Source organism: Lates calcarifer, linkage group LG10 (genome assembly GCF_001640805.2).
Source record: "Lates calcarifer isolate ASB-BC8 linkage group LG10, TLL_Latcal_v3, whole genome shotgun sequence".
In the NCBI taxonomy this organism is placed as follows: Eukaryota; Metazoa; Chordata; class Actinopteri; family Centropomidae; genus Lates; species Lates calcarifer.
In genome coordinates, this window is record NC_066842.1 from 15,155,170 (window position 1) to 15,295,494 (window position 140,325).

At 41.6% G+C, this 140,325-nt stretch overlaps 12 protein-coding genes and 1 long non-coding RNA gene across 21 annotated transcripts; 9 read left to right on the forward strand and 4 right to left on the reverse strand.

Moving 5' to 3' along the window:
• The first annotated feature begins 16,454 nt into the window (after nt 1-16,454).
• arsa (arylsulfatase A) lies at nt 16,455-20,298 on the forward strand. Its single transcript, XM_018663902.2, has 8 exons — nt 16,455-16,745; nt 17,670-17,910; nt 18,013-18,231; nt 18,361-18,530; nt 18,808-18,932; nt 19,225-19,352; nt 19,431-19,533; nt 19,630-20,298. Exons 1-8 carry the CDS (start codon nt 16,525-16,527, stop codon nt 19,923-19,925), a joined length of 1,503 nt encoding a protein of 500 aa, XP_018519418.1. The 5' UTR covers nt 16,455-16,524; the 3' UTR covers nt 19,926-20,298.
• A 102-nt stretch (nt 20,299-20,400) lies between these two features.
• On the reverse strand, nt 20,401-49,129 carry mapk8ip2 (mitogen-activated protein kinase 8 interacting protein 2). 2 transcript variants are annotated; one of them, XM_051073433.1, is made up of 14 exons: nt 48,608-49,129; nt 36,475-36,580; nt 30,451-30,690; nt 30,252-30,330; nt 29,820-29,921; nt 27,029-29,270; nt 26,631-26,842; nt 25,547-25,622; nt 24,715-24,887; nt 24,507-24,616; nt 24,284-24,406; nt 23,906-23,976; nt 23,720-23,818; nt 20,401-23,000 (listed from the first exon to the last, which is right to left on the reverse strand). In XM_051073433.1, the coding sequence occupies exons 1-14, from the start codon at nt 48,670-48,672 to the stop codon at nt 22,928-22,930; spliced, it is 3,771 nt and encodes a 1,256-aa protein (XP_050929390.1). In that variant the 5' UTR covers nt 48,673-49,129; the 3' UTR covers nt 20,401-22,927. The 2 variants fall into 2 exon arrangements, with proteins under 2 accessions (XP_050929390.1, XP_018519340.1); XM_018663824.2 differs by having other exon boundaries at nt 29,718-29,921.
• On the forward strand, nt 39,092-41,812 carry LOC108875170 (gastricsin). Its single transcript, XM_018663911.2, has 9 exons — nt 39,092-39,191; nt 39,300-39,441; nt 39,580-39,697; nt 40,076-40,194; nt 40,450-40,649; nt 40,784-40,900; nt 41,005-41,152; nt 41,289-41,387; nt 41,489-41,812. Exons 1-9 carry the CDS (start codon nt 39,121-39,123, stop codon nt 41,642-41,644), a joined length of 1,170 nt encoding a protein of 389 aa, XP_018519427.1. The 5' UTR covers nt 39,092-39,120; the 3' UTR covers nt 41,645-41,812.
• A 1,544-nt stretch (nt 49,130-50,673) lies between the features above and the next one.
• Nucleotides 50,674-52,967, reverse strand: LOC108875166 (zona pellucida sperm-binding protein 3). Its single transcript, XM_018663906.2, has 8 exons — nt 52,453-52,967; nt 52,228-52,346; nt 51,942-52,045; nt 51,679-51,856; nt 51,442-51,559; nt 51,234-51,316; nt 50,973-51,142; nt 50,674-50,791 (listed from the first exon to the last, which is right to left on the reverse strand). The coding sequence occupies exons 1-8, from the start codon at nt 52,912-52,914 to the stop codon at nt 50,727-50,729; spliced, it is 1,299 nt and encodes a 432-aa protein (XP_018519422.1). The 5' UTR covers nt 52,915-52,967; the 3' UTR covers nt 50,674-50,726.
• A 1,436-nt stretch (nt 52,968-54,403) lies between these two features.
• LOC108875167 (zona pellucida sperm-binding protein 4) lies at nt 54,404-57,773 on the forward strand. The gene is made up of 8 exons (XM_018663907.2): nt 54,404-55,426; nt 55,521-55,705; nt 55,799-55,896; nt 56,063-56,220; nt 56,302-56,494; nt 56,592-56,781; nt 56,886-56,961; nt 57,065-57,773. The coding sequence occupies exons 1-8, from the start codon at nt 55,162-55,164 to the stop codon at nt 57,166-57,168; spliced, it is 1,269 nt and encodes a 422-aa protein (XP_018519423.1). The 5' UTR covers nt 54,404-55,161; the 3' UTR covers nt 57,169-57,773.
• A 91-nt stretch (nt 57,774-57,864) lies between these two features.
• chkb (choline kinase beta) lies at nt 57,865-66,300 on the forward strand. Its single transcript, XM_018663903.2, has 11 exons — nt 57,865-58,475; nt 59,500-59,608; nt 59,724-59,837; nt 59,936-60,069; nt 60,156-60,260; nt 62,048-62,106; nt 62,991-63,078; nt 63,190-63,298; nt 64,199-64,299; nt 64,387-64,468; nt 64,788-66,300. Exons 1-11 carry the CDS (start codon nt 57,967-57,969, stop codon nt 64,842-64,844), a joined length of 1,467 nt encoding a protein of 488 aa, XP_018519419.1. The 5' UTR covers nt 57,865-57,966; the 3' UTR covers nt 64,845-66,300.
• A 146-nt stretch (nt 66,301-66,446) lies between these two features.
• Nucleotides 66,447-69,905, forward strand: LOC108875223 (kelch-like protein 42). Of its 3 annotated transcripts, XM_051073434.1 has the most exons (9): nt 66,447-66,736; nt 67,111-67,250; nt 67,350-67,538; nt 67,641-67,825; nt 67,961-68,312; nt 68,446-68,591; nt 68,680-68,834; nt 69,031-69,188; nt 69,267-69,905. In XM_051073434.1, the coding sequence occupies exons 2-9, from the start codon at nt 67,215-67,217 to the stop codon at nt 69,447-69,449; spliced, it is 1,404 nt and encodes a 467-aa protein (XP_050929391.1). In that variant the 5' UTR covers nt 66,447-66,736; nt 67,111-67,214; the 3' UTR covers nt 69,450-69,905. The 3 variants fall into 3 exon arrangements, with proteins under 3 accessions (XP_050929391.1, XP_018519492.1, XP_050929392.1); XM_018663976.2 differs by having other exon boundaries at nt 66,447-67,250; XM_051073435.1 differs by having other exon boundaries at nt 66,447-67,250; nt 67,646-67,825.
• A 182-nt stretch (nt 69,906-70,087) lies between these two features.
• On the forward strand, nt 70,088-78,734 carry cpt1b (carnitine palmitoyltransferase 1B (muscle)). 2 transcript variants are annotated; one of them, XM_018664134.2, is made up of 20 exons: nt 70,088-70,248; nt 71,600-71,758; nt 71,901-72,040; nt 72,226-72,397; nt 72,597-72,698; nt 73,101-73,238; nt 73,335-73,412; nt 73,528-73,635; nt 74,131-74,215; nt 74,477-74,672; nt 74,747-74,932; nt 75,033-75,138; nt 75,224-75,340; nt 75,425-75,589; nt 75,681-75,815; nt 76,267-76,419; nt 76,529-76,642; nt 76,747-76,839; nt 76,972-77,145; nt 77,995-78,734. In XM_018664134.2, the coding sequence occupies exons 2-19, from the start codon at nt 71,618-71,620 to the stop codon at nt 77,098-77,100; spliced, it is 2,358 nt and encodes a 785-aa protein (XP_018519650.1). In that variant the 5' UTR covers nt 70,088-70,248; nt 71,600-71,617; the 3' UTR covers nt 77,101-77,145; nt 77,995-78,734. The 2 variants fall into 2 exon arrangements, with proteins under 2 accessions (XP_018519650.1, XP_018519649.1); XM_018664133.2 differs by lacking the exon at nt 77,995-78,734 and having other exon boundaries at nt 76,972-77,554.
• Nucleotides 77,707-84,639, reverse strand: sephs1 (selenophosphate synthetase 1). Its single transcript, XM_018664142.2, has 10 exons — nt 84,541-84,639; nt 82,594-82,716; nt 82,369-82,465; nt 81,725-81,828; nt 81,430-81,537; nt 81,140-81,294; nt 80,922-81,012; nt 80,718-80,817; nt 79,911-80,123; nt 77,707-79,063 (listed from the first exon to the last, which is right to left on the reverse strand). The coding sequence occupies exons 2-10, from the start codon at nt 82,687-82,689 to the stop codon at nt 78,849-78,851; spliced, it is 1,179 nt and encodes a 392-aa protein (XP_018519658.1). The 5' UTR covers nt 82,690-82,716; nt 84,541-84,639; the 3' UTR covers nt 77,707-78,848.
• On the forward strand, nt 82,723-89,694 carry LOC108875320 (uncharacterized). 3 transcript variants are annotated; one of them, XR_007813982.1, is made up of 5 exons: nt 82,723-83,972; nt 84,080-84,181; nt 84,544-84,638; nt 88,571-89,474; nt 89,561-89,694. It is a non-coding gene; the product is annotated as an uncharacterized LOC108875320 (long non-coding RNA). The 3 variants fall into 3 exon arrangements; XR_007813981.1 differs by lacking the exon at nt 84,080-84,181; XR_001959850.2 differs by lacking the exon at nt 82,723-83,972 and having other exon boundaries at nt 83,979-84,181.
• bend7 (BEN domain containing 7) lies at nt 84,651-89,599 on the reverse strand. 2 transcript variants are annotated; one of them, XM_018664136.2, is made up of 8 exons: nt 89,266-89,599; nt 88,851-88,967; nt 88,407-88,759; nt 87,271-87,378; nt 87,011-87,128; nt 86,785-86,898; nt 86,478-86,519; nt 84,651-86,007 (listed from the first exon to the last, which is right to left on the reverse strand). In XM_018664136.2, the coding sequence occupies exons 1-8, from the start codon at nt 89,597-89,599 to the stop codon at nt 85,949-85,951; spliced, it is 1,245 nt and encodes a 414-aa protein (XP_018519652.1). In that variant the 3' UTR covers nt 84,651-85,948. The 2 variants fall into 2 exon arrangements, with proteins under 2 accessions (XP_018519652.1, XP_018519651.1); XM_018664135.2 differs by having other exon boundaries at nt 84,651-86,519.
• A 2,530-nt stretch (nt 89,695-92,224) lies between the features above and the next one.
• prpf18 (PRP18 pre-mRNA processing factor 18 homolog (yeast)) lies at nt 92,225-98,336 on the forward strand. 2 transcript variants are annotated; one of them, XM_018664143.2, is made up of 11 exons: nt 92,225-92,407; nt 93,184-93,261; nt 93,431-93,457; nt 94,946-95,047; nt 95,136-95,249; nt 95,660-95,806; nt 96,006-96,074; nt 96,243-96,383; nt 96,495-96,566; nt 96,655-96,810; nt 97,293-98,336. In XM_018664143.2, exons 1-11 carry the CDS (start codon nt 92,342-92,344, stop codon nt 97,371-97,373), a joined length of 1,053 nt encoding a protein of 350 aa, XP_018519659.1. In that variant the 5' UTR covers nt 92,225-92,341; the 3' UTR covers nt 97,374-98,336. The 2 variants fall into 2 exon arrangements, with proteins under 2 accessions (XP_018519659.1, XP_018519660.1); XM_018664144.2 differs by lacking the exon at nt 93,431-93,457 and having other exon boundaries at nt 92,226-92,407.
• A 7,662-nt stretch (nt 98,337-105,998) lies between these two features.
• On the forward strand, nt 105,999-110,337 carry si:dkey-234i14.6 (uncharacterized). Its single transcript, XM_051073436.1, is given in 6 exon segments — nt 105,999-107,010; nt 107,012-107,240; nt 107,242-107,616; nt 107,619-107,849; nt 107,851-108,154; nt 110,167-110,337. Coding segments are annotated over 6 exon segments (1,746 nt in total). The 5' UTR covers nt 105,999-106,438; the 3' UTR covers nt 110,202-110,337.
• Nucleotides 110,338-140,325: the final 29,988 nt, after the last annotated feature.

Below are 140,325 nucleotides of genomic sequence, written 5' to 3' on the forward strand. Positions count from 1 at the left end.
AACTTTTACTTATAATGGATTTTATATTATGTCGTTACTCCTACTAAGTAAATACTTAAATACTTCTTCCACTCTTGGTCATGATAATGGTGTCACTGTATAGATAATGTACTACAAGAGATCATATCATGATGTGCTGCTGTTTAATAATTTGTCCCATCTTTAATCTGCATGTTAAATTATTTAAATGAATAAATCAAAACACACTGAACTCTAAACCCCTGTGAGCCTCTGTGTGGTGTCACATTCAAGAGAAGATTATATCACGCCTGTAGACCGAGGAAAATTAATGCAATCAGATACCATCTGTTGAATGAAGAGGCTAAATGTCAAGTCAAGTCTGTGCAAATAAAACTCCTCAAAGTATGTTTCGAGGTCAAAGTCTTTCAGGTCTTGTCTGTCCTGACCCAGTTCTTGTGAAAAGAGTCAAACTCAAAGACAATGTCGAACACAAGTTTAAAAGAGACAATATGCTTCAATTAAAGAACACTTACAGTTTGTTTTCAGATGTAATGCCAAATACCTGCATACCTCTGGCTGTTCTGTTTCCCACAATACTCGATGTTGTTTTTTCTACAGCAACAGTTGATATATCCTGCCGGAGAGAATGTCAGTGTCACTGTCTAATTTCAGTGCTCACGTAGCTCAAACCAATGTAAAACGAACATTAGAGGTCCTGCTAACACGCTCATGGTGTTTAACCTCCCACAGTGATCGACCATAAGTCCACTGACCTCAGTCTTGATGGTTTTTGCAGCTCCACAGCCTTGTTTGTGAAATCATAACAGCAGTGAATGACGCATATAAGAGAGAGAGACAGAGAGAGAAGGAGAGAATGAGGGGGCCTGAAAGTGACAGATGAGTGTGACTCTTGCCCCAAAGTGCTCGTCTCATCCTTGATGGGGGGTGTGGTGGGGTGTGTGTGTGTGTGTGTGGGGGGGGGGGATTCACCCCGAGTTCCATGTCTGGAGAGAGAAACACCATATCAGTCGGAGGGAGAAATTCTCCTTTGTGAAGTCTAATTGCTTACTGCTGAGCTGAAAAAATAAATGGAAAAATCTGCAACGATATTAGATAAAGCCTGTGTGTGTTGTTTTTTTTTTTATTATGCTGAAATCTTCTCCAGAGAGGAGGGGGTTTGTCATCTAACAGTTGTTTCACATGTATTAGCTTTGTGTTGTTTTGTTTTGTTTTTTTTTTTGATTATGTAATTGCTTTGCAACAAAGAATAATAAGGTTGTGTAAAACTTCACAAAGTCACAAGGATGCAGACTGAGGTAAAACACAATTCAGAGGGATGTTTATACATCTCTGGATAACAGCTTTAAAATTGGCATCAGCTTCAAGAGTAATTTCTGTTACACGCTATAACCTGTGTGTGTGTGTGTGTGTGTGTGTGTGTGTGTGTGCGTTTGTGTGTGTGAGCCTGCACATGTGCATCTGTGTATCCATCACTGGGGCATGATAATTTTCTTAATCATGGTGGGATTCTCAGAGGAAGAGACTTTAATATAGGCAATTACTCTGCCTTCCACCATTAACGATGACAGATATTAGTTTGGGAGGTAGCAAAAGCTGGAAAGACATTCTCCTTTGTTGAGATACAGAACTGCAAAGTAGAGAACACAGTGTAGTATGCCCTCCCTTACTCATTTCACTTTAAAGGAAAGAGTGTAGAGAGTGGAGAAAGAGTGGAGAATATTAGATGAGAAAATTGATACCACTCTTATGTTTGTGCACTAAATGTGAAGTTAACCAGCAGAGAATCAAGGAAATACCTGCTGTCTGGCACAAAAAACCCACATAAATTATAATTTGCAGTTTTTACATTTTGGTTTTTGTACCAGTAAAACAAATATTATGAAAACAAATATTATGAGTTAATCAATTAGATTTAGAAATGTCGCTGGGTGGTTTTGTTAACGTTTGAGAGAGCCAGGCTAGCTGTTTCCCCCTGTTTTCAGTCTTTATGCTAAACTAAGCTAACCACCTCCAGGACTTAGCTTCATATTTAGCATACACACACAAGGGTGATGTTCATCTTCCTGTTTAGCTCTAAACAAGAAAGCAAAACTCCCAAAATGTGGAGCTGATTCTATAAAAGTACATCAGGGTAAAGCTGTTGACAGAAAACAGATTATGAGGTTGCCAGGTGGAACACTCACATCGGGGACGACCCTGGACAACTTTTTCAAGCGCTTATCGTAGACCGTTAATTGCATTACACTTTTAATTGCCAGACATTTTCTCTGTGTGGTTGCCGCCAAACATTCTGAATAACATCTTGTTACTCTGCTGTGAGATTTAACAAGCTGTCTGCAGGCTTGCTAGTGACCAGAGAGATGGAGAGTCATTAGTGTTTCTCTCTCTATATATCCTCAGTGCTTGAGGGAGAATGTCATTAGCAAATCTCCCTGTGTCTGACAGGGAGTCAAAAGAGCATCTGCCTCTGTTCTGTTGGTATCACATCCTCTATCACTCATCCCTCGAGGCCCTTGGTACTGTTGTGCCATTGGCTGACCCGATTGCCATTCATTAGGCCAATCACAAACATAGAGGTCTCTGTTTTATTTCAGTGGTGGAGCATGTGGGTCAAAGAGAACCTTTTATTGGCAGGAGGCTGGAACACTTGCAATATTTGCAGGGCACACAGATGTACAGATTTAAAGGCTTTTGATCACCTTCGTGACTACATTGCCAGCAGCCTGGACGCTGACTTTTACTGAGAACAGAGAGATGGATTCAGCTCCAAAATGATTCAGTCACTTGTTCCTGCGAGAGGGCAGGACCACAGACTGGCAGACATCTGAACCCGTATGTGCAATTATAAAGCTGCTCAGATTTCAAATTTGGCCCTAAGTTTGATACATTTCTGAAAGTGATATCAATTCAACTTTCAACAGTTCAAAAGATGAAGTGTACATTTTATATGTTAAGAATTCTCTGCTCTCTTGACTTGAAAGCTTAAAAAGCCTCCATATGACTGTACCCCATAAAAAGAAAGACGCATGATAGGCTCTCTTTTCAAGTGAGGAGTGAGGAACCAAATCAAATTCTTTCTGTGATTGACCAGCTGCTAGTGGCTAATACAGTTTCTACTGGCTGAAAAGAAGTACACTGAAAATAAACAAAGCAATGGATAGTGTTCAGATTCCTTTTTTGGACAAACTGGGCTACCTGTTCCCTCCTGTTTCCAGTCTTTATGATAACCTAATCTAACCGTCTCCCAGCTGAAACTTCATATTTAGCGTATAGACATCAATGTTCTTGTCAGACTCTAAGTAAGTAAGTAAATAAGCATATTTCTCAAAATGTATTCAGTGGTATAGATTAGGGTGAAATGTGTTTGTGTTTGAGTAGAGTTAGTCGAAAGACAGAGGCATTATTGCAGTTTTAAACTTTTGCTTAAGTGTCATTAGCACATTTCTGTTATTTAAAGCTGCTCTATATATACACTATATACAATGCTTTTACATTAACAATGAATGAAATGATTATGTGCAATGAGAAAGGGGTTTTTTGTTGTGGTGAACCCACAGAAAATGATCACCCACCCTAACAGCTGTGTAGAGCATTTTAGCATCTTACAGTGTATTGTTTTGGTTTTATGGCAGCTCTACTGTTTTCTGTCTTGCTGCTTTCATCAGGGTTTCTAAAAGGAGCAGGCAGCTGTTTTCAGTGAAAAAAAGCTCTCTCTACACACCTACTCTACCCAACACCAACGGACAGACAAGACAAAGTTAGCGACTATGTGGAGAACATAGAGTAGGGTTAAGCAGCTAAACGCCAGATCAGTTCCTCTGAAGTACGTGGAAACAAAAGCAGAGCAAAAACACTAAATGAATGCTATTTGCTCCATATCTGCTGCATGTAAATAAGCAACTGTTTGCTTACACATTCATATTCATTCACAGCAACATTATAAAAATTATAATTTGACAGTGTTGTGTTTGTTGGACTGCCAACAAGTGGCCAAATGAAGAAATGTTTAAGACATATGACTAGAAATGACTGTATATAACAGAGTATGTATACAGTCCACTTGTTAACATTTAGATTGCTTGAAGCACCTCTGTTTGTCATGATTTATGATGGAAGACAAGTTATTCTAGTTTTGAAATGTGTATTTCCAGGGACGAGACAGCTGTGTACCTTCTATTATATCAGTTATGGTTGTTCTTCACTGCAAAAGTGATCTGAGCATGTCTGAGCATTACACACAGATCTTCAACTATTTTTCAGCCCTCCACACTCTTAATTTGAGACATTTAAGCAAGACTCTGACAGTAACAGTTGCAACATGTCCATCTAGAATTCAGCATTTCAAATACTGCACCCAGCAAACCACATTGTTTATCATATTCTGCAGCACAATCTTTCCTTCTAAACAAAGCATTTAAGTTGCACATGGCGTGACAGAACAGGCCCACACATACCAGACGTCTTCTCACACTATAGAGTTAGTTAACTACACCAGGCGACACAAATGCACCAAAATGAACCAAATGTAATACTCAATGATAATGAAATTACACCCATGTATTAACATGGCACACAGAATATGCAAATGCTGGAAAGGTAAGACAAGGTTGGCTCACTCACCAGAACCATGGAGTGTAGAGGTAATGTAATGTTCCCCAGTAGCATTTATCAGGGTGTACCGTGCTTGGCAGTACTGAACACCAGAATAAAGCTCAGGGAGGCGCATCCACAGCTAATCCAAGATGAAGAGAAGCACAAACACACAGTCTCATACATGCACAGCAGACAGTGATGCAGAAGGGAAGTCCAATATGTGTGAGAGGGAGTTGGGTAAGGGTGGAACAGATAAGCAGGTGAGGGGAGGTGAGGGTGGGTCAATAATGCATGTGTATTTGTATGCTTTCGTCTGTGTCTCTGATGCTCTGATTGTCACTGACAGCCTGTCGCCGTGTGCCCAAACAGCCCCAGCAACCCACAAATACTCCCAGCTCCCTTACAGTAATGACGGCCTCATACCCTCACCTGTGACAGTGTACCCCCTAACAGGCACAGAGTGACTCCTGTTTGTCAGCTGTATGGTATATTGCAGGTGCACCTGCAGCTCTGTGCCTGTGTGATCGACCTCTGCGCTCCACCCTGCACTCCGGCTAATTGAAACAGATGGAGGAGTTGAGGAGGGCAGTGAGGAGCCCTGAAGGCAGCGGTGATGAAAGGAGAAAAGAGGTGCGGAGCATGTCGAGGCCATCAGGAGAGGACACAGACAGGACCCACTCACTTTTCCAGCACATGTAAACAAACACTTTTACCAACCGAGGCTTCTTTAATGAACAATCCTGAAGTTATGAGACATTCTGTGCAACGCAGATGAACATTTTTTGGAAAGGAAAAGTTATGAAATTCTCATCACATCTATTAACCTACAATGTATTTTTAATATAAGGTGTTGTTTTCATTTGTCCCAGAGTTATTAAAGGTAATATTAAATTTAGCATCAGAGGTTAGCAGCAGCCAAAGGCCCTTATTAAAGATACTAAAGCTTGTGCTAGCAAGGCTCAGAGTTCAAGTCCTCTGAGCAACTTGGGAAATTTATGGAGGGGATGTCATAGAGAAGCACTCCTTCCTCCCTCCGTAAAGCTTTCTTATCTATAGCACTTCCTCCTGATTGCAAATTGAACAAAATAAACCTCAGTTCTCATTCTGCTCCTCACACTGTTTGTTTTTGGCATCCTTTATTTGATAGTGACACTTGGATATTGGAGTTTTTCGTGTGGGAACGTATGTTATCTTCTGGTGTTATTACCTATTGCTATTTTATTATTCTGCTGCTTCCTTTATTGAAGTTACTTGAATATTGCAGACTTGAGGATATGTGTACATGTATCCCGCATTCTTGACATTGCTGTACAGGCATTTTCAGTCCTTAGATATTTGTGCTGGTAACTCTTGAGGTACTAGAGCTTATTCACATATTTTTTCAAGGTTATGAATAATATTGTCTGTCATTGTTGCCTAAGATGTTTATGTGAATGAATTGTAAATGTCAGGTTTAGTTTGTTTGTATGGTCGAATATCATGTACTGTCAGAGCTTTGCAGGCCCACAACAGTTTTGACCCATCTCAAGATCTCTAAGAAGAAAAAAGGAAAATCTTGGTGAAAAAATAGAATAATCCTAAGGGGATTTTTCCACCTCAGATGGTTGAGGGTGCATTAGGAGCTAAACTGTTCATTCAGTGAACATTTAGTGGAAATTCAAAGTACAATATGGGATTATAATAGGTCCAATGCTAATGCCATGTATTTGATTCCAGTAAAAACACACAAATAAATGCAAGAATACTGCAAAAAACAGTCCTAGTCTGTACTTAGTTATCATTACTTTTTTTGAGCAATCTAGAAACATGAAAAGAGACAATTAAACAACTTTAGTACTCATTAATTCATCTTTTGCTCTGTCCTACCTGAAGAGATGGATCACAAACAGCAGGAGGAGAGAGCACTGCTGAGTCCCACCAACAAATTTACTTAAGAAGTACACAAAAACAAAAGTACAGAGTGATTCTGTTGTGAAAAAGCAGGAAACTCCAACCACCATGAGGGAAGAGACTCTGTAAGTCTAGAAAGAACTTGTTTCCCCTTGCAGCTTTCTAGACAGACGCCTGGGAAAACTGTGACTGCTGCTCTCAGGCTGTCCACCCAGCCACTCTGTCTGTTCCTCTGCATGTGTGTGTGTGTGTGTGTGTGTGTGTGTGTGTATGGGGAGGGTATAGTGGGCCTTTCTTTGTTACCCATGGTAAGAGGATCCTGGCTGGTGAAACTATACCTGGCCATTCAAACAGAGATGAACAGACTGAACTGAGTCACGCTGAGGTGATCTTAGCTGGACTAGGACAGACCAGACAGAGGCGCGGGGGGGGGCACCGAATACCTCCTCTGTGAGGAAAAGGAAGGAGGAAAACCTTTCAGCAACTGGCCAGTAATTAGGTATCAATGCGTGTTTGTGTGTGTGCGTGTGCATGTTTCATCGTGAGGCAGACTCAAAGGTCCTTTCGGGGGGTTAAAGGGGATGATACGGCTGAGGGGGTCTGATGGGGATGAAAGAGGGAATAGGAAATGGGGCAGATAGAGTGAAACAGATCACTTTTTACCTGTGTGTAAACTCTCCCTCTCTGCAGAGGTAATCTACACCTGCATTAATAATTGAGGAATGCTCTGCGTGTGTGTGTGTGTCTGTGTGTGTGCCAGAGAGGAATACAGCCATTGTTTATCTCAACCGTGCAGTAAATATCTGCACTCTGTATTTTTTTTTTTTCCGCATTGAAAGTCAGCAAAATTCTGTTACTCTGCTTGGCAATTTACCAGACCTGAATTAAGGGGATAAGGATTTACTTCTGATAATTACCACTCTCAAGCTGTGGCGTGACATCTTTATCGGTACAGTTATACTTTACTCACACACACATACACGCTCACACACACACACACACACACACACACACACACACACACACACACACACACACACACACACACACAATTCACATATGCTTGTTCAACTGTCCTAATATTCCTCTCACTCTCCCACCTGAGAAGGGCAGTGGCTGTCACTAATGTCAATGAGATTTCTGGGTATTTAACAGTCTGTGAGTCAATTCAAATTGATCTCATCTCAAATGGAGTCGAGCCAAAAAAGACAATTTACATATTCATGGTGGAAATGGAACAATGCTGACTAAATCTGATGAGGGTCACCTTCAAGGAAAGCTGCAGCTGATTTCAGCTGATCAGTGTCAAGTGCTGTCCATATAGACAGAGGAAGGGGAAAAGAGAACAGCTAGCAGAATGTTGATATGCAGCCAGCATAAAAATGAAGCTATATTATTTTCTACTTCACTTGTGAAATATATTGGAAAACACTGTACTAATTCAAACACTTATATAACATGTGGGACTCCTTCAATTATTACTAATACATCCAATTTAAGCTTTATTTCTATTATTATTTCTGCCTTGCCTCTTCTTAATCCACTTTAAACCAATGCACCACTTACCTCACCACTCTCAGTGGACCTCTTTGAATATGTGTTTCTTTTGTGTGTGTGTTTTTATACCATCACGACTTTATACCAGTGTGCAATTGTTTCCTTTTGTTGACCATTTTATTTTGTTTGACAGTTTCATTTTCTTGACAGTGAGGATTTGACGTACATACCCATCTGTTTCACCAGGGACCTCGTAAGACTTTGTTGACAGCAAAAGTAGATGCAGCATTCTCATCAAGGAAAACATGGCACCAGCCTCTTCACCCAACAGACAGGAAGATGTATGTTTCTGTATGTGTATTGGCCTACAGTAGTCTCTGAAGATGACAGCCATTGATCATTTATGTTTGAAACTGCATAACAGACAGGGTTTTTGTACATGAATAAAAGACAGTTTATTCCAACTGTACTGAAAGGGCATTTTTAGACTCATTGCACTAAGGGGTTATAAGTTGTTGAGTTGTTGATTTTGCTAGATTATGAGCATTTGAAGGATGAAACATCAAGGTGTAACTGAGCACTTTAACCCCTGTTGTTCCTACTTAGCCTCTTAGTGGTGAAGTGCTGAAGAGATATGACTCAGCTGAGTGTCTAAAACACATACAACTGGATGAAGCTTTACAGCGAGTAATGCAGTTGTCAGGAGGAAAAAAAACTTCATTTTTGGTGCCACTATCATGTGAATTTCTTTTGCTTATCACTTGTGTTTTCTTCAGTAGAGAGGCAGAGGGTGAGTTCAGCTTGTGAATGTGATGGCAGGTAAAGTCAAAACTTAAAACTATGACATTCACAACTGCGGGAGTTGTCCCCCAATGCTCCAGTCAGTTCACAAAATGTGAAATAGCCAGCACTTTAAAGATCTAAGAGACAAATGAGAAGCAGCTTCAGTGCTGAGAGACAGACAGCATAGAAAGACAGGGAATAGCTTTTATCGAGCGTGACACAGAGAAATAGGATCTGGGTTTGTGGGCATTGAAGTGGTAATTGATTCAAGGATCTAGATCTGCTCTGAGGCTCACCCCAGGAACATTGTTGTATGGGAGCTGATATGCAGTGTGATAGCTTAAATACTCATCTGACAGAGAACAGGATTCAGCTCTATGAAGAGTCACTCCTCAAACTGATGTGGCTAATAGGTTGCCATGCTAATTCAGAGTCAAAACTGTAATTAGACACTTTGTATGGCTATACTTGTTAATTCATTTACAGCCCTTCCCTGCTTCCTCACCAAATGAATTCCATGTGATTAAAGCAATCTGGCACTGGAGATGGTAACAAGGATGATGAGTGATACTGTACTCCATGGTAGTTGAAGTCAGCACAGAGACACTGAGTCTCATTATACAGCTGAAAAACGAAATGGTTCCACTTTATTTTAACCTCCTTGGTTGGTAGCATTTATTAGCAGTGTAACCTAATAAAACACTTAAAAATAGAAGCATTTTTATGTGTTTATCTATTCTTAACAACTATAACTCTAGAGAAAAACAGATAATGGAAATATGAAATAGCAGTTATAATCATTCAAATTCATTTGATGAAGAAGGCCATGGGGTGCAGCTGAAAGTACATGGGGAATCTAGACTAGTATGTTAAGGTCAGGCTTCAATTTTTAAACTCAACATGGCCTCTTGAGCTTTTAACACTGTAAGTGTGTGAAATCATATTATTAAATATGTTGTACTGTGTTATCAGTTACGTAAACTTCACAGGACAAAATATACTTGACAAATACAGAAATGAACACTTAAAAAGTCTCTACTAACAAATAGACAATTGTATGCTATAAGCAATTTATAAAGTGTTTATGTACTGCTTAAAGGATAACTGTGTTTTTGAACCTGGGCTTTATTTTCCCGTGTTTTAGGGTGTAAAACTGTTCTTGTCAATGAAATCTGGTAGTGATATATAAAGATGTTTCTGGTTACACAAAAAGGATCATATTGACAATGTTGCCAGACACTTAAAATAACAATCTGAGCTTTCCAGTGGCAAAAACAAGTACTTTAGTGGAGGTATTTCAACATGTACAATTGCTCAGTTGGATTACATTACAGCAGCAGATTCCTCCCATTCCAAGGATTTTTGTCCCTATCAATTGTTTACACCAAAAAACATGGGAATGTAATATTCAAATTCAAAAATGACTGATGTTTGAAATCTCTTTTCATCTGCTTGCATATTATCTACTCCTAACCTTTATCAGATCTGCTCAGTGCCCAAGACGAAGAGGAAGCCATGTCTACCAACAGCTGATCAAGATAAACTCTCAAATGGGTAAATAATCATTAAGTCAGCTCATGCGTTTTGCCTTCATTACTGTTTGTGGCTCCAAAGTCATTTCGAGTGATCTGGTCGCATACTGTAACTGACTGAAGCACTGAAGCTGCTAATGAAGGGCCTAACAATCCTGTTTACATCTTCTGCTGTGAAATATATTCTATTTTCATTTATCAGTGTTTGACATCAGTTTGCTCTGTGTGATGAATGATAAATCTCATACATAAATAGATTTAAATGTGGTTTTCCACAGTGATATGAATGCGTGCTTCGAAAGAAAGGCTTCTCTATTGCTAATTTCTGTAGCATGACAACTACAGGAAAGGAAATTGTCAACTTGAGCACTGTAAGTCAGAATTTATTAAATCCAAACAGCGCTCTGTGTTACTCTTTTTAATCAATCACAAGAAGATGGGGGAGGAGTACAGTGCAGCGTAGTGGGGTGGCTATATCTGTTCCAATTACAAATGATGACAATGCAAAATTCAAATTGGAGAATGAAAGAAATTACCATTTACTTTCGACAGCAGCACTTGCATAAATATGGAAATGCAGACGTGAGAAACTGGTCTTTCTGATAATACACTTGTGGCAGATGATTATAAATTCAGACTGAGTTGTTTACAATCAAAGCGGAAAGTTTAATGTCCCTAGGGACATGCTGAGCTAAGGCACGTCTCAAGGTGAGTGGAACAGAGGCTGGAGGAGCTGAGATTATAAATCTCAACAACCGTACACATATTTGGAGTTCATGTCATGTAACACTAATCAGAGTATTTTTTGGCTTAGCTCTTAGCATACATATCAGTTACCTCATATCCCAGTACCACTCTGCGCAGGCCTGTTTCTCTCTGTGTCATCTATGTGCATCTCTCAGGCCTCAGTCTGTCTGAATGATGAGAGCAGGGGTGATGCTGTAGTCAGCCTGAAAAAGAATAAATCACTTGTGGAAGCAGCTTTGCAGTGTGGCAGCAGATGACAGCCGGAGGATAGTTGGAGGATGGCAGCGGGCAAGAGGGCCGCTCAGACTGCCTTTCTTTATAATATTACCAGGCAGTTGTGGAGGAAATGGTTGCAAGGGCAGGTCGTGCTTATCACCAGTAGTCTATCATAAGAAAGCAGAGACCACGCAGGGACACGCCAACTGGATCACAGGAGGTGTTGCAGGTGCAGTTTATATCTGGCTGTCACTGTGTGTCTGTGTGTGTCTGTGTGTGCTTGTGTGGTAGTGGAGAAAAGACAAAAATGACACTACCATTCATTTTGACTGTAATGTCTCCCCTGTATTTTGTGCATAGGTGTTGTATGGTTGAAGAGAACTTTTGCTCTATGTTTAGTACAATGAGAGCTACAGCGTGCGAGTCGAGAATGTCGACAAAAGTGCATATTACCCCGGCAGGTCCTCAAACATTTATGAGTTCTTCAGCTCATGTTGCTCCACAGAGGCCTGTTAGATTTCATTGCATAATTCTGTGCTCTGTTCCAGCCTCTGTTGTGCCAATGAACCTCTGTTTATTTGCCAGGATGTTTTCTATCACTGCTCCCTCAGCTCAAAAGCCAGAATAACAATGACTTTTCATCATCGAAAGGACTGGTTGATCACCAGTTATACCGGAGGCTGCTGCAAAATGGGCTCACACAAACTGCCTTTAGCGAACACCTCTGGCTGTCTTCATAGTATCTTGAATGTAATCTTGCCACTAAAGCTAAATAAAACCACGCTTTTCAACTTTTCTAATACTGCACTGACAATATGTGTAATAACTGTTATTCATCACGATGAAGCGCGGTTTGTCTATGAAGGCTATAATGAAAACCACAGGATATGAAACACTTTTGGTGTTATTTTCAATTTGCCCTTATTCATCACTATGTCGTCTCTCAGGAGCAACTTCAAAGATGTTGTGGTGTATGGTGCTCAAAATGCATTTGCGTGACGACAAGATAATAGCTGGCCCTCTCATTTAGAGACTTCTGCTGTCGGGGTAGAGCTAAATCAAAGTATTAAGACCTATCCATGGTTCTGAATTATCCGCTGATTTGTTCTCATACCTTCCTTTCTCTCTCTTCTCTCCTTCATTTTCTATCTATCTATCTATCTATCTATCTATCTATCTATCTATCTATCTATCTCTTGTTTTCTGTTTCACACTGCATCTCTGTAGTTCTCCTTCATAGCAGTCCCTCTTAGCCAATTTGCAAGATACCACGAAGGTGAGAGAGCATGAGATGAGAGAAATGGCAGGAAGAGGCAGAGCTGTAGAGGCAGGTGTGAGGAAACTACATGAAGACATGAAAGAGCAGCTTTACCTAGTCCGGAAATGTCAGAAAGCTAATCCCCAATTTAATATGTGCTGCAGATGCATATCAACCCTCAATGGCCCGATTACTGCTCAGTGTATTGTGTAGCATAGCCTGTGAGATCTAGATGTAAAAAGAGATGGTCTGTGGAACTAATGGGGGAAAAAAATCTGACTTGGGAGCTGATAAAAGGCAATACATGCAAGGAAGTGTGGGGAACTGTGATCCAATGGCGCACACTAGTGTTAAAACAGCAGACCTGCATTTTTTGGAGATTATTTACACAGACTAGTGTTCCTCCAACACTGGAGCATTATCCTTCACAGTTTAACTCACAGATTCTGACTGTTAATAGTGTGTGAAATGACAAACAGTGAGAAGGAGACAAGAAGAAAGTGTTTTTCCACAATGGCCCGTCGGTGCTTGTTTACTGTTGGCTCACATCCCAGTTATTACCTGCTGTTCCTCTTGTGAAGCCAAATAAACTAGCAGCAAGAGCAGAAAACTGTGAGCATGATATCTTATTCTTAAGAGGAAGAGAGGAAGGTGAGGAGAACTAGATGAGGAGGTGGGGAGAGACAGACTCTCCCCCGCGGGCACGAGGCTGGTCACCCTCTCTCCTTGTTTCTCTCCTGAGGGATGAGAGTGGATGGTGGGATTCATTTTCTCCATCAGCTCTGTAGGGTTGTTTTGTACCACACCTCCATCTGCCTGAAGCAATCGCATTATGTGCACATGCACGCACTTGTAAGTGCACACACATAAACGCGCGCAGGCAGAAATACACACCCTTCCCATAGAGTGTGAAAGCAGATGTTCCAAGCAAAAAAGCTACCCGTGATTCACACTCTCTCTCTCTCACACACACACACACAAAAATACACACAGGACATTAAATCAGATGAGTTTTTCTGGCAGGACAATCCATCTTATATAAAGATGCTCAAATTTCAATCCCAAACAAATGCAGCAACACCATCCTGAGCAACAGCCGACTCAACATGGCAACTCATGCTTTGCAGACGTACAAACACAGAGGCATACAAATTCACACTCCAACCCCACCAGCACACACACACACACACACACACACACACACACACACACACACATGCAGGCAGGCAGGGGTGAGGACCTTTTTTCAGCCTCAGCTGCTTCAAGCTACTTGTTCTGCTCTGTGTTTGTCACTGACAACAGTTTTCATTTACTCACAGTAAAAGGTCAGAGCAGTCATCTTTTACTGAATCACAGTAGCAGGCGGACCTGTGAAACACACAGTGTGTCATTTATCCACAGCAGGTCTCCTCATTCCTCTCCACAAGACATGCTTGCCCATTAAATGGGCTGTCTGGCAAACACCCTCATGAGTCATTAGTAGTGGCAAAACCTAAACAGTCATTATCATAAATTATTGGCTCCTAATGATGGCTGCTTCTAGGCATTCAGGTACAAGCTACCGCGCTAATTACCGATTCATCGTTTACCCGAACCAAACGCAATGCTTTTGACAGATTTGTGGTCTAAAATTTAATATCACCACCTGTCGTGGAAAAGGAACAGCCCCCTTCCAGGCTTGTAGCACTATGTTGTTCCCTGCAGAGATGTTTCCAGAGCTCAGGGTTTCAGACAATTAGATGAAGGGAGCTCCTGCAGGGAGATAGTTCTTCAAAAGCTCTCTCTTATCTTTGGTTTTCAACATGAATGCAACACTTTCTATTTGCTTCTTTCTTGTGTTCATATGTATGTGTGTCTCAAATGTGCTCCCTTCTGTTTCGGTCACTCGCTCAGTTATTACTTTAAGTGGTGAACCTGCTTCTTTTCTTTCTTGCCAGGGTCACACCATTGGCTGTACACTATGACACACAATGACCTGCACACAAACACAGCTACACAGGCACACACATAAAGTATGTGCAGAACTAATGTTGACTACAGCCAACGATTACAATCACCCATGGATGGCTAGGTGACTGTGATATTCCCATAGCATGACAAGTACAAGTTAGAGAAGCAAAACAGCGGAGAAAGAAAAAACAGCAGATAAAATCGCATCAGTATTTGTGGAACATCTGCCTCTTTATATCCTTTATGTCAGCTCTCTCTTTTTTCTCTCTTTTTTCATGCTCTCTCTATTAAACACACACACACACACACACAGTAGCTGCTAAATGTAGGTCAGTCCTGTAGAGAGATGTGAAAGTGAATAGTAAATCAAAACTATGTATCAGCCGATGCCACAGCAATGCTTCCCTGAGACTAAACAGCAGTGCTGGACAGCAGGGAAGCTAAATGACAGCTATACATACACACACAGAAACACACACACACTGTGGTGAAAAGGTACAGTGGATTTGTTGCATAATTCATCAGTACCAAAGAAAACAGCTATTATCTGAATTCCAATAGCAGGCCACTCCACAGTGAATCTGTTTCAGCTGTCGGCATTACTTTGCATAAAATCACCAGGGAATCATCAGTGTTCCAGTGATTAAAATTATATTTCTGCTAGGATTTCTATGTATCCATGTATTCATTTTAGCTCTCTGTCTCACTATCATAGACATCCACAATGCCAGCTTATTTAAAAGCAGGGAGCACCTTCCTTTTCTTTCCCTGTCCACCTGACTGAAGTGTGGCTCTGAGAATAAATAAATAAATGGGCCAAGCACTGGACTGTATGTTACAAAATCAGCTGTGACGTCCATTTCTCCTCAAACCGGTGGCTCCTACAGCACTGCACCAGAGATTTATTTCTCCTCTTGTTTGTGTAATTGACCGTGTGTCAGGTCGAATCAGTGGCAGAGACCAAGGTTGCCACCGAGGACAGAAACTCAGCTGCAGGCCCTCAGACTAGCAACCTCAGTCAAGAGGCACATTAAACATCAGATGTGCGGGATGCAAAAACAGCTCAGGACATTTCTGGACAGTCTCTGTCCTGCCACAGTGGGAAGGGCCTAGTCACAAGGCATGCACTTTTTCATACCATATTCAATGCAAACTTATGTGTTTGAGGCTTTTGCTGTTAAAGCTTATCAGCTTAGCAAGCAATAAAATACTTAAAATGGCTATAAGTGATATTTTTATGATACCCAAATCTGCAGCTCCACTCAGCTTTATGGAGTTTTTCCTCTTACCACTCTCATGGTGTTGTTTTCAGCCACATTAGCCACTTTCAGCAGGAAAGCTTTAAAAAATCCCTCTGTACACTACCTGCTCAGCAACAGACAGACAGACATAGATCGCAGCTAGCTGGTGAACATGGTGAAGCATTAAGCAGCTTAAGAGCCAGACAGTTTCCTCAGGAGTTACCAGGAGAGACCAGTTAAAAGGAGAGTGAATACCAGGCTTACATTCATCCAGTGGATGGAAACACGACTCCAAATTAATGACAGTGTTGTTTGTAATAAGCAACTGTTGGTAAACCACTGCAATATGTCTGCAAATAGATTGTGAACTATATGAAAAACTGTCTGCATAGGCTATACATAGCAGCATTAGATATGTAACATAAAGCAAGGACAGAATACAAACTGATTAAATTAAGAAAAAACTAAACAAAGCAATGTTCTCTATAAGAGGGGATGTTTGGCACTTTTCTGTTACAGAGATTGTTGGGAATGCTTAAAAAATGTCACAAAGGCCTAAATCATAGAATTGAGTCTGATGTTGGGAGCTTTGTGTTGTTTTTGCTGTGTAACAGACAGAGGGTTTATAGTTATCAACCGTTTTGTAGTTAGTGTGATCAGACGAAGAGTAAATTGATTTACCTGCATTGTTTAGTCCAAAAAAATGAGTGAGACTACATTTCCTGGCCGCGCGTGACGTCAATTTTATGCGCGAGCGAACACGTGACGTTTTGTTTTGGTTCCTGTTTATGGACCTGGCAGCTCCCGATCTTCTGTCACTCTGCCGGCGGTCAGGATGGACTACACCTGCCTCTTCCTCTTCAGCGTCTGTCTGTTTGGCGGCTGCGTGGCTTCACCGCCGAACTTCGTCCTGCTTTTCGCAGATGATTTAGGTTTCGGGGATTTGGGCTGTTATGGACACCCCACTTCACTCACCCCAAACCTGGACCGCCTGGCTGCAGGGGGACTCCGGTTTACGGACTTCTACGCCACCAGCCCCGTCTGCAGCCCGTCCAGGTACTGTCTGTAACACACCCATGGCCGACACTGACTGATTTGATTTGATATTCATGTGTGAGAGGAAGCAAATCACTGGAGAAACAAATCAGCACACATTTTCTAACGCTGGGATCCCTCAAATGCCTTAAGCGTATGCCTGAGCCCTTGAAATTATAGATGCGTCAGTTAAACATATGGTGAGTGGGTGGTAAATGTATCTTAAGGCAAGTGGTTGAACCTTTTAATCATTTATGTAAAGAAGACTGTTGAATATAATATAATTTACTGTGTGTGACTTAAAAGTTGCAGTCATAAGATGCATGAAAAAGATGCAAAACATCTGAATTAGTCCCCTCTGATTATTTGGATTTGTCTCCCTAATACATATTAATGCTTAAATAAGCTCTAAGATATCATTGTAAATGTATGTCAGCAAGACTGTGAGCCTTCATTGGGATATTATACAATAGGAGACAAAGATAAAGTGGTTAATATAAACTTGGTGTTGATTAACAGACACACTGTAAAATCCAGTCTAGTTCATTTATGAGTGTCTGCATGGCCAGGGAAGGTGTAATTAAAAAAAATTGGATGGTGTCATAGTTTGGTGCCAGCGCAGCAGAAATAATAAGTGTGTGACAATGTGGATTGTGTTTGAGGGAGGAACTAAAAATGGATCATGCTGTTTCAGTGAGACATGAAGAAACATGACCATAAACCAAAACAGGAACTTTATAAACCTTAGCACTGCATTATTTATCAGAGCTGAACACAGAGAACAAAGTTGGAACCAGCTGCATTGAACAAGACAATATGATAAATGCATCACTTTAGTCTGTTTCAGTCCAGTTTAATATGAAAACGCAAATTTCTGGTCCACACACATTATATACACTCCCCTGTCCCTCCTAATTCTCTCGTTTGGTGACATTGGCTTTTCAGGGCATCGTTGTTGACGGGGCGTTATCAGACCCGCTCAGGCATCTACCCAGGAGTGTTGTACCCGGGCTCTGTAGGCGGCCTTCCTCTGAATGAGACCACCATCGCTGAGGTCTTGAAACCTCTGGGTTACGCCACCGCTGCTGTAGGGAAGTGGCACTTGGGATTTGGGGCCAATGGGATGTTTCTTCCAACCAAGCAGGGGTTCGACCAGTACCTGGGGATCCCCTACTCCCATGACATGGTAAGTGTAAAAGTTTTAAATGTAACCCATATCTTCATGTCATTTCTCTCCTCTAATGTCTATTTGAATATTTGTTCTTCTGTTTCCCTTTTCTTTTCCCAGGGCCCCTGTTGGAACCTGACTTGTTTCCCTCCAGACGTCAAGTGTTTCGGCTTGTGTGATGTTGGTACTGTAACAGTCCCGCTAATGCACAATGAGGTCATCAAGCAGCAACCAGTCAACTTCCTGGACCTGGAAAGGGCTTACAGTGACTTTGCAACCAATTTCATTACCACTTCAGCCAAGAAAAAACAACCCTTCTTCCTCTACTATCCTTCCCATGTAAGCAACAAAGACATTGTGAGATAAAGCGCTCTTCAAGCAAGTAAAGTACCAAGAAGCAAAAAAGTAAACAATGTTTTAAACAGTAAGTACTACAATAATCAAACCCTCTTCTACCTCCCCTTCCAGCACACCCACTACCCCCAGTATGCAGGTCCAAGAGCAGCCGGGCAGTCTTTAAGGGGCCCGTTTGGAGATGCTCTATTTGAGTTTGATAACACTATAGGAAACCTACTGACAACCCTGGAGGAGACAGGAGTGATCAACAACACGCTGGTTTTCTTCACATCAGACAATGGGTTGGTTTTCTCCCTGGTTTGTTTTTATATGCAAACAAATCTTTATTGCCTGTATCTCTATTTGCAGTCTCTTTCATACTTTCTTACTGAATACAGACATTTTAATCTGCTTGCATAACCAATGACTGTGGTACAGTGGTACAGTTGATTCTCTGCTCGAAGGTCAAGTTGCCTAATAACTTTGTCCTCTTATATATTAGATTTATGACCTTCTTCTTGTGATACTGCATTTATTGTCTTTTATCAAATGCTGTGTTATTTCTATTCCTGTGAGTAGACCTGAACTGATGCGTATGTCCCGTGGCGGTAACGCTGGCCCTCTGAAGTGTGGGAAAGGCACCACATATGAAGGAGGCATGAGAGAGCCGGCTATCGCCTACTGGCCAGGGACCATCAGGCCAGGTCAGGACAGCTTAGGCAGTTACAAAAAAAAGTCAAAACTGGATGATGCTTCCTAAGTTTTAGTTTTGCATTAAACCAGCACTTTCTACACAGACCACAGTCACATATGCAAAACCTTTTTCAAAAGCATACCATATGTTTTTATGCTGATTTCATGCATTTTAGACATAAACTGGTCTTCTGTCATTTCAGTATGACAGTAAATACCATCATGAAATGAATGGAAACACATTGACATGTGACTTTTTAGCTATTGCTGCTGCTGTCTCATTTTCTGAATGCCTCTCTTTAGGTGTGACTCATGAGATGGCCAGCACTCTAGATATCCTCCCTACCATCGCAAGTCTGGCAGGAGCCAAACTGCCCCAGGTGATGCTGGATGGGGTTGATATGACACAAATCCTTGTCAGCCAAGGAATGGTAATGGCATCATACACACTGAAGTATTGAGATGTTGTGCAAACCAAGATGATGTAATCTTTAATCCTTGTTTTGCAGAGTAAAAGGGAGACAATGATGTTCTACCCCACAGATCCCAGTGAAATGTACGGCCTGTTTGCTCTCAGGCTGGGGAAGTACAAGGCCCACTTCTATACACGAGGTACAGTAGGCTCCATGTACACACCAAGATCAAGCATGATCACATACTTGGATCTGAGGTGGTTTTGACTCCTGGTTGTTCATGTTTGTGCATCAGGTGCTACCCACAGTGGTACCACCCCAGACCACGACTGCCCAGTATTCGCGGTTCTCAAGTCCCATGACCCCCCGCTGCTTTTCAACCTGGAGTCTGACCCCTCTGAGAACTACCCTCTCCCTCTGATTGGAAGGCCTGACCTCCAGGATGTGCTGGACACAATCAAGAAAGTCAAGGAGCAGTTTGAAGCCACCATGGTGTTTGGAGAGAGCCAGATATCGAAAGGAACAGATCCCAACCTGGAGCCTTGCTGCAATCCTCAGTGTAGCCCCAAGCCCAGCTGCTGCCAGTGCTGACAGGGCCAGAAGTTTCACAACTGCTAATATAGACAACGTGGGGAAGGTTGGAGGCACTGCACTGCTTTCACCCTAAAATTGCTCAGTGATGCCGATTTTATAATTATGCATTGCTACTTTCTTGTGGACAGCTTTCAGCACTGTTCATACTGAAAAGTACTATTGCAAACGATCTGTTTCCTCAGTGAGGATTTTCTTGATGTTAATGTTGATTATATTTCAAATTAATGTATAACAATGTACTGTATATTTCCTGATTTGACTTAATGTTTTATTAATTGATTAATTTGTGTAATTTCCAAATTAAAATTTAAATTTTAATTAAAATTTTATTACAATTTTAATAAATATGTGGATTTAAATGAAATGAAAATGTTTTGTGGCCCATTTCAATCACACACACACACACTCCAGAGGAAATTCAATCACACACACACTCAAGAGGAAATGTGAACAATAACGACGACAATAAAAGTTTTGGACATCAAGCATATATTTTATTCATAAGACCAAATCCATGACAAGGCAGAGTGATTTTTTTGTCATTTTTTTTCTTAGTTTTTCCCTTGAATTTTACAAGTCCTTGTTTTTAAAGATACAAGATAGGATATGTTTGTTCTGTCACATACTGTTTTGCTCTAGGTATACAGTGAAGAATCTTGTTAATGTAATAAAGTCAAAAGTTTGGTTTAACTGTTAATGTATGTCTCAATGGCTATATGGGACTAGATCATCCTCAGAGGTTGTTTTTGTGTAGCTGTGTGGAAAGAAGGATTTTTAACTAGGCTGTAACAAGATAGAAAAACATAATCAGAAGCAAATAGATACAGATCAGAAATGGGTCACACTGTCGGAGCTCAAAGGCGATTACTATAATCGGCAAGACGCAATAATAGTTTTCCAGTGGCGGCTGACTCAGTCACTATTCAGCTCTAACAGCAGATTGGTCAGTAGTCTGGTGGGTGCGTCACACACTAATGATGTCACATCTCACAAATGTGCCCTAAATGTGCTGAAAGCCTGTTTGTAGAGAGTAATGGAGTTGGCAGGAACCCAGGTGCCACCTGTGTGACAGATACTGAGATAACACCTTGTGTAGAAACATAAGACACTGAAATAAAATTATTGCAGATCACAGATATTTACGTGTTTTTCTTTTTCTCTCAGGGGTTTTTGTCAGGTTGTGATCTTTTTTTAAAATTTCTTTTTAATTAATGTACATATTCATTTCAGTAACATACTCAACATAAAGGACACAGCACTATCTTAGATTCGCTATTGTATATACATGATCTAACTGACAGCGATACATATGTAGATAACACCCCACCTCCCTCCTGCCATATCAACGTTCAATTAACTTTTTACACTGATGTCCTGCAGATCTGAGGTGTTCTGTTTGTTCTGGTGGACTGTGACTGGAAGCAGCAGAACAAGATGCTGAACAGTGTCTGAAAGAACAATGTGGATGCTAGGGAGGGGCAAGCTTCAAAGCCTGAAATTCCAGGTAACAGTTAACTGTGGTGACTGCATCATTTTTTAAATATACCCCCTCCCCTATGTAAGGTGCTAGAAAGTAAGCCATGATATGTTACAACAACCCCAGACAAGGCTATTGTGTAACATGCTAATAATGCTTTAACCCATGACCAGACTAAAAGCAATAAATAAATATGAGAACATGTTGCCATTTGTTCTGTCCATCATAGATTAAAAAACAAGAGCAAAGTCTAACCATTTACATAACTATAAAACCTCCTTTTTAATGCTTTATTAAAGGTTTGATTCCATTGTGATACCAGGACCAAATATTAACAGGACGCTCTCATTGCCCAGTAGGCACGCTGCCGTACAGCATTACTGATGGCCACAGGTCAATCCAGTCATTCCTTTTCCCTCATTGAAACTGCCAAGTCAAAAGAAAACGGAGACTAAGACATCACTGGAAACGAGAGTTAAACAGTCAGAGGTGTGAGAATATGGCTTTTCACAGGGCCTTAGCTTGCTTTGACCTGAAAGTCACATCAATCATTGCAAAGCATACAGTGATCCACAGTTTAACAGCTGAATGATTTCCTATGAAAGCTCCCCCACTGGTGAAGGTCAGCAAACGTAGCAATTTTTAAGGACCAAACAAAAGTAAAATGGGGTCTGTCATATCGTCCAAATGCGCTGACAGTTACTGCGCCTAATCCAAGCTGAATAAAATATCTGCAGGGCTAATGACATTCAAAGTTCATTCCGAGTCATACACCTGCAATTACTCCTCTCAGTCTGAGTTGTTAACACTCATGACAAAACTAAGAACAAAATCCCCTTCATCCGCCTTAACTGTGAGTTTCTTAATTAGAGTGGATGAGGCGCCTGTATGTCTACTTTCTATACATGTATTTACAACACACACTACATCTTGTACGCAACACAGGGGTAAGCTCGGACCAAGGACAGTTCACTGTACTCTCTCTACTTTGCTCCAATGTCACTATCAGTAGAAATCAAATTAGCAGTTTGTCAATATTGAACAAATACATATTTACAGTTAATTAAACGCCAACCTCTTGATTCTACATCATTCCCGTACTGATTGTTGAGCTGCTTGCCATTCACTTGGATATGTGTATTTCTTGGTGTGTCTGTGTGCATTAACCCTACTAGCCATGCATTGAAAAGTGAAACAGCAGTAGTAGGTATATTGTTTTCATTTCAAAAGAGGAACCTTTAAATAAACAGGTGCTCAGCGTCTTAGTTTTATATCATAGAAAAAGATAAAAGAAACAGGCAATCAATCCATCGAGGTGATGGAAATAAACAAAGAGAAAGAGAGATGAATGAAATCAGTCAAATGCCTAGCATACTGTAGAAATGAAGATCCCAGTTTTAGAGGGACACAGGAGAGTATTTTACAATGGAGAGAAGACCCCACTGACAGCACCCTCTGGTGGCAAACTTGATGAACATACACAAGCTGAAGAGGAAGAAGGTGGTCGTCATGGCAACACTTCTTACTCCAGGTAGATGTCCTCGGTGGGGCAGGCGTACTCCAGATGTTCCTGGTAGTATTCCTGGAAGGCTCGTCTAAGGAAAAGACAGAGAGGTGAGAGCATGACTTAAGATCTGCCTGACAGCTATTAGAAGACAGCCTTCCAGAGTGATCTTTCTTGTAGTAACAGGTCACAGTCAGTCATGCTTTGTTTCCTGAGAAACAAAAAGTGAGTGAAAATACAGAACCGCTCTGGCTTAATCAGAAGAGGGTAATTGTTTTTTTGTAAGATCTGCCCTTGCCGTTGGGTCACAGAGAGAGAGCAGGATGAGAAGCTGATAGATGAAGCAGTTCAGCTCATCCCATACTCTGCTGCCTCCCCTCGCTCCATCCAGAGACAGTGAACTATCTGCATCTTTAATTATTCAAATTCAGCCTCACTCACATGCACACACATGAAGAGCTAGAGTGTAAAATAAGCCTGGATCACTGTGTACTTATCCAGCTACAGATGAGAGTGACTTCTGGTAAAGATGCACTTTAATCTAGAACTTTGAGAACAGACTACAATAGCAAACCATCAGAAAGCACTTTAAATGTGAAATATAGCTAAATAGTTTGGATTATTTCCAATCTCTTAATAGGGTTGTTGGCATTTTCAGCATCTTGGCTATTAAAGTGCACTCACAGTTTAAGTGGAGAATCCATGTCAACTTACGGCTTACAGTATAAAAAAAAACAAGTCAAGTCATTCCTGTATCATGGTATACATTTGATATAAAATAACTGACATGATAATGTAATCTGGACTCACCCAACACACTCTGCTACAGGTCGCATGGACTCCTGGGAAACAAACACGTGGCAAGCAAATCTGTTCAGCATGGGGTGCTTAGTGATGAAGCCAAAGTAGCTGCAGAGAGGAGAAAACAAAGAGATGCAATCAGTCACATGTAATTCACTAGTAACATCAGGGCAGAAGACAGGCATGTTTACTTACCAGTTGTTCCTCGGATGGCATCCACAGAATGAGATGTTCTTCATCTGGAAGAAGTGACTACATCTGTCATACTAAAGATGGTGAGAGATATAAAGAGAGAGACTGAGATCAATAATAGTCAAGTCAGGTTAGGTCATGTAGATTTTGCTTATACCCCAAACTTGTGTAAACCTGAATAACATACAGCATTTATTAGTTGTATCCAAGTTTGCATTCATGGTCTTAAGACCTGCCAGTATCAGCCTGCCAGGCACTGAACTCTGACTGTTCATGCATGCAGATACATACAATAAAATAATATTCTTGGTGGTTTACTCAACAATATTTCAACAACTGTTTGATAACAATTCATCGGTTCATTCATTCATTTGTCCATACCTCATCCAGGGTGTCATATTCATCCTCCAGGCTCATGATTAGTTTCACTCCTTGCAAACTAATCTCCAGCTCACACAGAGAGGGAGGTCGTACATGTACCGTCCGCTTCCTTGATATTGCAATCTAAGCAGCAGAAATTTTCATGTTAAAACAAGACAAAACAAAACATGATTTTATAGTGCATAGAATTTTGTGATTGTGCATGTGTCTTGCTGTTGCTTACCTTCTGCATGGCAGCGCAGAGAATACCATTGCCTTGGTGATAAGGTACCTCCACAGATCCCAAAAACTGAACGCTGAAAGTCTCAATCCATGCTGGATTTCTTTTCATTCCTACAGAGTATGATGTGGACATACATACAGAAAATGTGATTCTTCTGACATTCATGATGAGACGGGCAAAAAGACAGTGGGTGTATCTCTTCACTCACCCAACAACTCCTTAGACTGGCCTACGACCTCATGGGCATAAAAGGCAGGGAAGATACCCCTCTCCCCCGTCCGCATGTTATAGCCTCTGTACCAGTAGTCATCCTCCTCCTCCTCCACATATAAAGGATCATCCACATCCAGCTCCAGCTCATCTGCATGTCTGGGAATGAACCTGCAGAGGGCAGCAGAGAAGGTGAGGGGAGAAAAAGAAAAGCATCTCTGTTAAACCGTGTGTCCTTACATGGTATTGCTGCAGCTGAGCGTCCTACAGACATTTGATCGGGAAGCATCTGTTTAGGTTTCAGGTGTCTCCCAGTGGGGGAGCAGAGAGAGAGGAGTGATGGAACAGCTGACAGAGAAAGACGGTGTGGTGGGTGGAGGGAGGGAGACAAAGAGCTCTAAATGTAGAGACATAATCACTGAAAGAGGACTGTGCCAAAGCAAATACATAATTATACATGCACAACATGTACGTATATACAAGAGAGGAGCATGTAGCTTTCTCTCTCTCTCTCGCTCTCGCACACATACAAATACAGGTGGCGGCTGATTTGATTATTACTGGCCACCCTGCAGCTCTCGAGCCCAGCTGCAGTTTGGACATCTGCCCTCCTCCTTAACATAATTAGTGATTCACTGTTGCTACAGGACCCAAACAGCACACTGAAAGCCATGCACGGATAAATAAAACAAAAATACAAAATGGTAACTGGAAAATTAGAGGTTATGATATTCACAATTTATTCTATCATACTGTTTCTACAATCAATGAAAACAACAATTATTTTTTGCAACATGTTGTTATTAATCTGCTTGTTGCTGTTGTCTCACCTGTAGACTGCCCTGTGTGTCTGGTCCCTCTCCTCTCCATTGATGGTACAGGAGAAGAGTCCAAAGGATTCTGTGCCTATGTGACAGAGACCAGTTAGACCAGTAAACCTAATTATCCAAAATAAAATGACAGTGAATTCTTTTTTTCCCCCTCATCTGTTATTTGTTGAGGGAACACTTCTCATGTAAACTTTCTGAGAGGAAGTCTAAATGAAAGCTAATTGGATTTGTCAAAAAGAAATGACAACGTAAGCCTTTCTAATGAGCCTTTCATCATGCAAATCACCCTTCATTAGAGATATAAATCTTGAAGCGAGAGCACTGATTGATGATGGGTGCACTGGGAAGCAGAGCCCTCCCATAGGTCTTGTGTGGGCTCCCTGCCAAATTTGGAACACATGTTAATGCATCACACTGACAGTAATGAGTTCAACAGTCAATATACAATATATTCATGCTGAGGGTCATAAAGGGATACTTTTAGCAATAATGCTGCTGGGCTACAACATGTAGGGTATATACATGTATTTATTTTTATTTAAGTCAAAGAAGTTCAGAATTTTGGGAAATATACTTATTCACTTTCTTGGAGAAAGTTAGATGATAAGATCTACACCTCTCTCATGTCTGTCCAGTAATTATGAGGCCACAGACAGGAGACAGTTAGCCTATCTTAGCATAAATACTGGAGGCAGAGGAAAATGACAAGAGCATCTTGTAGATAGCAAGACAAAAAAAACAAAGCAAACAAACAAAAATCAAAGTAGAAAAGAGTCAAGTCATGATTTTACAGGGTAATATGTTCTGTATTATTTCTTGACCTGGAGCAGTGACTTCATGACAGATTAAACTAAGGAGATACAACATATTGACTGATGAGTTTTGGAGCTGCTGATGGTATATTTTTTAAGCACTAGACAGATTAGCAGTTTCCCTCTCCTTCCATTCTTGACGCTAACAATCTCTTGGCTGTAATTTCATATATTTTAGATAGATTTATGAATTGTATCAATCTTCTCATCCACCTCTCAGCAGGAAATAAAAATGAACATATTTCCCAAGGTATCTGATGTGTGAGTCTTACTGGAGGAGCGGGAGGTGCTGTTGACAAATACGTTGAGGAACTTCTTGGAGAACGGGAGGTCAGCCTCAGGGGAGGAGTCCTCAGAAGAACTGAGGAGTTCTGGCCTCACCTCCTCCTCATCATCTTGACCATAGCCCACCTCACCCGTTCCCAAAGGCTCCTCGTCACATAGCGTTGAAAGCTCACTGTCATCGCTCAGAACAGAGGTGCACCTGTGAGGACAAGATTTGTCAGTTTAAGATTACATTTTGAGGGTATACAGATACTAATACCATAAAACTAGTGCATTAACTAACAGAAGGCAGACAATAAAGAAGGTGTTCATTTGAAAATAAAAACTGCTCTGTTTAAACACAGATGTGTGAGTTACATTAAATTCTTAGCTTGCCTCAGCATACCTTCTGAGGCTGACTAGTTCCAGCGTAGTATTTTCATCCACCACTAGTGTGTATTTCATGGAATCATAGGCCAGTCCATCATCTTCATTCGGCTGCCTTAGAGCCAGATCTTTCTCACACAGTGGGAGGTCATGGTCAGATATGGGATGATCTTGCACACTGGCATCAATGGGCGGCGAACTGTCAAGCTCCAAGTCACTACCCCTGTAGGACTCTTTCCTTAAACCACCCAGGAATGGATAAGAGTCCCCGTCGTCCTCCTCCTCATCATTGTCTGTGGAGTAGGTAAGGCTGAAGCAGCGGTTGGTCTGAGCGGTTGGGATGTCCAGTGTCAGGCTGTGTTTGACCTCGGTGATCCGCTCAAGAGAGGCCGAGGAACGGCTTGTTGGCCTGGGCTCTGTCTCTCTACCTTCATCCTTGTCACTGACCACGCTCTCAGTCAGGCTTGGCGAGTCCAGATCCTTCCTCCCCTCCAGCATCATCAAGTCGTTATTGGGCTCTTCGTCTTCCTCCTGTCTCCTGCCATTCTTCGATGGTTTGTCGGTGAAGTTCTTCTCAGAGTCTGTAGTGGTATACACAGAATTAAAATCTGTGGTACTGTTGTTTGTACAGCGCTCTAAAATCAGAGGGGTTATGGTGTCACCAGTAGGGTTGTTCATATAGAGACAGGGACTTCTCATTGCACCGTCTTTTGAAAACTCAATGCTCTTCCTTTCTCCAGGCTCCATCCTCTCCATTCTGTACCCTTCACCCTCCTTCTCTTCTTCCTCTGATCCCTGCATCCCTGGTTTCTTCTCTCTGTCCTCATCATTGAATCCATCTCCCTCTCCAATGTCTGAGGATGGTGAGATGGTGTCAGACACAGACACCTTCCTCTTGAAACACTCCTCGGGACAGCTGATTGGGTACGAGCCCTCTGAGATCATCCTGTTGACCAAGTTACTGAGCAGCCAAGGTGAGTCTGAGTTCTCACTCAGGTCATCCTCACTTTCTGATTCAGAGTCTCCCTCACTTGTTCCATCATATTCATCTGCACTTGGCATTAGCCTGGGTCCCACTGGCAGGTAGAAGGAGCGTTTGAAGCTCTCTAGGCTGTGGTCTGGTTCTATCTGGAGCACCATCTGTCTGGACAGACTGTCCTCGCAGCGCTGGGCTGGCGGCAGAGTTTCATCTGGGTCAGCCTGGTGCTCGCAGGACAGCTCATCATCCACATTCTGCAGCCCCATCAGAGCTTGACCATCATCGTAAGACTCAGTGGGTAAGATGGGCGAGTCAACCGGGGATGGTGTCGCAATAGTGGGTGAAGGTAGAGGGGAAGGAGATGGAAGAGGGGACCCTTCTTTGATTGGGTCCGGCTGGCCCAGAAGTAGAGATGCTTTCAGTCCAACGATGCCACTGTCCTGCTCTAACTCTGTATCCGGGTCCAATTCCTGGTCTGATGTAGGCGAGCTGGCCTCCTCAATGGAGTTGGTGAGATGAGATGAGCGCCCGCTGCTACTGTCATCACTGGTAAGGTCCAACTCTGTCTCTGAGATAGAAGAGATCATGTTGGAGACTACAGGACCTCCACATGCAAATGCTGCCTCCAGCTCCCCTTCAATGTCAGAGTCAGAGCCTGGAGAGCTGAGGTCCTTGTCCTGGTCTGAAGTTATGTAACCCCGCTGGTTCATATCTGCTATCCCTGGGTCTGAAGATGGAGAGGTGGAGTCGTTAGCTGCCGCCTCCATGGCAGAAATTGCTGCAGCATCCGAGCTGTTGGACTGGTCAAGAGCATCTGAGCGGCTGGAGGACACATAGCTGGAGAAGGAGGCAGGCTCGGAGGGTTCAATGGAGGGGAATTCAACGTATGATGAGTGATTCTCCTTACACACCATATCATAGGTCTCCTTACACATGAACTCCACTTCGAAGTCTTTCTCCAGCTCCTCATCAGACAAAGGTGTGTCTGCCCCATCGTTGGCTCCCATGGGTGCGGTGGATGACAAGCAGCGACTGGTTCCATCTGGGTCTGGGTCATTTTCTGGCCCCATACCCGACTCGCTGGTGATTGTGTAGGTGTCAGTGGCACGCCGGTTTGAATGTTTGTGATTGTGGTCGCTGTTGAGGTCATGGTCCACCTCTGTGTCCGAACACTGGGAGTGCTCATCTACAGAGGGCACTCTGGTTGTCTGGATTGAAGGGTCAGCTTTTGGCTCAGTGACATCACCAGAGCATGGGTGGGACTTGTGTTGACCAAATGAGCCTGCAAAGATAAATAGGTGTGGAGAAAAAAAAAAGGGGGCATGAGAGAATTAAAATAGAGGACGATGTAGAGGATTATGAAGTAGAGTATGTAGAGAATGGAAATAGAGAAAGGAGACGGGTCAGATTATTTTTGTGAAGGCCAAAGCAACTTGCACAATTAAAGAGCAAAAACAGAAAGAAAGAGCACTAAGAATAATGAATGAAGAGAGATACAAGGTGCAGGTCTTTTTCATGAGTTAAAAAAAGGATGAGGAATGAGCAAGTTCAGCAAACTCTGCTTAATGGGTGAGATACTAATTAGATTCCCTTCTGCAAATCACAGTCAACATGACAATGTGTTGCTGAACTCCACAAGTCATATTCATGTCACATCACTTCATTTCACAACACGACACTGATGTTAATGGAATGAGCTCTAAGCTTGCTGGGCTGGCCTTCTTGTTACCGTATTCGGGCCTCTCCCGCCTGTTGCCCTCCATGTCGCAGAGGAGGGGCCTGTGAGGGGACTGGGGGTTCCCACCCTCCCCTGTCTGTTTTGGTGGAGTACCTTTGCTCTGAGACCCTGGTGCCTGGGAAACTGGAGAGGCCGGACACTGGCCTGTCACATGGCTACCATCATCCAGACATGAGTGGGTTGGAGACAGACGGCCTGGAGGTAGAGCAGATATTGTAAAATGATAATGATCAATCAAATGACAAGGTAAAAGGTTAAGGTAAAACGGTTTTCAAGAAGCTTTAAAATACTGTTAAATATTATATTCTATTATATTCTGTTCTATTCTATTATATGATATTACAAATAAAATTTGGATCAAGATTTGGGGATAGATACAATCTATATAGTTGAATACTAACACAGCAATATATTTACAATAATAATAGCATCATCTTGTGTGAGATTTCATGTATAGTATATACAAATACAAATACAAATGAAAACATATCCATTGTCACTATAGATAACTAATCATGTACTCACCTTGTGAGGCAGGGTTGCGTAAAGAGTCCTGCCAGCTTCCCTTCTTTGGGGACAGACTGCTGTTGTTGTTCAGAGAATCCTAAAAAGAAGAGAGAGGAAGGTATTTAACAAGCTTGTACATAACCATTATGAAGATAAAACACTATTTATAATCAGTGTTATAACGGTGTGTTTAGGACCAGAGCTGCAGACTGCTTACCTGCGATACAGCAGTGGTGAGGTTCAGTGTGGTGGGTCTGCTCTTTAGAGTACCAAGAGTAGGGGAGAGTGGAGGAGAGGCAGAGGGGGATGGTGGCGCATCAGGGTCGACCTCTTCATCCTCTTCCTCTTCCTCCTCGTCATCCTCGTCTTCATCGTCAATCATCTCAAACTCTTGGAAGTCGTCCTGGAAGGAACAGACTGGGTGGTGCATGTCATTCTTCTCCAGAATGAGGGAATCCTGACCGACAAGACAGACAAAGTTAGTCATAGGGACACTGGATAAAGTAAAGAACGCTCTACTTTTACACGCACACAGCATATTTCAGATGATAGATGATCTAATTAAAGCATTTTCTGTTCTGACAGCAGAGGGGAAACTGTTATGTAGTGAGCAAACACAAAGGGAAATGGGATAAAAGCTGATTCCTCCCATCCACTGTATACTACTTCCTGTTTCAATTGAAAGTTTTGATAAGAACAAGCCTGTCTGAGGGATGAAAAGAACTAGGAGAGCACAGATGGACCGCATGCAACACAGTGTTCTTTGATTACACAGGGGGCATTTGTAAAATACAGACAAACACACACATACAGACACATCAAAGCAGTGCAGTGGGGAACTCTCCATGTTAACAGCCACGGTGCGCTTTGCTGATATTTTCTTTATGCATTCTCAGATATTGCGCGTGTGAACCCATTAATACATTTATGCGTATGTGTCTACAGTATGTGTGTATACATAAAACAGAGAAGCTAAGTTGCAGCCTTCAGCATCAGCAGCATTACGTCCTCACTGAGGAAGGGTGAATTAAATCACTAAATACAAAGTGACCCTGCACAAAACCCAGCATAGACTAGAATAATGGACTTGTCTTGAGGATGGGCTGTTCAGAGGAGGAAAGGAGAAGAAAGGAGGGAGGGATACTGTGTGTGTGTGTGTGTGTGTGTGTGTGTGTGTGTGTGTGTGTGTGTGTGTGTGTAAAGAACAAAGATAAAAGAAGAACATAGGATGGACGGAGAAAGAAGAGCGGATCAATTCGACATCTCTCAGGTTTCAGATGGTTTACCGGGAAGCGGTGTGCTAACTGATTTTGCTGTTTAATAGACCACACCTCCATAAGCATGTGTATATTGCCGTGTAGCCTCTACGTTTGCCAGATACATGGTATGCTGATGCAAGGTCTATTAAGTACAGTGGGTTACTGACACACATCTCACACTGTCTGCTAAACGTGGATGCAGAGAAAAGAGATTCAATTCTTCTACAGTCTGTAACAAGGCGCTGTTGCTCAACGTGGAATTGTTTGATTTTTACTACACTTTATGATACTGTGTAACTTTTTAATGTGATAATTACCCCAACAGTATTGAAGGCTCTACTATAAACAGGATAAAAGTGACATCACATTAACATCATCTCTCCCTGATGAACCTGAAGCATTAGTGCTAACACTGATAAAAGCTGCTACATCATTGTGCACACAGACTGTACAGTCACCACCGCCAACATCTGTGGTTTATTTTTATTTTTCTGACCATCTCTTCCCTACTTTAATTTATTTGACAAGGCAAGCACCAGGATTGATTTATCTGGTCTGCAGTTTGAACAGCGCTGCAGTTTCCCTGCCTCCCAGTGCAGTCTTTTTAATGGACGAATCAAAGCTCACCCTCCTACCCATCCACCACACACAATTCTGCTGACGCCTGGTACATCTAATCTATGCCACAGCAACAGAAATCAACACTCATCTATTACCCAGAGAGTATGCGTGAATATGTATACTTATAACTCATTAACATATCTATTTTTTCTCTGATTTAGCTGTGAAAAAATGTTTTGAGAGGAGCTGTGTATCGGTGCAATAGATCATTATTCGTAACTAGAAATGCACTCTCAGTTCAAAACCCACTGTCAAGATCCACAATGCTGTTTCCCCCACACCCACCCACTGTAATCCATCACTGGAGAAATGTGACCTATAACTCTGTGATTGTGTAAAAATCCAGAGATCCATCAGCGAGGTTGTGAAAATGCCACATCTGCCTGGGAGAATAATCTGTGGTGTCAGGAGACATCCTTTGGCGAGGCCAACTGACAGACAGGCAGGCAGGCTTAAAGAAAGAGAGAGAACTATAAATAAGAGTTGTGTGTTGGCGAGAATCGATCCCCATGGTCTCCGGTTCCCAAGGACATCCCATCCAGCCCTGTGACTGTCCCTCCTCTGTCAACCGGCAGACTCATGCAAGCGTCCTCTCCTGCTGGCAGGGGAGGCATTGTGAATGGATTTAACCCTTGTACACACTCACAAGCATCAGAAAGCACAGATGTATTCAATGTAAATTAAATTAGGCACAAATGGCATTCCATGTATCATACACAGACACACCAAAACCCATGCAAACTGTACTGATCTGCAGTTATGAACACCCTTGTGTATTACATGTATGTCTTTTAAAAAGTTAATTTAAATAGTCATTTCTGCTCTTCAGCAGCAGCTCAGTGGGACAGTGGCGCTGTATGCTGATCAGTTAGCAAAGAGATATCACTGTAACATAAAAAGGCAGAGCAGGATTTCTGGTCTCTAATTAGCAGACTACAGGTTTGTTCAGCATGGCTAATTCTATATGTACTGACTGTGTTGCTGCTGCTGCTGCTGCATCAGGAGACTGTGAGAAGGCAGCTCCACTATACAGCCCTGCCCTCAGCAGTGGAGAGGGCAGAGGCTTTGGGGTTGGACTGCAGGGCCATCTTGCTTAATAAGCTGACCAGCTGACAGAGGCAGCACTGGACAGATAAGAGAGAAACTGAAGACAGGATCCTCAACGAGCATTGGCTGCACAGCCTTTGCAAATGAAGAGGACACCAGGGACTCATAAATCTCAAAGAAGAGAAGCAGAGGCTGAAAATTAAGTGGTGTTTTAAGATCTAACAGGCAGCGGGTCAACGGAAAACAGAAAAGATAGCGGTCACAGTGGATAGTGGTGATGCCAAGCCTCCTCGCAGACTAATGTACAACTGTTGACTGACCATGAATGCACCGCAGCCCAATTAGTAAAGATATGCTTGTCTGATCCTCAGTGCCCTGAATGAGATTGTGTTGCAGTCAGTTGTTCAGCTGGGTTTTTTTTTTTACTTGGGAGGCTGTCTATTCATATCTACACATGCACTGGTACATCAATGGGCCCCATACTCATTATTAGTAGCACTTTTGTAGATTACTCCAGCAGTACAGTTAAAGAATACAAAGAAGAGAATGATTTTTGTTTGACACTTTCTTTGCATGTAAGACTGACAAACACACACATAAAAATGACACAATCATCACCACTGAAAAATATGGCTACTTTTTTTTAAGTGTACAATGATGGTATAAATTGTGTCCGTGTGTGGATGCATTTGTGCCCTTGTGAGGCTCATTTACCAAATATAGCATGTAATGTGGGTTGGCTTTATGCTGGTTTCGACAGATGCTGATTAGTCCCCCATTAATGGACACCACCTAGAGAGGGATGGCCTCCATCTATCTAATGTTTCTGTAAATTTCCAAATTTTAATCTCAGAGTAATACCACAGCTGAGACACCATCGCTCTGTCACAGACTGAATTATGCATGCGCTCACAGTATTTAGTCAGGGCTCTGGAGAGACAGAGATGGATATTAGAGAGGCAGGAAGTGAAGAATCAGAGGCAAGACGAGGCAGAGGCAGCAGGGTGTGTGTGTGTGAGGGAAGATTCGGAGGCAAAAAAGGGAGGGACTTCCTCTATTGTGGTCTTTCTGCTTGTTATGTTTACATGCTGGCTAAAAAAAAATGACAGGTCAAGCAAAAATACAAAGATAAATCACACGCGTGAAAACACATAGTTAAACCTATTTTCTGGTGACATCACAGATAGTAGGAAAGGGCAGCCTGAGCCAGAACTGCTAAAGCATTTGGCATTTGGCCTGAAATGACCCTCTCCTCAGAGACAAAAAAAATTTCTGACATTGATAACAACCCCATGTAAATGATCATTAACTGCCTGTCTCTAGCTTCAGAGCTTCAGCTGACAGAATGAGCTATTTCAAGGCATCCTGTGTATGTGTATGTGTATGTGTGTGCATTTGTTTTTTTGTTCACATGTATGTGTGTCCTGCTGTTACAAAGGCTACATTCTGATCTAAAGGGTTTTTGCAGATTAAGACCTGAACCCCATAACGAATTGGAATTAATCAGAGCCGGGGATTGGGGCCGGAGGATAATCTCACTGTTTAGATTGGCTGCTCCTCTGAAACATCAAAGAGATGCTGCCCAATATGACCGAATCATACTGACACAGAAACCAGAAGCCTCTCTCTTCATCAGCAGAGCGCAGTGCACGAGGGAGGGACCGCTGCTTCTGCTGATGAGCTGACAAAGTGTCACGCTCCCTACTGATGCAGGCAAAATCAAACACCATGTGAAATGCCCCGCACATGAAATTCTCTGTCTCGCCTTTCTTTCTCCGTTATTTCAAACACACAAGAGGGCAAATGGGTGTGTGTCCTATCCATCCCATGTCAGCAAGATTACTTCCTCTGGGCAATGATGCAACATAACGAGGAACGACACTCTCTCTGCCCTGTGCTTTCTTGTTTGTGAAGTGAGCAGTCAGGGCCTCTGCTGATGTGTGTCTGATGTGTGTGTATGTGACTGCTTGTGGGAGGCAGCGGGGAGAAAGAGGGTGCTGATGCATGGTTTACTACTGTATGACCTCTCTGGCATGAGAAGAAAAAAATCCACTCTCTAGTCTCCCTCTCTCTCTGGAGGTTTTCTCACATGCTACGCAAAACCAGCTTTGTTACAGAAGGGCTTTGCCAGCTATCCATAATGTGTTTTGTTGGTGGATTAAAGCAGAGGACGCAAAATATCTAGCGCAGATTTATGCTGAGAGCTTAACCCTCAGAACCGACCATCCCTGAGCTAAATGACCTCGGCAGAGCAGAAGAGAGCAAAAGAGAGAGGGAGAAACTCAGGGAAGGAAAGCCTTGGGAGGGGGGGGAGTGGAGAGGTGGCAGCGAACAAGGAAGGAGGGGATCTGAGCTCTGTCTCCGAGCAACACTCTGCATAGCAGGGGAGGGAAGGGAAGACATATGGGAGGGAGGGGAAGATGGAGGGAGGGAAGGAGGTTGTCTCTGCATAGCAGCAAACTGCACTGGGTCACCCACCCTCTGCTGCAGCTGTGGCTCCACGCCACCAGCATAAAACATTTATATCCAACAGGATGGAGGGAGAGAGAGAGAAAGAGAGGGAGAGAGGGGAGGGGGGAATATGAGACAATAGTTCTTAGAAACTGTGTAATTAAGGTCTAAGCTGGTCGGACATGTGGGATGATACAGCTAATGACTCAATTATTTGCATACACTTCATAACACAGTCACTTGAATGGGATGCTTAGTGGAAGTGCTGCTTAGAATTTCTATTATATGCTGAGAAATTTAGTGAATGTATTCTGTTTGCTCAGATCCAGTAAGATGTTTGATGGTGATCTGGAGAGTTTCTCATCTTGTCTCTGGTATTATAATGCGGATATCTGAAGCTTATGGTCATTACAGTAAAGACTGCAATGCTGCTAAGCTAGGTAGCCTATAGATAAAAATCTGATGCAACAGAGGTTCTTACATAAGATAGCCATATGCAAATAAGCAGTTCTCAACACTAAATGGCTACACATACCAGGTCTGACTTTATCTTTCTTTCTCATATTCATATTTTTCTTGTCATTATGCTTGGCATTTTTCTGTTTGTATCACCTGAGCTGTGCCAGCCATAGTAATTGCAGAGAAGCAACAACAGACAGACAAGCTTGTTTGTCTGGAATTATTACATATAATATTTAGCAAGCAGAAGATAATATGTAATTTAAGTCATAAAGCAGCTGTTTGCTAACAGTGAAAAGACTTTCTCTGTTTTACATGAATGTGGACATGATGCAATTTGTGCTATAGGTAAGCACGTTCACATATTGGAGACACAGAGCTAGAGAGGGGTTGAAAAGCCTCACCTTCTCATATGGATCAGAGTCATAGTTGAGTCCAATCCCACAGTCATCTGTAATTTCAGAGAGATCTTCATCATCAAACTCCTCCAGACTGATGTCATGGGCTGGCCTGGAAAACACGAGAGACAGTATATGTTCACTATATGTTGTGAAAAAGATCACTGATACCTGCAATACGCCTGTTTTATCAGTGAACGCTGCACAGGGGAATATCTCATTGATTTATGCCCACACACAGAGCCATGTACTGAGGGAAACCTGCTCTAACTCACGGCCCGTCACGCTCTATCTGGGTCTCAGTCGTATATACTGGACAGAGGCAGCCACACAAACACCCACGTATTCTATCTCTTCCTCCCTTACAACAGTCCATACTAACAAGGAGTGATACATGTCTGTGGCACAGAAAATACTGAAATGGAATGCCAACATTTCAAATGAAGTTAGCTGAATTTTGTAGTATATTTGTATGAGCTGTGGGTGTTGTTTATCCACACAGAACTGGAAGTGAATTATTGGCTGTTGCCTCTTACACCAGAGTTTCTCCACTTCCATTTACAGCATCAGCACACTACAGCAGGGAAGTGTATATGTCTCTGTAATGAGCCATGGCATTGCAAGTTTTCTTGATTAGACTCTATCTCATCTTTGCTCCATTAGTTTCAGCAGGCTCTCAGTTCTACAGCAGGTGGCTTGCAATGGGTTGAAGGAAATGCTGCATTGCAGCTTTCCTACTAAGAAAAGGACACTCCACATATTACGTATGAACACAAGCTTACATCACACATTCATATAGGGGTCCTGTCTACACAATGTTATTGGTCCCATGGAGTAAATGAGGATGTGCTGATGCATCTGAAAAATGAAACAAAGGAGGTCATGAAAAAGTCACAGTAATCAGAGTGTCCTCATGCTACTGGTCTGCTTTAATATACAACAAGGTACTTCTGGCAGAAAACACTGGGAGAAGGTAATCATGGAGGAGACATCAGAGGATAAAAGAGTGGCTTTTAATTAAAGTTATATAAAGTGTATGTCTATATCTGCAGCAGTGACACTTTGATAACTACAGTTCAGTCAAAGCACAAAGAATAAAATCAATTAATAAGCAATGAAATCTTTCATTTGAACTGCATGTCTTTCAGTTGTGAATTGTGTATGAAGTTTTAAATATATTTAAAAAAAAGTTTTAAAAGGATTAAAAACATCCAATCTTCTTTATCAGAGGGAAAAAGGCTATCAGATTTAAACAATATGAAAAGTTATGATAAGCTGAATAGCACAAAATGTTTTGATAAAACTGTGTGGCTAAGGTCTTACTGATATTGAAGCTAAGATATAACACATTAATTTCTATTTGCGGAAAATTACAGTCACCTACAAACTATTAAGCTTGACCTTGCTGTTGATATACAGACGGGTGACAGGTAAAAGGAAAAGGAAACCAACGTTCAGTGTCTTAATAAGGTGCTGGGCCACCATGAGGTGCCAAATCAGCTTCAATGCACATTGGCATTAATTCTACAAGTCCCTGCACTCATCAGGATACACGTTTCATCATAGGATAATGGTGATCACTCAGAGCAACTTTGTATTGATTTGCAGTGACCCTTCCCTCTAAGGGGACAAATGGACTCAAACCATGCCAGAGAGTATGGTGAGGGATGACTCATCTGACAGCATCACTTTTTTCCACATCTCTATAGATCACTGTTTGTTCCCACAGATCTGAATGCAGATATCACTTTAGTCCTCTTGAAAAACCAGCCAGCTGAGCAGTGTTTGTGACTGAAGCTCCTGCTGTCTGTGCCCCAACAATGAACCCTTTTTCAAAGTCGCTTAGAGCTCTTCCTCTTGCCATTTTGAATCAGCTGGGCCAGCCCAGTGTTTTTATACACGCCACAGAACACGATTGGATGTTAATTGCTTAACTGCACCATGCAGTGCACCTGTGTGGAAGGATCTGCATTTGTTATGTTTCTCCACACATTTATACAGGTTTTTCCTTTCATTTGTTACTCATCTCATCTGATCAGATAAAAATGTACTAAAGCGGCATCTTGAGGATCTACAATAACATGCAGACAGTTTCAGAGAAAGCAACAGAAAGTTGTAATTGCATTAGAAATGAATTCATGATTAAAACTCAAAGTCATAGCTCAGTACTCAGCCTCAGTTTCTTAAAATATAATGGAAAAAAGAGACATTTATCAAACTTATTGTGAGATTTTTAAACTGATTTCCACATATTTTACAGATTTTATGTATTATAAGCATTATGTATTTATGGTATTTTTATGATCATGGTACATTAAATAAGAATTAAATACATTATCATTATTATTAAAAACAGCTGAGTTATTCATTGTCACCACTAGATTATTCCATTGGATATACCAAACTAAGTAAACAGTGTATCATTGTTTCATATTATGTTTCATTAAGGTTTGGGCTTTTGGCTGTGTTTCAGAGTGCAGAATGTTAGATGTAAAAATTAACTATGTGGCTTCAAAGAAAAAGGCTCTAGGGGTCACCCTGTCTGAACTGATATGACTGAAATTTTGATAACAGTCAGGCTGATATGGCACCAAACGGGTGTATATAAAGCCTGTTCAGATCCAAGCTGACTGGTATCCATCCAGGGGTGCTATGTATACAGGAGGGATCATGAAGTGTCTCATTGCTGTCCTGGTCTGTGTGGTGCTCGCAGAGGGAATCAAGTAAGGAAAACTATCTCTCTGTATTTCTTCAAATTCTAGCATAAGACAAGTTTGACTTTCAGGTCCACCTCTCAAATGGCTGAAAGTCTTTGCTTCTTCCTTCCTCAGGATCCCTCTGCACAAGCATAAGTCTATGCGTGAGGCCCTGAGAGAGAAAGGGACCGTGGTGCCTTACCAGGATCCAGCTCTCAAGTACCAGCCCAATGAGTTCGCCAGCTCTGCGAGCATGTACATCAACAACTATGCTGATGTAAGAATTCCTGAGTTAACACCACTTTAACATTCTGTACACAACATTTCTATGAAAGCATTAACTGACTGATGAGCTCGTACTTTGTTTTTTATTCTGCTCCTCTCCTTCTTTAACTCCAACCAATGTATTGCCCAGACCACCTACTATGGAGCCATCTCCATTGGAACACCTCCCCAGTCCTTCCAGGTGCTGTTTGACACTGGCTCTGCCAACCTGTGGGTCAACTCCATCTACTGTAACACTCAGTCCTGCAGTGAGTAAAAACCAAGACTTTACGCTACAAAAATCCTTCATCTGCTGCTCTCTTCAGAGCATATTTGCATGTGAAGAACTTCTCCAGACGACTTAGAGCTTAGCTGATATAGGCTAAGCATACAGAGCTCACAGTTTGTCAGCATGTTTCCAAAGAGATTACACATTGTACACGCATGGGATTTAGATTTTTAGTGTAATTACAGGCATGTCACATAGCATTTTTGGTCTTTGAGAAGCATCAGTGACTGCATTAGTTAAAATTCAGCTCATGATTTCTGTAATCAAGTGAATTATCAGGATGTCAAAAGACTCTGCAAGGCATGAGGACATTTATGGAAATGGCTGCAGAGATAATCCAGATCTATGCCATTTACAGATGCACATAAAAAGTTCAACCCCCAGCAGTCCTCCACCTTCTATGGCACGCGTCAGACCTTCTACCTGCCCTATGGAGCTGGAAGCCTGTATGGAGTCTTCGGATATGACACTGTCAATGTGAGTCAACCCACCAACCAGAGCAAGTACATCACTCAAACAAAACACTAGTATTTGAATTGTCATCAAAGTGTCAACACGCAAAGATCTGTGCAGCAGTTTTAAGTTTTGTGTATTAAGCACCCCCCACCAAAAAAAAAAAGAGAAAAACCCTGAAATCTACACCATTCATTTACTTGGCTGTCTCTGAATGTGTATAGATATAGTCAACGATTTGCATTTTACTCATCATGTTGGGTGGTTTTGGACCCATAGGTTGGCGGGATTGTGATTAATAACCAGGAGGTTGGTCTGAGCACAGATGAGCCTGGTCAGACCTTCGAGGTGGCCAAGTTTGATGGCATCCTTGGTCTGTCCTACCCCTCTATCTCAGCCGGAGGAGAGACCCCTGTCATGGACAACATGATGTCTCAAAACCTGCTGGATGCTGACATATTTGCTTTCTACCTGTCCAGGTAAAACTGACACAAGACTTTTATAAAGTCTGTTCAGTATAACCTATAGCACACACTGCCTCAGCTGTCACTGTAGTATATCCACACCACCAGCACAGAGAGCCTGCAGCTTAGTTTTGGTTATCTCGTTTTAGGGGAGGACAGCAGGGCAGTGTGCTCTCTTTCGGAGAAGTAGACAACAACCTGTACCAGGGCCAGATCTACTGGACCCCTGTCACCTCTGAGACCTACTGGCAGATCGGCGTTCAAGGGTCTGTGCTTTTTGACATATTATCAATATGAATTGTCAAATGTCTGATTGTGTCCTGCTATGAGTGCAACAAAAAATAACTTTTGACACGTGTTGACCCTACAGATTCCAGATCAACGGCCAGGAGACCGGCTGGTGCTCTCAGGGCTGCCAGTCCATTGTGGACACTGGAACCTCCATGCTGACAGCCCCAAGCCAGCTTCTGGGTAGCATCATGCAGGCCATTGGAGCCCAACAGAATCAGTATGGAATGGTAAGACAAGTGGACAGACAGGCAGACACACAACACCATTATTATCCCTGCACCATGTAAAAGCCATTAAGGTCAACGTTACAAAACATACCTGTATCAAACTACAACAGTATCTCCTTGTCGTCTTGGTCTCCAGTATGCAGTGGACTGCAGCCAGGTCAACAACTTGCCAACTCTCAGCTTTGTTATCAGCGGTGTTACCTTCTCTCTGCCTCCTTCTGCTTACATCATCCAAGTAAGTTACAACATATCTGTGTGGATTCATGCATCCCTTATGTACATTTCCATGTTTTTTCCTAATCTGAAAATTTCATTATTTACCTCCCATAAAACCAGTATGGATACCAGGTCTGTGGAGTGGGTATCACCCCCACCTACCTGCCCTCTCGTGACGGTGAGCCCTTGTGGATCTTTGGAGACGTGTTCCTCAGAGAGTACTACTCCGTCTATGACCGCACCAACAACCGCGTCGGCTTTGCTTCAGCTGTCTAAGTGTAACCTAACCTGACCATAAACCTGATCAGATGATAATGATTCTGTGTTTCTGTGTCCACTCAAACACTGTGAAGAGTCTGAGACTTTGGTACATCTCAAACATCTGCTCTGGGATTAAACAAGACATTTTCGAGAATATGGGTTTAATTTCAATCGACATGTTCATCACTGTAAATTTACAGTACAAAATATTACATTAAAATATCATATTAAAAAAGAAAAAACTTGTATATGTGCATGAAATTGCATCATTCTCAAGCAGAATAAAGGTGAAAATACTTGCTGCACACACTTTAACATTTCATCTATCTAAATGAGCCCTCATTATTGTAACAGCATGGGTCCTGGGCTGAGGGACATCAAAGGGGTTTTCTCCCTTTATATTTAACCTTGGGTCTGTATGTGTCTGTGAGAGTGCGTCTGTGTGTGTGTGTGTGTTCAATTACTTCCCATAACTAGTGGCCATTTTAAATGACATATGATCCTGGGGCATACAAAGATATAACGCTGTTCCAATGTCCACAAAACCTGACAAAATGCAATCATAAAATCAGTTGTGTTGCCTCATGCAGCATCAACAGTTGCATAACACTGTCAACAGAACAGGTACATACAAAACCACTGAGTAAAATGTAATTAAAATTAAATTATGTTATTTGTCAGATACACAAGACAAGAGTTTTTCTTTAAGACTATTCATGAAAAAGTACAAGAACTTTCTAGTTCTTGTATTCTGTCCAGCATTAAAATGATTTTATAATGTACTATGCTGGACTTGAGTTGCCACTGGTTTCACCGCAGTGTGACAACTGTTGTGAGACACTGTGAAACAATATATCATGTAGTGCAAAATTACACCAACCTCCCAACCTGAGTGTGGTCTGTGGGTGTGACTAGAGCATTAAAACGTTTCCACGTGGATACACACACAGACAGTAGAGCCTGTCCTAACCAAACCTGGAGAAACAAGGTCACTAATGAGCTCCTCGCCCATCCGAGCCTTCGGGGAATCTGTGTTTGTAAGTCTAAGTGTGTGTGGGTGTGTGATTCACAATGGAAAAACACCACATCAGCGCCGCTGTATCCAAGGCAGCTTGTCACCACCACACAAATGGAACAAAGTACCATGTTTGGTTTTTGGAAGAGGATTTAGAGAAAGTGAAGGATAAAGGAGATATGTACGTAATCTGAAGAGTTGAGGTGGACAAGGAGGCATGAAGATGAGAATCCTGTAGCGAAGGAACTAGACAAATAAAACTCTTTCATGACACAAGGCAATATTTCATGGTGACAACAAATTTCCTGTGAAAACCGACCTACTTCCACTCTATGTAAAATGCAGAGTACAGGCTGGTGAGGCCTAATGTCTCCTAATGTTATGCTAATGTCCCAAAATGGATGTGGTAATGATCTACTTAGACATAGAGAAGCTTTAAAGAGTCAGGTCACCCAAATACCCCATCCCTGCCACTCTGGATAACACCACAAAACACACTGTTACAATGTCTACCCAAGATTATGTCGTGGGTACAAAGTACAATAGCGTCAATGAAAACTATTCACAGTGAAATGTGTGAATTATCCACAGTAACAGTGGAACTGCCTCTGGAAAGAGATGGTGCTGCTGAATTATCACACATGTCATTTTTCAGTGCTGTCAACAATCTAAACACAATTTCATTCCCTTCCACTGTTTTATGGTGGAGACAGATATCTCAGAGCCTGGATGGATAAAACAAAAAATATCGGTATGACTCCATATCAGTAGACATACTTACATTTTTTGTAGTGTGGATGGGCTGGCTCTTTAATATTATCTGTCATCTGTTTCTCTTTTTTTTCCCTTATCCCCTTTCTGCTTTCCTCCATTGCTTCTCTGCTTTGTTTCCAGACTCCATTTTGTTTGTGTGCTGCTTAGTGTTGATGTTCTCCTGTAGCTCTGCAATGAATGTCACAACAGAGTGTGGCCCCATTTCTCCTAAACTGCAGAACCTAAGGAATGTATGTCACTGAAAAGCTGCAGACAAAGAATAAAGCCCATCTCAGACGGATGCTTTGTCCCTCCTTGAAGAGTGAAAACAGACACTGACTCTTGATGCACAAACACACTAACATGCATATGAGGTGCACCTCATGCATGTATGCACTTCTTCAACTCAACAACACACCTATCAGTTCCCTATTCTCCTCCTTTCTTATTTTCTCTTACAGTAGGTACTCTATGTCCTCTCCTGAAATAGCCTGTATTATTTTGATTTCAGAATCTATATCAGATATAGTTGAATGCAGCCACTGCTGCAGTGATGACATTACATGCTCATGTTCCTGCTTGGTGTTTAGACAGCATCCAAGTGAGCGTGCATTGCCCGTCACACCATATTTTGTACCATTCGCTGCTCATCTGACACAGCACTGTGACATCCCTTGCATTCAGTCCACCTCTGATTGTGATCATTCTTTGGATAATTGGGATTTAAAGCTGAGGCTTTAGAGCTGGAGAGAGAAACATCAGGATGCCACTGCACCACATCAGTCTCCATCTCTTCTGAATTGTGACATGCAGAGCAAAATGAGAATCTCCACAACATCACCGCAAGAAAACAAGTCAGCACAAAATTACCATTCACTGATGCTGGTCATGTTGCTGCAATGGCACACCCAGGTTTACTGCCACTTTTGCTTCCATCTCTATGTGTCACCAGGCCTCGCTCCCGCTTTACATTTTCTCCCTGCCCCTTTCAGATTAAAACAATCTCTCCATCTCACATTTGCAAGTGCAAGTTCACTCAGCTCACTGATTCAACCTGCCATTTACTTTTAACAACTCTCTGAGTTTTATTAAATAGAAGAGCATCTACACAGTCACTGATTTTAGAGCTATAATGACTCATCAGTTTACAGCAAATGTATCAATTTTCTTAATCAATCAATACTGTAAGTAACTTTTCAATCAATAAAGCCCATCATTTGATGGTTCCATTTTCTGAAATGTGAGAATTTGCTTTTTTCCCTTGTCTTACAAATAGTAAAGTCATTCTCTTTGGGTTTTGAATTTGCAGCTGGACAAAACAAGACATTTGAAGATGTCACCTTGGAAAATAGTAACATACGTTTGTCACTACTTTCTGGTGTTTTATAGATCAAATGAGAAAACAATCTGCAGACTCTTTCAACAATGAAAATAACTGTTGGTTGCATCTCCAGTTCAGTCTATGATCCAGATACTATATGGTTATCCTTTAAATATCCCCAACCACACTAAGGGAATATACGGTAAATGCCTATAAAATTGCATATATGTATAAATAGCAGAATAGCAGAAGTCCATAAACAAAAAATGAGAAAAATAGTCATTTTCATTTCCTCTCGATTTCTTAACCTGAGAAAATATGAAAAAAACACTTTAATGACAATAATAAAAGCGATATAGAGACAAAGGAGGACCAGCAATGAGGTCTCTGCTGTAATTAAGCTGCCTTTTAACCATGAGCACCTGCTTCACGGTGACATCATCATCTCTAAAAGACAAGGACATTTGATGTGGTTGCCACTGACTCATTAACAAGATCAATTTCCCAGGCTTTTCACCCACCGTCAGTCTCCAGTAATGTACGCACACCCACACGCAAACACACACAGGCAGGCACACACACACACACACACACACACACACACACACACACATATGAGTCATGCATTTAACCTAATGAAGCACTCTCTGTTGTCTTTGTCAGATCCAAACCTGAAGATCACGCCATTTTTTTAACTGAAGGCAGAGATGATGCATTGGTTCGCAGAGAGAGGATGATTTTAAGATTGGCTGGATTTGGATTGATGAAGTCATCAGATGTAAAGTGAATGTTGCTGTTGGATGGGAACCATTCACTGGCATCATACTGATGGTAAACAAATCTAATGGACTGCGTAAATATGACTAGTCGCTGTTAAATGGAAAAACAAAGCCTGTAACAACAGCCATGAATGAAAACATGGCAAGTGGTGGTTGTCCATGGAGTGAAAGGGAGAGGAAATACAAAAACATCACAAGAGAGCTAGGATGATATTTTGTGTGTGTGTATGGGCTGGGTTGGGGCTTAAGCTAAAATGAATCTGTATTTGATTTAAGCCTCTTACCCCATGGTAACCATACCCACCACAGGGGGAGGGATACGGGGGAAATCTGAGGGAGAAAATACTCACATTTGAGGGGCTGGAACCAGCACATTTAGCTATTTGTGCTTTAAAAATACTTAACTCAGTAATCAATGATCTAAATAATTGCTCATTTACTTTATGTTGATTGACTAATTGATTAAATGACAATAATTAACTGAACTTGAATTTAGGTTTAGCTATCCTCAAAAGTGGCAAGATCTATAAACTAACATTCAATGAACCAAAGTTCAGGTTTTGTCAGATACTGTGGACTACATATTGTATATACTATAGCTAAATCACTGTGAATGTTTTGTACATGTAAAATACAAGCGATAAACAGTCAGTGAGTAATTTGCTCAAAGCTTCTTCAAACTGGGTTCAAAATGGAATCTGGTAAACCGTCCTACCAGTTCACAAACAAAAACAATGACCTCCCACCTAGGCTTCATTAAGACTGCTGCCTGAACAAGTCTACCTAAAGACAGCACAAACAAATCCTTTCACAAAATGTAATCAATGAATTCTAAAGTACGGTTCATTGGTACCATGCCTTAGTATGTCAGTGTTTTTGTTTTAGGTTTCAGCAAGCCACTGCATGGATTATGCATGCTGAAAAACCATAGGATACCTGAATAGTGTTCATTTCTACATAAATATTACTGTATGTTGAAGCCTTGCTGGAAAAATTTAATACAAAGGAGCTTCATAATCTTCTGTTCTCATTGATTAAATTCACCCTGTTTATATGGAACTATGTGACTTAACTTATGCTGGAAGAAATATAGTATTTCGCATTTTTCTTAGGAAGAGAAGAGAAATATACATTAAATGATTAGTGTATTTGCTCTCTACAGAATGATACAGTATTTATAAAGTATAGAGTCATTATAGTCTTTTTCTGGTGCACAGGGGAGAAAGACCGGCTCTCTTACGGATTATGTTGCCCATTGGAAACAGTGTGGAGGTTATATAAGGCAGATTACTGTACCGCACCATCACAACACTTGTGGTTTTCATACATGAATCAGTCACATACAAAGACATGGAGAAAGACAAACAAACATACACACAGAAACTGCAAGAACAACACAGATACACATAAATACAAACTGGTCAGGTGCTAAACTAATTGAAAACTATTGATCAGTCCCCACCCCATTCACATAATAGAGTGATGCGCTCTGGAGTGATTCTTCATATTTCCTCGGTGGTCTGTGTCACTGGCTTTATTTTTGATTGTGAAATTCACAGAAAAGACTTTAAGTACATTTGGAGTAAATGACACAACATATAATCAGGTCAAAAGTGTGCACAAAGAAAGTCCTGGACTCATTATTCATCTGATGCAATTAAGATTAGCTTGCTCAGGCTTTTTGCCAGCACTGTTGATTCAAAACAATTGATATAATGGCCAAAGCTTGGCTCTGTGTGCTCTCAACTAAGGTCACTGGTAGTCATGCAAAAAAAAAAAAAAAAAAAATCAGGTCTATTGATCCGATATGATCTGCTCATGAGATGAAGCTACAATATGTAACTAAATCCTGCATGAGTGCATGTTGTGGATATGAAATCCACCGGGAGCTGGCTCGCTAATGTGATTGCACTGGGTAGGACATGGGACATGTGGAGGCAGACACGGGGACAATGCTCACTGAATGATATGAAATGAAATGCTGTTAGATTATATGCATTAGTGCTGAGAGCCTCCACTATCCATTTCCTGACTTTTTTCATTCCTACCACTCTGTGTGGGTGAGTTATAGTTACTGTATAGAGTTGTAAAATAATATGCCATTGCAAGACAATTATAAATAATTGTTTGCGTTGTCTGGTAGCCTACATAGGATTTGCTCTTCTGTGTATGGTAACAGAGAGGAAGGAAGGCCTTGCAGCAGGAACAGTATAGGCACGAGATTACTGCATATGGGAATCATATCAAAGTAGAAACACAATGGAATCTGTCATATTTCCACAACATATCCCTAAACTATGCCTCCAAGCATATCTGAATACTGCAGCAGCTAAACCAGACCAAAGTGTTGCAATATTCCACATTTTGCCAGGCCCAATCTTTATACCAACAAACCATCAGACGAAAAGAGCCCCATGTCATGTCTTCTAAACTATTAACAGCAACAACCTTGGAGAGAATACTGTAGCTCTGGCACTGATTCTGCATGTTATTGGTCTCTGGTAATTGCCAGTAGAATCCCACTCACAATTGTGCTTAGGCAAGAAGAAAACGCCAGCAGATTTGTCATATTGTGTGTCGCAGAGGTCACATTAAAGGCGTTTGAAACGGCATCAATATCGGTGGGACTCCCGTAAATCATTGTTCAGCAACATGCCCTCCCTTGCCTGGGTTGGACTCAACAGGGCGTGGGCCTCACACAGAGAATGCGCAAAGCGGGTGACTGTCGCGACAGCTAAAGATCAATCATATGCCATCTATGTTGCCATGTACCCTTCTTCGCACCCATCAGACAAGGATATAATGGTTATCTTAAATCTTGTCTTCATCAAGCGCATCAACTCCAAAACACAAACAGGCAGCACTGTTCGGCTGCAGCACCTACAGGCGCGCAGGGAGGCAGTAGCAGGCCTGGCAGCTTATTCAAAATACCTATTACTACCCAGGCTCAGAATGTGCGTTTTACTGCAGTCATCAAAACACAACTGATAGGTACGCATCTCGTCTTTAGTGTACCTTTTTTTCTTCTTCATCATCATCAACAACAACCTTGCACATCGTTTCCCCCTCGCATCATCCCTCCACTGTCGCCCTACGCGTTAAGCTCTTACCTGCAGCCAGGAGGAGAGAGGGAATGGAAAGTGGATAGGGAAAACATCTCAGCCCTGTCCGCCATCTTCTTCCACAAATGACTCAGAGCGACTGCAGAAAATCACTGAAGGAGCGCAGTCCATTCACGATCGTAGGGGCAGAGGACGGACGCGGCCGTGGACAGAGGTTTCTTCCTCTGCGGCCCCCACAGATTCCCCCCCTGGCCGCAAGCCTTCAATCAGACGAGCCTGCTCAGCACCATCAAATCTGCAGTCAACCATCCACACGCGCAGGGGGGTAAGGAGAGAGGGGGTGGGGGGCAGTCAGGGCAGAAACGCTTTTCGGAGACAGTTCACAACAAATTAAAGTACAATCCCGCGTTTCTCCCCCGATACGTCCAAACGAAGCATATGAGCGCAGTGTGAGTCCGCAGTCCGCGTTTGTGTTCGCCAATTGTCTGCTGCTGCTGCTGCTGCCTGTGACACACAACGAAGAGAGGCCAGCAGTGCGGAGACAGGCAGAGACAGAGGTGGAGGAGGAGGAGGAGGGGGGGTGTGTGTGAAGCAGAGACGATATAACGTCAGTGCCGATACCGTATGAGAAGGCTGTCCTGAGTGAATGCAGGCTAAAAGAGCTAAAGCCTGCAGAGCTCGGTAAACAGCACAAGAGTGGCGTGTAGGAAAACAAATGCCTGTAAAGTGTTTACAACAGTAAACACACTGACAGTAAAATTTACAGCCACAGCTCTCCAAAATTAGGTCGGGGGGGGGGGGGGGTCCAGGGGTTCCCCGGAAAAGACATGCCCTTCAATGTCCCATGTTTTAAGTATGGATAATGGATGTGGGAATTGTTGGGAAACTCTTTGATGCCCATACAGATAACAGAGCAGTCATCGAAAAACAACGACATAAGGCAAAGAGACGAAAAAAACAAAGTGCTGACAGTAGAAGAGCACAGTGTTACAGGAAATTAACCAATGAGCAGATCAATAGACAGAGCTCAAAGGCAGACAGAATTAAAAAAAAAAACAGAATAGCAAAGATGTAGGTGAATTCCCAGGACACAAAAGAAATCAAATAAAGTGCCAGATAATAAAATGCAAGAAGAAAATCGTCTTATTCGAGGTTAGATTAAAAAGGGGTTGGGTTTAAAAAGTCAGTTTTTAATTTAAACCAGTATAGGCTGGCGTGCAGTGTATATACTGTAAGTGGACTCATCACAACAAGCTAAACACAACATATAGTTTACAGCCAACCCTTCAGAAGACACCATGTCTTCCATGTGACAGCATTGATATTTTGTATTAAGACAGGCATTGCTGTAAGATGGTCAGAGGCTGAAGTCTCCTCTCTATTTACCACTATCTACACAGTCTGTAAATGAATAATCAATAAGTGAATCACACCTCAGGCTCAGGGAGGAATCATGCTGTACTGAGCAGGCGCAGTGTGAAGCTGTTCACTGCCTGTGGTGCTGAATCTGTGCACCCTGCCAGGCTGTAGTTGACCGTTTGTGCCACAGGGGGGCGAGAAACGCTCATTCAGTAAGCGATAACAGGCTTCGTCAAGTTATTCACCTAATAATCAGTGACGACATGGAGAGTAAAGCCCATTTCAACTAACTTAACATGTACAGTGGATGAGACTGATGGAGCAAGCTATACTTTGTAATGTAAATGTAGGGTCTTAAAAGATACTAGATGCTTTTCTTATTTATTTTTTTGGTTGTTAGCTATTTACAAATAGGAAATCATTATGTGCATTCATTTTATTCCTCTACTCATTTACTTTACTCTCAGTGCACAACTTAAGAGAAAAATAGGAAAAAGTTTTTTTTTTTTTCTGTAATGGCACAGTGTACGACACAAGCTTTTCACACAGTTGCAGTTTTATTTCCATTAAATGCAAGGATATACGGTCTATGAACTCAATAGATGTGGTTCATCTGTAACATTTATCATTACACAGAGGACTAATGTGAAACTTGTTACACTTTCGTCCTGACTTCTGTTTTCTCACACTTTTATTATGCTTTGGATGCGGCCGATTTTGATTACTGGAACAAGAGAATCATATACAGACAGATATGAACCAATGAGAATGTTTATTTTGATGGTTACTGCCATGGGAGGAAATTGAGTTAAGCAACTGGCCTCTCGTGAATGGGGATGGGACCCAGGGTGACATCACCTTCCCATTCCAAAACTGGGAAAGAAAAACAGAAGATGTGAGTTACAGTATCACTGTGGCTGTCTTAGGTAAGCCTGCAGTTAGAAGTTAATATATCATTATGGCAGTGGTAACATAACATTAACACAACATAAAATGCACAATTTTCATCATATGATATACAACACTTTGCACAATTATTTTTTATATAACATACTTTCACTTTGGGCCACATCACGGATTTTCCTTCCAGGAGTAGACAAACCAGAGGATCCACCCCCAGTGACCCAGGAATTTGTTGATCCAACAGATGAAGTGCCAGATGATTCTATTTTACTAGACTCACAGGAGGCACAAGCTGAATCAACACCACTGGCCTCCTTCCACCTAGGAAGAAAAGTAGATGTAAGAAGTAAATCCCATATCCATTCTCCAATCACACTTTTTAATTGACATATGTACACACTCGCAGACTCACCCGTTGATGTAGGAACAAGCTCTATGTTCACCATCAATGGAAACGGCAGTTGATGTTGCTTTCAAGTGGCAGGTAATGTAGAGCTGTTTGAGTAACAGAGTGAGTTTGAGAGTTTGAGAGAGTTTGAGTTATTGTTAGATGTAATTTTGCTGTATTTGATGTGTTACTGAAAATGTTTGATAATTAAGTCAGTCTTGGAGATTCTCACCAGTCCACTATCAGCACCCTGGAACCTGAAGGCCTCCAACTGGAACTGAAGCTTGTTCTCTGCACTACGAGGCAAGAACCTTGAGGAAGAGCCTGTGATCCTGGCATCCAGCAAACACCTGCATACAAGAAGCACATATAAAATAACATCAGTGGCCACCATGTTTAGTGTGTGTGATAATCGGTCCCACAATCACTCCCACAAAGCGACTTCAATTGACTCATTAAACTACCTCACCCATGGTTCTCAATGAAGGCATATCTGGGGTTGGAGGATGGGTCAGGTGAAAGAGTAGCTACACAGCTGTGCACATAAACACGGAGGGGCACGTGGTAGTACTGCATGACGGCAGCCTCAATATTAATGATGTTTCCCAGGAAGTACTGGTAGCTTGGCCTTTGATTTTGCCAGTTATCTGTGCAATGACATAATAACATTTTAGTGATGCTGACACAGAGTTCCATAAAAGTAGAAATGTGCTGATTAATTGTTAAGCTCACCAGTCATGAGTGTCAAGGTGAAGTATAAGAACTCCTCTGCCACCTTAACAGTAGAGAATGGGATCCAGACTGGGTCAATGGGACCACTGCTCACATTGTGCTTCCTAAAAGATTAAACATGTTTCCTTAGAATGCAGAAAACTAAAGTAATCCATCATTTTTGGTAATCCATAGTTATTGAATTTGATTAGGTCAAGTTTAAGTATTTTATGATACTTTATTTACTTATTTATTTGTTTGTGTATTGTTTGTTTATTTCTACCAATCTAACTGATTATCTACATACCTTGGGTAGTGGCATTCCGCAATTACAACAGCTTTGGAAGTCCTCACCACACCAGACTCACCCAGAGATCCTGGATTATAGTTCAAAGTGAAGGTATACACCAGGGACTCTTCTCTCATCTTGCAAATAAATAATTGTTAGTACAAACAGATAGCAGCATACATGAACATATTCCCCTGTAGTTTTAGTTAATATTCATTACAGTGTATTTTTCATTGCACTTACTTCTAATGAGCTGCCACAGTCATGCAGCTCAACTTGAAAAATCAACACTTGAGCGGAAGAATCCTCTCCGGTAACAGAACACTCTCCTAGTTTAAGGTCGTTAGGATTGATGAGCTGGCCAATCCCAAACATGTCCCTCTTGACTTCCACATGAGCAATCTTCTCTCTGCACTCGACAGCAACGCTTGCAGCAGGAACAGGATATCTCAGTTCGAAAGGCACCTCAGGCTGGGGCTTTGGCGTGGGATCTACAGGGTAGCTCCATTTGAGTGGTGCTTCAAATGTCTGCTTTGACTGTTGGGGATCTATAGGCACAACCTTGGGCTCCTGTTTGTTGGGTGGTGATGGCTTCTGGTGTTTAGGTCTTGAGGGCTTGTAAAGACCCTCTGTCCACTGAGCATCACATAAGCTGCCAAGCAAGGCCAGCACCACAAGGCACACAGCAGTACACTTCATCACCATGGCTTCACAACAACGAGTGATCTGTACAGTTCACTGGGTGCTGTAAGGAAGGTGGAAATGTGCACCTCCTTTTATAATACTGTGTGCCTGTTTACTTACAATTCACTCCAGCCCCCTCAGTTGACCACTCCCAGTGAGATCAACTGAGCTTAAACCTTGGCCAATGAAATGAGTACAGCTGTTGACCAAAACCTCTTACAATATGATGCCTACATCTCCAGTGAAGCAGCTGGGTTTAGATTATTAAATACTTTAATGCATAAAATGTGACTGTGCCATGTGCTATTCAAAGTTACTATTAATTTTTCTTTAAGCAGGGGAGATTATACCTATAAATTGTTGGAAACCATGTACTGAGAAAATAGTGGTCATGAAAAGTTTTGTTGACCGTGGGTTAGGTCTACCTGCCCTCAGCATGACATGACATGTCAACCCTGTTTTTTTGCCAAAGTACAATCAATTTTACTCCAACCAGTACCAGCTGAGATTTACTTAGAAACACAGGATACAAAGTCTGAGTGTTCAGTCAGTTTGACCTGCAGTAAGACCAGGGAAGCTGGAGGAAGTGCTCTTGAAACATTCTCTCAGTGAAAACATTCAGTCTTCAGACACTCTTAGATAGAACATTGAGAAAACTGAAATTACTTATGTTGAGCATACTTTTTATTGTTTCAAAGCTCTCATCGGGTTCGACTCAATGAATTAATTCACATTTTCCTCTTTCTCTGGCTTAAAGTGCCTGAAGAACTTTTTCTTTTCTCCAGCCTTTAATGGATTACTTCATTACTATGATACCACTCATGTAGTGCCATGACCAAAATTTGATTCAAGTTTTAGAGATTCATCATCTCCTCTGTATCAGTTAACAATCTGCAGTTTCATTTGCATAACTGTTAACTTTATTTTGTTTTTATTTTACTCTTATTTCCACTTTGATTTATATCAATACAGTCTCAACCTCAAAATCCCAGATGCCTTATAATGTATATTCCACACATTCTTTACAATAGAGAGCAGTGACAATATTTAATGCCCATGGGTTTTTTACTTTCATGTCTTTCTTTCTTTCTTGAGCTATTTAAATAAAAATCCAATAAAAGAGGACACTCAAGCCAAGGGCTTGAAGAACGGCCTAGGTCAACAATGGCTGCTATGTCAGAACAACCTGAATCTGCAAACATTAAGCTTCATGTGTTTTCTCAGCAAAGGTTCTAGAATTTATTTTGTAAGTATTTTACTGAAATTAAATTTTATGCTTATCCCTTCCATACACCTCAAAAGGATTTATAACAAATAAAACTATTTCAGGAACTATGAACCATTCTGTCACTCTGCAATTTTTATTTGTCACAATGCATTTGTAGATGAAAGAATATATGTAATGATAGAAAGCTAATCATTTAAATATCACAGCATGCTATGTTTCCAGTATGTTTCAGATGGTCAATCCTCTTTCTGAAAAGTAGTAGAAAAGTAGAAGGTTAGATATCATGAGATCATCAGACCTACATATAAGATAATTTCAATCTGAGTTACATCTATTGTCACAATGAAGATATCGCAAAGAAAAAACTGAACTGAAGATATTTTAAACCTGCAATATGTGATATGGATACTTTCCAACTACTGAATCCCAAAAGGGTTTGCTATATGTTGCATTATGTACATGCTCTAACTTACTACTTACTCTTTCAGGACAAATTGGATTATTACTCTAAGTGATTCTGTCACTTATCAATCTAATCTGAAGAAGATAGGAAGATGGGCTTCATAATGTATTAGATTTTTAGCAACTACACTTGAAGATCAGAGGTGATATTTGTTTTGTCCAGCCCTGTTGCACAAACAGTGTGGTTGGCCCAGTCTCAGTTATACAGACTTATATTGAAATTGTTCAAACAAGCTAGAATTTTATTAATTCAGGGATCAATAATTTGAATGGTGTAGATATTCATATATATGTAATACAGTGTTTTCTATCATGTATACACAGAGTGTCTACTGATGGAATATTCATTAAAACTGTTATGATTCTGGATCTGAGTTTACTCTCTGTCTCTAATCTCTTCATTGCTCCGCCACAGGCCACCCAGTAACTGGAGCATTTGATTGGCAGTTGCAGGCAGCAAATAGGATGTGACATATCAACATGTCAGCATTACCCATACCTTATAAAAGTCAACAGATTTGCATTGTATTTTTCACAGCATCTTGTGTTTTTCATGAATTACTCTGTGCTGTGAAGCAATGGCAATGAAGCTAATTTATGGTTGTCTTCTGGCAGTGGCCCTGTTTGGCTATCTGGCTGATGCTCAATATCTTGCACAGCCTCAGAAGCACCAAGAGCCCAAGCAGCCCTCAAAGACCAAGCTGCCTTCTACAGAAATATTTCACAGTTGTGAAGTGGATGATCAATACAAGATACAGTGTGGGGCTTCTGACATCTCTGCTGCAGGGTGTGAAGCTATAAACTGCTGCTTTGATGGACGCAAGTGCTATTATGGCAAATATGGTAAGTATTTCTCATTACACTCATGGTGAAATTGAATGTGTTTGAGGAGTATGGCATGAGTGCTGTTCTTTGCTTTCTAACTTGTTGTTTTCAGTGACTCTCCAGTGCACCAAGGACGCCCAGTTCATCGTGGTGGTGGCCAGAGATGCCACCCTACCCAACATTGACTTGGACTCAATTTCTTTCTATAGCAATGATCAAAGGTGCGGTCCTGTTGGAACCACTTCAGCTTTTGCCATCTACCAGTTCCCTGTCACTGCCTGTGGCACTATCGTAAAGGTAAGGGTCACAACTCTTTTGACTCTTCAATTTGATTTTAATTCATTTTTGCCAGGTAGCAATAAAGATTGAAAAACTGACAATTTACTGTAGGAAGAGCCTGGTGTTATAATCTATGAGAACATGATGGCATCCTCATTTGAAGTCACTATTGGAGACCGTGGAGCCATTACCAGGGACAGCCATTATTCGTATGTGTTTTTCTTTCTGTAACACTGAGTGGTCACAACATAAAAGATTACTGCATGTAGGCTAAGGCATACAACACTATTAATTCAGCTGTGGGTTAGGGTTACTTTATTTTCAAGCCAAACCTCACTCAAATGATTTTCTGATATACCTTATCCCTTGTCTTAGGCTTCTTATCCAGTGTAGATATATTGGCAACTCAGTTGAAGCTGTGGTCATTGAGGTTGGCCCAGTTCCTCCACCACACTCAGTTGCAGCTCCTGGACCCTTGCGTGTGGAGCTCAGGCTGGGCAATGGACAGTGTACCGTCAAGGGCTGTGTGGAAGGTTAGTGTGAAGGCGATGTTTTGTGCAGTCAGCCTCAGTTGACAGTGACCATGTCAACAGCCAGTCTTTCTGTTTGAGCAGAGGAGGTGGCCTACAGCAGCTATTACGTGGATGCCGATTATCCCATCACAAAGGTGCTCAGGGATCCTGTATACGTTGAGGTCCGAATGCTGGAGAGGACTGATCCCAATATTGTCTTGACTCTTGGAAGATGCTGGGCAACCTGTGACCCCTACCCTCACAGTCTTCCTCAGTGGGACTTGTTGATTGATGGGTAAGAATAAGTGTTTGTCTGACTTGGGGATACATATTGATGATACTTTTTGATGATATACATGAGCCCTCTTCCACCCTCTCTCCTCTCGTCATAGCTGCCCCTACCGTGATGACCGTTACCTGACCACCCTAGTCCCAGTGGCTGCCTCATCTGAAGTTTTGTACCCAACCCACTACAGGCGCTTTTTTTTCAAGATGTTCACTTTTGTAACTACTACTAATGCTGCCAATCCCAACAAGGGAACGCCTGCAGATACACCAGTTTTTGTTCCTGTCAAGGAAAAGGTACTGGATCCAATTTTCTGAGAATAAATGTTGCTGTTGTTTCTACATTCTTTTTATATCGCATTATATGCATATTTGCAAACAATACAATTGTTTTCCACCAGGTGTATATCCACTGTGATGTAGCTGTGTGCCAACCCTCTCTTCAAAATAACTGTGAACCTAGGTGCTTCAGAAAGAGTGAGTAGTACAGTACAGTACAGTAAATATATATATATATATAGAGAGAGAGTGTCATTTTGTAAAGCCTGACAGCAACTGACCATTGCCATTTTGCACACAGGGAGAGACATTGCTGCTTCTGTCCAGAGAGGCTCGAGAGATGAGACCACTTTGGTTAGCAGCCTGGAGGTTATTGTCACTGACCAAAGCCAAAGCGCTCAGTAACAACATTCAGACAGAACTTTCTTGCCATGAAATCTGTTTATGATGTTTACTGAAAAGTTATTGAGTTTCAAATAAATCTTCAAGTTGCCAAATGTGTTGTGTGTTGTCTCATAAAACGCTATTCAGATACATTTTTTACACTGTGATCTACAAGCTAAAAACCAAAAAACTATAGGCTACTAATTCTGCAGAAAATACGTGACCATGTTTCAATGTCAATTTAAACCACCAAATAACTAAATAAACATAGCCTTACTGTATTACGCCAATAACACATTTGAACAATTAATAATTGTTTTGACTACCATTAAATAGCTTTAGATCCAATGGAATTGTGTGTCTTTTAGTTTAAATTTTAATTGCTATCCAACATTCTAAAGTACATAAACGATAACTGGGCTAAGACTTGAATAGGAAACATAAAGCATTCTGCAGGTTACTATATATTTGCTTAAAATACTTCACAGAGTAATTAATTAATCAAAGGTCAACAATCATGGAGTTAGGATTTATTACAGGACTGTAGTATCTAACCACATTAGTTTAAACGCCCACTCACGCCACTGTCATAATCCAAAACAAACACTTCATTTCCCAGAAACCTTCAGCGTACGGGAAGCTGACGTATAACCGAAAAACATGACCAATGACATCGGCGAGTGAATACGGAATCGCATTGTGATTGGACCTTGAATACGCCAGTTTGGCTTAGTCCAAATCACCGGGCGCCGTGCGTGTGTGTACGTGAAGAGTCATCTGAATCTATGATACTTTAATCGCAGCTATTAACCGCCTCCAATGCCATTCAAACCATCTAGCTATGTATGGCTCTTCCGGTTAAGTAGCTTTACCGGCGTACTGCGTTTGTCAGCGAGTCCGTCCCGCCGTGTCAGACCGACATTTCACACGGGTCTTCCGTTACTCTTCGCCCGGAAACTCACGATGCAGTCGAGTCGAAATGTAACCAGCAGCAGCGGTTGCGGCGATGAGAGCTTGGCCAGAGCAGACACGTCAGGGCCGGGGCTTTTCAGAAACATTCCTAGTGTCACAACAGAAGATACGGGTCCTCCGCTGGAGAAGAAACGAATGGAAAGCGTGCTTCTCCTACACGAGAGAAACTTGAGGACACCCAGTCCCCTGTTTGGGGCCAATTGTGATGACGACTCGGAGGCAGAGTCTTTTCGGGATGGGCGAACCGAGGAAGTCGACCGGGACACCCGGGGCAGGGCGTTTGCCTGGTGCCGAGACTTTTTGTCAGGGTCGTGGAAGACTATCCAAGAGGATGATTTTCAAATAAGCATCGTCAGGTAAATAATGACAGTAATAACGCAGGATGTAATGATGACAGAGGGAAGAAAGTTAGTCATTGTAATGTGTCTCCTTTGGCCGTCATTCACTTCGCTTTTTTCAGCTCCTATGACACAGGTTTTCATCCTTGTAGGCTTGGGGTCTCTTGGGGTGACTCTAGCTTTGTTTGATTATTTTGTTGTGATAATCATTCTTTATCCCTCTAACACAATGTGATAATCATTTCTTTCCTTAAGGCGCCCTTAACTTAGCTATTCAAACGTTTGTTTGTGTATGTGTGTGTTGACACATCAGTGGTTTTAGTCTTTAATTCAAGTCAAGTCAAATTTTATTTATATAGCGCCAATTCACAACAGAAGTTATCTCGAGGCACTGTCCATATAGAGCAGGTACAGAGAGAAACCCAACAGATCCCACCATGAGCAAGCACTAGGCGACTGTGGCAAGGAAAAACTTCCTTTTAAGAGGCAGAAACCTCAAGCAGAACTGGACTCAGGGTGGGCGGCCATCTGCCTCGACCGGTTGGGTTTAGACAGAGGGAGGAGGGTGGGGGGATGGGGTAAGAGAAAGACAAAATTGCAGATACACAGACTAAGTCAAAATGTAGTAATAATGTAGTAGTAATAATAATACTAATAATAATAATGATAATAATTATAGCTAAAGGAATAATAATGGCAAAACAGTGAAACATTAGTAGCACTAACACTATCACTAACACTAATAAATGTTTAATTATTATTGCATCATCGGTTGAGCTGGATCATGGGAGCAGCAGGAGACTCTACAGCTCCAGAGGCAGCACCCTGCAGTAACCTGTTCTTATATTCTTATCTGTTCTGGCAGATGTCTTGGGCCGAGAAGACAAACTCAACAGAAAGCCATTCAAAACTAAAACTACAGCGGTTTTCTGACTAATCTTTATGACAGGATTCACACACTCACAGGACTCTGCGGGGTCATGGTAACTTTCCTCTGATGTGATAATGCTAGTGTTTTGTTCTTGTTTTTTTTTTTTTGCAGTGGTGGACTGAGTAATCTGCTGTACCTGTGTAGTTTGCCTGAGCATGTGCACTGTGTGGGAGAGGAACCTCGCCAGGTGCTCCTCAGAGTCTATGGTGCCATCTTACAGGTTGGTCTGTCTAGTAGAGGTCGACAAGAAATCATATACTAGTGAGTGTGATAAAAACCAAAAGGGCCATGATTTTGTGCCTGACTGTCTGTCTTTCTGTGTATCTCTGTCACAGGGAGTGGACTCTCTGGTGTTGGAGAGTGTGATGTTTGCCATCCTAGCAGAACGAACTCTTGGGCCAAAACTTTATGGCATCTTTCCCGAGGGACGCTTAGAACAATACCTTCCTGTATGAAACACACGCTGACACACATACACGCATGCTCACTCTAATGTTGAGCAAGCAATTGCAGAAGCAGTCATTCCTTATTGTCTCTGTTTTCCCAGAATACCCGCATGCGCACTCATCATCTTTCAGATCCGGCCATCTCAGCTGAGATTGCTACCAAGTTGGCACGTTTCCATGACATGCTTATGCCTTTTAACAAAGAGCCTAAGTGGCTGTTTGGGACCATTGACAAGTAAGTATCACTCACCCTTATATCACTCTCTTTCTTTCTACTACATATGTTTTTTTTATAATTATGTGCTTCTTTTTTCACTTTAGGTACATGGATCAAGTGATGAAGCTTACTTTTGTACGGGATGCTCATTTGAAGAAGTACAAGAAGCTGATGAAGCTGGATCTGCCTGCTGAGCTGGAGAGCCTCCGGTGAGTTGGGATGCAGGCCAAATACTGTATATTGCATGGAATTACTTTATATGTTTGCTACATATAAAGCTAAAGTTGTGGTAGGTAGGACTAAGGAAAATTGTAGCATGAAATCTCTACTATCTTTTCTTACCTCCTTCCAGTGCCCACAAGTGTCCTTGAGAGACAGAGCAATGCCCTTCTGCTCCAGAGTGGCAGAACGATGGTGCAATCACCATTGCTTAAGCCAAGTGCCAACTAGAACTAGTTTCGTCAGAGCCATCTCATATTACGTACTGTAATCACCATGTGGGCAGAGTTTAGTCTGTTGTCTGTGAAGATTCTTAGTCATCCAGGCAATGGTTATTCAAGGAGAGATGAATCGAGGGCACCTGGACTTATCTGAGGACATTTCACATCACATCCAAGAGGCTTCTTCAGTTCTGTAGGCTAGTCTACTTGACCTTGATTCAACCCTATTTCGGTAGTTTAGTCTGTTCAACTTCTCTTATTAGAGGACCACCATCATATCATGTTCATACTAATTTATATTTAACCAGCATGTTAGGGAGTCACAGTAAAACTTAAAGCCTTGCTTCATTTATGGTCTTCATATGCATTGGTTTTGCTGAATTCAAACAAAATGTCAACTTACAACATAAAACTTACCTTTTCAGACTGAGACAGCTTAGTTTCTTTCTTGTTATGTTGGTTAGAAGGATACAACAGGGTCTGCAACAGTAAAATCCCAACTGATGGCAAAAAGTACAAATATTTAGAGAAGCACACCATGTCCTCACCACCAGATAAGATTAGACTACCAATAAAATGTGTGACCAGTGCTAACAGTAATGGTAAAATGTTAATGTTAAAAGATTGTATGTTACAAGAATGAGGCTGCAAGGGATATAGTTGGGGCTTTGTTAGTCACAAGAATTTAGGTGGAAGGGACAGGACGAGCTGTCTTTCTGTTTCCAGTCTAAATGCTGACCTTTGTTCCAGTGCCTCCACGACTTCACTGCTGAGTCCTCCAGATAGTCTGACCTCAGCAACTAATAGAGAATCAGCCCAGTGTTAATCATCTATGTTTATCTATGAACATTTTTTTATCTTGTAGATATGTACCAGTGTCACACTGAAGCAGGCATTAGGGTGCAGCTGATACCGCATGAAAATACCCTGTCTATCTGCTTCCATTGTGTGAAGTCCTCCAACTTATTTGAAATGATAAGATGTTTTCTGCTTAGACAGATATAATACTTCAAGATTCTTGAACGCCACCTTTTAACTTGTTGAATGAGCAGTTCTGGAGCTTTCTTATTCATACACACTAAGAAGCATATTGGATAGTCCAGCTAAGTACATTGCTGCTTTGAGTGGCCTAGTATATATTTCCTATGAAAGCTCTGTAGTTTGTACTACAGCTGTGCTATCTGGAATAGATAATCAAACTAAACTAGACAGTCATGTGTGATTGAATGTTTATCTTATGTTTTGTTCCATGTATTCTGCCCAGCAGCAAGGGCACAAGAGCAATGGTGGAGCTGGATGTTACGTGAGGCAGCCTGGCAGGCTAGCAGTAAAGTAGTGAGAATTGTAGATAACATGAAATGTCTGTGTCTCATTGCCTTAGTGTAGTACCTGTGGTCTGGGATACATCTACCCATATATTTTACTCTCAACTGAATGCCTTTTTCGTTGGACCTAATTTCTTATAGCTGAGTTATAATAATACATGAGTAACACTACTTGCATATCTTTCTCCTCTCCCTTTTCCTCTGTTCATCTGGCCCTGGTTGGCACAACAGTGCATTGCTGGCAGCGACTCCATCGCCAGTGGTGTTTTGCCACAATGATGTCCAGGAAGGTAAAAACCTCTCACATCCTGTCACACCTCTAATTTTGTCTGATTGGTCCTGTCACCTGTCCTGTCTGGCTGTACTGTCACATTTCGTAGGAGAGCAGTATATTACATAAGTCAGAGGAAGGCTAGGGAGTATTAATAGGGACAGCTCATATTCATGTACACCATCCTATGGGTGAAGAGGTGGCAGTCATGGATTTAGGTTTCTAATGAATGGGAGTGTCACTGAACAGGAAACCACCGAAGCTGACCACTACATGGCCAAAAGTATGTGGACTTCTGAACATTATACCTCTACTTAATTGTAATATATGTAATTACACTAATATACCTCATTGTGTTAGGGTTAGGTATAACAACCTCTGCTATTCTGAAAAGCTTTCCACAAGTTTTTGGAAGCTGTCTGCAGGGGTCTGCTCCATTTAGCCACAGTGCATTAGCTATGTTTGATACTGAGTGTGGTGAAGCCTTGCTTGCACACAGCAGTTAGGCTGATCCCAATCCCAAAAGTGTTAGATTTGATAAGAATTTGACCGGTCAGGCAAGTTCAGTGCAGTAATGCAGTAATAATAAATTTAGGCCATTTAGTGTATTTACTAGATACAAACTCCTCATTTATGAAACACATCTATATGTTTTTTAGATTTTTGTTGTGCAAAGAAATGTGACTCCAGAACCACAGTGGTAGCCTCCTTTATTTACACACACATAAAACACTAACCAGACCAGCCACAGTATGTGTGGTGACCAGTCTGAATAGGTGAGATACTTCTACCAGTGAGTACAACAGAAATACAAATTCTCTGTTTTGGGAAAGCTAAACCATCCTCTGGTCCGAACCTGACAGGAGCTAAATAAATTAGATGTTTGTGCTTTTTCCACTGCAGGTAACATTCTCATCCTGGAAGACAGGGACCACACCTCAACAGAAACACTCATGCTCATAGACTTTGAATACAGCAGTTACAATTACAGGTAATACATAAATCAACAGTATTGATGCTAGTATTTTTAGGCTCAAGTTTTTTGTGCCTTTGTGTACTAATGTAAAACGTACTGTTTTTTATTTATTTGTTTATTTTGTAGAGGGTTTGACTTTGGAAACCATTTCTGTGAGTGGATGTATGATTACACCTATGACCAGTGGCCTTTCTACAAAGCCACACCAGAGAACTACCCCACCAGAGAGCAGCAGGTCAGTCTAAAGATTTTACAGCCCAATAAAAACTGTCTATGTTTCTGTGCCACATTATCTCCATCCTTGATTTAAGTAATGGGACATCCAGTGGCCCATAAGCAACATTAAGTGGAATGGCTTTTTATTTACTTATATGCTCAAATTTGGCACAGCCACATTTTCAGTAATGCAGTAGCAACCATTTTAACTGTTAAAATAAGACTCCTCATTTCAACATTTCTCTGTCAGATACGCTTCATCATTATATTTGTCCTCTCCCCTCTCCCGGTGAAGCTCAGACAGTTATCACTGTTCAACAGCTTAAACCAAAGAGCTAAGGTGGTCAGGAGAAGATGACAGAGGATAAATGTTTTGGCCTCACAGTGCCATCTAGTGGTAAAATGTCTTAGTCAAAAATGTCTGAAGAGAGAAAACTCAAACACTGTAGCTCATGCAAGAAATCTAATCAAACTGTTAATTGACTTTTTTCCATTTGAGGAATTTGCCCTCTGTTATTGCAAAATAACACACTAAACATTTAGTGTCTATTTATTGGGCCCATTGTTAAAAATCTGAATTTCTTGTATGAATTAGTAATGTGTCTCACAATATATAATACAGGGATTTGTAATTTTAAAAATATAATAACTAGTAATAGGTAAAGTAAGTTTAAAATTGTTTCATTGTAATAAGGTAATATGTATTTATTTATCTATTGCTTAGACATTTTTTTTGTCTAAAGTTAACCAAACTTGAGAAAATAAAAATGTGTATTTGATAATAAAATATAAAATGGAATGGAACAAAGCTAAACAAATTTAGGAGGAAAGCATCTGAAGTAATTGCACAAATGATGTGATCACTATGCATTTAATGTACATGAGACATGTTACAAATAATTTTTGCTCTTTTTTGCAGCTTCATTTCATAAGAAATTATTTGGCAGAACAGAGAAAAGACTCTGACTCTCCCATGAACCAGACACAGACTGAAGAGGACATGATAATCGAGGCAAACAGGTAACACGGTGTAATAATTTACAGCAAGGGTATATATGTATAATTAAAACTTTCTTAAGTCTTTTTTTTTTTGGTTTTGATCTGTAGATATGCCTTGGCGTCGCACTTCCTCTGGGGTTTGTGGTCCATCATTCAAGCCAAGATATCCAAGATTGAGTTTGGATACATGGTAAGGAGAGGGTTTTTTGTTGTTATTTTTTACAGCCTGATGGAAACACCAACTACATGTATACTACAAGTTACTACAAGTTATTATATTACAAGTAATTCAAGAAGGGTTGAGCTGAGGGCAGACACGTCCTCAAGTACCTACTATCAAATCCAGTTGCCCACGATTCAACCGTCCTTGGATAACCATAACCTGGATTACTGATCATAATCACAGTTATATTACAAGTCACACGCTCATATTCTTCAGTCAACAGGGTTTATTTGATGTTTAATTTCAGTTTATGCTTCCTAATAGTAAACAATATTTTGTTTTGCAGGACTATGCCCAGTGTCGTTTTGATGCCTACTTCAAGCAAAAAAAGCTCTTCTCCTAAATTCCATCATGTTTATTAGAATGTAATTGTAATCACTGTACTTCTCATCTGTTTGTTCTTATCATTCATCAAGGCCACCTCATGCTTCAGAATTATTATGCGTTATTGAAACTCTATGCAGCTCTGCTTATGACAAGTAATGGTTTGTAAAAGGTTTTTTTTTTTTTTTTACATTTTAAGAATGAGCAGAAATACAATATAACCTTTCAGGCAAATACCTATCCCCACAGTGTGAAATTTTGTTGTAGCAGATATAGCTCCTTAGCACAGAATGTTGTTGTTTATCATTTAAGGGGCTCTTGTCAATGTGATGATCAGCTATTTTATTCTATCGTCCATTTTTAGATGCACTTCACCTCTTTGGACCAATTTATGACATTGACATTGTTAATTCTTAAGCCGTGCTCTCTGTGCATGTCAGTGACAGACAATCCTGGTTGCCAGAAAATTAGTGTCTTTTCTTTTGAGACTATACATTTTTACTGTAATAGCCATTTTTGACTATTATATTAATTCTGCTTTATGTCTTTAGTCATTCTACCTCACTTCTTTCCTCTGATGTTCATTCTGCATCCAGGTGCATAGATTCCATAAGGGCTGATTGTGAAAAGCATCCTGTGGGGGAAGAGACAAACTGTGAACATTCTCACCTAGCTACTCCAAACTTTAACTGTCTCATGTGTCACATGTAGTTTTCTAGCAGAGCATGTGAAAATATTCCCCACCAGTATTTAAAGAAGAGACTTAAAAGCTCACACACATTCATCAAATTATCATGAGGGCTAGTTTATACAGTATCACTGTAGTCAACCACATAATGAGTTAACCACATAACCATTAGAACAGTTGTGTAAGGTATTTAAGGTGGTAGAATTGGATCTTATCACCACTTCAAGAAATCGGTTATTAACTGTACATTTTTGCTGCAAACTGTCTGTCCATATGTAATTTAGCTTGTGTTACCTCTTATCATGTACGGTATATGTCATTGTATGCTGATGTTGATCTGATAACTGATCAAGCTTTTTTTTTGTCCTTAATCTTTTTGTCTGTAGGTTAACAAAAATTTCCATCTGGCACATATGTAACCACAGTAAACTGGATTTCCTAAATTAGACCCAATAATAATTGAAATCTGTGTTAGATTAAAATCACACTTTCGTTGTAGCTTATTGGACTTATTTATTTATTTAGACTGTCCCCTTGATTTGTTTGAATGCACTGCCATCAGTTAACATCTCCATGTTTTTGTTTTACACTTAGCTGCACATGTTTACTCATGAAAATTAACTAAAAGTTTAAATTGTGCCTCATTAACTGTAGCTGGTTTTTACAGCAAAACTGTCCCAGTACAGTTTAATTCTGTTAAAATTTCTCTGTACTATGTTGGTCCTATTTGCACTACTAAAAGCATAATTCAAAACCTAATAAAGAAATGTGATTAGAACCTGAATAAGTGTACCCGTATTTCCTTTTCACTGACTTAGGTATCCATTCCAAATGTATTGATCCATATTAAGAAATATGAAGTTACTCTCATATTACTGTCATCTAACTGCAAGGTAACTTGAGTGCCCCACGATGACGTCAAGAGCAGAGTAAGGAAGGCCATGCTTCATCTCAGAGGGCTGACTGTTGACCCACCTCCATGAGCCAAGAATAGACCGGCAGAAAGAGGTTCACTGCTCCGAGATCGGGGGATACTCTTGAATTAACTAGATCAGTTGCAGAACAAACCAGAATGTTTAGGTTTTAGCTTTACTAGCCTTTTATTTAAAATGATGTTTCTATTGGCATGTGGCATGTACTAAATCTGTTCTAAATCTCTGTTTGTGCTGTTTAAGGGCACAAGACTGTGAGAACTGAGGCAGGGAGAGGGAGACGAGCCCGTGGTACGTGAGCTTAACTGACTGTTCTGTCCTCTCTTTTTCCATTGTACAGTGGCTGTTTTGAATTCTTTGGGGGGCTTGCCTTACCTTATATGGAGGATTTGCTGTACCATTCCAAATATGTGATTTGAGCAGTGGTTGTGCCAGAGGTGTATTGCATCTTTAGCCCTTTAGAGTTTTGACACTTAAATAACATCTAGCACAGGCAGTATTAAAAGTGTTTGGAATGGGTTAACTTAGATCCAGACAACACTCTGTCGGTGAGATGAATGCTTTCAGGCAATATCTTATGATACTCTTTGAATGGATATGCTCATGGCTGAAATATGGTCTTACAAGACTTTGGAGAGATTTTCCAATAGTCAATACTTGGATAGCTTCCCCAGGTATCACAGATAGGCAAACATGTCAAGAATACTCAGAAGAGTGGAAAACCAATGAGGCCCTCCGCACATATCACCTTGGAGATGGAGGTAAAACCATGGTTACAGTCCAAACCAGTACACATGCTTTCCATGTAAGTAAGTAAAAAAAAACATGATTCTCCCAGCTGTGCAGGTTAATGAAAAACTAAGCAAACGACATAGAAAACTGACTTTAATCATTAATTTTTAAGGTGGACCTTGGAAAACTTTCAGAGAGCAGCGAGTACTTCAGGGCCTTGTCCCATTCCAGAATGAGAGAGACCTCAGAGAGCCTCATCCACCTGGACCATGTGTCCTCCGCTGTCTTCTATAATCTCCTTGAGTTCTCCTTCCATAACAATTTTAAAGTGCCTCGGGAAGAGTTGGGCACACACATCCAGGTATGCAAACAGAAATTCAAATGTACATAGCTCCCCATAGTAGTGTGTTTCATCCCAGGACCAACCCACCCACTTGTGCTTCTTCCCTATCTGACTCTGGAGGTCAGCAGCTACCTCCTGACTGAGGCTTTCCTCTCAAAGTGCCTGTCAGTTCTGGCAGATGAGCTCAGGCCAGATAACTGTTTATCCTACCTGAATCTGGCTCAGGAGATCTGTTGTGCAGAGCTGAAGATGACAGTGCTCACCTACCTGAGTAGAAACGTGATGGAGCTGTCATTTCTCACCAGGTAAGCAACACTTATACATTCATTTTTCATTTTTGGTAAAGCTTTGGGCTGTAATCAGAATTTACTACAAGGTTGAGCTTGCCACCTGTTTCTTTCTTGTCATTAAATACCTCATACCTCATACCTGCACCTCAGGTGTCTGAATGAAGAGGAGAAGGATGAGGTTGTCAACCTGAGGGCACGAGGAGACCGACATCTCTGCAGCCTCAGGAAAGAGAACCTTACCTCCTGGAAAGATCCAGAGACAGAATGTGCACGGCATGTCTTCATCCTAAAAGGGTCACAGGACAATGAAGACTGGCATCCAGTTACAGAGTTTCCTTTCAGGGCTGATAAGTGGTGCTTCACTGCAGTGGTTCTGTATAACTACTTGTACATCATAGGAGGCTACAGGCAACGTATGAAGAGAGGGTGGGAGTTCAAGATGGCTTCCTTTAGGTATAATCCCTTCACTCATACATGGGTCTCCACAGCTCCTCTGATTAAGGTGAGGCTGTCTTCTAGCCTTTAAATAAAGCTGGTCTGTCTCTCTTACCCCAAAATATAACATCTCTTGCCTTGTCTTTCTCAGTCATTTATGTAACACTAATTAAAACTGTCACCATCTGCTACATCCACAGCACAGACGACACTTCAGTGCAGTGGCCTGTGAGGGCTGTATTTACGCTGTAGGAGGCTGGTACTTGGATTCCCTGGTGACTCCAGACTCCAGCACAGCTCTGTACACAGCTGTGGAATGCTATGATCCCTGGGAGGACACGTGGAGGTTGGTGTCCTGGATCTATGCTTGTTTGGAAAAGCATCCTTCAGTTATTTTTTGGTGTGCTGGTAACCAAATGTAGTCTCTGCCTTAGGTTCGTCTCCTCACTGCCATTCACTGACTTCCAGTTCACTGTGTCTTTGTCCCATGACGTGCCCCTTGCTACTAGCCTGGGACACTGCCTTTATGTGTTGGGGAGCATCCAGAGGACTGGAGAGAAACTGCTGCTGCAGTATAACACGAGGCAAGGTAAAGTAAAGCAGAGCAGTGCACCTCTGTTTGATCAGAAAAATTTGGTTTTATTTCAGATAGCTTGTACTTGTGTGAGCTGTTGTCTGCCAATGATCTTCTCCATTGCCTTCAGCTCAGTCCATCCACTTTGGATTTACAGGTTAGACTGTTTCCTAACATGCTCATTAGGACATGTATTTCCTCTGTGCTTTAGACTCCTGGTGTGAACTGCTTCCCACCCTCACCAGAGCAGATGCAGACCTCCCCACTCTTTACTTCCTGGGTGTCACCGACAGGCTGCTTGTGATAGGTGGAAATAACTCAGAAAACATTGTGACATCGTTCTGTGTGCAATCACAGAAATGGGGACAGGTATGAACCTAACCAGAGACTGAGACTGTATTAATAACAAAAAAATCAAATCAAAATCTAATTAGTCCTTTCATCCAGGTGCACAGGGCTGAGAAAGTGGCATTTGCAGGACAGGGGACAGTTGCAGGAGACGAGGTCCTGATGCCAAGTATCGAACACAACACGGTTATAAAGATAGATCTCCAAACTCTCTCCCTCAGAGCTCTTCCTCCTCCACCAGTCTCCACCCGCTATGAAGCCATCTTTTATCTTCACTTCTAATGTTATGGTTTGCTCCTTTGCAATATTGTACATTATATGACTGTTTTTGTGGCTGAATGTAATAGGACTTGAGCTCCAGTCCAGGCCTGGAGCACAATATTTATTATCTTGTTTGTTGTTGGATTTGAAAGCTGTGGTGGTATGACCTAAACTCATGCAACTGGTCACACAATTAATATTATGCCTCTTTGATAAACAGCATTAGGTCCCATTTTCTGACCCTCTAATCAAAGCAAAGTCATGACACTTGAATCTGCTGATAATTTCACCCCCAGACAAAGAGTATTATGCTGCCATTCTTATCGCATGATTACATTCATATTATCATTCTGGAGAAGTGCTTGTACTCTCTGCAGCTGAAAAGGAAATGTCACATTCCTCTCAGTTACGTCCTAACACAGCACAGCAACAGATTCAGTTACACAGCAGAGATCTCGTGGCACATGAGATTAAACTCTGTGTGCGTTTGGTGTCTTGTTACAAAAAGAAGCATGTCATGGATGAGAGAGGGGGAGAGAGAGAGAGGGAGAGAGAGAGAGAGAGAGAGAGAGAGAGAGAGAGAGAGAGAGAGAGAGTGTATGTGGTGTTTGGGAAGTGGGAGAGTGGGAGGGAGGGCTGGGAGAGTGCATGAGACCAAAGCTCTGATCTCACTACCTGAGGAAAGCCACTTCAAGGACACTGGAGTCACACACAGAGCACAGAGTCTGAGTACAGAGGAATTTTACCTCCTCACTGGCACAAACCAAAGTCAAAGCTTCTCTTTGCCTGAGTGGATCACACTGACTCTATTCTGACAACGGTAAAACATGGTCCTGCTTCCTATTTGTTCTTATTCATTTATTCATGCATGTTGTTGTGCTAGCTGCAAAAGTTTTTCTGACTGATAGTTGTAGAGCAACATGTTTTAATTGCACATATGTAGAACAGGTTGGGGTGAAAATACTTCCCTACTGACATCTTTTAGTGTCTTGTACTTCATGTGCTATTTATGTAAACGTTAGGGTGAAAATGATGGGGAAGTTCAATCACACTGCTGAAAATTTGATTTAAGCTCTTTAAAGTTTTTCTAAAAAGTTGCACAGTAACAATCATGCTGACCTTTAATTTGTCTAATAGATTCCCACAGTACTCTGTAATACCAGAGGGTTTGCATTCATTTGCAGGTTGTACTCTGTGTTTATATTTTCATGACCATCTGGGGTCTGTGCACATGCTCAGCCGGTGCACTGCTATATCTGGCTGTTGAACTTTGTCCCACTTGGTGACTGTTCAGTCATATGACATGGAAAAAGAAATCCTAGACCTGTCACCCTGGTCATTACATTGAGTGGTTTGTGAACTCTAAATATTTTTGTTTAGAATTTCACAAGGCCATTGCATTTAAAAGACAATGACAATGACTGAATTATTTCAGCATTGCGATATAATCTACTGGTCAAATGCCTTAGAGCACCTCAATTTTTCCTGTTGATACTGAAATTTACACAGTGTCATGTCTGAGTGTACTCTGAAATTAAAGCATAGAGGAAAATAAAAGTTTTTTTCTTGACTCAGCCAGCAGCCAAACACACGATTAGCATTCTTTCTACAATGGAAATGAAACATTGTTTGGAAAGGTAATCCTTGCACTTGTAGGTTGTTTTACTTTGACCCTTCTGTCCAGTTCATCTCAGACCAACTTGAACTGTGCTACTTTTCCATCATTTGAAACCAGTGTCTTCTTTTCTTCTAATGTTTTAGGTCATTATATCCTCATAATGTATCCTTAATCCCACCCCCCCGCTGAACTTCTTATATTTCAACAGGAACTGGAAAAATTGGGTGTTTTAAGACTTCTGACCAGTAGTGTGTATATTTACTTCATGCTGACGTCTGTGAAGCCCATATCAGCACCCTTTCTTATCATATTACCAGCAACAACTACAACAAGACAAACAGTGCAACTTTCCCTTAAATAATTTCACAACTGGACCTACATCCAGAAGTACAGCTGAAACAAACAAAAAAAAAAAATGCAGAACCGAAAATTAAACCATTGATGTCTGTTATTCAGACTGTAAAAGAGGTCTTTAAGTTTTCATTCTTTTTATAATAATATTAACACAGATATTATTCCAGTCAAAAACCTGATAGGTTCTCTTTGCTTTCAGTGTTAGTAAGACACAGAGATGGCTGAGGCACATCAGGCGGTGGGCTTCCAGTTCACTGTGCGCCCTGATGGTGTGGACTTTAAACTCAGTCAAGAGGTCATCAAAAACATCTACCTGTCAGGAGTGACAGCATGGAAGAAGAGAGCCATACAGTTCAAGGTATAGCCACATGTAAATCTGGTTATCAGTGTCACTCTTGATTGTAGTGTAGTATTTAAAATCTATAATTGTATTTGTGCATTTTCTTTCACATTTTATTAACAGAGCATAGGACACAAAGATTCTTCCTTTTCATTCACAGAATGGTGTATTAGCTGGAGTCTATCCAGCCAGTCCATCCAGCTGGCTGATAGTTGTGATTGCCATGATGAGTTCGTTGTATATCCGCATAGACCCCTCTCTAGGAATGATTGATGCCATCAAGGATAACCTACCACAAAGGTCAGAAAGCTCCCCCACAGTCCAGTGTAATCATTTCATTCAATGTTGTGGTATAGTTTTTAAATATTCTGCTGCTGGAACACAGGCTTGTTTACATGGCCTGCGCAGTGAATGATCTTTTTATGGTAATTTCTGTTTCTTTCTTGATAATGTAACAAGGACAGTGTTGTGCCTTTTCTGAGCAGAGAACATGTGTCAGTGCAGACCCGAGTGGTGCTGAGTGCCATCCTCTTTGCTACTGGACTGTGGCTGTTCCTCATCTACCTTTTGAGATACACTCTCAAAGTTCTGCTCTCCTACCATGGCTGGATTTTCGAATCCCACGGAAAAATGAGCACATCTACCAAAGTGTGGCTGGTAAGTTTGTCCCTCTGTCTGTCATGCACTCTGTCTGAAACTTAAATTGCATTAGATGTTCCACTGAATAATCTGTCAATTTAATCTTGATGTCCCTCACTCAGTGCAGCGTTTGCGGTTGATTCTTGTCAGAATCTGTTTTTTAAGGATCATCTGTTGTACTATATATGTGTGATGTATGGTGTTTGTTTGTTACCAGAGCCTGGTGAAGATGTTCTCTGGACGCAGACCACTGCTTTACAGTTTCCAGGCCTCTTTACCCAGGCTCCCTGTGCCCAGTGTGGATGATACAATCCACAGGGTGTGTAATGACTATATTCACGTATCAAAACTATATTTACATGTCATAAAGTGTAGCTTGATATATGAACATCACCATTTGTCATGTTAACTTACCATTTATAGCTTTTATACCTACATTTAAACCTTTAATCAGTGTAGCTTGTTTAACCATACAGATAATTGTACAACTATACCACCATCTACTGTTCTAGCTGCCCTCCTGTACCTTGTGAAAGTTAGACAGAGTAGTATAATAGTAGATTTTAATAATCTGTCATGTCCCCTGAGCTGCACTGCACATCTGCTGGATGTCTTCCAGGTTTTCTGTTTGTGTATCACAGCTGCTCTATTATATCAGCTGTGTCTCTACACAACACACTGCTTCTCTGTACTGACAACACACACCATGTTTTTCCCACAGTACCTTGAGTCAGTTCGTCCTCTGCTGGACAATGACCAGTACAACCAAATGGAGATTTTGGCCAATGACTTTAGAGATTTCAAAGCAGCCCAGCTGCAGAGATACTTAATCCTAAAATCCTGGTGGGCAACGAATTATGTGAGTAGTCTGAAGTCTGAAGAAGTGATTCAAACATTTGAATTCATATTCAGTTGAAACATAATGTTTTACAATAATATTACATGTATGCTCCAGGTAAGTGACTGGTGGGAGGAGTATATCTACCTCAGGGGCAGGAGTCCTATCATGGTAAACAGTAACTTCTATATAATGGTAAGATGAACAGTCATTATATCAGTTTTGCTATGCCAGTAGAGTGCATTTGCAATGCTCTTTTTCTGTGCTTAGTTATGTTGACTCAGTATGTTTTGTTTATCCATGTGTGAAGGACCTCTTGTATATGACCCCAACACACCGACAGGCTGCACGAGCAGGGAACGTGGTCCATGCCATGCTGCAGTACAGACGCAAACTGGAACGTGGTGAACATGCACCGGTAATGCTTGCCACGACATTACTCCATTTCCGCATTACCGCCCTCTACCTTCTCTCTAGCCTAAGCATAAACATTGAATCTTTATTTTTTCTTTAAAGCCCCTAAAAACTTGATTTAAAATCTCAATTACCTCTCTTTAAAATTAAATATTCATGATTTTGCAAGCAACTATTAAAGTTAAAGTTAGCCAAAGTTGTCCTTTTAACACTCAAATTATAAGCAATCAACCATGAAACTGTCATATTGGTATTGAATATTGAATATTGGTAAATCCTTGGAGTAAATAGGAGTATGTGATACCACCTTTTTCCAATTTAGCCATGACCAAATTAAACCATGAAGACGAAAGCAGACAAAAATGCAAATACAAAAATCTCTTATGTTAAGTAAGTAAAACCAGCTTCCAGCTTTGGTGGAGAATAGTGTGTTCATGTTGGCCCTGTTAGTTTAAACTTGGGGAACTAGGGATGATTTTCTTGTCTATCTTCTGCTCAGCTGAGGGCTTTGGGGACCGTTCCTATGTGTTCCACTCAGATGGAGAGAATGTTTAACACCACCCGCATCCCTGGCATTGAAACAGGTGAGCAACTTCTCAGGGCTGTGCAGTTTAAGGAGTGAATCAATGCTCAGTCACACAGGACAGACCATTCCTACTGTCCCAGGATAGAATTTTTGGCCACACCTCAGTGGTGTCACAGCACAGGTTTTCCATTAGCTATTAAACTAAATACCTGCTTTGACATCAGTACCACAGATACTCAGGATTCATGTGTTTTAGCAAAAGGTGCTGTTGTTGTTGTTACCCATCTGACCTTGTGTTCTTGCTGCACTACCCCTGCAGATATTGTGCAGCATCTGACTGACCGTAAGCACCTGGTTGTCTACCACAAGGGCCGCTTCTTCCAAGTATGGTTATACACTGGAGGGCGCCACCTCTTACCCAGTGAACTTGAGACACAGTTTCAAAGGATTCTTAATGATACATCAGAACCTCAGCCAGGAGAACTCAAATTAGCTGCCCTGACAGCAGGAAACAGGTATATACAAACAATCACACATACTCGCTTATCTTAGATATACCTAGATTAAACTGTCTCACTCTCACTTCTAGAGTTCCCTGGGCTCGGGCTCGGATTAAATATTTCAGTCAGGGAGTGAACAAAGTGTCCCTGGATGCCATTGAGTCAGCTGCCTTCTTCCTGACACTGGATGACGAGCCGCAAGGTTATGACCCTGCAAAGACTAATTCACTCGATAGTTATGCTAAGTCCCTGCTGCATGGAAAATGTTACAACAGGTAGGCAGAAACGTCAAGCGAAGGTCTCAGTCTTTAGCCTCAGTACAGGCTTGACTTTTGGTAGTTTGTTTCTCTAAAAATGTTCTCTCTTGTCTCACAGGTGGTTTGACAAGTCTTTCACCCTGATCTCGTATCCAAATGGAAAAATTGGTATAAATGCTGAACATTCTTGGGCTGATGCACCAATTGTAGGACATATGTGGGAGGTATGAAATGTACACAGGTGTCCTATGTTAAAACAATGATTCAAAGTTTGCACTGGTCTTCAGCTGTCCTTTTCTGTCTGTGTAGTATGTCCTTGCAACAGACTGCTTCCATCTTGGCTACACAGAGGAAGGACACTGTAAAGGGGATGTGAACAAGGGCCTTCCTCTTCCCACTCGACTACAGTGGCAGATTCCAAAGGAGGTACAGTAAAGCCTTACATCTTTTATTGCCACTGACACAAATAGCTGATGTTTCCATCACAGAATGATTTCCCCCTCTCTTTAGTGTCAAGAAGTCATCGAGACCTCATACCTATCAGCCAAGCAGATAGCTGATGATGTGGACTTTCATGGTTACCTGTTTACTGATTTTGGGAAAGGCCTGATCAAGAAGTGCCGGACCAGCCCTGACGCCTTTATTCAGCTGGCCCTGCAGTTGGCGCAGTTCAGGGTAAGACTTGAATCATTGCTCACTTATGTCTTTTAAATGTTTAATTGTATCATCCCCCATCATCAAATCATGGTAATCATCTGCTTTACAGGATCAGGGAGTGTTTTGTCTGACGTACGAGTCATCAATGACCCGTATGTTCAGAGACGGTCGGACAGAAACAGTACGCTCCTGCACCTCTGAGGCAGTTGCATTTGTCAGAGCCATGGAGGATGCAGATGCAACAGTAAGCAGAACAGAGAAACACACAGAAACACTTGAAATAAATCAGGATAATGCAAATTAAAAGCCCTATCACACTGAGTTCTTTGGGTTTGAACAATGCTTAGCAGCTCAAACTTCATTTGTAGTGGTGAGTCCAGCAGAGTTGTAGACATTAACTTAACTAAAATTAAGTTTTTGCAAAAATAATCAGACTTTGGACATAGGTGTGTGCTATCACACTCACAAATTCACAGTGACATATTGTGTAAGTAGGAGAGGTCATATTGTGCTGCTTAGGACATGGTCACCAAGACCTAGAGACAATGTGTGTCTGTTTGTGACTGACCTGGACTTTGAGCTCCCTGATGTTCTGGGTTAATTTGACACTAATAGAAAAATAAAGTCATTTTGATATGATGTTAATACTATATGTACAGGCTATTCAAACATGTTTGCTTGTTTTTTGTGACCAGAATGCCCAGAGACTTGCCCTGTTTCGGAAGGCAGCAGATAAGCATCAAAACATGTATCGTCTGGCCATGACTGGTTCTGGTATTGACCGTCACCTCTTCTGTCTCTACATAGTGTCCAAGTACCTTGGTGTTGACTCACCATTTCTTAAGAAGGTTAGTGTGTCATTTTATTGATTTCTGATTCTAGTTTTTCTAATCAGAACCACCTCTCCTCTCTAACCTGCCATTGTCCACACAACATTCAACATCTTTGCTTCTATAGGTGCTGTCAGAGCCCTGGAAGTTGTCTACCAGCCAGACCCCACAGCAGCAGCTCAATTTAGTTGACATCAATAAGTTCCCTAAATATGTTGGTGCTGGTGGTGGATTTGGCCCAGTGAGTAAAAGCCTTTTATTTTAGAGATGTCCACAAGGTCATGCTCATAATGTTTTACCCTGCTGTGGAGGGGTTTCCATTTTGTCTATCTTGTGTACCCCCAGGTGGCTGATGATGGTTATGGTGTGTCTTATATCATTGTTGGGGAAAACCTCATCACATTCCACATCTCCTGCAAGTTCTCTTGCCCCAACACAGTAAGAGCACAAAATGAGAGCACTGCTTTTTATTGATCCAACTGTATACTTTTAGTATACGTTTAGTTAATCTTTCAAAACTCAATGTCTCAACACTCAGTTTATCTCGCTCTCTCTCTCTGTGACCTGCAGGACTCATACCGGTTTGGTCAGAACATTCAGAAGGCCATGCTTGACATCCAAGGACTTTTCAAGCCTGAAAATGATGAGAAAGTGGTGGAGCGTAGAAAGCACATAGAAAATGGGAAAAAGCACATATAACAGACACTGTGGGATGTTTTGATGGATTTAGCTGACATACAACATGTGAGTCAGCCTTTGGCATGCTTCATTCATATAAACCAAAGAAAGTTCTGGTTGCACTTTTTGCTTTTCTGGAGGATAATATTATAGGTGGCTGTCATTCCACTCAGTCAGACAAAAGGAATAGTTGTTTCACCTCTAATTTATTACTATTTATATTGTACTTTTCAGAACTGTTTGGTGCTGAGGGAAAGATGTATAGACTGTACATAAATATAATGTTTTATGTAATAAATCTAATCTTTATGTGTAGTCTATGGCTTGTGTGTATGAAACTTGTAAACATTAAGACTTCAGTACTGTGTTTTAGGATCTAAATCATTTGTTACATGCTAGCATTTATGAATTTGCTGTTCATGTTCTGTTATTTTTGATTACAAATAAAACACTTATATATATGAATTACATACAATTACTATCATTGTCTTCTGTGCAAGTAATAAGTAGTAGACATACAAATCATTAGAATTAAAATCAAATTTCTTGATTTTCTTTTTCCATTCTTCATACATTTAAGCAACTATAATAACTAACATCTTTAATACATCAAAAAGAGACACAGAATCTATTATAAGAGAAGTTTATTATAAGAGGTGGGGTGGAGGTTATATCTTGTTCCTGATATCTGCATGAACATTTACAGACTTCCAGATTCATCCCAGCTGTCATGAAAAACAAAAATGATCTGGACTTTGATCAGCTGGAAACTAAATTACAATAAGTCTGATCTCTCTGTGTAAATCTTCTGGCAAAATTGAGAGAGACAAACCTAAAAGCACCAGATCCTGAACAAAGGCAACAGGGATTAGAGCATTTGTTGACTGATAAAGTTTTTTTTTTCCTTTTGTACAGTTCCACAATTCAATTATTGGGAATACAGATGGTCAACGGTTCATCTCCTGAGGGTTAAGCAGATTTCTTCTCGTCTATGACTTATAACCATGATTCATCTGTGACTTCAGAGGAATGCACACAAGAGCAGCATCATCTGTTTCTGTTTAAAATCAATCTGCAGTTCTATGATGTAAGTAGATAATGTCACATTTGATTCAGGTCATTCACAGGACTGCAGCCCCCAAATAGTGAGAACAAACCATCTTCTATTTGAATATTTATTAGTTTACGTGGGGACAATACAAAAAGTCAAAGTAATAAAAAACAAACCATTCTGCTCACACTCAGTTTCTTTCAAGGCATCAGTTACAGCAATGAACTAAAACTAGGCTTTATAACTGTACAAAGTGAATGGACAAACAAAAACACCATCACACGATCCTTGATGTCGCTTGATGAGAGCAATTTTAAAAGAGGCAACAGACTCCAAACTTCCTAAGATTCAAAATGAATCAACAGTATCAGATTATTGTCTTCATCACTCTCTTACCAGAAGCTGCCTGCCAGTCGAGCACATTTAACATAACAGAATACAACAGACACAAAAGGCATATGGATTTTAAGTATGCTCTATTTCTTACCAATTTTTTATCATGGGGATACTGCAGGTTGAGTCCACTGGGTGGTGACATGCTCCCCGAGCACTGTGTGGGGCTGTTTTTCATGTAGATACACGCCAACCCAGTCTTTTCTGTGTACATACTATTTTGTGTATATATTTCAACACTCTAGGATGGTTTTGTAGTTTATGTGTCTAAAATCACTCAGCAGAGCTTTTGGGGTTTTCCGGTCTATGATTCAGCAAAGGAGGATTAAGAGGTTGCACCAGGTGTTGGGTTGACATTCTGCGTGGCAGCTTGTGGTGCCACCTCTATGATCCGAGGTTTGTCAATGATGCGAGCGGTGCGGTTTCCTTTCTCTACAATCCCGATGATCCACGCTTGGTGGCCCTCTCCGTATTTCGGGGACTTGATCTCGGCACAGAACCGAGCAGCCTGTTCCCGAGGCAAACAGATAAGCAGGCCTCCTATAAATGAAAGAAGATTTGGTCAATTAAAATTATGATTTTCAATGTGTAGCAATGCTGAGTGCTCAGTTCTCTTACAGCCGAATCTATAGGTTATCTTTGTTACTTTGTTTGGCCTCCTCTTTCTTTTGGCTTCCCTCAGTGCTCATCTCTTGTTTGCCCTGCATATTTCCACTTGGACATGTCATTAATAGTTTTAGGGGGTTTTTCCCTTTGCACTGTTACACACAATACTTACTTGTGCCTTTCCCTCAAACCAAATCAGTTATACAGGTAAGCTCTCTTACAATGCCGTTTTTAAGGACAAGATGATCCACAAATTCTCATTATCTGCACTGAGAAAGCAGATCAAAGGTACAGCTGAGCCTCAGTCCAAGTCAAATTACTACGATATTCTTATTTTTCCCTGCTGAAAATATTCCTTAATTATGGTCTGTTAATCACACTTTATCTTGTCCCATCTAGACTATTGTAAACTATGGTATTTACATAGCTTAACAAATTATCACTGAAATCCACATTTGAATTAGACTGACTTCACTTCACTGGGTGCGTATAGAACACTGATTCAAATTTCTGATTTTGTGCTCAAAGGTTTTCTGCCCAGAGGCTTACAGCCTGCCCCTTGATGAAAATTCAAGACTAAGTGTGACTTAAATGTTGTAGTTACGGCCCCTGAACAGCAAAACAACATTTTTACAGTGTTGTGTATTTTGTCATCTTACAAAACACTTTGTGAGGCACGCTCAAAAAAAAACACTACATGCTGTAAACAATCATAACTAACAAGAGATAGAACAGTTAGACACATTAAATTTGAAGAAAATAACCATGAATACACACTCACCTGATGTTTCCGGACAGGTGCCATGCATGAGACCAAACATGTTCCCACAGGCCTTGGACACAGCAGCCATTTTGGCAAGCACTGGAAGGTTGTGGATGACAAATGACACTTCACTTCGCTGTTGTCGTGCCAGTGTCTGAGCATGGCCAAGGATGCCAAACCCTGTGATGTCAGTGGCTGCGTGGGCATTGAAGGTATGCATGAGACCAGCCGCTATAAGGGAAGACAGAGAAAGAGACTTAGAGGGATCTGAAGGAATAATTGTTTTGATTAAGGACACACACAACTTTAGTCACTGGTTTGAACAAATACAGATTATTCCATCTGTGTTGACACTCACACAGACTATAACTCCTTGTGAGCCAAATGTGGAATCTTGGCAGCAAACAAATAACCATTATGATGACAGACATGATGACATAATGCAATTCAGGTATTAGTATTAAACATCACTAAATTGTTCATAAATTAATAAAGAGAACAAAAACACCAGAAACCTTGAAGGCATATTTCTGTGCTTCTGTGGGACTGGGTCCTAGTTTTTGTTTGTATGTATCCATGCTGTTCTTTTGCATTGAATCTGACATTATCAGTAGATGATACTTAGCAACAAAGGGTGCAATACAGCTGAGCTGCAGCAGAGGCTGCTGCTGTTCACAGAATTCAATGCTTCTCTGCCCAACACCTGATTTAGTTAACCTGGTTATTTAATTGAAAAATAATAACAATAACCAAAAGTTTAAAAGCACTGTACAAGGCAGTTATGCCTGCAAATCAATTATGGGGACACATTCATAGCAGTTTTACCTGTCCTATTGAGCCGAGCCATGTTCATCATGGCTTCATGGTAGGCAAGCTCTACATCTTCCTGGGTTACCACCAGCTTGATCTTGTTCCACTTCTCAGGCTGAGAGATTTAAAAAACATTTGCAGCATGTGGTGTTAGTGTTTATCCTAAAAAAACAGTAAGCATCCAGACATAATTCTTCACAGATGAGCAGGCAGACTTACAATATCTAGCCACTGATGTACTGCAACAGCCACTTGCGTTCCAAGTGGCTTGGTCAACACCAACACATCTCCTGGCACTGCATTGTCTGGCCTAAGAAATATCCAGCATGCCATTACCATGATTACTTGATACAACAAATGTATACATTATTTTTAAGCAGTTGTGAGTAGCCCAAACAGTATAAGAAAGGAAATGTGTGGTAGGAACTCATTCCTACATGATAAATTCATTGGGTTGGCAGACTGTTGTAGCAACTCCTCCCATCACCACCCAGGGGTTGAGCACCGTCTGTCCTCCTGTTACAGATGTGCCTGCCTCCTCTGATGCATCCTTGAATCCCTGGATGATCAGTGGCATGACTTTATCTCTCTCCTGTAAAGACCCAGGAATATCAGAGCAGAAACAGAAAGCCCAAATGAATACATTAATAATGACGAAATAATAACAATAACACATTTGGCTCTTTGCAGATATTTGCCAGAATGCATCAAATGACATGCTTCTCACCTTCTCAGACATTTTGTTGCTAACTCCCAAAAGCATTAACATGTTGTCACACTCTGTCACCCCCATGGCATACAGGTCACTTAGAACATTGGCACAAGCGATTCTTCCCTACAAAATAAAAAATAATGAAAATAAAGCACATGTAGGGTTTGGTGTGAACAGTAGGCCTACGTTAGACCCAATAATGCAGATCAGCAAAGTATTATAACAATGACATCCTTCCACTTGTAACATGTGTGTATAACTGACAGGACCACGTTAGTGTAGTAAATTCCATAAAAAAGGAGATCCATACCATCATGTAGGGGTCATCCACAATAGGGTAGATGTAATCTGTAGTCTGGACCAGAGAAAGGCCTCCATGTCTGAGGGGTATCACACAGGTGTCCATACCTATGCCTTCAAACATAAAAGAGCTCTCTTTTAGATATTCTTTAGGTTGTACAGAAATTTGACTGCTCGGCTTGTAGTATGAAATGTGGTCCTCACATTACATTCATTTCGGTGTGTCTAAGCTGGTGGATTTAAAGCAATGAAATCTTTTATATCCCAGTGTTATTCTGCCTAAATTGGAGTCAATATTGCAAGGTTATTTAGGGCGGTGTCCAATACAGCAGGATCTCACTGCAGTGGGAGGGGACACATGCTTTCAGAGTTCTACGTGAAGCAACTATGTTTTCACTGCTGCCACAAAACTGGTTTTAACCACTTAAATGAGTTCTTGTCACACCCTGGGGAGTGTCACATGAAGACATTTCTTTATCATGTAAAAAATATCATATAATTTCAATCACCTTCAATAATTTGTTAAATGATACAATATATTTTGCATTTTTTAATGCTAGTGGCTAGTACAATTACTATTGTCTGATTAAGTATTATTACTATTAAGCACTTAAGGTATTTGTTATTACAGTGCTATATTAAGATTAGAATTACCTAATCGAGGCATAACTGCCCCTAGGAACTGTTCATCCTCTTGATAGTGGTTCTCCTGTAGGGTTTCTAGCAGCTTCTGTAACACATCTTGAGGTACCTGTGAACAGAGAAAATAGACACCATTTTCACACATTATTTTTATACCAATTTCTTTTCAGACAGAATGCTCGATTAATTTGTACAAAGACAATGATGCATCCGAGGCAGATTTTGATGAGAGCCAACCTTGCAGCCTGTGCCCTTGAGCTCAGCAAAGCGTGTGAGCCTGAAGTTCTTGTCCAGCTCATAGCTTTCGGGGTTAAAGGACTCCCTCACAGACATGTCTGAAGAAACTCTGGGCCCTCACCACTGGGACCACATTCATGAACAGGACAGAAAAAATTAAACAGGTGATTAGAAACACAGTCTAGATCTCACAGAGGGCTGGAAGAAAATCTTGCTAATTGCAAAGGCTTTAAAAAATAATGATAATTATTATTATTATAAATCTCAGGTCATTCATCACACTGCAATGTCATTTGAGATTATTCAAAATTTGCATTGAACCATGAGTGAAAGAGAAAATGAGCTTGAACATCTGTACAATCTGATGTAACAATGTTGCAATGAATCCTGCCTTTGTGTAGCTTATGATGTTAATATTTTAAGACGGTATCAGAGAGCTGTTGATTAAATCTGCTGTCATCTTTAGGGCTGCAACTAACAATTATTTTTTTAGAATTATTAATCTCCCTATTTAAGCAATTGATTGCATACCCTTAAATGTCAGACACAAAGAAAAATGCCAATTAAAATTTCATAAAAGCCTCTAGACAAACTTTGTTGTTTCATGTATTGGCTGACCAATAGTCCAAAATCTAAAGATATTAAGTTTACAACAGTACATAACCGAGAAAAGCAGCAGCAGCAAACCCTCACCATTGAGAAGCTGGAAAGGGGGAATGACAAACAATAACTCAGTTGACATAAAAATTGCACATACATTGCACATACAAAATAGCTGCAGATTAATACATTTTCTAATCAGTTAAAAGACTTATAACTCTTCTCGTCTGTTTTTCCAAGTGACAGAAATAACTATGGAGCTGAATCAACACTAAATAATAGTAAGTAAGTAATATTTTGTAGACAACTTTTTTTAAAGGCTTTAAGACTGAATAAATTAAGAATGGAACAATAGAGAAAAGTGTATTTGTGTTTCAGTGAGACAAAAAAGTTGGTAGAGGTTGCTAGAGTGTAAAGTTCACACTAATGTATTGTAACGTATGCCACATCCAAGAGTCTTAAAACAAACATCTCCGTAGCCACACACTGACAACATAAAAAATTTCAATGAGCTCATACTTGTAAATTCTCATATTTGTAGTTTGAACAGGAATAGCAAATGAATTATCCGCGATAACGTGCCAGTGGAAAACACTTGGCCACCTGACTAAGAAGCCAGCTAAGTTATTGGTTACTTATAACCCCGGTTTGTTGTTTAAACTGTTCTAAGTAGCTGAGGGGGCCTCGGTCAGTACACCGTGGGAGTGTTCAAGAGACAAAATGCTGCCAAGTTCATTCAACCCTTAGGCACTGGCTGATAACATTGGTGCTGTCCAGAGGTAAACACTACATTATAAACTACTAGGCGCTCTGCTTTGAGACATACAGTATATTCTGACAGTGACAGCTACATCTTTGACGTTTGTTTGTTTTGCTGAAAATGCAGTTTTCGTTTCGGCGCTAGCTCTTGCTAGCAAACGCCGATCAATGCATGAGGTGATGAGCATAAGCAGCTCCGTGCAACAAAGAGCTGAGAGTGTCCGAGCCGGTGAGCTGTAAATCATTTGAAAAACACACACTGTGCACGCTACAGCCCAAATGTGATACAATGTTGTGAAACATAGTGCCAGCTCGTTGCACACGTAAGTTAAAAAGTTGCCGTAGAGCGCCGAACAAAAATGTCGGCGGCGGAAAAAATTAACCCTTTCCTGTCCCTCGCCATGCGATGTGTGCAACATCAGAGTTAGTACCAATAAAACAAGGCTAAACATGCAACTTGTGCAAAGTTTGTAATGATATGGTGCACTAGACGTGTTTACAATTGTCCTAGATGCGATTTTAGGACCAAAGCGGAGTTATATTCTTGCAACATTTCCCCTTTAATTGCTCTGACCAGTTTATCCTTACCAGCTTCACGTTAGCGGTGGATCCCGACAGAAGAGCGGGGCCGCACCACAATGCACTGGGGCTAGAATCGGGCGTCGTCTGAGGATGCCTGACGAAAAGTGAGTCATTTCTGACCTCTAACTTGGCACAGGACAGGAGCAAAATTCGAGCTATCGCGTATAATTTACTATATTTTGATAAAGATACATAACCTATCACGTTTAATCCCCATAGAAAAATATTTTGTTTAAAAAACAAAGAGGAGACTCACAAGCTCTCAAAGGGTCCTCTGCCTGCACAGTGGCGGCTTTAACATCCCCTTTAACGAGCTGTGAAGTCTGGCAACAAAATCTCTACAATGGAGTGTACCTTTAATTTACTGTTTTCCCTCCAATTGCACCTACAACAACACAACACTGCCTGGTCCGAAGTGTAGCCACCTAGCAAACGCTGAGGTTTATAAACGTGCATTTATGGGCTTATGTTTTGGTAAAAAATTATGATACTGTTGCAAGAAATATTTTTGTAATACCACTGCTTTATATTAGAATGACATGGTTTATTATCATTTAGGCAGAAATTTATCAATGTGTCGCTGCTGTTTGTCTAATTTCCTCTGTTGTTAATTATACTGTTGGGTACATAAAAACACAAAAACACAGTTGTCAAGAAATTATATTTAATGATGGAAACAACGATGCATTGTGAGCAGAAATGAAAGAAAAATGTATTTCCATCCATTTCCATCACAGTAATAACGACAATAGCACTGATATGCATAGCCTAAAAAGAAACATTATTCGTATTCTTTTTTTAAAATATATTTTCAGCCAGATTTAGCCTGTCAACCTATTTTCAAATAGCAAAACTGGCCCAAAATACAACAAATATTTACTTTTGGATGTAATATTTGGAACTGAGTCTGATGTTGCACTGCACATTACACTCATTGAAGTACTTGTCACTTAAAAGGCACAATCCACAATGGGCAACTTCCCATAAAATATACTTTGTGCAAAATGAATGCTCTACTGTTACAGTACTTTGTCACATTTTAGGCTTGTGACTCCTAGTAAGGACATATAAGAACTAGGCAAGTGTGCTTTTAAAGCTGTTGCCTATAATGTAAACAGTAAGTTGCTTGTGAACATGAAAATGACCTGATGTTTCTAAACCACTGTGTAGTTCGTTGTCTACTTGCCCAAAATCCCAGATCGAAGCTGTTTAAATATGTGTCAAATGATATTGGGAATATCATTGAGCAGACTTCTTCTTCATTTGGTCCTGTTGTTTTTTCCCTTTACATCCATAACACATAGCAGTTAAAAGCTGCAAAGGAAATATCTAAAGTGGCAAAATGCATCAAGTTAGAGAAATTAATGAAGACAATCAACAAATCTGCTGTAAGGCCGTGGTGGCAGCCCTCGAATCAACCTGTCATGTTCACCACTGTCCCTTGCACAGTTGCAGGCGTCTTGTAATCACAGCCTATAAAGAAAGGAGAAATATATATTTATATATTATATTATATTTGTTGCCTTCCTTTAAAGAAAAACTGAGACAGCAGGAAGAGAAATGCTCTTCTGACGTCGAGGATGAAATAGAGAGGTGAAAGAGGAGATATGGTGCATGGTGTGAAGATAATTAGCTGACATTTTAGGAAGCTGCGTGAGAATGTCAAATGTCACAGCGACAGCATGACAAAGACATATGAACCAATAAGCAAGCCAGCAACATCAGTTTGTGTGTGTGTGTGTGTGTATGTGAGTGAGTGTGTTGTGACAGCAAAGTGAAGAGAGGTAAAGGCGCTGTGAGCTCAGAGGGGGGCTGATGGAAAGATGTTGTGAGATGGAGTACTGATGTAAGGGGAAAGGTGCAGACACAGAGAGATAAAAGACAACTGAATAAATGGGTAGGATAGTGAATGTGTGTTAGTTGCCCCTGTGTGTGCTTCATACTTGTAGAGGGTCCATTTAAGACTTCTTCTGCTTCTGCAGCATCTGAGGAGCCAAAGGAACAAACATTTACCTGACATGTTCTCAGAAGACTTTTTCTTTCACTGGTAAACTTCACGTCACTGATTTAAATTGGCAAAATTATTACTGAATAATAATAATACAATACAGTTTTTACCAGGCTAACAAAACCCTTTGCATAATAATAAAAACATTAAAGCATTAAAAAAGCGTAGGTCTACTAGATGAAATAGATATATAGTATACTATAAGAAACGTGAAGCAGGTAGACTCTATAGCAGCACAGTACCTCGTTTCAGCCTTCTCCTGGCAAGCTTGATCTGATCTTGAAGGATCTGGACCCAATCTCGTGGCCCAGGCAACTTCTCTATTCTGTGTTCAGTGCAGTATTTCTCTGTAAACACTGAATAAGGTTCAAACAACTATATTAATGTTCCCTTAAAGTACTGTGTCCTGATTGTTGTACTCTGCTGCAAAAAGACTGATTAAATCTTTTACATCTTTCTCTCGCCTACCTTTAATGGCACCCACAATGTTCTGGTCCAAGCCCTTGCGGTTATCATTGAGTCCTCTCTTTCTTTTACCATTTGGCAAGGAGTTAGCCAGGGTAGTATCGTCAAAGAAGGCACACACCTAAACATAAGAGTAGCTCCATGGTAAAACATCGCTGAGCTTCTGGTGAACCAAATGATTGTTTAAAATAAAATGCATGACTGTTATGTTAACTATAATCAAAGGGCCAAGGAACTGAATCTTAAAAATCTTGTATGCGCACCAGTTTCCGGAACAGCAGGCTCCCAGAGCGTGTATAGTTGACAAGAATGGAGTCTAGCTGAGCCTTTGAGATGAATACGTCATAATCCTCTGCAAGACGCACCTCAGACTGAAAAGGGGTGAAATAACACACAGTGTGAATTGTGACGTATCATGATGAATCAATACATAACAAGAATGATTCATTTTTAGAGGGAAAAAGAACAGAACTGTTCAACAGAAATCATTATCATGAGTACTAGACCTGCAAAGTCATAATGTTGTTGTAGACATCATTGCAAAATAAAGCATGCAATACTTCTTTTTTATACTTTTCCAAAAATATGATTTTGGTGACAGATTCCAAGAAGTCAGAGGACACCAAGGTTCTCCTTAACAAAAAAAGAATGCAACTTGGCAATGGCTCATGAGACAGATAATTTATTTAAAAATTGATTAAATAGAGTCAAACATGCTAAAGAGAACTTGAAGAGAAAAGAGAAGAGAAACTTGTTTACTGCTACAGAAAGTATTTTCTGCATCTTCATAATAATTCAGAAGAACATTAACCACATGTATTTCCACCCGCAATTCTATGATTTTTGGCTGAGTTAAATTAGAAAAAATACCAGATTTCTTCTCAGTATAAATACAGTAAATATATATGTTTAAAACCCTTTTGAGAATCAGTCCATAAGAGATTACTGTGTGCAATGCCATTTCAAAATGTGCTATATCTGTATTTAGTTCACTTTCTGTCTCTATGTATAAAGCCCTGTGTATATTGCTCTTCTGTTAATATTTTGTTATTACATTGTCATGTTTATACTGTTGTGTGTGTGTGTGTGTGTGTGTGTGTGTGTGTGTGTGTGTGTATATATATATATATATATATATATATATATATATATATATATATATATATATAGCTTTATCTTGTTTTTATTTTGCCCTTACTTGTATTTATGTCTTTTTCAATCACTTATGCTGCTGCAACAATGTAAATTTCCCCATTGTGGGACTATTATCTTATCTTATCTTATTAAGTTCAAATTCATATGTGCTGCTTTTATGAGAGAGTGTAATACACAAATCAGAAATCAGAAAAGACACTTGAACATAAACACATTGTGACATGTACACTAACATGCTGATTACCTCTGATGACTGGGGTTCCCTTAACTGGCTCAGGAGAGGACTGTGTGTGTTGTTGACAGCTGCTGGATTGTTTGGAGGTGGCAGCACAGAAACCTCAGAGGAGATGGGATGACTGCTGGCTGTGGGTGAGTCTCGCTCTTTCTGAGATTCCTCCCTCTTTCCAGGTTCTGCAGGTGCAGCTATGCGTGGTGAGGCCTCCAGAGGAGTAAGAGCAGCTCTTCTAGTACTAGACACAGTTAGCGGTGCCACTTTATAGATTGGCCTCCTCTTGCGGGGCCTGCGACGAGGAGTGGGTCCCGGACCAAGACGAGGTTGGCATGGTGATCCTGTCTGTTCCTGCCTCTCCAAGGATGCTAGGAAAAGACAGTAACACATAATTTTTTTCTTTCTCTCTTTCTGTCTCACTCTCTCACAGTGTTTAAATATTTGTGTTCACCCACTGACCTTTCTGAGACTGCATCAGCCTCCTCATGGCACGCAGTTCCTGCAGAACAGCCTGCAAGGTGCCCTTACAGTTACACATACAGCAGGGGGTTTCTGGCACAGCAGGAGGTACTACATCTGGTGGAGAGTCAGTAATGATGCATCAGTCAGTGATTGTTCTCTCAAACATGCATAATCACTCGGACACAATGTGCTTTAATGCACAGTGTGTCCGTGTGTATACTATGTATGTGTGCACACATTTTATGTGTGTGTGAATTTTATGTATGTGTGCATAAATGTTTGACCTGTCTGCCTTACACACAAATACCTCATTAACAAAACACTTGTCTGGTGTTCAGTAGTGTGTTGATCTCCTATCTACTTTTTGAATATATTTTTTCATGTTCTCTTCACACACGCTCGGGTACTCTACCGTTAGCTTGATTCCCGTTGATTAAATCCTTTGCGTTGTTGAGTATCCTCAGAGCTTTGGAGCGGGTGCTGTACTGGCCGCAGCCCGGACCGTTGGGGATGGGGGTGGATGTGGACGACGGCGAGGGCCCTGGGTCCCCCACAGAGCTCCAGCTGTTGCTCTGGTGGTCGTCCGATACAAGAGACAAAGGTGCAGGCTGATGCACCCAGGTCAGATTCCTATCCTGGGGCTCCTTTGTTAAGCTGTCCTGCTCTGTTCCCACACGCTGATACACCCTGCTGGTCTTATCACTCAGGAGCCTCATCATTCCTGTGATTTGCCTCTTGATCTCCATGCCCTCATCCCCAGCCAAACTACATTGAGAGAGAAGGGTATTAGTGGAATCAGCAAGATCTGCTATGTTAAATCAGAAATGAATCCTTACTGTGGCTCATACCATCAGGCACAGCGGCATCCTTTGGCTCTCCATTGGCATCTTTACAGCTGGAATTCATTATATATGAAGGGTCATAATCTGCATGTGAAACAGCAAGGTTTTGTCACTAAACTGTAATATAAGAGCGATGTAATAAAAGCTTCATCTAACAATAAAACCTTATTTATAGATGGTTGCAAGAATGGTGTTCCAGCCTTTTGCATTTTTATGATTAAGCTTATGCAGGCTGATAGGGACTGTGATGTCAGCCGAGGCAACCCCCCCCCAATCCCCATCCCATGCAGAAACCACCACCTGTAGGTGGTATGAAGTAGTGTAGTCAAGACAGGTGGCCTGCAGCTTACAGCTTTAGCAAAAAGTGAACAATTTAAGCTGCATGTTGCATGTTCAGACTGCGCAACATATTTTCATATTTTGAACTATTTGCTGACTTAATTCTTAGAAATCTAATCAGAATGAGATATACTGACTGAGACAGATGTACAGGAGAGGTTTTGTACGTGTAACACTTGAATCATTAGAGTTAGCTGTTGGTGAAAATCGCAGCACAGACTGTGGGCATTGTCGTGGCCATCGCTTTTGTTTACAGAGTCGTCTGTGCTGGCACACAGCGCCAGACAAACACCCAGACACAGACGCGCGTCTTGCAAGGTCTTGCATTCATTCAGCAGCCCCTACCTTCATCCGTGACCAGTTTAAAGCTCTGTGACTTCCTTCTCCTCTTCCTTTCCCCAAACTCCATCTTCAGGGGGGATTATTCAGTAAGTCGTGCGGTCGGGGAATCGCTCTTCAGAAAGACGAAATCAGTGACTATGGAATCACTGTCCGTCTGCCTTATTAATCAGTTAAATTTCTCCTCAGGCTGCGCTACAGATGCTGTCATCGGCAAATTTTTCCACCGTGTTATGGTTAAATTGACCTGCTATAAATGCTATTGTATGATCTGTGCTCCCGTTCTCATCATGATGCTGCTTCTTCCCTTGCGCCATGTAAATAAATTAATGACTTTAATATTAAAAATCGTCACATATCCCTTTGCGCCACCTGATGGTACGTTCTCGTCTAAAAGGTCGAGTCAGACATTTGCCACTGTGGTGTCCAGACAATGGACTGGCATTTGAACAAAAACAGTAATGAGACCAGACTGCATACATAAACTTTTCTCTAGATTCTCAAATAATTACCACACGAATAATATTATTGGTGTATTTGTTGTTCTTAAAGCGACTCATTTGACAGATTAAAACATAATTCAACGACCACATGTTTAAGGCAGAAGCAGATGGTTTAAACCCATTGGTGAGTTGGCTGTCCAGTTGCCATGTTCATGTGAAATTTGTCAGATTATATTGTCAAGCAACCCCCTGACAGATGGAATAAATTCACTTTGTTGAGGCATAGTAGATATCGACATCTCTCTGACATGTACATCAAACAATGAATTTTCCCTCCTTCCAGTCATTACTTGCCTCAGGCAACAGCATAAAGTCATTTAAGAGTCAGGGGCAGAAAATAGGAGGTAGTACTGAGCCACAAGTGCTGGCCAGTGAAGTTGGTGTCACTTTCCCCCACATCACCCAAAACGATTTCAAAGAGCTCAACTCATTTTTCTAATCCTGTTCTTGGAATTAGGAAATGCTCATCACATATTTCTACCTCTGTGATAACCAGTAAAGCCTAAAACCTGCCAGCTTGCAGATGAGGCTGTGAATTGGAGAAGGGAAGTTCTTCAGCAGATTGTTAATAAGCCTTCAATGCAGTTACATAGGCAGTAAGTGAAACATGACAAGTCTGTCAAAAAATGTTTGGCAAAAACGCTCCATCCCCAATGAAGATTAGCATTTTATAGATTTAGAATGTAAGGATAACAACTATGTATTAAAAAGGATTTGCATTTATTTGGCAAACATCTTATTAATAAAATTCAGGGAATTGTTAAGGTTCCAAATTTTTATGTCTCAAACACATCTGTAGTAAAGCATGTAACTATTCACATTTTAAGAATGATGTGTTTTGAGCAGTCTTGTCAGGGAAGCGTGAAGCAAGATTGGTATAATCAAATCCTTCTTTTGGCCATGAGTTTGTCACTATTAATGACCTCATTATGGTCATTTGGGATGTCCCTATAAATGGAAGACAGCAGAGGATCTGAGAGCCTTCCTTCTCCACCTTTGTTTCTAGGCTGGGTCTTGATCAGCCTCATTCTGGGGAATGACACTCCACTGATGCAGTTGAGACAATAGATCAATCTAAAAGGATATTAAATATTTCTACATTGCAGTAACTACATCTATACTATCCAAAGAATAGCACAAACAGTATTTTTGTTGTTTGATTATCCCTTAAGGAAAGTGCTTGTCTTGAAATTATGAGCTTTGATGTTGATATCTATGTGACATTTCTCAGGAAATAACGCTTAAGGTCAGTTAACCCAAGTTGCTTTTTATTTTCTTTATTCATTTTATTGTGAAATACAATCGATAACACAAAAGAAACCACCGAGGACTCTTACACTGAAATCAGGTGATCGCGTGTTTTAACGCGGACTTCCGGTTGGAACGTTTAAGTGGTGTAACCACCGTCCGCACGAGTAGTTATTTGTTCAAATAAACAAATAACGACAAATATTACAGTTCCGTAATGGATATACTTAAAGCTGAAATCGCAAGGAAGAGGAAACTCGTCGAAGAGAAAGAGCTTATCGACGTGAGTTGTTGATAAAGTTGCTTGTTTTTGTTAGCTTGGTAGCCCTGTTGCTAATGTTGACTAGCGCTAACTAAGTTCAGACAACGCTGTCTCTCCAGAGTCATCGATGTTTTTATCGTTGTTATATAATGTACAGCACACTACTGATTATCACACACAATGCAAAACGGTAGAGTATTAAGCATAGACGTGTAGCCAACATATTGCAAACCAGCTAAAACGTAAAGTAGCACTAACACTGAACGATGGTAACATTCAGCTAGCCGTGTCTGCCCTCTGCTGCAGGAGCAGATTATATATACTGAAAACCAGTCATTCAGTAAACTAACGTTATCAATGAGCTAAACTGTGTGATAGAGAGACTGGAATAGGCTTATGGATCGGTGATTCCTGCAGTGTTTCATTGTTCTTCAGTACCGATAAAACGACATAGAAATGATCAGTCTTACTTCTGTTTTCAGTGTCCTATATCTCTCGTTTACTCATCTTCTCCATTAACTTTGACTATTCAGAGTAACGTAACATAACATGGAGCCATGTAGACTTCCTTAATAGTTCTTTCTTTCGTTTATGACACCTGTTTATCATGTCCAGGTTTAATGAAAGTTGAACAAGAAATGTTAATTGTATTAAAGATGTTAATACATTGTCATAATAAAAGGGAGGAAACACTTGCTATGTACTCCAGGCTTCACCGCCAGTATGATCTATACATTGCACTGAACACTGAGACCTATTTGAAGTGCAAATTAAGTTAATTATCTTTCTGTTCTCAGGACTCAAAAAAATTCTTCAAAAGGGCTGATCTTGCACGCAAGGAACAAGAGGATTACTTCAGAAGATGTGGATATAAGGTTTATGTCAAGACCATTCTCTGTTACTCACTGTCTAGCACTATTTCACATAGATACATCTAAATCACAAAATAAGGTCAGGTATTGATGCTCAGGTGTGCATTAGTGTTTGTATATGTGTTTACTGTACTGTTTTTCCCCAAACTGCCTCTGCTGCCTGCATCTGTAGGTTCAGAGAGAGACTCCTGAGAGCCAGGTATGGGACTGCACAGAGAAAGTAGCTGACAGGATGCATGATAAAAGGATAAAACACACTGTGTCCCAAAAGCTTCTGCTTCCTTGGCATCCTTTTTGAAAGTTCACTCACTAAAGCAAGTGAGGATGAAAGCAGAGATAACATGGTGGAGACAACTTTATTTTCCAGTGCGGGTTGTTAGAAATAACCCCATGAGGGCTGGATGTTTTGGTGCAAGACACAGAGATAAACTGAACTCGGTCAGACAACTCAATCAGTCTGTATACACATATTAATTTGAAAACAGACCTACACAAATGGAAATTTTCACCTGGTCTCTGCTGACTGTGCTTGATAAATTTGGTTTGCTCTAGGTAATTTTGAAAATTAATTTTATTCTTCAAATCAATTTTCTATTCCATAATACAAATAATTGCTGTCTGAGTTATATAAAAACTTTTGTAAGTATGGGTTTATTTAAATCACTTCATGTGTCCAATACTCCACCATTGTTGATGTTTATTCTTTTAACTATTTATTTATATGTGCAGCAACCACTATGACAAGCAGTCAACTTGCTGGACTGGTTATGTATTACAAACTATTCACAAACAGCAACAATCACATGTCAGAAAGCAAGGGAACAAGGAAAGGAAGCCACAAAGCCAGAGCGGGACACAGCCACGGTGTGGATTTTCAGCATGGGATACTGAATTGAAATAAAATAATAACTCTGTTGTCAAGCTGCCGCCCTTATTTTTGCACATAATCTGTGATAGCAGCTTTAATATTTAGATCTACTTTGAGTTTTCCCTGGTTTTGTGTCACTAGTTTGCCATTGTTTTGTAGCAGTTGCTCTATGGAAAACTGCATTTCTGTTCTACTTTGTGCAAGACTTAAAGTTTCAAACTTTTTAAGATCCGCTCTTTGCCGACATGCAGTATACTGTGTTTATTTGAGCCAGGGCCATTGTTTGTTTGGAGGGCTTTTTGTCATCAGTTTCTGGTTGTTCTTTTAGATTGTGCTGCTTAAGCCACAATCTAAGAGTGCCAGGATGCATGTGCCCATAAAAGCATGATTTAGTAGCATACTTTGAGTTTCTTTGTTGCAAAAAAGATTGAATATGTATTGTGTTAAGGCTTTAGATGGCGCAGCCATCACCTAAATTCCACGAAAATGAAAGTTATGAGATAAATGTAATAATCAATATGCTTGCTTTTACTGGTAACTTACTCAGTGACTTGTCTTTATGGAAAAACTACAGGTAAGATAAGGCTGTGAATATAAGTACAATGTATCATAGTGATAAACATCCATGTCAATCCTGAGGTATCATCTCATGAAGACATTGGACAGATGCTCTTGATACATATCCCAGTTGTATTAGTTTCATTTACACTGGCCAAGAAAGACAAGTCTTTTAATATTATCAAATTCTGGACCTTCATATAACCTCTCATCCCTTCAGTAACTTTGGCGTATCTCTGTTTCCTCTATGTTTCCCTGAAGATTGATAAAAAGGAGGAAGATGAGACACCCACCTCAGCTAATCCAGTGTTAGAACTGGAACTAACAGAGGAGAAGCTGCCAATGACACTGTCACGACAGGAGGTGAGTCAATAAATAGTATTAACACTCCTCTGAGCATTTTTTACTTCCTTATCACATGTTAAATGTGTCTTTTTCTTTGCTTATGTAGGTAATTCGTCGGCTTAGAGAGCGAGGGGAACCAATCAGATTGTTTGGAGAGTCCGACTATGATGCCTTCCAGAGACTCAGGAAGATTGAGATTCTGACGCCAGAAGTAAACAAGGTAGGACTTAGTCTCTCTGTGGGTGGAACGCAGTACCCATATCCAAACAGAAATTCACACTGAAGCCTCTACTTATCACCACCATTAACACCTCTCTGATAACAGGCCTTCGACATATCTGTAAGCTGTCACTATACAGAGTCATCAAAAGCAGATTTGATTTCATTTTTTCAACAAAGCTGTTGACAAGTTCTGTGAAGTATTGAGGCTGAGTTTTATTTTAACACACAGAGTTATTCACATGTTCTTGAGTGAATCAAGATGGAATTGGAAGGGCTACTGTTTTGCCATGTGATTTTTTATTTTTTTTTTTTAAGAAACAGTTTCAGTGTTCCAAGTATTAGGCACAGCATGCTGATTGACACTCTTAATTATTTGGTCCTAATATTTGCTGCTGCCTCTCTGTCTAGGGCTTGAGGAATGACCTGAAAGCAGCCATGGACAAGATCGACCAGCAGTACCTGAATGAGATTGTTGGTGGAACAGAGTCAGGAGAATTGGACACACAGCACGACCTGAAAGTACACGAAGAAAACACCACTATAGAAGAACTGGAGGTACAATGCACAATATAATGGGATTGGTCCCCAAATACTTTTGTTTCAGTCGGGTCAAGCATTGAGAAATTTGTGAAATGACTACCATGGTGATGTTAAAGTATCACACACTGAGGTTCAACATTTGATGAACCTTTTACAGGGTTTGTCAGTTAAGTTTATGGTTGATTTTGTCTCTAATATTGAAACTTCCACCTAGGCTCTTGGTAAAACCCTGGGCACAGGAGATGATGATGGAGACCAGGATGTTATTGACAAGTTTTTGAGGGTAAGACAAAATAATGGTTTCGGTTTAGAGCTGTTGGATAAAAGATGGAACATTTTTTGTGATGTATTTTAACACTACTAGTCAGGAATAAATGATCATAATCTGTCTAGTGTCAGTGTCACTGTTGCAGTTCTTTTCTTAATCTCCACGCTTCCTGTTCTGTTGTAGTTTCTTCTTGGTGTTTGGGCCAAGGATCTGAACAGCCGAGAGGACCATGTGAAGCGTAGCGTTCAGGGCAAGCTGGCCAGTGCAACACACTCACAGACTGAGTCTTATCTCAAACCCCTCTTCAGGAAGCTCAGGAAGAAGGTAATATCAGTAGAGGGTAAAACAAGCTGCAAGATGTGTTTTTTTTTTTGTGGTATGAATAATTCATTTGTAATAGTTAGAGTTTCTATTATCTTCTATTATCTCTTTTAGAGCTTACCAGCTGACATCAAAGAGTCAATCACAGACATCATTAAATTCATGTTGGAGAGAGAATATGTCAAGGTTTGTCAGTGATTTTTACCACTGTGGTCCCTTTATTATTACAAATCTATTGCTACATATTTTAAGGAATTTGCATCTTTTTACGCAGGCAAATGATGCCTATCTGCAGATGGCCATTGGAAATGCTCCTTGGCCTATCGGTGTGACCATGGTGGGCATCCATGCCCGTACTGGGCGAGAAAAGATTTTCTCCAAACATGTGGCGCACGTTCTCAACGACGAGACACAAAGAAAATACATCCAGGTGAGTTCACAAAAAATGGCATCTAAATCCTTATTAGGATCAAATAAAATCAAGTAACTACTACTAGATCCTCACATACACCTTAGTGATGATCAGTAATCTTCTATGCACCTGTAGGTGTAGATCATAATATAAATTTATGAAATCCGATATTCAAGATAATACGTAACTATTTATGTGACATGCACTATTTTAAAGACCTCCTTTGCTTTCCATGGAAGAATTCTATTACTAAATTCAGAAAGACACTTATTGGAATCATAAAGAGCAATTCCTGTGGTGAAGTGGCTGGTTATATACAGTAGTTAATATCACTTGCCACATGAAATGCTTTAATCATGATATATGTTCATTAACAAATGTTTAAATGTCTAAAAAGGCCTAGAAAGTAGCTAGATATGTTGCTAGGCATTTTAGGAAATGAACTCACAGTATTTGTGAATGTGAATTTCCTTGTTTTATTTTTATATTTCTTATTTCAGGGACTGAAGAGGCTAATGACTATCTGCCAGAAACACTTCCCAACTGATCCATCAAAGTGTGTGGAGTACAATGCTCTGTAACTTATAACCTTACTTTAACCTATGCCAAGGCTGTCCATCGTATCACTGTCCAAAATGGGAATTTCTCACTGCAGGCCTCACTGAAATGTGTTTGTGGCAGAAATTCCTCAAAATTTTGTAAAGCAGAGGCCTTCAACTTTATATGCATTTCACAGCGAAAATGTATAATTATTTAAACAGAATTAGGGTAAGGCCTGTTGTATACAGTGAGAATTATTCTAACTTTTAAGTGTAATGAAAATATCTCAGATTTAGCTAGAGATGGCTCAACAGCCCTTGAGTCTTATTACACTCTTATTGTGGATTTTGGGAAAGCCAGTGCACCTGTCAGACCATTAATAGTCACAGATCTTCAGTCCTTCTCAGAATATGTATGTTATATATGGGTTATTGAGGAGTCAAAACTTTCTGCAGGAATGTTAAAAAGTAAAAGGATTTAATTTTATTTACTGTTCTTGTCGTAGACTCTAAAATTATATTCCTTTTAACATTGGCTTACATACTTACATAAGTTTTTCAAAAATTTTTTTAATGATGTGGCAAGCCAAGTATTATTTACCAAGGATGATCCAGTAGTGTAAGTTCTATTACACCTGAGATATTACAGTTCTCACCTCTTAAATGGCATGCTATAACAGCTGCAGTTTTATGTGCATGTTTGAGTTTTCAGCAGAAATCGAAACCGATCAATGTGTCTCTACAATCTCAGTGAGGAAATAAAGTGTTGTTTCATTATACCAACAACAATCCTGACGATTGTTAATTTTTATGCAGCATGAAAAGGTAATTTTCCCCTCTAAGATAAACTTTGTTTCATAATTGTAAAGATTTGCCCTTTTGTCCCCCTGCAGCTGGACTCAATAGGACTATTTTTAGCAACCACAGGTTGTTGGGTTTTTTTTTTTAAGAAAATGCATCTAGAGGGACACAGTTCCTAATAAAAGACTCTATTCAGCAAATGTGCCATGACATGCTCCAGTAAAATTTTTGATTGCCCACTATGTGACTTAAGAATTCATTAACAATGTACGAGTTAAATGAAAATAGTCAATTAAGTAACCATTGTGCTATTATGTGTTCTACTGGACAGCAATTAAAAAAAACCACTAGGTTTGTAACAAGTGATTGCTGATGGAAACCTTCCAGCAGTTTGCTAAGATGGTAACATCCAGCATCACACACTGACCTTATTACACTGAGTAACCATGGTGATCTGCTCTGTTCCTTGTGGTCATAGTGCGTTCTCAGCTGCCTGAACCCACGTCACCAGTTTCAGTCTGTCGACTCTGAGCACGTCACTACTTGAGACTCAGCTGGACAGGTTGACAGTTGGCAGAGCAAATACCGTGAACAAGTGCAGGATTTTCCAGCGATAAATTTCCTCTGAAAGTGGTAGGTTTCAAAAGAAAATTTGCCACTCCTAGCCCACAGTGAAAAAGACACTTTTTAGAGTACAGAAACTCAAGAGCATGAAATAACCTGATCAGAAATCATTACATCTGTCCACCCACAGAAACGCTTCTCTCTCTGTCCTTGAGATAAAGTGAGCTGAATATTTTGGCTTTTGTCCAGTCTAATCTGTTGTGTCAGACGTTTGCTTAGCCAAGGCCTTGAAAGGATGGTCAGAAGTATTTGCAGTTCATTCTAAATGAACAAGAGGCTTCCTTGTGTGTTAGCGTGCCTTGGGGTGTGTGTAAGTTTTGCTATCTCCCAGACCAGTGGTATGTCCAACAGAAAGGACATTTATTTTAGGTGGGCGGCATAGAGATTAAAAACTCCAAAACGTGTGCTGACACAGTGGGCAGCAAGTGGGGGAGAAATTGTGCAGGAAGGTTATTTAAAACAGAGCTATTAAGGCACTGCAGTTTGGGTATGCTGCAGTTTTTAGATGTGTAAGGTCATTGATACATTTTGTATCAAAGTATTCTTCTGTGACACCATATGCTCTTGGTGAATTTCTCTGTTCAGTTTCAAAACATAATGTCCAAACTGTTGGACAAGCTGTACAAGAAGGAAAGACTGCAAACAAATATGTGGCCTCATCTCTCTTCTCTTGGCAGTGACCCTGTATGTGAATATGCTGGTTTAATACCGCCTGAACTCCCTGACAACAATGAGGGTTTGTACTCGCTATGTGGAGGCCTAACTTTTCTCTCTCTCTAATGACCTCAGATCTATGCGCAGCCCCATTATCGGCCCTAAGATGTCGGCAAGCTGATAAAAACCTGTTCTCTGTGCTCCTTTTGTTCAGGCGTAGGATTGTGTCAGAGCGGGACATGTGAGGGATCCACTCAGTGTCATTAACACATTCAAATCCTGAGGTTTCGTGGATGGATTATCTCCATAGCCCTTGTGTAACTGAATATATTAGCACGCTAATGTAGAAATCAAAGCAAAAGTGTTGCTCAGATGCTTAATTGTTTTCTAGAGTATTATTTCGCAGTACATTATTTCAGGAAGTATTTGAGGTAGTTGAGATACTCTTCAAATAATCTCATTGTAGGTAGAAATCTGCTCATAAACACATAGAAACATCATGCAGAACAAGTGAAAGTGGACCAAATCTTTACAAAGCCATACTTTCAACTCATTCTGCATTAAAAAAAGAAAACAGTCTAATTCCATAAAGTGATCATCAGAGCAGCATTATGGAATATTTCAGCTCATCATTTTGTTTCCAGGTGACCACTCTCCATTAATTTCCATGAAAATGCCCTGTCTGTGGTTGCTTGCCAGCTTCCAGGTCTTAGCTGTAATTAGAGCCCCGTTTCTCTTTTCACCTGGACTAGCTGGACAGTATGGTCGTTGCCAGGCACCTGAACAGAGGTGGAAACCAATTACCGGTGGAGGCATAGTGTATCACACTAATATGTCTCCCCCCTTTCTCTCTCTCTCTCTCTCTCTCTCTCTCTCTCTCTCTCTCTCTCTGTGTGTGTGTTTGTCTTACCCTCTTCACTGTCTCCTTAGATCCATGGCAGTTTGAATGCATTTATGTATTCACACATTTATGGATTTCTTTCACAGTCGTAGAAACAGAGGCAAATACTCCGTATGAACCTCCCCTGTGAAGGCTTTGGCATATATCAGGAGTCATTTAGGTAAATGGATGTCATCACCGCCTTGAAAGTGCTGGTTTTATTAGCGGGGCTTAAAGGTTGGAGCGCTAGTTAAAATGCTAAATCGTATAATGAATGTGATGCATTGGGGGTCATTTCAGGAGTGGCAGCAAGGAGAGGGGAAAATGATGGGAGATTTCGATGAGAGCATATGACACCAAATGCTGTTCACAGGGAAACTAAATACTCATTCATTTATTCAGCTCCACTATTTGTTATTTCTTTGTGAGGTTTGTGTAAAGGGGGCCCACACCACCCTGGGTAGGAGAGGTCTGGTGAGTCACCTGTCCTCCACAGTGCAGAAATAAGTTCTAAACAGATATTTAAGGAGAAGATACATAAAATAGAATGAAAAATATATATAGCTACTGCATTATCATCTCTGTTCTGCTTTCAGTGTGCCATTACAATCCACTCTGAGCAGCAGCCCCACAGAAATGCATCTTTTCATATTAAATTGGCCTTGTTCTCTGAAGAGCCATCACCATGGTGAAGTGTCTTCATGGCCACTGCTTTCTTTTTTTCAGAGAGGAGATGAGCAGAAGGGAAAAGGAAATCGTCCTGTATTAGATATACTCTATTGAAATTGAAATGCGTGGCACAGAGGAATAAAGGAGAGATTAATGTGAAGCTTCTTATAAGCAGATGTGATTTGTGGGAAACATTCACCAGCATCTCCTGTCCTCTGGGCTTTCTTTCCCCTCCATCTTTTGCCAGCAACTTTAGAGAGACTCTGTTAACTCTTGTTATCCAATCAGACTTGTCAGCCACTGCTTTTTACAACACTTGTCTTCCCATCCCAAATTAAATGGAATACTCTTGTTGGAAAATAGCAGAAGATGTCTCTACACTTTGTAATCAGTTCTTTGGGGTTATATAGTAGGTTGTGATGCTGGCCTAGTGAGTGTGTGTGTGTGTGTGTGTGTGTGTTTGTGTGTGTGTGAGAGAGAGAGAGAGAGAGAGAATCGACCGCTCTTGTTTTAGCAACAGTAAATCAATACTTTCTCAGAGTAAAACCAAAGCGCACTGTCCAGTCCCTGCAGTTTGCTGTTAAGCATCTATTGGATTTTAGAAAGCGCGCATCACATGCCTACGCAACTAGTTTTCCACTGACTTCATGAAGTCCTGGCACCTCCAGAAATATGACCTATGACTAGAAACCTTTACGCATAGATAGACTGCTGATACGTGTTTAACTGCTCGTTTTACTCAGACGCTCCCTCGGCACACACCTTACCTAAGGCTATACTAGGGTGTGTGTGTGTGTGTGTGTGTGTGTGTGTGTGTTGAGAGAGAGAGAGAGAGAGAGAGAGAGAGTCCAGCGTGCTGCAACAACTCAACTTGCAGTGGAGGGAGCGGAGAGGACGTGTGTGGCAAGTCGCAGCTGGCCTGGCTGTGTGTGTGTGTGTGTGTGTGTGTGTGCGGCGGATGTAAATCGTGCTGCTGTGTTTTTTAGTGAAACGCATAGATGATGAGAGGACGTTCGGCCGATTAATAAGGGAGAGTACAGCTCCTGGCAAACATCGCCTGGCACACATTACAGTGTAATCTCCTGCTCGAGGGATGGACGGGCTGCAGGCAGAAAATGCTGGAGTTGGCGACATCGGGGAAAACGCGGAGGAAAAGTATCGCGCTCTCGCCTACGACACCGCTCTGAGCACTTTGGTGGCGGTGGCCGTCTACGTGGTGGTGAAAGTGAGCCTGGACGGGATCAGACAGTGGCGGGCCAAAATCTCGGTGCTCATCGTGGGTTCGGGACCTGTGGGGCTGACGGCCGCGCTGGTCGCTGTCCGCTCCGGGAAGGTGCTGAAACTGACCGTGCTGGACGAGAGGTACCGGGCTGCCCTGCTCTGCCGACCCCAGCAGATCGCCCTGGATCCCCGCAGCGTGAAGTTTCTGCTGGGACTCGGGGTGGACTTTGATAACATGGAGGGCTGCTGGCACAACGAGCATTTTTTCACCAGGATAGGGGTGTTTCAGGAGTACCTGCTGAGCATCCTGGAGCAGAAGAAACAGAAGGTGGACGTCAAAGTGCAACTGGGAACCAAGGTACAGCCGCTTCACTGATTTCAACTCACAGTTTAGCGTGACGTAACGTTATGAATCATCTAATGGTCTGTGTTACATTAACAGCAATGTTTACAATACTGGAAAGGTAGGGCTTTAAAAAAATCCCGATGTTCTGCTCTCACAAATCCTACTCAAATTTCCTCTTTAAATTTCTCTTATGCAAAGGTATCAATAATACATAGAAATCAGTGATCTAGAAATAATGTGTGGTGACTTTGTGGGGAGGAGAGACACACTACCTCATCTTGTAATGACTGTGCCTTCATAATCTGTCAAAACCTGATCCTCCCTGAGTTACATCGGTCAAAGAAAAGAGGCTGGTGTGTGCCTCCACTCCAGCAGGGGTCTGATAGCTATCAGCAGTGATGGTGACAGAGATGTCTGTTCCCGTGTCCAATCAGAAGCCCCAGTCTCCCCAGGCTCTTCAGTGAACCTGAACAAGGCTGCTGTCCGAGATTGTAGCTCACTCCTTCCTTTTCCTGACATTTAAAGAGCCTTTTGAATTTTTATGCTGCTTTCAACATGAGCCGCTTTGCCCTTAAAGCACCCTGAAACATATTTTCATCAACAGAATTTTGTTCAGTTTTCATTGTTAGTTTTCAATTAATACTTAAGGAGCAATCCATTCAGCATTTGATTTTCTGTAGATCCATTTCCTCATTTACAACCAACCTACTGGAGATATACTGTTCTACAATTCTCCCAAAACGTCTCCTCACACTACATTGTATAATATCAGACTGAAAGTGGGCTCATCAGTTGAAATAACCTGTTATGTAAGCTGACCTCAAACCTGAGGAGGCCTGCTTCAGTTTCTAGGCCAGTTGGATGTAAAAAGACAGAATAATAGTAAACAAATTCCAATCCAAGCATATTATAGCATCAAAATAAACTGGATTTTAAAATCTAATCCTGTTTGGATTCAAAAGGATTTAATTATGACTTTCAGTGAGGGATTTTTTTTAAGGGTTTCCCCGAAACCAAATGCCTGGTTTTAGAACACACATCAGGTGTGGGACTAATTTTGATCTAAGCATTATGATGTAATAACAAATGTTATCCTTGGTTTATTTGTGAAGCCCTCACTGTGGACACTCACACCATGAGAACAATAACATCAGAACAACCCCCCTGGTTGGACCTCAACCTAGAACAAAGAAATAACCCACTAACATAAAAACAATGACTAAATGTGAAGTGAATATTTGTGTCATGACTGGAAACCTTTTTCATTTCTCACTGCTCCATTAAAGTTGAGTGTCACTGTAGATATTATGACAGTGCTTTTATTGCACATTGATGTTTTTTTTCCTGCCATTCTTCAGACAGTAGAAAACAACTATCTAGTTTGTATACTTGTGTTGCTACTCTGCTCTGCTCTGGACAGCAGCTATTTCTTCCCCCTCAGCTCTAGTGTCATTCCTGTTAGCTGCTATCCAATGACTCACCAAACTTGTGCCCGTCAGTGCTTCAAAGGTGAGAATGCAAAAGAGGTCATTTAAATCACCTGTTCTCTGCAGTCTAAATGGATTAAACATAGATCTTTCAGGCTCTGAGCCATTACAGACCCTGTAAGGTCCTTTCATTCTTCCTTTCAGTCTGTCAGTCTTTCCCCAAGTCACTTTGTTCCGCTCTTTCTCGTCCTCTGCACAGGCAAGTACCTGGCGTTTTACTGAGGGGCAGCGATGCATACTCAGGCATAATAATAAATCTCTCTGAGAGATGCACTGTTGCCAAGACAAGCACAGGCTCCGGAGTCCATTTTAATGGCTTGTATGAGTATATTACAATACAACCCACCTGTCTCTTAGATTAATAGGCAGTGGTAGAGGAAGAAATCAAATCATATGGTTACATAACAGTTGTGATAATAGAAAATGTTACTAATAGCAACTCTACAAGTATTATCAGTTAGATTTATATAACATGAAATAACAGTTAAAGTAGTTTATTTTCAGAACTTTTTAATACTGTCACTCTAACCTATAGAGATGAGACAATTAGTAAGTTGATTGACAGAAAATTAGTCAGATCAGTCCATTAATCCTTTAAGGAGTTTCTTCTCTGTCAAAAATGACAAACAAGCTGCTTTTTGTTGTCTTATGTGATAGTAAACTTAATATCTCTGGCTCTTTGTGTCATGATGCGGCAGCTGAGTAGCGACGACCAGGCACACCTGCGCAGCCTCCCACACCTGTCTCCACTTTCCCCTCACCACTCTCCCTATTTAACCTGCCCTCTGTTTTCCCTTCCTCGCCAGTTCTTCATTGCAGTTCACCACTGATCATGCCAGAAGCTCCAGGCTGTTCTAACGCCTCCTGCTGCTCCCCCGTTTCTCGTCCCTAGCGTGTTTCCACACCGCTGTGCCTCCCTTGGGTCCCTGGCTGTTTCCTCGCCCTGTCTCTCTTGTGTGCTCTCCCTGTGCTCCAGGTCGCTCACGTGGTCTCTCCTGTGTCGTTCCTCCTGCTCCCCTGGTCCCTGCCTGGTCGTCCTGGCTCTCGAGCTCCAGCCCGTCCTCCCGGCTTCCCTCGTCTGCCTTCTACCTGCGTTATTCCCCGGGCCCCGCTCTGGTCACGGACCCAGACCCTGCCAGACCCACCGCTCTTTTGGCGGCCTCTTTGTGTTCTTCCCCAGCCCTTTTGGCTCCTTGTTTTCTTTGGACAATAAAGCGCCCTGGTGAATCCGCATCTTTGAGTCCTCCCTTTTTCAGCGCCAAGGCGCTTCATAACAGAAGAACTGGCCAACAGAATGGACTCAGCGGACAATCTCACCGGGGTGGACCTGAGAGAATTCATCCTACAGCAGAGCGCTTGCCTCCGCCAGCATGAGCAGGCCCTCTCCCTGCTGCAGACTGAGAACCAACACCTCCACACGAAGCTCAACGAGCTTGTCCGCTGCCGCGGCGGTTCCCTCGGCCGTGGCCACTGCTTCACGCTCCCCTGAACCCCGCCTACCTCACCCCGAGGTCTACGACGACACCCTGGGGAATTGTCGAGGCTTCCTGCTCCAGTGCCAAAAGTCTTCGCCCTCAAGCCGCTGTGTTATGACACCGAGCACAAAAAGATCAGCTATGTGGTCGGGCTGCTACAGGGACGCGCCCTCGCCTGGGCAGAGGCAGAGGGTTCCCAGAGACCCTGGAGCACTCGCTCCCTCAACGACTTCCTGACTCTGTTCCGTGCGGTGTTTGACTTGCCCGACCACGCCGGCAATGTCGCCCAGCGCCTCCTCGCCCTCTCTCAGGGGACCCGGTCGGTGGCAAAATACGCGGTGGAGTTCCGGATCCTGGCTGCGGAGACCGGGTGGGACGAATCCGCCCTTCGGGGCATCTTCATCCGGGGACTCGCCGAGCGGCTCAAGGATGAGCTCGCCGCCCGGGACGAACCGTCGACGCTGGACGCCCTCGTATCCCTCGCGGTGCGCCTGGACAACGCTCGGGAGAGGCACGCCACCTCCACCAGCCGGCCGGCTCCACCGCCCCCCCCCTCCTCGGCGTCTCCGGTCTTCCACGGCCCCTGGCGGGGAGCGTGGATTATCCCCCGACACCTGTGAGCCCATGCAGCTGGGCAGGGCACGCCTCACCCCGGAGGAGAGAGAGTCACGAGTCAGGGAAGGTCGGTGCATTTACTGTGGTGCCCCTGGTCACTTCATGTCTGCCTCCCCGGTCCGCCCAAAAGGCCGGGCTCACCCCTAGTGCCGAGGTTAGTGGTGAGCAATACTCTAAGTAAGAATAAATCCCTGTTGTGGAGGCGGCCTGGTGCGCTAAGAATCGCATATCCCCCGAACCCCTGGAAGTCCCCCTAGTTGTCACCGCACTTGATGGTCACCGCCTTGCCCACGTCACCCATTGCACTCCTCCTCTAGAAGTTATAGTTTCTGGCAATGACCGCGAACACCTCCGTTTTTTTTATCCTCTCCACTTCCTCCACTTCGGTGATCCTGGGGTTCCCTTGGTTCCAGCTCCACAATCCCCACATAGACTGGCGGGGGGGTCGGGTGCTGGGCTGGAGCGCCATGTGCCACGCTGTCTGTTTACAGTCGGCGCTTCCACCGGCGCCTGGCGTGGCCGCTCCAGTCCCGGATCCCTCCGACCTCAGCTCTGTGCCCCCCGAGTATCACGACCTCGCACCCGTCTTCTGCAAGCACCGCGCCACGTCACTCCCCCCTCACCGGCCGTACGACTGCTCCATTGACCTCCTCCCGGGCGCGTCATTCCCCTCCAGCAAGCTGTACAGCTTGTCGCGGCCCGAGAGGGAGTCAATGGAGCAGTATATCCGAGAGTCTCTCGCCGCGGGTCTCATCCGGCCCTCTTCTTCTCCTCTGGGGGCCGGGTTCTTCTTCGTGGGGAAGAAGGACGGCTCTCTTCGGCCATGCATAGACTTCCGGGGTTTGAACCGCATCACCGTGCGTAATAAGTACCCGCCCCCCCTCCTGAATTCGGCCTTCGAGCTCCTCAGGAGCTCGATATTTTACTAAACTAGACCTGCGTAACGCATACCATCTGGTCCGAATTCGGGAGGGGGACGAGTGGAAAACGGGGTTTAATACCCCCCTCGGCCACTTCGAGTATCTCGTGATGCCCTTCGGCTTAACCAACGCGCCCGCGGTGTTCCAGCACCTGATTAATGACGTCCTCCGGGACTTCCTCAATCACTTCGTCTTCGTGTACCTTGACGATATCCTTCGTGTTTTCCCCCACCCTTGAAGCCCACCAGGTCCATGTCCGCTCTGTTCTCCAGCGGCTCCTGGAGAATCAGCTGTTTGTGAAAGCTGAGAAGTGCCTCTTCCACTCCACCACCGTCAGCTTCCTGGGGTTCTGTGTGGGTCCAGGACAAATCCTGGCCGACCCCGAGAAGGTCAAGGCGGTGGTGGAGTGGCCCCGTCCCTCCACCCGGCGCAAGCTCCAACAGTTCCTGGGCTTCGCTAACTTTTACCGGAGGTTCATCCGGAACTACAGCCAGCTCGCCTCCCCGCTCACCCAGCTCACCTCTCCTGCTAAGCCCTTTCACTGGTCTCCCCCGGCTGAGGCGGCGTTCGTAAAACTAAAAACTCCGCCCCTTCCACCGCCCCTATCATGACCCAGCCTGATCCCTCTAGACAGTTTATAGTAGAGGTAGACGCCTCAGACTCCGGGGTGGGGGCCGTCCTGTCCCAGCGCGCCGAGGAGGAGGGCAAGCTCCACCCCTGCGCCTTCTTCTCCCGCCGACTGTCCCCGGCAGAGCGGAACTATGATGTGGGGAACAGAGAGCTCCTGGCGGTGAAGCTGGCACTGGAGGAGTGGCGACACTGGCTAGAGGGGAGCGGAACAGCCATTCGTAGTGTGGACAGACCACAAAAATCTCTCCTACATCCAGTTCGCCAAGCGGCTCAACTCCCGCCAGGCACGCTGGCAGCTGTTTTTCACCCGTTTTAATTTCATATTGACTTTCAGACCAGGAACCCGCAACGCTAAGCCTGATGCGCTGTCCCGCCAGCACTCTCCCGACGAGGACATACCCTCTCCAGCCACTATCGTGTCGCCCTTCCGGGTGCTCGGGGCCGTTACCTGGGAACTCCAGAGCCAAATCCAGGAGGGACTCCGCACGGACCCTGACCCAGGTAACGGTCCCCCTAACCGGGCTTTTGTTCCCCAGGGAGCCCGTTCCGCCGTCCTCCAGTGGGCTCACTCCTCCCGCTGATCCTGTCACCCCGGACTCTCCCGGACCCTGCATCTCCTCCGGCGGTTCTTCTGGTGGCCCACTATTGAAGAGAATGCTCAGCGTTTCGTGGCAGCCTGCTCGGTCTGTGTCAGGGGAAAGGCCTCACATAGCCTTGGACTTTGTTTCTGGTTTGCCCCGCTCCCATGGTAACACCATCATCCTCACCATCATCGATCGCTTTTCTAAATCTGTTCATTTTGTCCCTCTCCCCAAGCTCCCCTCTGCCTCCGAGACAGCCCAACTCCTCGTCACCCATGTGTTTCGTCTCCATGGTATCCCCTTGGACATTGTCTCCGACCGCGGACCCCAGTTCACCTCCCGGGTCTGGAGGGCCTTCTGCCGGGCGCTGGGAGCCACAGTGAGCCTTTCATCGGGCTACCATCCCCAGACCAACGGGCAGACCGAGCGGGCAAATCAACACCTCGAGTCCACGCTCAGGTGTGTCTGTGCAGCGGATCCCTCCTCCTGGTCGGAGCAGCTTCCCTGGGTTGAATACGCCCACAACACCCACACCTCTGCTGCCACCGGTCTCTCCCCCTTCGAAGCCTCACTAGGTTACCTGCCCCCACTGTTCCCGGCCCAGGAGGAGGAGATCGCGGTCCCGTCCGTTCAGCATCACCTCCGCCGCTGCCGCAACTGGCGTCGGACTCGCCAGGCGCTCCATCCGGACCACCGAACAGAACCGCCGGACCGCTGATCGCCACCGGACCCTGGCTCCCCTGTACCAGATTGGACAGTCAGTGTGGCTGTCCACCAGGAACCTCCCCCTGCAGGCCACCTCCAGGAAACTAGCTCCCCGGTACATCGGCCCTTTCCGCATCCTGGAGGTGGTCAATCCGGTGGTCCTCAAGCTGGACCTTCCCCCCTCCATGAAGGTCCACCCTGTCTTCCATGTGTCCCAGCTCAAGCCCCACCTCGGCGACCCACTGCAACCTCCGGCCCCCGCTCCGCCCCCTCCGCAGATCATCGACGGAGCGCCGGCATATACTATCAACCGCCTCCTTGATGTCCGGCGGAGGGGGCGGGGCTTCCAGTACCTGGTGGATTGGGAGGGGTATGGGTCGGAGGAGCGCAGCTGGGTTCCCACCGCTGCTATCCTGGATCCGGCATTAATAAGGGAGTTCCACGCCACACATCCGGACAAGCCCGCACCACGGGTGTTGCCTAGCTGACATTGGCGACTGGAAGCAGTCGTTAAGGGGGGGGGTACTGTCATGATGCCTCCTTGTTATTCTTTGGACAATAAAGCGCCCTGGTGAATCCGCATCTTTGAGTCCTCCCTTTTTCAGCGCCAAGGCGCTTCATAACACTTTGACTGTTGTTTGGGCAAAACAAACTAAACTTTAGCAAACTGTGACAAGCCAGGCTGTTACAGACTAGCTGGCTAAACAGTTGGAAAATAATGATTAGTTGTAGCCCTGGAGACCTGTAAAAAGTCTTTTAAAGGAACCAGCAGGTCCAACTGACCTGCATATATTAGCATAAAAACACAGAACACTTTAATAATGTTCATAATACAAGCTTCTTGAATGATTTTTACACAATACTTAATTACTACACCCAGAGCACAGGGTGTGTTGTCCACTAACCAGAGGGTCAGCAGTTCAATCCCTGGCCCTGGAAGCCTGCATGTCAAACTGTCCTTGGGCAATATACTGAACCCCAAATGAATGTGTGTGTGAATGGGTGCATGTGAAATGTAGTGTGTGTAGTACTATATAGGTGCAGTCCATTTACCATTTAGCTCCAGTGACCTGGAAAGTCAGTATTTACAAGTTCTGCTTCAGCACAGTAAATGTATATTGTTACTTTATCCCTCAGTTAATAGGGTGACCTCTTTTCAATGTGAAACTAGGCTCTACGTGAAACTATGTGATCCAAGACTTTTTTGTGTTTCTCTTCTTGTTTTAGTTCACAGAGGAATACCTGCGCCGCATCCCGCATAGTAACTGGCCAAGTGTGATTGTGGTGGCTGATGGGTCGTGCGGCGAATCCTGCTCGGTGCTGGGCATCAGCTCTGACTATACTGTGGAGTCCTGCCATGCCTATGGAGCTAATGCGACGATAGAGAGACTAGACCAGAGACAGGTCAGCACGCACACCTGGTTGGTGTTTGTTTAAAGAATAGAAACAGGATATTGCAGTGAAGGCGATTTTATTTGGCCTCATAAAGCTGATCTGAGCAAACAGTAATGTGGACCTGCCCGTAGCAGCTGAACACAATATCTGACTCTCATATAAACAGCCAGATTTCAGCAGACTGTTGGATCTTTCAGCATCAACACTGGCAATATTTTGATTTACTCATTGAATCTGATGAGAGCAGCTGTTGCTCTGATGGAGGCAGGTGATGGCCATGATAAAGCTTTAGATTCGTTATGCCTCCCCCTGGACAGACTCCTAATCTGTTCCCTGCCAGGTGAATATGAATGAAGATATCAGATGCAATGTTTTTCACATAGTGCACAAAAGGTTACTTGTCATTATATAAGCAGATGGTTCCTTGAATGGTGACTCAGTCATATTACCAAGAGACCCACAGATTCTGACCAAATAAATATGGAATACTTACAAAATTCCCCTAAAAATGATATAATTCATTCTTTCTTTGACTTTGTAATATTATATAAGCTTCATATTAAGACAGAATGAGCCTAGAAACATTTGGAATATGGTGCAGCACAGACAGCCAACCAGGCTTTGGGCACTTATTCAGGCAGAAGTGTTGCTCAGACAGACTAACAAACAAACATCACATCCTTGCTGGTCCACTGAGGTGGAGACATTCAAAATGCAGACAAATGATATTTACAGCAGCAGTCTGCTTCTAATCCTGTGCAGATCCCCAGACATTAGCCATCACTTGTAATTGTATGATTCACGTACAATAACTTGTGTAGATAAAAGGTTGCTCTTAGAATTAGATACAATGACAATCTGTACAACAGAGAAGACTGATTGGAAAAACAAATAAACAGGTCAAGGTGAAAAGCTTCCAGGCTAAGATATGACTCATACTGAACACAAGCATAGTCTCCCTTGCTATTTTATGTCACCATCACCATTCATATCACATTCTCTTTAGTGGCTGTGTGGCTGCCTTTTATTGGCCCCTTTTCTCCCTGGCTGTTTCCTGTAGTGATTGAATTTACCTCCCAGGATATGACCTGGTTGGCCCTACCGTCCCTTCCATCCCCTCCCAGTCGCTGCTCTGTTCCCTCGCTATCTCCCTTGGCTGCACTAAATCCTGTTTGATCCCACTTGGCTGGTTTATGTCATTGAAAAGAAAATTGATCAATTTTGGCTTGAGGGGAAAATGGGGAGTCACTGCCAGATTGAACCACTGAATAAAAATCAAGCCATTCTTAATCTCCACTCAAGTGACAACAGCCCCACAGGCATAGATGGTGTTTAGATAATGTTCAAAGTCTTTTCGCCACATCATAGGGTGCATGTGTGTATGTTGTGAATTAGACTTACTAAGAAGATATATTGTTAATGTCTAAATGAGGAAACGATTAGATCTAGTGTCTCTTCTGCCCCGCCCGTTAACTTCAGGTACCCACTCCTGAGATCCGTGCCCACAGCCTCTACTTTGACCTGTCCGCTTACGGAGTGGAGGCCCTCCGAGAGCACCGAAACTCAACAACCAAACCTGGCTTCCACCTTAAGATCTACGGCACCTTCAGGAACCGCTACATGGCCCTCGTCTGCCCCACCTCTGACACCAAGATGGTTCGTTTCCTCAGGCACACGGCCAACTCCTCTGTGAGACTCTTTCTCTTTTCGATCTTTTTTAGAGCTTTTGTTTGCTGCTCACTCTTTTTGATAAAGACTCTAGGTGTGATGGATCTGCAGCTGTATTTCCGTGTTGATGCAAGTGAAAGAGAGATAAAAAAAAAAAAAAAAAACTCTGCCCACAGTGCAGTGTTGCCTTGCCTACCTACTTATTCCTCACCTTTCATACGGCAAATGGCCTGTGACTGCAATATTGTGTGAGTCCATTAGCGTCTGTATGTGTTTACATGCATGAGTGTTCAAGTCTGTAGACCTACTTGAGTATGAGTGTGTCTGAGCAAAAACAGAGCTGAAGAAATGGGAAAAGGGGGAGGAGAGGAGAAAGTAGACCTCACCAGTGAATGTGTGTGTGTGTGCGTGCAGAGGCCATCTGTACCCTGCTGTTACACATCAGTGAATAAATGGAGGGCAGCTTTTTTTTTTTCTTCCTGTGCTCAAAAACAGGCTGTGGATGGAGTAACAGCCATCGGGCAGTTGGTGTTTTATTTAAACTTATGGTTCAGGGTTTTCATGTCAAGCACTGTGCTCTGATCATGTAGAGCCTGCGGCCACGGCGTGTAGCATAGTACACACAGGTACGTAGCAAGACCATCCTTGGAACGCTTGTTGCTATGTGGGTGGCCATTCAGATGCACTGTTACTTGGTAACAGATGACTGTGCAAGTATGGGTCGAAGAAGAGCAGAGCTGAGCAGGGCGACAGAGCCAGAGAAAGGCTTGTCACTCAATACCTACAATTACTGTGGAATCAGTTGAGGAGGCACACAGCAATCAGACACATTTTTATCCTCAGTGTTCCTCAATATAAAACCATATGTCTGTTTTATAAGTCACCACAGATGGTAAAATAGACACTTACTTTTGTATACATAGAAGAAACAATACAACAAAGCATGTCACTTTACAAGTGTGACTTGGTCTTGACCTATAGTGCACTGCTAAAAGACAAAGCTTGAATTAGCACCACAACTCAATTGTTATTATCATTATTGATTAAGCTGATTATTTTCTCAACTATTCTATAAATATTTTGTGTATGAAATGTCAAAAAATAATTTCAAATAATAACATGCCCATTACAATTTCTTGGAGCCTAGAATGATTGTCTTGAAAATGTTTGGTTCACCCAACCCACAATCCAAAATGAAGAGATGTGTAATTTAATATGACACATGACAAAGAAAAGCAGAATATGATCAATTAGAGATATTGTATTGAGATGTTTTACCTCTCACCTAAGAGGCATCTTCACTTATCTTATCTCTCAGAACTGAATAAGCCTCCTGGAAGAGAGGTGAAGTCCAGTTGCCCTTGATTCAACCCTTCTGGGATTACAATAAGCATATTTTTTTACACACTGTCATGTTTTCACAGTCGTCAGTATTCTCTGTATGGTATTCCATTGGAGGATGGTTATCAGAGGTTTCATACATGTGTGTAAATGCTGTAAAACACAAGAAATATCCTGTAACCGTGTCTGTTTTGCTGCTCAGATCATGAAGAACATTTTCCACCAGTCCTTTAATGCCTATAAGACGGACATAGAGCCTCGTCTCAGTGATGTGACGCTCCACCACATGCAGTGCAGCCGCCGCCTCTTTGAGATTCAGTTGTCACACAGACGCATCAGTGCTGCTTACATTGAAGGGGACAATGTGGCAGTCACCGTGGAGGGGGAGGCAGCACGAGTCCTCAACTTTGATACAGGTAGATATATATATATATATATAAGATACAAGATACACTGCTGAGTTATAGGATGAGATATTTACCCTAAAACACAGTAGAAGAGTAATTTGTAATATGTGTTATAAGTAGCACATATTGCTACAATACAGTAAACAGCTGAAGGTGAGATGTAACATTAAGACTCTCTATTAGCATGAAAACAGCCCTTTGAATAAATAAAATAGAGAGGAAGAGTGAGATGCAAAGAAAAAGAGATGCAAGAAGAGTATAAATCATTTTTTATGCTTGCAGTGTGTGTGTTGATAGGTGTGTGACTCATTACTGCACTCAGTGGCCTTTCAGCTGATGCTTATCTGGTTTTGTCTCTGTGTTGCTCAATGTTTATTTATGTGCCGCTGTGTTCTTTTCATTGAGGCCACAACTATGACTTCAAGGCTACAGTTTAGCATTTGCCTGCAAAATGAGGAACAGTATGTGTGCATGAATATGTGTTGTTGATTACTGAGATAGGTTATATTTGATATGTGTATGATGTCAATTTTTCTTTTCCTTTTATCTTCATCCTCCAGGTTGTGGGGTGAATCTAGGTATGCGTGGTCTGGAGTCAATGGGGACGTTCATTTACAGAACAGCCACCGCTGTGGACCAGAACGATATCCTAGAGGCGCTGTCGGCTAAGATGCAGCATTCCAGACATGTGGCCGAGACCTTCAAGCAGACAGGCCTGGCTGAATCTATGTATGAATGAAATAGAGGGACGTCTTAGTGAATGCGCAATGCCACCTAGTGGAAAGTAATGGTAGACAATTTGTGTTTACAACAAATGTTTACGATGAATCATGGGTCTGATGCCAAAATGGAACTCTAATGGTTCCAATGGAGTGTGAGCTGTGAACAGATGGATAATGGATGTAAACATGTGCAACATAAGTCTTTGTGATAAAAAGTAAGATGAAATGGAAAGAGCGAGAATAACAACGGCCACATTTTGTCTAGTGTATTTGGAACTGTTCAGATTTTTTCAGGTTACAAAGCTTGATGATACAGGGGACTGAACCAAGTTATAAACAGTTGCAGTTGCAGTGAAACAATATAATTTGACCATTAACGCACCACAGATAGGATTTGGATTTCTCTGTAAGGTGTGACAATGTAATCTAGTGAAATCTAGCTCTGAGATACGCCAAGTGATGGGAATAAATGAGAACTGTGATTTTTACCATTTTAATCACAGTCATCTTCTCCTTTTCTTAGGGAATGAATTGACTTAATTTTCAACATTGCGCTGATTGTGTTCTGAGGACAGCACATCATTGAGAAATGAGATGGTGCCATAGCATCATGAGATAGAACTGAAAAGTCTCCATGATTTAACAAGGGAACACGTGCAGAGTCAGATGACGTGAGGAGGCAGCTGCTCCAAAGTGTTATTATCAAGCCTTTTGTCTTTGTGTTGGTTTGACAGTGTGGTGATAATTGTGGTGATGACACTGTGACGTATTTGCTACAGTGGCCTATTTTTGTGTGCTTCCTTGTAAATTAAGATTTTTGGCATATTAAAAAGAAAAAAAAAAAATAGGGGACTGCAACCACATTATGGGCAAACTATATTATGATAAATTTATTTTGCTGGCATTTCACTTTCTTTTTTATATTTTGCTACAGGTGATCAGAGAGGACCCAAGTACCATCCATAATAATATATTATTTCAGATGAAGGACCGTATGCTGATAATAATGTCCTGCTCCTGTTGAAGTGCCAATAAAGATGGTTACACGTCGATTTGGAAAGAGTGATATGGTTGGTCCTTAAATGAAACTGTTTAATCAGAGGTTAAATGTAATGAAGTAAAAGCAACATAAATTTAGATGCTACTCTGGTCAGAGACAAAGAAAAACAATAAATTTACTCTAATTAGAGCAAAGTATATGATGTATGTTCATATAATTTTATGATAAATCCAAATTTATCAGTTTATCAAATTTTGACATTGACACAAAAACAGGCTGATTTTTTTCCTCTCTATGGAAATGTCAAGATTTTTTTTACTTTTCTGATAGTCTTACAAGTTGCTGTGTATCTGTGAACTATACTCTGTGCAGACAGTACAGCATTGTCAACACAGTTTCCACAATGGCTGATATGAAGCAGTGCTGTCCTCTAGTGGTGTAGTCTGTCAGTTGCACCTGCTCTGCCTCAAACTTGTAACACCACTCAGTCATGTCAGTTTTAAGTAGGACGAGTTATTCAGTATTTGATATATGAAAGCAAATGATCCTTACAAGACAAGATCTCTAAAGTGATTACTGTAGCTCACAAGTCACCAGTGGGACTGGCATGGACACAATTTGCTATTCCGCTGGTATGACTCCTGATACTTTTTCAGTTGTGTTGCTCATTTACAACTGCATAACACATCTCCTCTCCTCTCGTGTGTGTGTGTGTGTGTGTGTGTGTGTGTGTGTCTGTGTCTGTGTGAAAATACATAGTACCCGTTCAAACTGCTATTCACACCCTGCCTCTAAATCGTTTTGATTGTAAAAATGTTTATAAAATGATATAAAAAAAAAACATAAAGAAAAAGAAATAAGACTTGACTATTTTCCCAGATATCAGTTTTTATCCAGAAAACTACAACACGCGAATAATTGATATTAGGCTGGCATTAAGAGTAAGATGCTACAATACACTGTGACTTTGTATTAATCCCTGAAATGCAGTAATAGGAAAATTGATAAAAATGTATTTATTTTACTCATTAAATGAAAAATGTATGTACATTTTCTAGACATACTTTTCATTAGAGTAGCTGGCTGGCATAAAGCACCCGGTTTCTCAATAGATAAAATTAAACAGAGTTAGATTCACTGAGGGGAAGTAGCCTTGTGTTGGCTTTTCTTACCTCACATTAAATCCTTCATGAAATAACCATTTGTTTTCAAGTCTCCAGTAATTACAAATATATTGTGCTGTGAAGTGTACAGTGGAAACCTTTTTAATGCAACCTTTAATGCATGTTTGTCTCTCTCTCAACAACAAACATATTGTTCTTCATCCCACAATTAATTGTCCACAATGGGAATATAAACCAGGTTGAAGGGCTTTGAATGCAAACATTAAATATCCATTATCTTCTGAGTAGTAAAACAAAAGCCGATAACACGTGCAGTGTAGTGCATCTGCTTTCTTTAAATGCCCACAAAACACTGAAGATCTGAAGTGCTTTGCTAAATGGTTCGTTCATTAGGTGTAATCTCATGTTGCGGAACCAGCTTTGACTCCCAAATGTGGGTCCAATGTGAATTAAATTTTTATCTTAACAAGACAATTTGTCTCCTATTCAAACTTTGTAAAGGAAAATTGCCTAGTCCAAATGGAATTAAATAATTCCACTGGTTTGTAATATGGTTTTATTTGCCAAGGGATTTCTATGGAAAAACACTTGTTATACTCTAAATATCATGAGTTGGAGAAGAATAAACAGACCATTGGATGAGTTTTGAAATATCTTTTTAAGACTGATATTTTTACAGTGCGGTAAACAGTGATAAGTCTTGAGCAGTAGTCGATAGAGGTGAGAGACAGTGACCTGCTGAGATCTATTAAACTGCTCTGTGCCAACCTGTCCCACCCTCTAGCCTAACACACAAGTTAAGGCTATCCTCCTCCCAAAGCCGTTTGCTCTGTCTAATTAAAAACATTCATCCGCTAGCTGTGCCCTCCAAGGTCAATAGTCTGGACCTCTGAACCAGCCCCTGCTGTAGCACAAGGCCCTTCATTAGATTAAACACATTAATGAGAAAATCTTTTATCTTTGTATATAATTAAAGCTGGGATGAAGGACAACTTAATCAATGATGTGGAATGACAAGTTCGTAAATGAATTAGAGCTGCCAATGGGGGCTTGGCTGCGATCAATGACAAATGTTAAGCAGAGACTGGATGAGATGTAGTCACAGCAATGGGCATCTATCAGTCTAGACAAGTATATTTGATGCTGTGGGCATAAACTAAGTTGTAGTAGAAATAACTGAGCAACATCTAGGCTATGTGTGTGCAAGTGTGGGAGTGTGGCATTGAATGGGCAACAAATCAGTTTTGAGGGAAACTGTAAAATCATACTTTTTCATTCTGCATTGATAATAAACTTGTAAGAATATTGCACATTTACAACTGATTATGAGGTGCATTTTACACCTTTTTTGGATGACTTCCATGATCCCAAATCAGAATGGATGTCATATTTTAATAGCATCATCCAGCCATAGGAGGGCAGTGTTGTCCTTTGAAATAGCCTCCAGGTGCTCTCTGAGTTCAGCAGATTGCAGGGCCAAAAGGCAAAACTGGAAGAATTGTAGATAGGATAGATGGAGACTGTATGATAGCTGTGTCCTATTAAACATCTGTAAAAATGAATACATTTATTTTGATGAAAGCATTATTTTGTTGTAGGATAGTCTGTTGCACTAGAATGCAGCTAGTCTGATGCAAAAACATCAATCATCAACTTCCAACCCTGGTTCCCCCCTGTTGAACTCAAGTTCATATTAATCTGAATATTTACACCTTATCTGTATAAAAATAGTAATTGTCATAGTCTGAAGTTTTCATTTCTTCCCCACAGGACAAGCTTGACATTGTAGTGTGGCAAGAGACAAACGAAGAAAGTGGTTCTCACAGTTCTCTACCAGCCATGTGAGTTTGTGTTTGAGGAGATGGAAAAGGATGTGAGCACAAGCCTGTATTGACAAGCCTTCAGTTGCTGTCTGACATACAGACAGGAAGTCACTGTCACATGACTGAGATATCGGCACCTTGTCCGATTGCACAGAGGGCCTCTTATGTTTGCTGCCAGCACAAATACAGACCAAGTCATTCATACACACACACACACACAAAGAGAGAGGGAATGAGTGAGAGGATGAGGACAAAGCCAGAAAAAAAGGGAATGTTAAGATTTTTTTGGACGGGGGAGTTAGTTATCTAGGGGGAATGATTCACTTAATGTCTTGTTGGTGATTCTTGAAATATTCTTTTTTTGCATTTTTGTACATGAAGGTTGAGCAAGTTGAATCCTGCAGCTGGATTTCTACCTGACTTGGGCATGTGTCGAACAATTATCAGTTCCCCCCTATCTGTTGAGCTCCTATCTGTCCCATCACACTCACGCCCAATTTCCCTAAACTGTCACAGCTAATAATTGGGCCTCTCTGTCAGGGAGGAAATCAGGACCGCTGTTCTAACTAAAACACACATCCCTCACCCCTCCCTTTATCCTTCCCTCCCTCCCCCTTTTTCTTCTCCCTCTCTGCATCCCTTCTCCATCACCCTGCTCCCCTAATCCTGTGGTATTCAGGTCTCCAGATAGAACACAGCCACCACCTCCTCCGTCTTCTCTTCTTCCTCCCCCAAGTTGGTGTGTGTGTGTGTGTTTCTGTGCATGTGTGTGTGTGTGTTCAGGGGGGTGTACGCTGTGTGACAGGGGTAGCCTCAGGGCCAGGTTGCTGTTGACAGGGACGAGGGTCTCTGATTTGAGGAGAGCCGTCATACCAGCGACTGCAGCTGCCTCCCCAAGTGACACCTCCCTGTTAGTGGGGGAGATGTGGACACGTGTGTCAGTGTCTGTGTGTGTGTGTGTGTGTGTGTGTGTGTGTGTGTGTGTGTGTGTGTGTGTTGGCAGTGTTGATGGCAGGGTTGATGGACTGACTGGCTGCCTACAGTGCTCAGGACAAACAGGGAAACTTTCCCTGATGAGCTGACAGGTCCTCATGTTGAACACCTAACTGGGCTCCGGTTGGTGCTTGGACAAAGTGCAGGAGAGGTGAAGGCAAGAAAGAAGAAAATGAAAACACAAGCCAAGCAGGTCGGGGGGAAATAAAAAGAGGAGGAAATAGGAAACTAAACAGCATGCAGTCCTAATATGTCGTGCTTGTGCGCAGCGTGCATACATGTCTGTGTGGTTTTGTGTGTCTGAGTGTGTGTGTCTCCAGAGTCCAGGCTGTGTAGATCACCATTCCACCTTATCTAATTTCATTAATGTGATCCCCTGTCCATCCCGTGACGGCTTAATAGCCATTATTTGTGGGTCCCCTCAAATAAAGGCTCAGCAGTAAATTGCAGTCTGTGGAAATCGAGATATAAACGCCACCCTGCATTACTGTATAATATCTTTCCCTTTAATTAACTGAAAGCCATGCTGACATTTATTGGATTGCAAGTTACTTGTTAATGGCAATAAATTGCGAAACAAAAAAAAGAATCATTGCTTATTTTACATCAATAATTTGTGGACCTTTTGCTAATGATTATTCATTACTCGCCTATGGGGACTGTCGTGTTTGGTGAGCTAAAGTGAATGAAGAATGTAAAGATTTAAGTGGGAAGCATCTACTTAGTGTTATGGCTTCGGTGCTGTACATTAAATGTTTCGCTCTGTTGATGTCCCTTTACCCTGTCTTCTGCATCTGGCTTTTGATGAAGAGTGTGTTCGGTGAAATTAACTGCACTGAGTTCATTCCATCAGACTGTCAGAAAGTGTTACTATTCTGTGCAGCAGTGTTGCTTGCATGAAAAACTGGTTGAAAACTGACCTGAAATCAGTTGATGTGTTGTGTTGCGTTGTTTGCGTGTTTTTGCTGAGGGTTTTTAGTCCTCTTTTCTTGGTTTTCATGGTGGGCCACATTTTGCAACAGCAGCATGCTATGCATTAGTCAAATTCATCAACCAACTGAGCCTGGAGTTTACTTTTATTTATTTATTTATTACTATTTATTTATTTGTTATTTATTACTTACAGTGAATCAGAACTGTATATTATGAATTATTTGAAACAATACACTGTATAAGCAACATATCAACTGTCAATTAAGTCCAGCAACAAATTGAAAGAAAAATGTTTGCTGTAATTTGTAAAAAAAAAAAAAAAAAAAAAAGTAATTCATTAGCTCATAATTTTTTTTTCTTTAAACATTAAAAATGAAGTTTAAGGCACAGTTTGTTTGTTTTTGATAAATTAGAGGGAATTGTTCAGAAAGTGTCACTTCATATTGTGGAAGATAAATGATCAACAAGTGTATATAGTGTCAGACCTCAAGGCCTCTGTAGCTGCTGCCTTTAATTTTCCACTACAAATAGCATTCCTTTGCGGAAAAGGAACCAATTTCCTTCTGTGGTGCCACTCTGTGTGTGTGTCACTTAGTTGCTACCAGTGTGCTATTTGGAAGAACATATTCCCTGTCGTGGCGGGCACCCGTCAGAGGGGCGGGTGGCTCTCATCAGGCGCTGCCACTTGCTTGGTGCTGGCATTGATCTGGCGTGGAGGGAACAGAGATCTGACAGCCCTGCCACAAAAATCAGACCCTTCAGATGCCAGGAAAACAGACTTACTCCCCCGCCTCTCCTCACACACAAATGTATGCACACACAAACGCATACACAAAGTCAAAAAGAGCAGTCGGTCAGAGTGTACGCGTGCAGCTAGGGCCTGTCAGTGCAGATCTGGTTGACGAGGCTCTACATGTAGAGAAGGAATGGGGAGGGAGAGAATGGCAAGTAAAGGGAGGGGAGGGGAATGGGACATGAGGCAGACAAAAACACAGCTCAAATGATGGGACATGAGCAGGAGAGCCAGCTCACACACGGCCTGATGACCCCTCCGCCCCTGTGTACTCTTCCTCTGTGGTAACCTCCCCATCTTGCCATCCTGCCCCTGGGTGTTTGTCCGGGTTATCCTTTCTTCTGCATCATCTGTTGTCTCCCAGGTTGTGGATATTACCAGAGACAAGCTCTGAGAGAGACGTCCCTCTCCACAGATATCACGCTGTGTCTCTCACACACTTGTCTCAAATGCCTCTTACTCATCCCTTCTGATGCCTCCCATCAACCTGCGAATGAGCAACTGTGACAGGGAAGAGGGAGAGACAGAGGGAGACAGAAAGGGAAGAGGGGAGGGGGCGAAAGAAGGGGGCATTAGAGAGAGCTGTTTATTTTGCAAGGCTGACAGAAAACTCTCCGAAATGCTGAGTTGGGATCACGTTGAGTAACATAGACTGTGACTTTTTAGGGGAGAAACAACCTGCTTTGGTAAACTTGGAATGACTTTGGAATAATCTGGACCCTCCTCCTCATATTGTGGAATGTCAGAGGAGAAATGCACTTCAGCAGTTCATAGCCACATACAAACCATCTGAAATGACAGGTCAATCTCAAAATTTCTGCAGTTTAAAATGTCATCCCTCTTACCCTTACTCTCCATCTCTGTCTCACTGGATCACCTCACTGGTGTTTCCTCTGCGTGTGCAGGCTTGTGCAACAACCGGCTCTGTGCTATCAGATGGTTTATCAGAGATTAATCGTCAGGCACTTGAAAAAATTAAGAGGCCAAATGCTCAATTTCATCTGCAGAAACTCACATGTTTTCTCTGCACTTAACTTCCTCTGACATTTTGTTTTCCCAGGATTATACATCAGTTCATTCACTGAAAGTGGAAAAAAAAAAACCTCTGAACTGATGAGACAATATGTTATCATAGTTTATTCAAAAGACAAAACTTCCTCTTGTGCAGCAGTTAATAAAACAGTTAATATGACAGAGTACAGTGTGTAGCTGATAGGACACAGTAGCTTCCCTGCTGTCAGGTTAGCTTGCTACTGGTCAAAAGTACGAGTCTGAGTGTCAGAGTTGAGCTTGATACAAATAATCAGAGCAGATTTTCTTTACACTCGTGAGTAAATATAAGAGCAGCAATTCAACTGAAAGATGTTTTAAATGCTGATGTAAATGGTCTTTGACGAGAGTCTGATTTCTTGTCAGGCATTTGAAAACTTTTTATTTGTTATTCTCTATTATTTCTCTAATTAAATTAGGGAGTACATGATTAGTTTAAAAGAAAAGAAAAAAGAAAAACAAATTTCTCTAATTAGTTAAGATGGAGGTTACACCCTAAAAGTAATTTATCGGTAAAGAACAGGCTTAAATAAAACCTTTTAGAGCTTTAAAACCAGCTTTCTTCACATGCTTCTTTAGTTAATCCAGAGTTATCTGCACTTCCTTTGCATAATATTAGCTCAGCCTCTCCCAACACAAAGGGAATAAATCTTATCAACCATCTGGACCCTGCATTTACAAAATGATCAATTTCAATCAAAGGAAATTAGAGGAGAGCTTGATGTATTTGACAAATAGATCATTGGCCCACTTTACCTCTGACCTGAGTGTGGCGCTTTGTCGGACTATAATCTCTTTAGAATTATTGGAGCATTCAATTAGCCAGATTAAATGACACAGCCAAGAAACATGTTGCTAATACAGAGAGATGAAACTGCACAGGCTGTCTCCGTCCCGATGTCTCACTGCCACTATTCTGTTCCTTTACTTTTCCTCCAGTCTTCTCCCTGACTCTCTGGCTTTCTGCTCACTTTGCACACTGTGTTTTTTAAAGTGTCTGGGAGCTTTTCCACTTGTGCGTGTGTGTGTGTGTGTGTGTGTGTGTGTGTGTGTGTGTGTGTGTGTGTGACCACATGTATGTCTGTTGTTTGGCTCAAGACAGTAGAAGAGTACCACTGAAAACAAAATATTACAGAGGGTAATGGAGAGTGCAGTAGTGGTGAATCGTATCATAGACCCACTACAGAAAGGACAGAAAGGAAGTGCTCTCTTTAACAGACACACACACACACACACAGAGAGAGAGAGAGGAGAGAGAGAGAGAGAGACACCCACCCACCCACACACACACACACTTTCAATCTAAATATTTTCTTTGGTCACAGTTGAAATAAGAGTTCACAGCCCCTGGAGTGGTGAAGCCCTCAGTTGTCAGCCCCCTTACAAGTCCTCAGTGTTGTCTGAGCAGTGTGCTGTCTGCAGTGGGACCTTGTCATTATCTGTGTCTGTGTGTGTGTGTGTGTGTGTGTGTGTGTGAGTCCCCTGCTCCAGCCTCAGCCAGCAACATCACAGAGCTTGTATAAGCTCGAGTCCCAGGGGCTGTGTTACTGTGTCACTGGACCGGCTCCTCTGTGTTTCCTCCTCCACCAAATATTCTAGGCACTATGGTCACTGGTTTATAATCAAACCTCAGGGGCCCTCTCCTCATGTATACACTCACACATAAGCGTACACATGCAGACAAAAAATTATATACGGGGTAATATGTGCCATGTAACATTTTATTCATAAAGAAAATCTGTGAATTTATTGTACGTTAGTGGTGGAGCGCCCATAGGAGTGCCCATAAAGTAAAATTTTGTTTATTTTTTTCTGCCATTTTATTTATTCTCTGTTAGTATTTTTATATCTCTTGATAACATTATAAGCAACTTTCAATACTTTTGTAGCTCTTTGGTTCCTTTGTTCCTGTTCTTACTGTCATCTAATAACTTTTAGCTTCATTTTTTTCAGACCCCTCCAGAGGAAACAATAACTGGCTAAGTGGTGCTATGTGGCTGTGGCCACCCCGGGCCACCCCCTGGCTCTGCCACTGTTGTATGTGTGAATATGATTCTTCAGACCTAACACATGGTTGCATGCACATATGACTGAATGTCTCAACTGTGAAAGCTGACTGAGTTTAAGCTGGCTGTGTTTGTACTATTAATCATGCCACATTTATTTATAACCTATTGAGTCCACACAGTTAAATTACATTATATTATGCCGTTTAAGCTGAAATGAGACCATAAACAATGCATACTAATAAAGGGAATTATATGTAGTCCCTGCATGCATATGTGCAACATGGCATAAATCACCCCTCATACACGCACACCTGCACACACATTACATAAATGTGAACCCATGTCTTAAAACACAGAAAAAGCACAGAAAAGAAGGGAGAGAATATACTGTAGATATAAACGTCCTTAAACTTCCTCTTCGTAAAAAAAAAAAGAAAGAAAGAAAGAAACAAGATACATCAGAATGTTTTTCTCACGGTTTAACTGTATATACTTACTGTTACACACTAAATAATAAAAATACTGAATTATTCTGTTTTCTCTGGTAGAAAACAGCTTAATTTCACAGTACTGGTCAATATCTGTGTGATATCTGATTTTTCTTATTTATTTTCTTATTGGAAGGTTTATTAAATTAAACAAAATAATGTTCACTGGCTTGATTGAATGCAGCTGATTTGGATAAACTGAGTCAACAAAATTATTAAATTGTTACACACTATATTGTTTTTTTTAAATACTTTCTCACATTTAATCTTGCATATTTTAAGAACAAACCATCAAACAATGCAGAACCACATTATAAGGGTAAAAAACAACAAGAACAAAAAAAAGAGCAAAAAAAAAAAAAAAAAAAAAAACAGAGGTTAACATTTAGACCCCTTGTTTATCTTAAAGCCCTACCCAGTGGATTTCCCAGTACACAGTAGACTGAAACAGGTGCTAAACTTCCTACCTCCCATTAATTATTAGTATTTAATTTCACAGGCATAGATGTGGCTGTTACACAGACCTACACACACACACACATACACACACACACACACACACACAGTTTGAGCCATAAACCCCTTTCTGCCAACAGCTGATGCATGGCACCCTGTTGACACACACTAACAGTGATATATACCAGGGGATGAATCTCTAATTAAGCTTTGGCAGGGACTCCACAGTTACTTAGTGCCACACTTCATTATCTGCACATACTCCTGCTCCAGTGCTACCAGCCCATCGTTGATTTAAGGTAACGTAGAATATCTCTACACTACATTGCATCTGTTTCCTCTCTTGCAACATTTTTCTGTCTGTGCTTTATGTAACATTTGGTTTTAGTGAGAGTTTTAAATTCAAAGACACAATCTGGGATTTATGGCTGTCTAAACTCTGTGCATAGTCTCATGTGGTGCCAATCTGAACCATCTGATGAAACATTAAGTAGTATGTAATTTTTTGTGACTTTCAAAAAGAGAAGGTATGCTGAAATTGCAGACCAGAGCCATAAAAACATGACTGTCAGACTTAAGGTTTCTTCTTGAAGAAAAACACACACCAGCCAATTTGCAGCAACTGAAAAAAAACCCTAACTGCCTGATACAATAGACAGCATTATGAAACAGCTTTTGCTCCTGGGCTCTGCAGCCAATCAGTGAGTTGCGTCACTTCTGATCACTACATGCACTGTGACAGGGAGAGGTCAAGAGTCCTGACCTGTGATGATGGCCGGGGTGACAGATGTCATGTCAAGTTTGTAATGGCTTTGTTTTAATGACGGAGTGAGTCATCGCTCGCGTATATGTAGGGTCGCTGTTGAACACATAGTGGATCACTGTCACACAATTTTCCGTCCCTCTCTGACGCAATATACTGAAACAACTTCTGATCTGTCTGTCACTCAGGATAACAATGTCCCGTCGCCCTGCTGGGGAACTAATTCTCGCATGAACTAGTGAAAACACGAACACTGTTAAAAAAAGGTGTGTAACTACTGCACATTGTGGTTATTAATGGAGAGTGAATACACCTATATGTTAACACTGATCTCCTGTCATACCCCATTAAAAAAAATAATAAATTCTCTGAGTGATGCAACTTCTCACTAATTAGCTCTGTCAAAATTCTGCAACCTATCTAATATATTTCAGTTTCTAACACAACCTATCATAATTGAATTTTCATTATCAGTATGTCCATATCAGCGCACTGAATTCTCTCTCTTTTTCTTTCTTGCTCCAGGCCCATTTCTCTCTCAACCATGGCCTTTTTTTACATCATTGTTTGACCAGTGTGGAGGCCTACATGTGTCTACAACATATAACAAACGAAACAAGGACTACAAATGAATCACAGGGGGTGTGAAATTCTTTAAGAAGTGTTAAATGCTGAGTCGTGTTAAATTACAACCAAAGAAAGAGACTCTCTAAAGAATTAGCACTTAATTAGGTCTTAATTAGCATAATTATGCATGCTAACAGTGTCTCGACAGAATAGCAGTTGTCAGGAGGGTTGAACCATCTGTAACGGCAGAGGATTAATACATCATCTTTTATATCCAACAACGCTTTACCTCTTCTATCTCAAAGTGCTTTTCATTAATCAATTTCGTTTTTATTGGAGAGGAAATTTGGCATTTTTCATTATGTGCCATTATACCACTCCCTTTGCAGCTATAACAGTTCTAATTAGGCCTCAAGTGTATCCTCAAACACAAACACTCCAACAGACAGACACAGAAGTGCTCTCGCATATACAGACACGGACACATGCACAACTGGCAGCATTATGTTATATCGACCACACTTAACATGGGTGACATGGGCAGGTTCTGGTGAGGGGAAAGGGTAGAGATAGGGGTAAAGGAGGGGAGAGATGGCAGGATTGACAATGAGGATGAGAGGAGAGGCAGAGAGTGAGCGGAGGGAGGAGGGGGTCAGTAATCAATGGAAAGTCTTGAACTTAGGAAACCCTTTTCATGTTTGGTAATCAGCTAAGAGTATCTGTATCACCTCCTCGAGCTGGAGAGGGTATAAGGATGGAAAGGGGAAACAAGGAGAAATAATCCTGTTGAAGAAGGACAAGAGGTGAGATATACATAAAGAAGCATTTAACTTCATAGAACAGCCAAAGGTGTCACTAATAATTCTGCATTAGCTGCCCTAAAATCCTTCAGTCATCACTTTCATTCCAGTTATTTTCCCAGTTCTTACATCTGTATCTGTAAACAACCAAAGTTATTTTGTAAAACTTTTTCTTTTCAACTTTTTCAATTCATTTTTTTTTTCAAAGTAGGACATTGAGGGACTAGTCCTCTCACTAGCTTTTCCTGGAGCATTCAGCCATGTCACACTGTCTTCAACAGCAGATGGGTTTTACTAAATTGTCATAGAGAGAGCAGTAGCTGCTGTGATTCTAAGCACGGCACTTCATGGCAGTGGTAGCTCGAAAGTTAAGCATGAAAGGTAATTCTTGAATTTGTAGTAGTAATAGTAGTTTGACAAAACAATCCCAACTTAAGGATCTCTTAATAGCTCTTCTAAAGCTTTGAACTGTGTGACACGGTCTTCATCAGCAGATAGTGAATGAATCCTAGAAAGTGAACCTTAATTTTCAATATTTTGATTTTCTCCCCCGAAATTATTATTTCAGAAGAAAACACAAAACTTTACGTTCATTTGTAATACTGTCTACTTCATTGTTATACAAATTGGCTAACAAGTAATTTTGATGTTGTTTCCTGTTGCATTTCAATTTCTCTCCCTTTTTCTATATTACATTTGAGGAATCAATGTCTTGATGGATAACAAGCGTGGCACATTTCACCTTCCTCTTTAGGGAAGGGTGACAGAACCACTCCCAGTGCTGCCATTTCCATCTACCGGCCCTCCAACACAACACACGCTGACACACACTGAGGTGTGGTCAGGGCACATACACATCGTACGTAGCTGCAATCTATAAGCGCCCTGAGCCTTAGGCGACCTTGAGACACTCCACTCTCTCTGGCCTTGCCAATAGCATAAATATATGTGTGAGTGTCTGTGTGTGTGTCTGTGTACATGTATGTGTATGTCTGTATAAGCATGTCTTGTCTGCATAAGTCCATTTCACATGAGCATATATGAACTAGGCCCCCCAAACTCACTAATATAAAACTGTTCTAGCTAATGTACATTCTAATTCTCTCCATATGGTCTTTAAAGTGGGAGCCATACATTTGAACAAGGTCTCCCCCTCTCCATTTCTCCCCCTTCTCTCCACCCCTACGCCTCCCTCTCCCAAGCCCACAGGGACATTAGCATTATCGATGAGCTCACCCCGTCACCTCAGACACAGGCTCTTAAAAGAGAATAATTTCATGCAAATGAGATATTGATGAGCTAATGATTAATTGGCTGCCTGACTGTGTTAATATGCAATAGCTGTCCTGTAATATGCATTTCTAATGACTCTGTCTCAGTGTGTTCAAACAAATGGGCGACTTTGATCATTGGGGTACTCAGAGGCTTTCCACCATGTTAGCTCGGGGATAAAGCTTTGCCAGAGGGGTTTGTGCAAACTACCATGGGAATGCAACCGCAGAGAGACAGGAACTTTCCCTTTCAATGTGTGTGGTTTTTTCTTTTTTCTTTTTTTAGAGAAAAGGCCAGGATACATTTTTAAACTACAGAGTATGTATAATATCAGAGTAACATTGCTGTACAACTGTTTGGTGATTTTTCTAACGAATGTTTTGTCCATATTGCTGCATATGAACAAACTGCAAAGTATGGTATAACTGACACTTGTTGCACTGACATGAAACAAAGCTCCCCCTGGTATTTTCTTGCATCTGCCATAAGAGACGTTTTCTCATTTTTCAGTCATTTTTCAGGTTCACTTTTGCATCATTTGGTATGCAGCTTTTCTGTGCACCTTCCATTTGTTTAGTAGCAGTTGTGATTAATACATAACACAATCAGTTTTTCACTTTCAGCCAGTCTCAGTGTAATAATTAATAATATATAATTTTATCAACAATTTACCAAATTATTAAAACATATTTAATGAGGTAATTAATATATTTTATTTACCTACTAATGAACTCTGTAAAAAATAAAAAATGAATTTAATTCAGCAAAATAATCCACTTTTGTCTCTGACTGAAACTGACCTTTGACACAATCTGTAGTCTCATCTTTAAACCAATCAGATGAATTATTTGAGCAGGAAGTAACCTTAACCTTTAGTTAACTGTCAATCAATAAACATTCACCAGACCCATCTCGAGACATAAAGACTGCTCGATTCCACTACCTCGTTTAACTTTATATCATTCACCATAGATCAACTGCACATTGGAACATTTAAGGACAAAAAGCACAGTTTGATAGCTGTAACAGCTCCCACTGAGCTAATATCTGGTGGTCTGACACAAATAATGTGATGGTTGGTATCAGGCTATTCCTAGCCCCGGCCAATTCTGTTCTAATGGTCCTTTTCCTGAAATGTTCTAATAATGGCAAAGTCTAGTTTAACAAAATGGAAACAGTGCGTGAGGTCACCACATGTCCGAGGTGTAGATTTTTAGTTTTCCCATGGCAAGTGACATGGTTGCTGGGCAAAATTATGGCAGGTCAATTTAGGGTAACCCTGAGTGTGTGCGTGTTTGTGTGTAAGTGGCTGCATGGGGCTATGAGTGTGCCTAATCAGACTGACTGCAGCTGCCCTTGGGGACTTTCATGGATCTGTCCAGGTGTCATTCAGTCTGTCCATCTGTCTGTCTGTCTATCTGTCTGGCAAGAGGAGAAATGGTGAGTGTATACAGGACCAACAGCAATACAGGCAACCAGGATGCAGGATTTGGTGTGTGGCGTGGTTGATATAGGACCTGGAGACAGATGGATGGAGAGACAGGACTGGACAGCCAGACCTGTCAACAGAGATAGGCCTGCTGACACCTGCGAGTGTGTGTGTGTGTGCATGCACACTTGCAGAACAGGCAGTTGATGGCTGCCACTCAGACGACTAATCTGCCATCAGCTGAGTGACAGGGGAATGCGCTGTTGCCCTGACCTGCTCATTTAATCACCAAGTGTCCAATGAGGCTTCCCACATTGTTAGCTGTAAACATCATCTCAGGTTTTCCACTCAGTGAGGGTCAAGTGTTTATGTGTGTGTGTGAGAGAGGGGGGGATAAAGAGAGAGAGGGAGAGAGAGGAGATTGTGCATGCTCTCTCTCTCTCTAGTAAATAGTGTCGTAATGGCTCTGGGCTGAGGTTACCATCATGTTAAAACTTTGAGTTTTTAAGAGAGCTTAACCTTTCTGATGTGTGTTGTGGGACCTGTGCGTTTGTGCACACATGTAAATATTTACAGGTATTTTGTACTCATATTCATTTTCTGAAGGAGCACAGTTTAACTCAGCCCCATGGCAATGACATACAATTTTGCCACAAGCTGAAATTTACTAAGTTGAAATATGGGCAATTGTATTAAAATAGATCCACAGAGGGGACAGTTAGAATGGAGAGTACCACAAATACTCTGTGTTATGGTGATACTACTTCCCTACTGAATCCAAAAGATGCAATGCTAGCTTTAAATAATGATAGTGGTAGAGTTGAGCTTACCCATAATCACTTCTGCAGCTCTATTTCATTTTATTCTGAATGGATTAAACAAGATATAATATGCTCAATTCCTGAGCTATAGAAGGAGCCAGGCAAACGGTTTCCCTCTGTTTCCAGTCTATGCTAACCAACTACTAGCTTCATATTTACCACACCAACATGATAATGGCATCGATCTACTCATTTAGCTCCTAGCAAAAGTGTATTTCCCAAAATGTTGAACCATTCCTTAAAGGCTCAACCTGATTGCAGCAAATTGACAAAATCCTCATTATACATTTCAGCACTTAGTTTAGTGAATAAAAGACTTTTTTAGTGTGCTTAATAGATAAATTTAAATCTGTGGGGCTTGATTTAGAAAGATGACATAAATGAACACAAGGTGTTGCAAACCTTGAATCCAGCAGTTAGACTGCGAGTGTCAGTTATTCTGTACAGTATATGCAGCCAGTGGTCTGTCTTCCAACCTGCCTGTGTGGGTGGATGTGGGGAGAGCTATACGTCATCAGCAGTGAAAGAATGGAACAGTGTTGGACAGATAAGAGCAACAGCGAGTTTCCCAGCTGTGATAAATCCTCCGGTCAGACAGTGCTGCTATTTCCCCTCTTTCATATATGGGCCGTTTTATTGAATTTAGCCACTGATAAATAAATGGACTGCCACAGACCCGTTTAAGCCTGCCCTGAGGAGGATACTTGGCAGGAGTTTACACAGTTGGCCTTCTTTCTCGCTCCCTCTCTCTCCTGTGATACTGATTTTGTTAGAGATCAAAGAAAGACAGAGGGATATTGAGAAATATGGAGAAAGGCAGATGGACAGAGAAGTACAGATAAAATCCTGGATGTGTGTGAAAACAATCTCAGAAAGCATTATTTCTCTTGTAGGAGCAGTTAACCCTGTGTGCTGTATGGATATATAGACCAGAGAGCGGAGGCAATTTTCAGAGGGTTACAAGTAAGCGAGTACAGAAAATGGATTGATGGATGGAAATCTGAATCAGGACTCCCAACAAAATTCTGCTGAAGTTTTTTACCTCTCAAGACAAGCTGGAATCAAATCGAGCCTCACTTTATGATGTGTTATGACAAGAAGTCTGCTCTAAGTCTGAGGCTAAGAAAGTGTTTGGGCACATAGGCGAATGTCCGTGTGCTGGTCAGGTCTGATCAAGGTAAAGATCCATTAGGTTAGTATGCAAATGTATGTATATTAGGGTCATTGATCGAGGTGAGCACGCTGTTTTTAAGGCCTCGTGATGCTGATGAGGAGGGAAGGGTTGGTGTGACCTGTCTGGGTCTAACTCAATACAGTGTCACATTACAGCACAGCTCAATCACTTACTATCCTGAATGGACCAGGTAATAATGTCGCTTCATATTGGACCAGAGAGAATCACAAGATGAATGTGACCTCTACAAACCTATAGGGTGATGGTGATGTTACTACTCCACCTGGATCCTATATTTGGTCCAATACTTTCACTCATACAGAAACTTTAAGGATCTGAGAAACTTTTGATTTGGCTGCCTATTATTCTGCATAAACTTCATTGTATCTGAGACCACATTTTGTTATTCTGAATCTGTACCAGGAAGCATGTTTGGAATACAATATTATGGCTGTTTGGTCAGAGTGCAGAAATACAACTCCCTTCCAAAAACTTGACATAAATCAGAAAAAGGAGAGACTATGTTCCATTTTGTGTATAGTGCAGAATCCATTCAACACAGGACACAGAAGGGGCAGTAGACTGTCACTGCAGCAGTTTTAACAGAGGCTGTGGTGCTTTTCATCAGTACAAGATGAAGGTGCCATTTATGATTCTAGATGGAAATATATTTACATTTTACTCTAGGTGGCAAAGTAAATTGTAAAAATGAAACAATGAATGGATAAATTTGTTGGTAAATGGACAGAAAATGTATCAATAATAATCAATTACAGTGACCCCCCACCTATTTTGCACATAAAGGTTCGTTTAATAATGGTGCCATTTCTGTGAAAATTGTTGTATTATGTCTTCTGTGGCTTAAGAGGAGCTTTGTCAAGTCTGCATTACACATTAGGGGCGTGGAGATTGAAAAATGTGGGCTTTTACCAGGCAGGGAAGGTATAACAAAATGCTGTTGTTGCATTATGAGAGATAGGATCTAGTTTATCATCTTACCCAGAATAAAAGTCAGGAGATCTGCTGCATCAGTTTTGACTATTCTTTTTTTAAATCAGGCTTTTGTAAGTCCCTAAGCATCACAGAAGTGCAACATTAAATCAGTGGAGTGCACATTTCAATCATTCAGTCATCATTTTCAAGTCATCTGTCAAGCAAAAATGCAATTGTTCATTGGTACAGCTTCTCAAATCACAGGATTTCCTTCTTTTCTCTGTTTTATATGAATGTAAATTACATATTTTGGGGTTTTGGACTCTTGGGTTGATAAAACTTGCAGTGGATTCTGAGAACTCGGTCCCTGGAAAATAAAAGTGGTAGTTTTTCACTTTTAACATTTTATAGACCCAAGCAATTAACAAAAGAATAAAAAACATATTCAACAGATAAATTAATAGTGAAGATGCAGCCTTTGATAATTGTAGGATGAAACTGCAGCATGCACAATATGTGCATTGAATTTGACCAAAACAAAAAAGAAAAAAACACAGCTTTTCAGACACACATCTAGACTCAGCTCATATTCCCATCTTCTTACCTACTACTGTTGGCAAGACAAATTATGAAGATCTAAAATCTGGGACAATAACCAGGAGTTATTAATGAGGTAAAAACTCTCAGAGGACAGGAAACCTTATAGGAGTCATACGTACAGTACGTAAACTTCATCAGAATAAAGTGTGGGTGAGGGGCTGTGCATACGTGTGTGTGTGTGTGTGTGTGTGTGTGCGTGAAGCTATACCATCTGTAGTAAGAGAACCTGACAGCTCCCACACCCCTCAGTGCAGTGTGTGTCTATGGGCTCATTCAGAGTGACAGTGTAGATTAGGGGTGTAATCCTCGCAGAGCTACAGGGGATCTATCAGTACCCTGGGCTACACACACACACACACACACACACATATACACGCGTCACACTGGAAATTAATTGAAATGTTAATGGAGGCGAAGACTCCATTCTTAATTGCTTGGTGTTGGATTAAGACAAGATCGTTTATGAAGAGAAATTAAATCAGGATCCAGGGCAATCTTGGTTGTAAAAAAAAGAAAAAAAAAGGTTGTAGGCATGTGCGGGAGGGTCATAAATGAGCACTGATTATCACAGTGAACAAACCACGACTGACACCCACTGTTTTTGTTAGCAGGTCATGTTAGCAAACTGAATAGGATAATTAGTTAACAATATGTACTCAAAGAAAGTTCACCGTATTTGTCTTTTTTTCCCCAAAATGAAATATCTGAGGTGGCAGAAAAATAAAAGCAGTGTTTTGAGTTTTCCCGGATGTGTCGAGGAAAAACACTTAGAGGGAGGCTTTGATCTTAGTTTTAATTAGCTCCTATTCCCCTCTAGTATTCCTCTTTTCTGTATTTGCAAGAAAGCGTACGAACAATGCTCACAACGAAGCCTCTTCTGCCGATATCAGCATTTTACTTAACTTTCCCTCTTAACTTGTTTTTTTTTCCTCTTTACTTCTCAAAGTGTACCCTCACTCCCTCAATATGTCACCGCGCACAGGAACAGCAAAGAGAAGCTCATGGCAGCGTCTGCAATGCTTTTGCCTCCTGTGTCCACCTCATCTCACTCACTCTCCTTGCCTTGAAAATGTATCCGACATACTAAGTGCATGATAAATTCATCATGTGGATGTTTTTGAATCAATATTAATTTCAGGCCTTTCATGATGGCAAATCAATAGCAGCAACACTAAGAGGCTCCTTTGCATGTTGAGCATCTTGTCTCTGCCAGTGAATGGAGACGTGATGAGAGGTGAGAGAGCATCCATGGTGGTGCCAGCGGGGAGGCCCAAACTCACTCATTATCTCCCCTCAATTAGACCCTCTCGCTTCGCCACCCTGGGCCCTCCACAAAGCATGCGTGTGCGTGCATATGTGAGTGTGTGTGTGTGTCTATGCATCTTCATCCTGCTGAGTTCATCATACAGGCAACTGAGGAGTGTTCCCACTGAAAATCTCTCTCACTGATCACTTAGACGTAATTGGACAGGCCATCTCTCTAGCTTTCTCTCTGTATGTGTGTGTGTGTGTGTGTATGTGTGTGTGTGTGTGTGTGTGGTCAATGAGCCGCCCCTTTAAAAGGTTTGTTTGACAAAAAAATAGAGGACAGAGCCGAGGTTGCATGATACAGTTTTTGTAACTGAAAGAAGTGGAAAAGTTGGGTTTAAGTGACAATTCCAGTTTATTACAACTTGGGTCTTATTTTTTGTGGTTTTGGCCTACATTTTTATCAGTAACAATATCACTGTGATTGCCATGGTAATTAATGAGATGTGGGAACTCTGTGAGCTAAGAAGAAATCAGACAGGGCAAGAAACACAAGGAGTTATACAAACAGGACAGTTTTAAATGAACCCTCAGGTTAGCTAACCGTGTTTTGAAGAGAAAGATTGTTATCCTAGCTGTCTGTTCTGAACATCCTCTTGTGGTTTTACTCCACAGTAAACTGATTCCAATAATCTGGCCAAACTGTTTGGCTTGTTAACACCCTATCTGAGTATCTGACTGCTTGTGTTTTTATCCTGTCTGACTTGATTATACCAATATTGCCATGTTGTCAGAAATTGCTTTGGTGAGTCTACTCTTACCATAACTGGTTAAAAAAAAGAAAAAAAAAAAGATGTAATTAATTTGAATTCAGTCACTCACATTAACTAGTTAGTTCTTCATGACTTCTCCACATTTCATATTTTCTGTGCAGCTTTGGTCATTTTTCCTCTCTCCTCTCCCCTGCAGCTGTTCCACATACCTGCAGGCCTTCACCACAGCTAACAGTGTTTCAGAAGTCCTCTCTTTCCTCCACCTATAGTCAGGTGTGTGTATAAATAAAAACCACAACTGACATTAAATTTGCATAGTTTTCGGTGAGACATTTTTATCTTTTTGTTGTCATTGTTCTGGAAAGTGGCTACACAAAACCCGCTAGGACTGAGCTTTTTAGCTAAATCTCACTGCTGCTGTCCTCACTTACAGTTTACTAATACTGATGCATTCATGTAGAAACACAAACACTTACATGTATGTGTCTGGTCATACTGTTTAAAACATCGATCCACACCTCTTAATCAAGAATTTTCGGTGGCCATGGTACAAATCTATCTGATGTTTTCTAGCTAAATAGTTAACAGTTTTTAAGGTTTTTAAGGTTGCTTGGTTTGTATTATAAATATGGTTGCTGAAAGACATTGTAGGCCACATTCTCTCAACCTGTGCAGACTGTGCATGTGTGATTTGAGGCTGTAATGTATCCCAGCAGCCCTGTGGTTCAATCATTAGGCTGAGTGACTGTGTGTGTGTGTGTGTGTGTGTGTGTGTGTGTGTGTCACAGCAGAGGGACTCCAATCCAACATTTATGAGGTCTGTGTGTCTCTGTGTAAGTCTCTGGCCTCTTGTAGTCCCAAAGCACAGGTTATAACACAGGAAGAGTTACATACATGGCTGTTGGCGCTCTTGACAGCACAGACATTACCAGACATGCATTACAGCATTCACACAAGCAAACAAACAGACACTCACACAGAGGCACTGGGGAGATTACAAGGACAGTGAGCTTTAATGAACTATGAAAGTTAAGTCTCGGTCTGTAGGTCTGTATATGCCTGTTTGTGTCTGTGTGTGCACGTGTGTGTGTACAGAAAGAGAAATAGATGGGTGGAGGTCAATTTGTGGGATGGATAGTTTTACAAAAAGCAGTGGGACAGAGAGATGGAGAGGGAGAGAGAGAGAGAGAGAGAAGGCAATGAATAAAAAGTGAGAAGTAGCAGTGTATATAATATGTGATGAGCAAAGTGAGGAAGAGCTGCAGAAGTTTTGTCTCTCCATCAGTAGCCCAGTCCCCGGTCCCTCGGTGTGCCTTCCTACCCCCCAGAGGGCCTGTTGTTTAGGGTTGCAGAGCCACCTAGGCCTTGATGAATTTCTCCCCGTCAACAAATTAAGAGTTGCTATTGTTGCTGTGACAACAAGGCATCCCGGTCGCCGTGGGGAGCACCATGGAGACCAGTGACAGAACTCCAGAATTCTCCTAATCATCCCCAGCTGTCAGGAAGCACCTGGCCTGACACCTCTGCTTAAAACCTGTCTCCCAGGCATAAGATAATTACAAGTGCCAGCAGAGAAAGAGAGGGAAGGCAGGGGAGAAGGAGAGCTAGTGAGAGAGGAGAGAAAGAGAGAATTCTTTCTTATAAGTGGCTGTGTGAGGAATGGAGTGCAGGAGGCTTTTTTAGACAAGTTGCCATTGAAGTAGAGGAAGTGTTCAAAGGCAGAAGTGGAGTGGAGTGTGGGGAGGTGTCTGGGGTGTCTCCCCTCTTCCCTAAAGAGAGGGCCTGGGAGGGGGTCCCTAGATAGCGCTGTGGGGGACAGGTGAGGGACGGAGCTGTCACTGGGCCCACATTCACACACATTTAGAAGACAGAGACTGTTTGACTGGTCCAGTACAAATGTTCCATGGATTGCACCACATTTTGGGGGTAACAGTTTGTGGAGTATCTTTTTTTTTCATTATTATTTTAGAAAAGTTACACTAAAGTTATGGAAGCTCTGGTCTGCCGTATGTATAGTTTCAGGGGTAAATAGAGTAATGGCTTGGAGAAAGTCTGCACAGAGCTTACAAAACAAAAAAACCCCTCAGTGCTGACATGCCAAACTGCCTCTCTGTTTCTGACAAAAAGAAAAACACACAGGGCTCATGTCACACCAGCCCTCTCTATAACCAGCCTGATTGCTATGTGCAAAAATACTTGCCAAATCAAATGTACTGAGCCGCCTAGGAAAGGGCAACACACACATTTCTGCCCACGCACACATCCTCACAAGCTGCACGCTTATGTTTCATTACAGCCTCTCATTTCTCTAGCAGCGGGGCCTTCCTTCAGAATAACACTCCTGTCATCCCAGCCACAGGGGGCTAAATTATTCAAATACTCTAATTCTTCCCTTCTTCCTCCCACCCGCCCTCTCTCTCTCTCCAGCACTCTGCCACTCATAATTTGTCTTTTCATTGTTGCCAATTTAGAGGCAATCCCTCCCATTAATGATGCCAACTGTTCTAAATGGTGTCGGAGCTCAGTGAGCGAAGGGGTGGGGGGTGGGGGGTGGGGTCGTCAGCGAAAGGGAAGCGGTGCACGTGTGGCAAAGACAATGCTCAGGATTTTACAAGCTGCTGTGCAGATATAAATGGATGATATACTGACTTTCACCCATCTCTCTCTCCTGCCCTCCCACACGCTCTGATTGTTAAACAGGCTTTGTTTTATTAACTGTTTAAATGTACATATGTGGCTTTATTTGCCTGTCACTAGTAAGCATATTTTGGGAGATTATGAAATATATCTACATCTGTTTCCTGTGCAGAATCTTCTCAGATGCATAAAACTCTGGAATTTATTTTCACTACGAATCAATTAGATCATATACTTTTATGGTCGTGCCTTTGTATTGGCAAGTGGCGAGCTATCTAAAAACCACTTTCTTTTTGTATTGACTGAGTGGAAAGTACAATAAAACTGAATACATCAGCGAGGACAGTGATGATACAGCAAAATGGCACTTAGAATATTGTTATTGTCCTTTTATGTGTTCTCCTGAGAGCAGCTACACCTACAGAAATATACAGAAAATCACATTCGAATCATGAATATTTGAAGTTGAGAAATAATTTATTCACATGCATCAATCGGCGTTATGAACAGGAGAAACAATGTCAATATTTCATCTCGGAGAAATTATGCAAAGACACCAATTCTGCCTTGCACTGAAGCTGAATCTGCATGTTTGTAATCTGGATATTTGTCTTAAAATGATGAAAAACACAAAGTAAGCAGCGTTGTCCTGTGATTTGCACTCTGTCATCTTTGCAACAAACAACTGGAGCCTGTAAAATGAAACACTACTTGGAAGTAATTAGTAAGATATTTGTTTTTTCCCTCTTTTAGGCAGATTTGATGCGAATTACTGGACCCTCTGACCTTGTCTAAATAAATCAAAATTATGGTAAATAAATAACTTGTTGGCTGAAGGATGTTGGATCAATGTTGGAGCCTCATTAATGATTTCCCAGACATACCTTCTTCTTCTTCTTCATCTTCAAAATGAATCTGTGAAATATTTTCTAATGATGCTCTTTATTACAAACACAGCATACTGTATACACCAAAAACAGTTGCATTATTTGGATTTACAAGTTATAGGTTGTGTTTTGTGTTATTCTATATAGCACAGGTAATTATTTTCAGGCCTTATCAGAGGTGATCACAATCACAGGTAAATGAGGAGTGAAGATGTAGACTCTGAAAGTCACATGGGGAAGGAGAGAGAGAGAGAGAGAGAGAGAGAGAGAGAGAGAGAGCAAAATAAATATTGACTGGTAGGAGAGAGAAGGGGTGAGAGACAGAGAGAAAGTGAGCGAGAGAGGCCTGGTTAAGCTGTGTGATGGAACTGCGCTGCTATCTTAAATGAGGAATCCCATATGAAGGTCTGGATTAACCAAATTTAATCCCTCATCAAACAGACAATAACAGTGCAGCCTAATCCCCCCCACCCCAATTCTCAGATTAGCAGCGCTCCTGCTCTCGTCTTGGCAGCGCAGTAGGGGCCGGTGCCGGCCCGTTGAGCTCTCCTCCACAATGACCTCTGGATGAGAACGGGCTTACAAGCCGCAAGTCTGAGCTTCATCACAGCAGCTGCTAGTCAACAAAGTTTTACCGGATGAACAGTTATATGAGACGTTCACAGGACAGGGGAGGGTGCAAAAGAGGACATTTGGGAGTTCGCATTGACGTGACATTTTATTGTAATATTTAATTTGTAAAATTAGAGGCACATGTTCATCATCTCTAAAGTGTCTGTGAGATATTTAGAAAGATGTTTAGTTAAATAAATACACTATATGTCTAGAAGGAAATTAAATAAAGAAAAGAGAGGTGTTTCAGTGTGCTTGACTTTGAAGACCTTGATTGTACTACAAAACCTGTAATTAGTGGTTGAGATAGGGGGATGTAATTACCTCTAAGAGTGAGTACCCTGGAGTAAACAAATATGTTCATCAAGCAAATAAAGGATTACTGTGTATATGCTCACTTCACTCCGTAACCCGTCTGATTCATCTGGGAAATGCAAAGCACAACATAAGGCGAGAGGGTGAAAGAGACGAAGAGAAACAGAGAAAACAAGAACAGAGAGAGAAAGGAGTCGAGCCAAAACTGCTGACACTCGCTCTTCTGTGCCGGCTGGATGAGTCGTTTCTGTAGATAAAACATAAATAGGCAAATGCTCATTGGGAATACACTTTTAACTGCAAAATATTTATTTATGTTTCTCTTCAGTCTTACTTTGAAATTTGTGAACTAT

Coding starts and splice junctions, on each gene's coding strand:
- arsa (XM_018663902.2), top strand. CDS start 16,525: ATGGACTACACCTGCCTCTTCCTCTTCAGCGTCTGTCTGTTTGGCGGC. Junction 18,232..18,360: donor TCCTCTACTATCCTTCCCAT/GTAAGCAACAAA, acceptor CTCCCCTTCCAG/CACACCCACTACCCCCAGTA. Junction 19,534..19,629: donor GGCCCACTTCTATACACGAG/GTACAGTAGGCT, acceptor TTTGTGCATCAG/GTGCTACCCACAGTGGTACC.
- LOC108875170 (XM_018663911.2), top strand. CDS start 39,121: ATGTATACAGGAGGGATCATGAAGTGTCTCATTGCTGTCCTGGTCTGT. Junction 39,442..39,579: donor ACATCAACAACTATGCTGAT/GTAAGAATTCCT, acceptor TGTATTGCCCAG/ACCACCTACTATGGAGCCAT. Junction 41,388..41,488: donor CTTCTGCTTACATCATCCAA/GTAAGTTACAAC, acceptor CCATAAAACCAG/TATGGATACCAGGTCTGTGG.
- mapk8ip2 (XM_018663824.2), bottom strand. CDS start 48,672: ATGGCGGACAGGGCTGAGATGTTTTCCCTATCCACTTTCCATTCCCTC. Junction 30,331..30,450: donor TCACCACTGCTGTATCGCAG/GTAAGCAGTCTG, acceptor TCTTCTTTTTAG/GATTCTCTGAACAACAACAG. Junction 24,407..24,506: donor TCTGCGCTGCCATGCAGAAG/GTAAGCAACAGC, acceptor TCTGCTGCTTAG/ATTGCAATATCAAGGAAGCG.
- LOC108875166 (XM_018663906.2), bottom strand. CDS start 52,914: ATGGTGATGAAGTGTACTGCTGTGTGCCTTGTGGTGCTGGCCTTGCTT. Junction 52,046..52,227: donor GCGGAATGCCACTACCCAAG/GTATGTAGATAA, acceptor TTAATCTTTTAG/GAAGCACAATGTGAGCAGTG. Junction 50,792..50,972: donor TGATGTGGCCCAAAGTGAAA/GTATGTTATATA, acceptor TTTCTTTCCCAG/TTTTGGAATGGGAAGGTGAT.
- LOC108875167 (XM_018663907.2), top strand. CDS start 55,162: ATGGCAATGAAGCTAATTTATGGTTGTCTTCTGGCAGTGGCCCTGTTT. Junction 56,495..56,591: donor TGGGACTTGTTGATTGATGG/GTAAGAATAAGT, acceptor CTCTCGTCATAG/CTGCCCCTACCGTGATGACC. Junction 56,962..57,064: donor ACCTAGGTGCTTCAGAAAGA/GTGAGTAGTACA, acceptor TTTTGCACACAG/GGAGAGACATTGCTGCTTCT.
- chkb (XM_018663903.2), top strand. CDS start 57,967: ATGCCATTCAAACCATCTAGCTATGTATGGCTCTTCCGGTTAAGTAGC. Junction 60,261..62,047: donor GCTGAGCTGGAGAGCCTCCG/GTGAGTTGGGAT, acceptor TTGGCACAACAG/TGCATTGCTGGCAGCGACTC. Junction 62,107..62,990: donor CCACAATGATGTCCAGGAAG/GTAAAAACCTCT, acceptor TTTCCACTGCAG/GTAACATTCTCATCCTGGAA.
- LOC108875223 (XM_018663976.2), top strand. CDS start 66,999: ATGAATGCTTTCAGGCAATATCTTATGATACTCTTTGAATGGATATGC. Junction 67,539..67,640: donor AGTTGGGCACACACATCCAG/GTATGCAAACAG, acceptor CTGACTCTGGAG/GTCAGCAGCTACCTCCTGAC. Junction 67,826..67,960: donor GAGCTGTCATTTCTCACCAG/GTAAGCAACACT, acceptor CCTGCACCTCAG/GTGTCTGAATGAAGAGGAGA.
- cpt1b (XM_018664134.2), top strand. CDS start 71,618: ATGGCTGAGGCACATCAGGCGGTGGGCTTCCAGTTCACTGTGCGCCCT. Junction 72,398..72,596: donor CATCTACCAAAGTGTGGCTG/GTAAGTTTGTCC, acceptor GTTTGTTACCAG/AGCCTGGTGAAGATGTTCTC. Junction 76,643..76,746: donor CTGGTGGTGGATTTGGCCCA/GTGAGTAAAAGC, acceptor GTGTACCCCCAG/GTGGCTGATGATGGTTATGG.
- sephs1 (XM_018664142.2), bottom strand. CDS start 82,689: ATGTCTGTGAGGGAGTCCTTTAACCCCGAAAGCTATGAGCTGGACAAG. Junction 80,818..80,921: donor TACATCAGTGGCTAGATATT/GTAAGTCTGCCT, acceptor TAAATCTCTCAG/CCTGAGAAGTGGAACAAGAT. Junction 80,124..80,717: donor GGCTCGGCTCAATAGGACAG/GTAAAACTGCTA, acceptor CTTCCCTTATAG/CGGCTGGTCTCATGCATACC.
- bend7 (XM_018664135.2), bottom strand. CDS start 89,599: ATGGAGATCAAGAGGCAAATCACAGGAATGATGAGGCTCCTGAGTGAT. Junction 88,968..89,265: donor CAACGGGAATCAAGCTAACG/GTAGAGTACCCG, acceptor ACTCTCCACCAG/ATGTAGTACCTCCTGCTGTG. Junction 86,899..87,010: donor CATTGTGGGTGCCATTAAAG/GTAGGCGAGAGA, acceptor AACCTTATTCAG/TGTTTACAGAGAAATACTGC.
- prpf18 (XM_018664143.2), top strand. CDS start 92,342: ATGGATATACTTAAAGCTGAAATCGCAAGGAAGAGGAAACTCGTCGAA. Junction 95,048..95,135: donor TGACACTGTCACGACAGGAG/GTGAGTCAATAA, acceptor TTGCTTATGTAG/GTAATTCGTCGGCTTAGAGA. Junction 95,250..95,659: donor TGACGCCAGAAGTAAACAAG/GTAGGACTTAGT, acceptor CTCTCTGTCTAG/GGCTTGAGGAATGACCTGAA.